The 131,533-nt window shown below is 39.9% G+C and overlaps 1 protein-coding gene across 1 annotated transcript; it reads left to right on the top strand.

Annotated features, from left to right (window-relative positions):
• Window positions 1-38,777: 38,777 nt before the first annotated feature.
• Window positions 38,778-94,362, top strand: LOC143577047 (uncharacterized). Its single transcript, XM_077060993.1, has 5 exons — window positions 38,778-39,111; window positions 39,214-39,315; window positions 39,471-39,940; window positions 40,507-40,616; window positions 94,011-94,362. Exons 1-5 carry the CDS (start codon window positions 38,778-38,780, stop codon window positions 94,360-94,362), a joined length of 1,368 nt encoding a protein of 455 aa, XP_076917108.1.
• The last annotated feature ends 37,171 nt before the right edge of the window (window positions 94,363-131,533 follow it).

The following is a 131,533-nucleotide window of genomic DNA, read 5'->3' as shown; positions in this document are numbered from 1 at the left end:
AAAACACTAATAACCTTGACTCTTTTACGTTTCATCGCCCCTAACTTTATTCAGTACTAGACTAACATGTTTCAGAATTATAACAACTAACACACAAATTTTTGAAAGTTTGTAACCTGAATACTTAGTTACCTAAAAAGTCAAAATAACTAATATCATAGATTTAAGGATCAAAAAAACCAAATACTAAAAAAAAAAGAAAAAAAATATTTAAAAAGTACCATGATGATTTTTTCAGGAGATATAGGACTGTTTCTAAGTTTCTTTATTACTTTGTGTTATTACTTAGACTCTTCGTTAAGGGGCGTCCATGGCCGAGGTGGCGGGCGCCGATGGGCGCCGAACACCGTCGTGGGGCTTCGTCAAACCAAGGGTGCTGAAGGTTGGGTGGTTCCAACGGCCGGTGCGGTTGATGGTGAATGTGGGTCCCCCTCTCACACACACACATACATATGCATATATATATATAAGGGCGCCTTTGGTGGCCTCAAACCATAGCGGGACGGGCTTCGATGCCCCCCGTTGCTTACGTGGCGGTGACGTGTCACGGTGGAGGGGCTTCGAAGCCCCTCACCATAGCGTATAGTCTTATTACGCTTTATAGTCATAGATGTGAATAATCATCATCGATCATTTCAAGATTCGACCGGAAACCGGACCGGTTGAACCGGTTTTCTATGAAAAAAATACTTTTTTTTTCTAAAAACTGTTTTTTGCCTTTCCGTCATTTTTTACCCCGAAATTGTTCGGCCGGTCCGACCGGTTCGACCGGTTGAACCGGTGACCCGGTAGCATGTTTGGTTTGACGTTCGATCCGAAAACATTGTTCTTAACTTTTGAACTTGTTGTGTTTAGTATAAAAAAGTAGTGGAAAGTCAACGTAGTATTATTGTTGTAATAATGATAATAAATATTATTAGTTTGAAGTACGACAGTCATATATGGACTTCCACTCTTCCAAGAAACCAATTTTTTAAACCAAAAGTATTTTATAACAAGTAACTTTACATTTGGTTAACGATCCAAGTCTATTAAGTTCATCTTCAAGAACTGGTCATTAAAGTTCAGGTATTAATTGTGCTGTAATGTTACGGTATTTGGTTATCATTGGTATATATGAATGTGCAGGGAAACATGCAGCCATCTAAAGAGATGACAGCCCACACGACCGTGCAACTATTCGATGGTAAGTGCAGTCATACAGTAGTCATTGATGCTCAAATTCTAGCACGCTAGAAAGATAATAAGGCCAAAATGACCAAAATGTTCATCTGACTAACTACTTCTAAAAATGTCTAACCTAAATATCGGCTACCTGACGGCTTTTAATCATCAACTTCTTCTAAAAATGTCTAACCTAAATATCGGCTACCTGACGGCTTTTAATCATCAACTAGACCAGAACTCAAGCCAATCAGATCATGCACCTGTCATAATAAAGGTTTTTTATATATATAAAAATAAAATTTAACCTTCGGAGGCGTTGGGATTATGTAGTCCCTATTTCCAACGGTGTCAAATAGACATTTTGGTCATTTTCCTAAGATTTTATTAGCTGTTTAGCACTTAACTAACCTTCTACGAATAGAACGTTAGTTAATGCAACCTTGGAATTGCATTTCATAGGAGGAAGAAAAGACTACCTGTTAAACTTTTAGCGGGTGAATCAAGAACACGAACACGAGGATTTGATCAACACACGATCGACTCTTTTATTAAGAAAACGACTAACGAGAAAAACTTTAATAGTTTAACTAACACATTGAACCTAGGGTATATATATAAACCCATGTGAAGAGGTATGTACCCGCCTCAACACCGAGCGAGGCGGGTCAACCCACAAGATATAGACAAGAGGCTTGAAATCAAGACATTATGAAGGCACAAAGCCAAAACCTATGCTCATGGCGCATATCACATTTGCTCATGCATATCACATATGCTCATGCATCATATGCTCATGCATCACATATGCTCACGCATCACATATGCTCACGCGTATCACATGCTCACGCACCATATATGCTCACGCATATCACATCTGCGTGTGACGCATATCACATGCTCACGCATATCACATCTGCGCGTGGCGCATCCGCGCGTGGCGCATATCACATCTGCGCATGAAACATCTGCGCGTGAGAATAAAGAGAAGACCTCGCGCATCCTCAGGATAGGCGCATATCACACATGCACATAATCAACCTCGTCCTTATCCAAATCAGGATAAGGACAACCTTGATTGTGCACGTCAGACAACCTTCCAGAAGGTATCTTTTTAAGGAATAAGAATATGCTGATGTTGACAGCTGCCAATGAAAGGTGGACAACTCAGCAAAACCCATGTGCTACCACGTGATTGCACATGGGTCAGAGAATAATCAATGAAAAAGCACCAGGTGTCCAAGGACACGTGGCGCAAAGCAATAGGAGGAGGCCAAAAAGGCCCTAATTGGGTCTGAGCCCAATCATTGGAAACCCTAGCACTATAAATACCACATCAACTCCACAAGGAGAGGTATGCCCTATTACACAGTATTACACATTATTAAGCAATACATTCCAATTCCTTACCCTCAGATTATTATCTTCTCCTACAATCTCTTATTCTCACACCGGAGGGTTACCCCAAAGAGGACCCCTCTGTCCCTTTCTGAGGGGTAAGTTTACGGTGCTGTTCATTTTGTAGGTGGAAGAATCCAGATCCCAGAGAACCATCGGTGAAATAGCATAATCACACCCGAGGAAAGTTGATCGTCTACCAGTGAGTCGATCCACGTTTCTTCATTGGCGCCATCACCTGTTGCAACGGCAACAAAATCTCATCAGTTCTCTAAAAAAAAATTTCACCATGGTTTCTGGTGTTCTTAACAGCGATCAAGTTCTGGAGGATATTGAGCGTGAGGATGTTAATGATGGACAGCAGTTTCTGAGGGTGCCGCGTGATTCTACGCGCACCACCAGTAACCATCCCTTCATCACAACTCCTCATGCCCAGACTGAAACTCCTCCAGACGATCTCACGTTCCAAAATCTTACCGGCGCTAAACAAAAAGGACCAATGGGTCCAGAAGATGAAACCAATGACCCTAAAGAATGGCTCATAAACGAGCAACGACGTCTAATGGACAAGTACAATGAGCTAGTCAAACACAAAAAGTTAGCCGACTTAACACAAAGGCAAGCGTTTGATAAGCAAACCGTTCATGGAACAAAAAGGGCGCGCGCGCCGGAAGATAGTCACTCTGTTCACACTGAACACGCTGAGTTTAGTGATGAAGAAGTGCACAGCATGAGGAAGACGCAAGATACTCATGCAGGAGGCTCACAGCTCCGCGCGCACATGAACATGGTGCCTGGGGCCAAAGCCGATCTGGATCTGTACACACCGTACAGCCCACCAGTGAGAGGGCAAGTGGACGTAACCACACCGTACAGGCCAGCCATCTTGGTGAAACATTCAAAATTCACTGAGCGCATCTCGAAGGCCCCCATTCAGCACAAAACCAAGATGCCAAGTGGTTTGGGCAAATATGACGGCACAACAGATCCAGACGATTTCTTACAAGGTTTTTACAACACTGGAAACCTAGAAAGCTGGACGATGCCAACATGGTGTCACATGTTTGCTCGCTGCCTCACAGGCGCGGCACGTGTCTGGTTCGAAAGCTTGCCGACTGGGCAAATCGATGGGTTCGAGGAACTATAGGAAAAGTTCCAAGCTCACTTCGTACAGCAGCGCAGACACACGCGCGACCCTGATGGACATCATGCACTGCGTGCGCAGGAATGATGAAACGATTGAAGACTACATAACTCGTTTCAATCAGGAATCTCTGGCAATCGGAGGTATCACTGAGCAACTTTTGCGCGTGGCCTTTATACAAGGCGTGCGCAGTGATCAACTCCGCAGAGCTCTCGTGAGCAGAGATGGCATACCAACCACTTGGGCCAAGCTAATGGAAGCATCGCGAGTCTTCGCGAGAAATGAAAAACAAATTGCCCAAGATAGAGCGAGAGAAAGAGGGCATCAAGCAGAGGCACCGCGCAATAACGAAAGAAGGGGCAAACAGAACTCTGTATGGTCAGGTTGCAACAAACCAGTTTTTCTCCCGCAGAAAAGCAGGCGCAATCAAGCTCACCCCAGCCCCAAAAAGACATTCGTAATCGCGGAGAAGGTGATAGGAGGGAAGGCGGCAGAGATCCTAACAGACCTCTGCCAAGAATATGGACTCCCCTCACTAAAACGCCTTCACAAGTGTTAAGCACTGAGAATGTCCAGTTCAAAAGCCCCAAGCCACTACACTACAAGGGACCATCAAACAGTGGCAAGTACTGTGAGTTTCACAAGTCCACAGGACACAACACTGATGCATGCCACCACTTGAAGGATGCAATTGAAAAAGATGTGAAATCAGGCAAGCTGGCTCACCTGGTGAAAAACTCAAGACCAGAAAATGAACAACCAGAAGGAGCCTCAGCCAGCAAAAAGTTCAAAAGAATCTGTGTAGCCGAGGGAGGAAGGCAAGTGCAAAAATCAAGAAAGAGAAGCGCGCAAATCCAAGGAGATTGGCGCGAGCAACAAGTAATCTTCCCAAGAATCAGGGGAGGCCCTTCTATCAGCAGTCCTCTTGTCATCACTACACACATTGCTCATTATGAAGTGTCAAAAGTCCTGGTGGACACTGGCAGCGAATCAGACATCATGTATGAGCAATGTTTCAGGAAGTTGGATCCAGCAGACCAAGCAAGGCTTGAAATTGTGAATGCACCAATCTCTGGTGTTTCAAATGAAATCATTCATCCCCTAGGTCAAATACAATTTGAACAAACTATGGGGGATGAGAAACACAAGCGAGCCGAAGTTGTCAACTTCTTGGTCTTGCCCACCACTTCATGCCACAATATGATCTTGGGTAGGGGAACGATTGCCCAATTCAACGCCATACCGTCGCCAGCGCACGGCGCGTTGGGGTTCCCAACACCAACAGGTGTAACTTTTGTATACCGAGATCATTTGTGTGCAGTGACAAGTACACCACGGGAAGGGAGAATGAAACTTCCAATGGCAGACAACGCGCCAGAGGAATGGATTCTCAACCCAAAATTCCCGGAGCAAACAATCACAATTGGCGCTACGATATCAGACGACACGAGGTTGAGAATGAAAAGATTGCTCACAGCATATATGTCGGTCTTCGCGTGGCAACACTCTGATATGACTGGGGTTCCGCGAGACCTGGCGCAACATTCTCTCAACACGTTCAAGTCTGTAGAGCCAATTGCTCAAAAGAAGAGAGTCATGGGGGATGAGAAGGCGAGGGCCATGAATGAGCAGGTTGAGGATCTATTGCGCGCAAACATCATCCGCCCGATACGATACCAGACATGGGTAGCCAATCCTGTGATGGTAAAGAAAAGTAACGGGTCGTGGAGGATGTGCATTGACTTCAAGGACCTCAACAAAGCATGCCCAAAAGATTGTTACCCCCTCCCAAACATCGACGCAAAGGTGGACTCCGTGGCGCCATTCAAGCTCAAATGTTTCCTGGATGCCTACAAGGGCTATCACCAGATTCAAATGGCACCGCAAGACGAGGACAAGACCGCCTTCAGAACCGACAAGGGTGTTTTTTGTTACACAAAAATTCCCTTTGGTTTGAAGAATGCGGGAGCCACCTACCAAAGACTTATGGATGCCGTTTTCAACGAGCAAATTGGAAGAAACCTAGAAGTCTACGTGGATGATTTGGTGATCAAAAGCAGGGAGGAAAAACAAATGCTCAAAGACATCGAAGAAACCCTCGGGCGCCTAAAGGAAGTTAACATGAAGCTCAATCCGAGCAAATGCACTTTCGGCGTACAAGAGAGAAAATCTCTAGGTGTAATGGTCACCAAGGATGGTTTCAAGGTGAACCCAGAAAAGGTGGAGGCCATCCTTGACATGCCCTCGCCATCCACCATGAAAGAAGTCCAGAAGCTGAATGGTAGATTGGTATCAATCAACAGGTTCCTAGCGAACCATGCAAGCAAATCTACCCCATTTGTCAACACATTGAGAAATTGCTTAAAGAAAAGCCAATTCAAATGGACTCCTGAGGCCGAGCAAGCTTTCAGTGAGATAAAAGAATGTTTGATAAATCTGCCCGCGCTCACAGCTCCACTTCCTGGTGAAATTTTGACATTGTACCTATCAGCAGGAGAGCGCGCCATCGGCGCAGTATTGTTGGTGGATCGCAAGGGAATCCAAACGCCAATATACTATGTGAGTCGGGTGCTGACAGATCCTGAGACGCGCTACTCCATCATGGAAAAGTTAGTTTTGTCACTAACACACGCGTCGCGCAAGCTTCATAGATATTTTAATGGTCATCCCATTGAAGTTCTGACTGGTTACAACATCCAGCAAGTCTTGCGGCGTCCCGCGCTCTCAGGAAGGCTGACAAAATGGGCGCTGGAATTAGGAGAGCACACGATCGCCTATAAGCCACGTCCAGCAATAAAGGGACAAGTCTTAGCTGATTTCATCGCAGAAATCCCCGAAGGAAAAATTGAAGAGGCTCAGCGCGAGGTAGACCCTCCGCGAGCCAATGATGAAGAAAATGTTTGGAGATTGTTCACTGACGGAGCTTCAAACAACGAAGGGTCCGGCGCAGGCCTCAAACTGGTGGATCCAGAGAATCATGAACATACTTACGCCATCAGGTTGGACTTCAAGAGCACCAACAATGAAGCTGAGTATGAAGCCCTGCTGGCTGGCCTGCGCATCGCGCACAAATTCGGAGTTAAAAAGCTAGAGGCCCATGTTGATTCATACTTGGTAGCAGCACAGGTCAATGGCCTTTATGATGCCAAGGAGAACACCATGCCTCTGTATCTAGAGCAGGCGAAAAAGCTCATCGAGCAATTTGACTGCTTCAGAATCATTCATATTCCGCGCAGTGAAAACAAATCTGCCGACGCGCTGAGTAAGATGGCATCAACCAGCTTCGATCACTTTGGCAAAGATGTCAGGGTAGAAGTAATGAGCAACCCGTCGGTGGTAGCGAAGTCTGTCCTTGTAACTCATACAACCCCTTCATCATGGATAACTCCAATAATGGAATTCTTGAAGGAGGGAAAGGTACCGGACAATCGCGCACAGGCGAGGAAGATAAGACACAAGTCGCAGAACTATGAACTGCTTGATGGTACATTATATCGACGCTCTTATCTTGGACCGCTCATGAAATGCCTAGATGCTGAGGAAGCAAGCTATGTGATCAGAGAGATACACGAAGGAATCTGTAGAATACATGCTGGCCCGCGCATGGTGGTTGCCAAGGCAATGAGCGCAGGTTACTATTGGCCAGGCATGTACTTGGACGCTTTAAAAGAGATCCAAAAATGCAAAGCGTGTCAGAGCTATGCGCCAAACACCATGCGGCCAAAGAACAACTTGATTCCGGTGACCTCCGCATGGCCTTTCCACAAATGGGCAATCGATATTGTGGGTCCCCTACCGCAAGCGCAAGGGCGAGTAAAATTCTTGGTAGTGGCAGTAGACTATTTCACAAAATGGGTCGAAGCCAAGCCACTAGCAAAAATCACAGCCGAGGCGATGAAGCAGTTTATTTGGAGCCACATCATATGCCGTTTTGGCCTTCCCATGGAAATTGTGAGCGACAATGGCAAACAATTCACTGACAAGAAGATAACCAGCTGGCTCAAGGAATTGTGCATCAACCAAATTTTCACTTCAGTATACCACCCTCAGGGGAATGGCCAAGTGGAGCGCGCGAACCAAAGCTTGCTAAATGGGCTGAAGAAAAGGTTGGAGGGAGAATCCCATTCTTGGGTCGACGAGCTACCTAATGTCCTGTGGGCGCACAGGACATTAAGCAAAACCAGCAATGGCGAATCCCCGTTCAGCCTAACCTATGGAACGGAGGCAATGATTCCAGCAGAAATTGGATGCCCATCCCATAGAGTGCTCATGATGAACAAGATTGATAACGAGCGCGAAAGGAGGTTGGATCTCAACTTGCTTGAAGGGCGCAGAGAGGCGGCTATCATCAGTGAAGCCAAATACAAGAAAAAACTGGAAAAATATTACAATCAGCGCGTGAAAGAATGCCACTTCAAGAAGAATGATTTTGTCCTTCGAAACAATGAAGCTAGCCGCGCGATACCCCCGGGAAAGATGTCCCCCAATTGGGAGGGACCTTATCAAGTCTCGGAAGAATTGGGAAAAGGCGCATACGCTTTAAAAGATTTGAATGGAAAGAAGATCCCGCGCGCATGGAACGTGGCACAGCTTAGAAAATGTTTCATGTAAAAATTGTCAAGTTTGTAATCAAGGCTTTTTAAGCCATTATGAATAATGATACGCGCTATCTTCTCTTAATGTGGATTCTATTACCTTTTGCATACATGTTTCACACTTCCCTTTATTAATTTTGAGCAATATGACAACATTGTATTGACATTAAAACAAAAATAAAACGAAGTAAAACATACATGCGCGAGCTTCAAGCTCAAACGCATTAACGAGTCTTAACTCTAAAACGTCAGGGCCTTAGCCCAATAATATGAGCCTTAGCTCAGGGCCTTAGCCCAATAATGTGAGCCTTAGCTCAAATCACTCACAACATCCATCCTACATGCTGCGCAGCCTGACCATAAAAATACCTAAGCACAACTAAGGCAAAGCAAATGCCAAAACATAGTTGTTAAGGTCTCAGGTCGAGGTCACGCATGAAATTGTAATGGATATCTGAGTAACACATACTGACACGTAAAGGCTAAAAAACTCATAATTCCCTATAATAAATGCGCGATACGCGCAAAAGAGGAATAATGAAACGCCAAGGCACGTGTCAACATAATCAAGATATGGCAAAATCACTTACAATATGACAAGGATTAAGTATAATAATTTCCTTACAACCTTGTTCTTATTTCAACGTGCAAGCATATCTTATATTCAACAAGCAAACATGCAACATAAAGAGATGAATGGGGAATGCGCAAGATGCGAATAAGGGAAAAACAAAATTTCATTCCAAAGCATTGAAATTTACAAGTTTACAAGATGATGAGATACAAACTACAAATAAAAAAAAAAAAACATGAAGGGCTTCTCAAGTCTCCACGTCGACGTCAGCCTCTTCATCGTCCTCATCACCGCCCTCAGCATCTGGCGCAGCCCGCTCCTCGTCATCTCCAAACTGACCATAGTCAAGTTGTTCGTCCTGAATGGAGTCTTCTATCACAATAGTGTCAGGAGCGGGTCCTTTGGCCATGCCAGAGCCGCTAGCCGAGGCAGCATTCCCCGCGCCATCATCGCCGCCACCAGCCCCTTCGCATTCATCAAGTAATTTCTTTAGCGCGCCGAGATCGGGCTGGTCTTCGAGCGCGGATATCTGCAAATCATAAGGAAAAATATGAGTACAAAAAGACTAGGAAAATAAGTCAAGGTAAACTCATTAAGGTTAAAATACCTGCGCAAGGATGGGAATGGGAGTATTCAAATACTTCTCCCCCATCTCGGCCATCTCCGCGCAGACAACGTCGAGCTGATAAGGGTAGTCGGATGGGTTCTTCTTCAGCACGCTATATTCACAACCATCCTGGAACCCTTCAGCTCGACCCACCAAGCGCGAGGCAGCGTTGCAATCCATCACAAGGGTCTGAAACTCGTCTGAGTATTTCATCGCGTAAGCGCAACGAGTCATACCCTGTGAGATTAGCCATTGGCGATCCTGCGCGAGGGAAGAAATAGACGTCTCAAGAGCAGGAATCTGAGAGTTTAACAACTCAACAGTTTCCTTAGTCTGTTTCAGCTCCCCTCTGTCGGACGCTGCTGCCGCCAAGGCCTCTTCCCTTTCCGCTCGCGCAGCATCAAGTGCTTCCTGGCTAGACGCTGCCGTCTCCAAGGCTTCATCTTTCTCTGCCCGCGCGGCCGCAAGCTCCTTCTTCAGGCGCGCAACCTCACTCTCCAATGATGATTTGTCAGTTATAGACTGGACAAGAGCTTGGTCACGCGCCTCCGCGTCCAGCTCCAAGTCGCGCACTCTACGCGCGTACTTGGCCGCGTCCGCCTCGGCCGCCTGTAGCTTCTCCCTCGCAGCCTGTAGCTCATGCCCGCGCTTCACGAAGGCGGTGTTGGCACTTGCTCTGTTCTCGCTGAGCTCTGCTTGGAGTTTCTCAGCTCTCTCTCGAGCATCAGAAAGATTCCAAGCAGACACTTTAGCCTCTTGCTTGGCTTCCGTAAGAGCATCACGTACCTTTACGTAATCATAGCGAAGCTCTTGGGAGGCAGCAAAGAAAGCCGACCCAGCAAACAGATGATCGTTGAGCAAGTCCTCGCGAGCGCGGTCCTCCTGAAACCTCCTTTCAGCTGGAGGCACAGAATGAGCCCAGAAGTCCTCACACACACCCATGGACTGAAATGAGCTGTCCTCAGTAATATTCCATCTCGGGCGGTAAATGTGATCGGCTTCCTGCAAACACAAAGTAATGATCTAAGTCATCAAAACACTAATATGGAAGTCCGCGCAGCGGAGCAAAAACGAACCTATACCTGCGGGGATGAAGCAGAAAAGTCAGCGCCAGCCCCACGAGAAGACTGCGCCGCGAAATCTCGTGGCGCTGCAGGGCTGGCGCGGCCGCTGTCGGAGCCTTCAACTTGAACCTCCTCATCCTCCTCTGAAACAGGCTTTTTCTCCTGCGACCTAGAAGAACCAAAATCAGTCTCGCGAGGAGGGCTGCGCGCAGGAGGAAGTGAGGGAGGTCTCGACGCCGCCAGGTCGGCGCGTAATACGGCCTCCTGCTCCTTAGTAATCCCAATGAGGGGAGGTTCAGCGCTTGCAGGAGCAGGAGCAGAACCAACGGCGCTGGCACAGGCGCCAGCTGTGCCGCCAGCAGCTTGTACGCCAGCAATGACTCCTATGAAAAAATCAACAAAAGAAATGGTTCTGACTTGATCTAAAAAGAGAAAAGTCAGAAAATAAAAGTGCAATACATACCTTGGCGCACCGCCGTTCGCGAGTTAAACATCGCCATGAAGTCCATTCTCCCCTTTTTTGAGGGTAAAACAGGGGACTTCGAAGCGACCTCCGGCGCAGCCTCGGCACCTTGTTGCGCCTGAGGTTGATCCACCAAGGTCGCCGGCTCTACAAACATTTGAGTGAGCAAAGATTCATTAGTAATTCTATCAGAATCGCGCTCATAAAACCATAAAGTATAAAGTATACCTGTCGATGAGGAAACGACAGGCGCAGCGCCGCTTCCCTTTTCCGCAGCGCGAAGGGAGGAGGTGGCGGCACCATACCTCGTGTGGACACGAGGTCTGCCCACATTTTGAGGCAGGGAAGACAAGGAAAACTTGGAGGTAAACTCCTGGGTTTTCTCAAGTCCCCTCGCCTGAGTAGGAGGATCCTGAGTAACAGGGGCAACATCTTTCTTCTGTTTCTTACTGGCCCCTGCGCCAGTTTTCCCCTTAGCTTTACGCTTTAGTTGGGGCACCTCAGCCTCCTCCTCCTCCTCCTCTTCCGCGAGCTCCAACTCGTAGTTCTCGAGCGCGTCTTCAATACACGCAACAGAAAGGTTAGCCAAATCTGGTATTATAAAGGCATAAGCATAAGTACAAAGGCTTACCAGGTGCGTCGCTGTCAAAGCGAAATCCCAGATCAACAGGGATGAACATGTCATCGAAGCGATCGGGGAAGCCAACCTTCCCAGCGCCCAGCGCGACGGAGCCACCCTCCATATGCTCATCATAGGCGGCGTGGACATACTCCTTGCTGACTGCACAAAACAAGTCAAATGATATCAGCAAAACGAATTATATTCGCGCAGAAGTAATGCAATGAGTTAACTTACACAAGCCGTCAACTTGGATAACGGGCTCAGTCGCGCTGTCGGCCCACCTACTGCTCATACCAACCCCCACCAGCGCCTCCTCGCAAATGTTCTTGGCGGGGGATGGTTCGGCAGTCAACTTTTTAACCCAGGCGCCAGTTGGGTTCTTGAAGACACCCACATCCGCGGGCGCAGAAGAGATCGCGCGCATGGTCATGCGGATGGGGATCACACCAGCCCTGATATAGAAAAATCTCTCAGACCAGTCATGAAGGCTCTTGAATGAAACAGTGCAGCACTTGACCTTCTGACTGCGAGGAATAAATGAGAACCAAGAATCTTGGATCTTGGGCTTATAAAAAAACTGAAAGCGCCGAGGGGTGGGCTCCTCGCGCTGAGATTTGCACATGAACTCAAAGTGAGTCATGCGCACGAGTCCAAACGGATGGACTTGGGATATATGAATCCCATAAAACCTAAGCAGCGCACCCACAAACCTTGTCATCGGGAGACGAAGGTTGCAGTGGGTGAAAAAATGGCAATAAAGGGATATATAGCCGGTGGGCGGGTCCGCCGCCGTTTGCCCGGCCGCCGGCAACATGCAGCCATACTCAGGGAGAAAACCCTGAGAGGCAATAAGGCTGTCAAAATCGGACTGCCTCAGTTTACAGGGGATCTCATCCCACTTCTTCACTGCCTTGGTCTTCCCTACCTCCTCCGATGAGGCCTTAGCAGCCCTCTTCCCCTTGCCGGTCTTCTTCAACATAGACATTACTAACGATTTCACACGGCGATTGCTGGGGGAGATTGTGTTGTCTGGGCTATCAGACATACAACAGAGTCAGGCACAAGTTGCTTCTGAAGAACGGAAATCTGGAAGATACGCACTTAATCGGAATAGAAAGAAAGGAAAGCTCTGAATAAACAACAAAGAAGATGAAGAATAAAAACTCTAAGGGCTTGCTTTTATAGGCCCAGGAGAGAGAAAAATTGGTACTGATCGGACTTCACGTGCCCCCACTCGCAGGTGTAAGCCAACGCGAGCGCGACACGTGTCCCTGACACTGCGTGAGGGGACACGAAAAGAAACGATACAGGGGCTGCCAGAGTTCACGCGCCACCACTCGCAGGTACGGACCAACGCGAGCGCGACACGTGTTCCTGACACTATGTGAGGTGTCACACCCGGCCCTGAGCGGCGGAAACAGCCGGGCGTGCGCGAGTGGGGATTGATAATTAAGCACGGGCCATTGCAAACATTCAAAGATTTTCATTGCGCATGAAATGTTTAATACAAATACATTACATTGTTTAAAAATTACATAAAAACATCCAAGTATAAAACTGTTGAAGATTTCCACGCCATATCCCCTTGCGCGGCGGGAACAACCACGCGCATCGAAGGGATAGAACTAAAATCTTCCAAAAAGCTAGTTTTAGATGTTCAGCGTGAGGTGCTCTAAGTGTGACTCCATGCGCTACCTAGTTATCTCCTGAAAGACACGTAAAAACATTTGAATCAGTATAAACTGAGTGAGTTCACAAGTTTTAGTAACTTGATAAATCGTATTGCTTCATAATCTTGATACAAATCATTCTGAAACACAATTCTGATAGCATCATTAAAACACATGCTTGGTAAAACATAGTTCTATCAACATATTCTGATAAAATCGTTCCGCGGGTTACGCGCGAACATTTCTGGGAGCTGTGCTCGTCTGTGTAAGTGGCGCTGCCACTACGAGCGAAATAAGTAATACCGTCCCGCGGGTTGCGCGTGGACATTTCTGAAAAGCCGTGCTCGTCTGTGTAAGTGGCGCTGCCACTACGAGCGAATAATACTGTAATACCGTCCCGCGGGTTACGCGCGGACGTTGTGCCGGAAAACAAGGCGCTCATCCATGCAAAGAGGCGCGACCCCTACGAGCGGGCTCAAACCCATAGTACTGCCCCATGACCATACTAGGCACTCGTCTGTGTAAGAGGTGCGACCCCTACGAGTGGGCGGATCAAACCAGCAGTCCCTACCCTTAGAGTTCCAATGGTAAAGTGATCACTTACTCGAGTTCTAGCGCACACACATCGAAAACCTTAGATAACCGTTCGCATTGCTCATCATGAAATATAATTTAAACACATAATCGCTTGCATAGCTTGTAGGTATACCATGATAAAACATTATTTAAGTACGTGTCCCTCGCCCCGAAAACAGTTTAAAAAAACAGTGAAAACAGCGAGAATAGGGGCTGTGAGACTCACCTGTGGTTCTTGTTAAGGGATTAATCGAGATTCGGGTTTTCTTGGTGTTGGCCTCGGAATCGAAGGTCTAGAATACGATTAAATAACAAGTATATATATTAAGATCAAGAAATAGGAGAATATAAGGGTTGGATAGTAGATCTCAAGGTTATATTCTCGGCTTACCTAGTAACAGGATCGGAGCTGAAAACAACGGATGCTTGGGAGAGGATTAGTGCAAGTTTGTAGTTCTTTGAAGTGTGTTTTGGGTGATAACTTAGGTTACATATTTATAGGCAAACTCGAGGGAACACAATCCCTTGCTTTAGGGGATTGTAATCTTTTCATATCTAGGGGTAATGATGATAAAGTATGGAAATTATTATTATTTATTTAAAAGTGGAGTAGTGGATAAAAGATTTTGATTTGATTTGGTCAGGGCATGCAGGTCTGGGGTTGGTGAGAATAGGGTGGCTGATAGTTGACTTTTCGTGTTACAGTGCTTTTTCAGGTACTTTTGTTAGTGTACAGTAAAAAGTGGAAAATCTCTGAAACACGCTACTGTTTCCTTTTGGGCGGGAGTAATCTCCTTACAACTGGAGAATAGACTAAGTGTTCTGCGCGTATTACTTTGTGCGCATAGCTTTCTGCGTGAAGGACATTTCTTTGCTGCGGGTAGGTGCGTGACCTTCTCGCAGTCAGGGACATTGAGTTTCATTTGTAGATTCTCCAGGTGGTCTTGGTATTTCAACATAGTGATCAGTTATGTTGAAGTCAATTCCATCTTGGAGCTTCAGACAAACTAGCTCTCAATGTTCCCGCCATGCGGGGAGGTTAGTTCCCTTCCGCACGCGCATAAACGATTTAGGGTGCACCCGCCTTAGCATCATGCGTGACGGTCAACCCATTAGACATCATAACGTTAAGGTACATGAAAACATAAAGCCAAAACATTCGCGCATGGCGCATATAACATATGCTCACGCTGGTTCTTAACATGGCGCGCTCGCGCAGGGCGCACATAACAAATGCACGCGCTGACTAACATGGCGCGCTCGCGCAGGGCGCATATAACATAATTACCTAATATTTAGGTTGATTACTTGGTTTAAGGGATTGGGAATTTACCGGGTGTCACATTCTCCCCCTGTTAAGAGAATTTCGTCCCGAAATTTAGGAGACGTCGCTGGCAGGAGCCACGTTCTGAAAGAGGTGTGGGTATTTCTGGCGCATTTGATCCTCTCTTTCCCAAGTGAATTCAGGCCCACGCTTTGAGTTCCATTGAACCTTTACTAACTTGATTTGACTTCTGCGCAACTTTTGTTCTTTCCAATCGGTTACGGCTATAGGCTCTTCTACGAAGTGCAGTTGTTTGTCGATGTGAATCTCTTCCAACGGTAAAATCAACGTTTCATCAGATAAACACTTTTTGAGGTTGGACACATGAAACGTGTCATGAACTCCACTGAGTTCGGCGGGTAAATGGAGTTTATAAGCAACCGGACCGATCCTTTCCAGGATCTCAAATGGTCCAATGTAGCGCGGATTCAACTTTCCTCGCTTGCCGAAACGGGGGACTCCTTTCCATGGAGAGACTTTCAACAGTACTCTATCCCCTACTTGAAACTCCAATGGTTTTCTTCGCACATCTGCGTAGCTCTTCTGTCTATCGCGCGCTGTCTTAAGGCGATCCCTTATCTGAAAAATCTTGTCTGTTGTTTCTTGGATCAATTCTGGACCGGTCATTTGCTTGTCACCCACTTCAGCCCAGCACAGTGGGGATCTACACTTGCGCCCGTACAATGCTTCGAACGGCGCAGCCTTGATACTTGTGTGATAACTGTTGTTGTAAGAAAATTCAACCAATGGGAGATGAGTATCCCAGCTACCACCGAAATCGATTGCGCACGCGCGCAGCATATCTTCCAATGTCTGGATTGTTCGCTCGCTTTGCCCATTCGTTTGAGGATGATAAGCTGTACTCATATCAAGGCGAGTACCTAGAGCTCCTCGTAACGATCTCCAAAATCTTGAGGTGAACCGACTATCTCTATCAGAAATGATGGACACTGGGACTCCATGTTTTGAAACTACTTCTCGAATATACAATCGGGCTAACTTTTCCATCTTATCGGTTTCCTTGATCGGCAGGAAGTGCGCTGACTTAGTTAGCCGATCTACAATAACCCAGATCGTGTCATAACCCCCAGGTGTCCTTGGCAGTTTGGTGATGAAGTCCATAGAGATTTGGTCCCACTTCCACATGGGAATTTCTGGCTGCTGAAGTAACCCCGACGGCTTCTGATATTCAGCCTTTACTTTTGAACACGTCAGGCACTTACTGACATACGTCGCGATGGCGCCTTTAAGATTGGGCCACCAATACAGCGCTTTAACATCTTGGTACATCTTGTCTGCGCCAGGATGTACGGAATACCGTGTCTTGTGAGCTTCGTTTAGTACTTGCTCGCGCAATCCTCTCTTGAGAGGGACCCATATGCGGTTAGCGAAATATAGATTGCCGTTCTCTTTAAGTTCCAAACTCTTAATCATACCCCCAAGGCATTCGTTTTTAACAAACTCTGGTTTCAAGGCTTCTTGCTGAGCGTCTCGGATGCGGGTAGAGAGATCTGCGTGTATGGTCAACCTTAGAGCCTTGACTCGTAGCGTTTTTATTCGCTCCTTCCTACTCAGCGCGTCTGCTACCACATTCGCCTTTCCAGGGTGGTACTTAATTTCACAATCATAATCATTCAACAACTCCACCCATCTTCGTTGCCTCATGTTTAAATCCTTTTGATCAAATATATGTTGAAGGCTCTTGTGATCCGTAAAGATTACACACTTTGTACCATAGAGGTAATGGCGCCAAATCTTTAGCGCGAAGACAACCGCTCCAAGTTCCAGATCATGCGTTGTGTAGTTCTTTTCATTGGTCTTGAGTTGGCGCGAGGCATATGCTATGACTTTGTCTCGCTGCATAAGGACACATCCGAGTCCTTGATGTGAAGCGTCGCAGTAAACGACGATGTCGTCCGTCCCCTCGGGCAGAGACAAAATTGGCGCACTACATAACTTCTGTTTCAACATTTGAAACGCTGCTTCCTGATTTTCGCCCCAAACAAACTTCTTGTCTTTCTGAGTTAGCGCGGTCAGAGGTAGAGCTATCTTGGAGAAGTTCTCAATGAAGCGTCGATAGTAGCCAGCTAGTCCTAGGAATTGCCTCACCTCAGTTGGGGTTTTTGGCGCTTCCCAGTTTTCGATGGCCTTGACTTTGGAAGGATCAACGTGTATTCCTTTCTCGTTTACAACGTGACCGAGAAAGTGAACTTCTCTAAGCCAAAACTCGCACTTGGAAAACTTCGCATACAACTTTTCTTTCCTCAACAATTCCAAAATCAATCTCAGGTGTTGCTGATGCTCGGCCTTGGTCCGAGAATAAATCAGAATATCATCTATAAATACAATCACAAACTTGTCCAAGTATGGTTTGCACACGCGGTTCATCAGATCCATGAATACAGCCGGCGCATTAGTTAGCCCGAAAGGCATCACTAAGAACTCATAATGGCCGTATCTAGTTCGGAAGGCTGTTTTCGACACATCTTCCTCATGGACCCTAAGTTGGTGGTATCCGGACCGTAGATCTATCTTCGAATAATAACTGGATCCCTGCAACTGGTCAAATAAGTCGTCAATCCTCGGTAAGGGGTACCGATTTTTGACTGTCAGCTTGTTCAGTTCCCTGTAGTCAATACACATTCTGAACGAACCATCCTTCTTCTTAACAAACAGTACTGGAGCTCCCCAAGGTGAAAAGCTTGGGCGTATGAAACCCTTATCCAATAGTTCCTGTAACTGATTGGATAGCTCTTGCATCTCAGATGGAGCTAATCGATAAGGCGCTCGAGCTACTGGCGCAGCTCCTGGGACCAAATCAATACGAAACTCGACTTGTCGCGGCGGCGGTAACCCGGGCAAATCTTCAGGAAAAACTTCTGGAAATTCGCGCACTACTGGTAAGTCTTCAATTCTTCGCTCATCTCCTTTCTTCTCTACGACATGCGCCAGGAAGGCGTAGCACCCTTTCCTTAGGCACTTACGCGCCTTTAGGCACGAAATCAGTTTCGTCGCAACTCCCCTTCTTTCCCCTTGAATTACCAAGGTTTCTCCGTTCAACAGTGGGATCCGAACCTGCTTCTCATGGCAAATAACTTCCGCGCGGTTCTCGACTAACCAATCCATACCTACCACAATGTCAAAACTTCCCAAGTCTATTGGCAACAAATTAATATTGAACCCGTGACGTCCCATGATTATTACACATTGTTCAGTTCTTTCGTTTGCGCATAACTGCCTACCATTGGCTAGTTCTATAGTATAAGGTGTGTCTAGCCTACTGGTTGCTAGGCCTAGGGAGTCTTTAAACTCAGCGGATATAAAACTTAGGTCAGCGCCAGTATCAAATAAAACAGATGCAAAATGGCCGTTAAGCAAAAACGTACCGGTTACCACATTCGGCTCTTCTTTAGCTTCACCCGCGCCGATCACAAAAGCTCTCCCGCGAGCTTGGTTTCCCCTTTGCGGGCAATCCCGACTGAAATGCCCTGGCTTTCCGCATGCGTAGCAGTTGTCACTGGCTCCAGCTTCTTTAGCACGGCAATTCATCGTCTTGTGCCCTGGCCTGTTACATTTGGCGCACGTGACGCTCGCGCATTCACCCTCGTGGTGAAACTTGCATTTGTTGCACCATGGGTAAGGCCCGCTGTATCCTCTCCTTGATGGCTCCGCGGCTTGGATCGCGTAAGCCCTTAAGCTCTCCTGCTTCTTGAACGGTGGCTGCTTGGAGTCGGACCCTCGATGGTGAGAGTTCCACTTCCTCTTGGGATCAGAGGTTCGCTGTTCGATTCCGCGCGTAGTTAACATACCCGCACGGACCGTATCCCTTGTAAGGGTGATGGCCCGCGCTACCGCCTCATCAAAGGTTGGAGGCGCTGCGGCGTTGAGCGGAACCCTAACAACAGGAGGTAGCCCAAAGATATACCTCTCGATCTTCTTTTCCTCCGTGTTTGCCATGTCTGGCACCAACTGGCAAAGCTCGTTGAACCGGTTGTTGTAGGCGTCGATATCCGTTCCTACCATGGTGTGGTTCCAGAATTCCTGTTGTAGGTTCTGAATTTCTGCGCGAGAGCAGAACTTTCTCATCAACATTTCCTTCAGTTCCTCCCAGGTCTTGTGAAGAGCAACTTCTCGCCCCAAGGTTTTCACTTGAAGCTTCCACCAAGACGAAGCTGCTTCTTGGAACATGCAGGTCGCGTAAAGGACCTTCTGGTTCTCACTACATCCGCTAATGGAGAGAACTGTCTCCATCTTGTCAATCCAGTTGTAGAGCCCAATGGCCCCTTCGATACCCTTGAATGGCCAAGGCTTGCAGGCCATGAATGTCTTGTAGGAGCATCCTTTGTCCAAGGCTCCTGATTCGGGTTCTGGGGTCTCATTCTGACGACCCTGACTTGATTCGGCCTTGCTGGCCTCATGTGTTGCGATTTCTTGCGCGATTATTTCCGCGAGTTCTTCGGGTGTCATGGTAATTCCCTTGGCTTTAGTTGGAGGCATTCTCGCTTTAAAAGAGAATGAAAATATATCAAACTTAGCGCATGTACTCTGAGCACATAATGTTCTTTATCTTTATTCACTAGACACTGTGTGACCCGTGTTCCTAAGTGTGTGTATAGTTTCTTTTGAAAATATTTTCTTTGAAAAATATTTCATGCGATTCCCCAACGGTTATAGTCTAGGTTAAAACTTCTTTTCCTAGTTCGCTATAACCAGTGCTCTGATACCAATCTGTCACACCCGGCCCTGAGCGGCGGAAACAGCCGGGCGTGCGCGAGTGGGGATTGATAATTAAGCACGGGCCATTGCAAACATTCAAAGATTTTCATTGCGCATGAAATGTTTAATACAAATACATTACATTGTTTAAAAATTACATAAAAACATCCAAGTATAAAACTGTTGAAGATTTCCACGCCATATCCCCTTGCGCGGCGGGAACAACCACGCGCATCGAAGGGATAGAACTAAAATCTTCCAAAAAGCTAGTTTTAGATGTTCAGCGTGAGGTGCTCTAAGTGTGACTCCATGCGCTACCTAGTTATCTCCTGAAAGACACGTAAAAACATTTGAATCAGTATAAACTGAGTGAGTTCACAAGTTTTAGTAACTTGATAAATCGTATTGCGTCATAATCTTGATACAAATCATTCTGAAACACAATTCTGATAGCATCATTAAAACACATGCTTGGTAAAACATAGTTCTATCAACATATTCTGATAAAATCGTTCCGCGGGTTACGCGCGAACATTTCTGGGAGCTGTGCTCGTCTGTGTAAGTGGCGCTGCCACTACGAGCGAAATAAGTAATACCGTCCCGCGGGTTGCGCGTGGACATTTCTGAAAAGCCGTGCTCGTCTGTGTAAGTGGCGCTGCCACTACGAGCGAATAATACTGTAATACCGTCCCGCGGGTTACGCGCGGACGTTGTGCCGGAAAACAAGGCGCTCATCCATGCAAAGAGGCGCGACCCCTACGAGCGGGCTCAAACCCATAGTACTGCCCCATGACCATACTAGGCACTCGTCTGTGTAAGAGGTGCGACCCCTACGAGTGGGCGGATCAAACCAGCAGTCCCTACCCTTAGAGTTCCAATGGTAAAGTGATCACTTACTCGAGTTCTAGCGCACACACATCGAAAACCTTAGATAACCGTTCGCATTGCTCATCATGAAATATAATTTAAACACATAATCGCTTGCATAGCTTGTAGGTATACCATGATAAAACATTATTTAAGTACGTGTCCCTCGCCCCGAAAACAGTTTAAAAAAACAGTGAAAACAGCGAGAATAGGGGCTGTGAGACTCACCTGTGGTTCTTGTTAAGGGATTAATCGAGATTCGGGTTTTCTTGGTGTTGGCCTCGGAATCGAAGGTCTAGAATACGATTAAATAACAAGTATATATATTAAGATCAAGAAATAGGAGAATATAAGGGTTGGATAGTAGATCTCAAGGTTATATTCTCGGCTTACCTAGTAACAGGATCGGAGCTGAAAACAACGGATGCTTGGGAGAGGATTAGTGCAAGTTTGTAGTTCTTTGAAGTGTGTTTTGGGTGATAACTTAGGTTACATATTTATAGGCAAACTCGAGGGAACACAATCCCTTGCTTTAGGGGATTGTAATCTTTTCATATCTAGGGGTAATGATGATAAAGTATGGAAATTATTATTATTTATTTAAAAGTGGAGTAGTGGATAAAAGATTTTGATTTGATTTGGTCAGGGCATGCAGGTCTGGGGTTGGTGAGAATAGGGTGGCTGATAGTTGACTTTTCGTGTTACAGTGCTTTTTCAGGTACTTTTGTTAGTGTACAGTAAAAAGTGGAAAATCTCTGAAACACGCTACTGTTTCCTTTTGGGCGGGAGTAATCTCCTTACAACTGGAGAATAGACTAAGTGTTCTGCGCGTATTACTTTGTGCGCATAGCTTTCTGCGTGAAGGACATTTCTTTGCTGCGGGTAGGTGCGTGACCTTCTCGCAGTCAGGGACATTGAGTTTCATTTGTAGATTCTCCAGGTGGTCTTGGTATTTCAACATAGTGATCAGTTATGTTGAAGTCAATTCCATCTTGGAGCTTCAGACAAACTAGCTCTCAATGTTCCCGCCATGCGGGGAGGTTAGTTCCCTTCCGCACGCGCATAAACGATTTAGGGTGCACCCGCCTTAGCATCATGCGTGACGGTCAACCCATTAGACATCATAACGTTAAGGTACATGAAAACATAAAGCCAAAACATTCGCGCATGGCGCATATAACATATGCTCACGCTGGTTCTTAACATGGCGCGCTCGCGCAGGGCGCACATAACAAATGCACGCGCTGACTAACATGGCGCGCTCGCGCAGGGCGCATATAACATAATTACCTAATATTTAGGTTGATTACTTGGTTTAAGGGATTGGGAATTTACCGGGTGTCACATGAAGGGACATGAAAGGCAACTGTAGCACCTCGAGCACACGAAAAGTCTGACACGTCTCCATCACTGACGCATGTCAGCAACAACCAACCACGTACAGGGACGATTCGTTTTCAACCAAAAGGATAGAATTTCGCGCACCGATGAGTAATAAGAAGAAAAGACAAACCCTATTAAAAGAGCAAACTATTAAGTCTAATATCTATCTTACCTCGCTCGCGCGAGACAAGACACACATTAGACTGGGGGGGCTTGAAGAGGTATGTACCCGCCTCAACACCGAGCGAGGCGGGTCAACCCACAAGATATAGACAAGAGGCTTGAAATCAAGACATTATGAAGGCACAAAGCCAAAACCTATGCGCATGGCGCATATCACATATGCTCATGCATCATATGCTCATGCATCACATATGCTCACGCATCACATATGCTCATGCGTATCACATGCTCACGCACCATATATGCTCACGCATATCACATCTGCGCGTGACGCATATCACATGCTCACGCATATCACATCTGTGCGTGGCGCATCCGCGCGTGGCGCATATCACATGCTTGTGCATATCACATCTGCGCATGAAACATCTGCGCGTGAGAATAAAGAGAAGACCTCGCGCATCCTCAGGATAGGCGCATATCACACATGCACATAATCAACCTCGTCCTTATCCAAATCAGGATAAGGACAACCTTGATTGTGCACGTCAGACAGCCTTCCAGAAGGTATCTTTTTAAGGAATAAGAATATGCTGATGTTGACAGCTGCCAATGAAAGGTGGACAACTCAGCAAAACCCATGTGCTACCACGTGATTGCACATGGGTCAGAGAATAATCAATGAAAAAGCACCAGGTGTCCCAAGGACACGTGGCGCAAAGCAATAGGAGGAGGCCAAAAAGGCCCTAATTGGGTCTGAGCCCAATCATTGGAAACCCTAGCACTATAAATACCACATCAACTCCACAAGGAGAGGTATGCCCTATTACACAGTATTACACATTATTAAGCAATACATTCCAATTCCTTACCCTCAGATTATTATCTTCTCCTACAATCTCTTATTCTCACACCGGAGGGTTACCCCAAAGAGGACCCCTCTGTCCCTTTCTGAGGGGTAAGTTTACGGTGCTGTTCATTTTGTAGGTGGAAGAATCCAGATCCCAGAGAACCATCGGTGAAATAGCATAATCACACCTGAGGAAAGTTGATCGTCTACCAGTGAGTCGATCCACGTTTCTTCACCATGGTTCTAATCCTATACTAACTCAAATACACAATTTGAATCCAAATACAGTTAGGATTAAAGATAAGACTAACTTATCTATAATAATAAACTTATTATTATTATTATTATTATTATTATTATTATATTAAATACTTTCCAAGATTCTTGAAGTCTTCCATATGAATTGGTGTTGGACACGTTTAACACTCCCTCTCAACACCAACCTTCATCTAATTGTGACACACACGAAGAACCTCGACTCGAAACAACTCACGACTCAACACAACAGGTCATTTCCGGCTTTGGCTAAAGTGTTGGATTCCAACACTCCCTCTAGATCCAAACTTGTTCCTTTAAGGTCTTTCACAATCCGCAACACTCGTATCTCTTTAGACTTGATTCTTGGTCTCGTCACACACCTTCACACGAAGTTGCGTCTCGGTCGGTTATTCCTTAATCCACACAAGATCTAGGACATATTCAACTCATCTCCAAACAGTCCTTGCCGTACACTTTGATCATCTTCGGTGGTCTCCTACGAACTCATTGTTCGTACAAACCGAAACCATTGAGCCCACTGTCTTCTATTATGACAGCCCCAAAACCATAACTATTTGACATTTTGACCATTGGTTCTAGCTCCGTAACTCATCCCTCGCTGTTGTTAACATGAACCGTTGCTACCATGCACGTTACAATTTGTTCCCGAAACCGGACCTCGAACATCTGATGTTGTTGTCTCGTTTAGACAGCCCGAAAACGCTACCACTCGAACTGTTGGGTCATCGATCCAACCCACTAAACTACCTCGACACACGGAGATTTTATCATTCCTACACACGGAGATTTAGCCATACTGACACACGATCATGGCACAACATCATTGCTCAACACACGAAGAGTTAACCATCCAAACACACGGTGATGGCACATCATCACTCCTTAGACACACAAAAATTTAACCATCCCGACACACGGTGAAGGCACGTTACCACCGAAACCTTCAACTCGATAGACACCAAAACAAAGTTGACACACAACCTTGTTGCACTCCGTTATACCGGCGGACCAGAACCACCTTGTAACCACTATTAATACCCATAGACGACATTCACCGGTTCGCCACCGAACCACTATGAAACGGCTAAACGTCACACGGAAAACAACTTCAAACTGAACCAATTGCTTCTTCTATATTCGAACAAGATGGAAACACTTTGTTCACTTAGGCGTGCATTGATTAGGACCCGCGACTTTGATTCTTGACCCACTCAATCTCACAGTTAATCAACATTCTAAATTCATGGAACCACGTACGCTTCATGATAAGTTGGCATGAGCCAACAAAGTTTGACCACCAATATATAACTTTTCAACAATTACCAATTTGCTATTGAAACAAGTTTCACCACTTTGTCAATCAGCATGTGTTCACCTAGTTGCCGAACGATCACCATATCATTAAATCATGATTATTAGTTTATCACCATCTTATTGATGCATACAATCAAATTCATACTCCGACGGAACACAAACACTTTCGATAAGAAACGTACTACACTTGAAGCCTGGACACGCCTTCATTTAATCGTACCGCGATCAGAACCGAACACCCCTTTGAAGAGGTATGTACCCGCCCCAACATCGAGCGGGGCGGGTCAACCCACAAGATATATACAAGACATTAGAAATCAAAGATATTATCAAGGCACAAAGCCAAAACTTATGCGCACAGCGCACATCACATATGCTCAAGCATCACATATGCTCACGCATCACATATGCTCATGCATCACATATGCTCGCGCGTATCACATGCTCACGTATCATATATGCTTATGCATATCACATCGTGCGTGGCGCATCCGCGCGCGGCGCATATCACATGCTCGCGCATCATACATGCCCACCCATATCTGCGCGTGGGGCATCCGCGCGTGACGCGTATCACTTGCTTGTGCGTATCACATCTGCGCGTGAGAATAAAGAGAAGACCTCGCGCATCCTGAGGATGGGCGCATATCACACATGCACATAATCAACCTCGTCCTTATCCAAATCAGGATTAGGGCAACCTTGATTGTGCACGTCAGACAACCTTCCAGAAGACATCTTTTTAAGGAATAAGGATATGCTGATGTTGACAGCTGCTAAATGAAAGGTGGACAGCTCAGCATGACTCATGGGTTACCACGTGATTATAACCAATGAAAAAGCACCAGGTGTCTCCGAGGACACGTGGCGCAAATCGATTGGAGGAGGCCAACAAAACCCTAATCTGGTCTCAGCTCAATCAGTGGAAACCCTAGCACTATAAATACATCATAACGTACACAGTTACAGACACATTGATTCATATTGAAGCATATTCAATCACACAATCATACAGAGTAATATACAGTATTCAGCATTTTAAGCAATACTCTCCAAATTCCCTTACTCTCACATTATCATCTTCTCCTACATATACTTATTCTCACGCCGGAGGGTTACCCCAAAGAGGACCCCTCTGTCCCTTTCTGAGGGGTAAGTTAACGGCGGTGTTCATTTTGTAGGTGGAGGAACACAGATCCAGACGAACCATCGTTGAAATAGTACAATCAAAACCCGAGGAAAGTAGATCTACTACCAGTGAGTAGATCCACGTTTCTTCATTGGCGCCATCCACTGTTACATCGGCAATCAGATCTCATCAGATCTACATAAAAAAAATCAATCACCATGGTTTCTGGCGTTCGTAACGTTGATCAAGCTCTGGAGGATATTGAACGTGAGGGTGTTAACGACGGACAGCAGGTTCTGAGGGTTCCGCGTGATTCTACGCGTACCACCAGTAACCGTCCCTTCGTCACAACCCCTCACGGCCAGACTGAAACTCCTCCAGACGATCTCACGGTACAAAATCTTGCCGGCGCGAAACAGAAAGGACCAATGGGTCCAGAAGAAGAAACAAATGATCCGAATGAATGGCTCATAAACGAGCAGCGGCGTCTGATGGAAAAGTACAATGAAATGGTCAAACAGAAAAAGCTAGCCGACCAAACACAAAGGCAAGCGTTTGATAAGCAGACTACAAAAAGGCCGCGTGCGCCGGAAGAAGGACATTCTGTTCACACTGCACACACTGAGTTCAGTGATGAAGAAGTGCATAGCATGAGGAAGACGCGGGATACTCATGCAGGAGGCTCACAGCTCCGCGCGCCTGTGAGCATGGCGCCTGAAGCCAGAGCCGATCTGGATCTGCACATGCCGTACAGCCCACCAGTCAGAGGGCAAGTGGACGTAACCACACCCTACAGACCAGCCATCTTGGTGAAACACTCAAAGTTCACTGCGCGCATCGCGCAGGCTCCCATCCAGCACAAGACCAAGATGCCAAGTGGTTTGGGTAAATATGACGGCACGACAGATCCAGACGATTTCTTGCAAGGTTTTTACAATACGGGAAACCTAGAGAGCTGGACGATGCCAACATGGTGTCATATGTTTGCTCGCTGCCTAACGGGCGCGGCGCGGGTATGGTTCGAGAGCTTGCCGACTGGGCAAATTGATGGGTTCGAGGAACTATTAGAAAAGTTCCAAGCCCACTTCGTACAGCAGCGCAGGCACACGCGCGATCCTGATGACATCATGCACTGCGTACGCAGGAATGATGAAACGATTGAAGATTACATCACTCGGTTCAATCAGGAGTCTCTGGCAATCGGAGGTATAACCGAGCAACTCCTGCGCGTGGCCTTTATACAAGGCGCGCGCAGTGATCAACTACGACGAGCTCTCGTAAGCAAAGATGGCATGCCCACCACGTGGGCCAAGTTAATGGAGGCATCGCGAGTTTTCGCGAGAAATGAAAAACAGATTGCCCAAGATAGGGCAAGAGAAAGAGCGCATCAGGCTGAATCACCGCGCAGCAAAGAGAAGAGGGCCAAACAGAACTCTGTATGGTCCAGGTTGCAACCAACAAGTTTTTCTTCCGCAGAAAAGCAAGCGCAACCAAGCTCACCCCAGCCCCAAAAAGATGTTCGTAATCGCGGGGAGGGTGACAAGAGGGAGGGCGGCAGAGATCCTAGCAGACCTCTGCCAAGAATATGGACTCCCCTCACTAAAACACCTTCACAGGTGTTAAGTACTGAGAATGTCCAATTCAAGCCCCCCAAGCAACTACACTACAAGGGACCGCAAAACAGTGGCAAATATTGTGAATTTCACAGGTCCCCGGGCCACAACACCGACGCATGCCATCATTTAAAGGATGCGATCGAGAAGGATGTAAAATCAGGCAGGCTGGCTCACTTGGTGAAAAACCCAAGAATGGAAGATGAGCAACCGGAAGGAGCCTCTGCCAGCAAGAAATACAAAAGAATCTGTGTGGCTGAGGGTGGACGACAAGGGCAGACGTCAAAAAAGAGAAGCGCGCAAATCCACGGAGATTGGCGCGAGCAGCAAGTCATCTTCCCAAGAATCAGGGGAGGCCCTTCAGTCAGCAGTCCTCTCGTCATCACCACACACATTGCTCATTACGAAGTGTCAAAAGTCCTGGTGGACACTAGAAGCGAATCTGACATTATGTATGAGCAATGTTACAGAAAGTTAGACCCGGCAGACCAAGCGCGGCTTGAAATTGTGAACGCACCAATCTGTGGTGTTTCAAATGAAATCATCCATCCCCTAGGTCAGATTCAGTTTGAACTAACTATGGGGGATGATGAGCACAAGCGAGCCGAAGTTGTCAACTTCTTGGTCTTGCCCACCACGTCATGCCACAATATGATCCTGGGTAGGGGAACGATTGCCCAATTTAATGCTGTACCGTCGCCAGCGCACGGCGCATTGGGGTTCCCTACACCAACAGGCGTAACATTTGTTTACCGCGATCATTTGTGCGCAGTGACAAGTACGCCGCGGGAAGGGAGAATGAAACTTCCAATGGCGGACAATGCGCCAGAGAAGTGGATTTTAAACCCAAAATTCCCAGAGCAAACGGTCACAATTGGCGCTACCATTTCAGACGAAACGAGATTGAGAATGAAAAGGTTGCTCACAAAATACACGTCGGTCTTCGCGTGGCAACACTCCGATATGACTGGGGTCCCGCGAGACTTGGCGCAACATTCTCTTAACACGTTCAAGTCGGTGGAGCCAATTGCTCAGAAAAAGAGAATCATGGGGGATGAAAAGGCGAAGGCCATGAATGAGCAAGTTGAGGACCTGTTGCGCGCAAACATCATCCGCCCGATCCGATACCAGACGTGGGTTGCCAATCCTGTGATGGTAAAGAAAAGCAACGGGTCATGGAGGATGTGTATTGACTTCAAGGACCTCAACAAAGCATGTCCGAAAGACTGTTACCCCCTCCCAAACATCGACGCAAAGGTGGACTCCGTGGCGCCATTCAAGCTCAAATGTTTCCTGGATGCCTACAAAGGCTATCACCAGATTCAAATGGCACCACAAGACGAAGACAAGACGGCCTTCAGAACCGACAAGGGTGTTTTTTGTTACACAAAATTGCCCTTTGGTTTAAAGAATGCGGGCGCCACCTATCAGAGACTTATGGATTCGGTTTTCAGTGAACAAATCGGAAGAAATCTAGAAGTCTACGTTGATGATTTGGTGATCAAGAGCAGGGAGGAGAGACAAATGCTCAAAGACATCGAGGAAACTCTTCAGCGCCTAACGGAAGTTAACATGAAGCTCAACCCGAGCAAATGTACTTTCGGCGCGGAAGAGGGAAAATTTCTTGGTGTAATGGTCACTAAGGATGGTTTCAAGGTGAACCCTGAAAAGGTGGAAGCCATCCTTGACATGCCTTCACCATCCACCATGAAAGAGGTTCAGAAGCTGAATGGTAGATTGGTGTCAATCAACAGGTTCCTAGCGAACCACGCCAGCAAATCAACTCCATTCGTTAACACTTTGAGGAACTGCTTGAAGAAGAGCCAATTCAAGTGGACGCCTGAGGCTGAGCAAGCTTTCAGTGAGATAAAAGAATGTCTCATAAAGCTGCCCGCGCTCACAGCTCCACTTCCTGGCGAAACCCTAACATTGTACTTGTCAGCTGGAGACCGCGCCATCAGTGCAGTATTATTGGTGGATCGCAAGGGGATCCAAACGCCAATATACTATGTGAGTCGGGTGCTGACAGACCCTGAGACGCGCTATTCCATCATGGAAAAGTTAGTTTTGTCACTAACACACGCGTCGCGCAAGCTTCATAGATACTTCAATGGTCATCCTATTGAAGTTCTGACTGGTTACAACATCCAGCAAGTCTTGCGACGCCCCGCGCTCTCCGGAAGGCTGACAAAGTGGGCGCTGGAATTAGGTGAACACACGATCACCTATAAGCCCCGTCCAGCAATAAAGGGTCAAGTTTTAGCGGATTTCATCACGGAAATCCCAGAGGGAAAGATTGAAGAAGCTCAGCGCGAGGTAGACCCTCCGCGAGCAAATGATGAAGAAGATGTTTGGAGGCTATTCACTGATGGAGCCTCCAACAGCGAAGGGTCCGGCGCAGGCCTCAAACTGGTGGACCCTGATAATCATGAATATACTTATGCTATCAGGTTGGACTTCAAGAGTACCAACAATGAGGCTGAGTATGAAGCCCTGCTGGCTGGTCTGCGCATTGCGCGCAAATTCGGAGTAAAAAGGCTAGAGGCCCATGTTGATTCTTACTTGGTAGCCGCACAGGTCAATGGCCTTTATGACGCCAAGGAGAACACCATGCCTCTATATCTAGAGCAGGCAAAAAAGCTCGTTGAGCAGTTTGACTTCTTCAAAATCATACACATCTCGCGCAGCGAAAACAAGTCCGCTGACGCGTTGAGTAAGATGGCATCAACTAATTTTGATCACTTTGGCAAAGATGTCAGGGTGGAAGTGATGAGCAACCCGTCAGTGCAAACGCAATCTGTCCTTGTAATTCATACAACCCCTTCATCCTGGATAACTCCAATAATGGAATTCCTGAAGGAGGGGAAGTTACCGGACGATCGCGCACAGGCGAGAAAGATAAGACACAAGGCGCAGAACTATGAGCTACTTGATGGTACATTATATCGACGTTCTTATCTTGGACCGCTCATGAAATGCCTGGATGCTGAAGAAGCAAGCTATGTGATTAGGGAAATTCACGAAGGAATCTGCGGAATACACGCTGGCCCGCGCATGGTGGTTGCCAAGGCAATGAGCTCAGGCTACTATTGGCCAGGCATGTACTTGGATGCGCTAAAAGAAATCCAAAAATGCAAGGCATGTCAGAGCTACGCGCCAAACACCATGCGGCCAAAGAACAACTTGATTCCAGTGACCTCCGCATGGCCTTTCCACAAGTGGGCCATTGATATTGTGGGGCCCCTGCCGCAAGCGCAAGGGCGAGTGAAATTTTTGGTAGTGGCGGTAGACTATTTCACAAAATGGGTTGAAGCCAAGCCACTAGCAAAAATCACAGCTGAGGCGATGAAGCAATTTATCTGGAACCACATCATTTGCCGTTTTGGCCTTCCTATGGAAATTGTGAGCGACAATGGCAAACAATTCACTGATAGGAAGATATCCAGCTGGCTCAAGGAATTGCACATCAACCAAATCTTCACTTCGGTCTACCACCCTCAGGGGAATGGCCAAGTGGAGCGCGCGAATCAAAGTTTGTTAAATGGGCTGAAGAAAAGGTTGGAGGGAGAATCCCATTCTTGGGTCGAAGAGTTACCTAATGTCCTGTGGGCGCACAGGACATTAAGCAAAACTAGCAATGGCGAATCCCCGTTCAGCCTAACCTATGGGACAGAGGCTATGATCCCAGCAGAAATTGGATGCCCATCCCATAGGGTACTCATGATGAGCAAGACTGATAACGAGCGCGAAAGAAGATTGGACCTCAACTTGCTTGAAGGGCGCAGAGAAGCGGCTATCATCAATGAAGCCAAATACAAGAAAAAGCTGGAAAAATATTATAATCAGCGCGTAAAAGAATGCCACTTCAAGAAAAATGATTTTGTCCTTCGAAACAATGAAGCTAGCCGCAATACCCCCAGGAAAAATGTCCCCCAATTGGGAAGGACCTTATCAAATCTCAGAAGAATTGGGGAAAGGCGCGTACACTTTAAAAGATTTGAATGGAAAAAAGATACCGCGCGCGTGGAACGCGGCACAGCTTAGAAAATGCTTCATGTAAAAATTCAAATATGTAATCAAGGCTTTTAAGCCATCATGAATGATGATTCGCGCTATCTTTCAATATTTGTTCTATTACCTTTGCATACATGTTTCACACTTCCTTTATTAATTTGGAGCAATATGACAACACTATATTGACTTCAAAACAAAATAAAACGAAGTAAAACATACATGCGCGAGCCTTAGCTCAAACGCGTTAACGAGTCTTAACTCTAAAACGTCAGGGCCTTAGCCCAAACCTACGAGCCTTAGCTCAAACACGTTAACGAGTCTTAACTCTAAAAACGTCAGGGCCTTAGCCCAAAACAAAGAGCCTTAGCTCAAAACACTCACAAACATCCATCTTACATCCCGCGCAGCCTGATCATAAAAATCCCTAAACACAACTAAAGCAAAGTACATGCCAAATCATAGTTGTTAAGGTCTCAGGTCGAGGTCGCGCGCGGAATCATAGTGGATATCTGAGTAACACATGCTGACATGTAATGGCTAAAACTCATAATTTCATATAAAAAAAAAAAAAACGCGCGACAACGACGTGCAAAAAAGGAATAGTGAAAAGTCATCGCGCGTGTCAGCATAAACAAGATACTGCGAAACCACTGACAAAATAGGACTATGGTTAAGTGAATAATTTCCTTACAACCTTGTTCTTATTTTAACGTGCAAGCATATCTTATATCTATACAAGCAAACATGAAGAGATGAATGGAAATGCGCAAGATGTGAAAAAGGGAAAACAAATTTCATTCCATAGCATTGAAATTTACAAGTGTGATGAGTTACAAATTACAAGTATAACAAAAAAAAAAAAAAAAAAAAAAATTTAGAAAGATGAAGGGCTTCTCAAGTCTCCACGTCGACGTCAGCCACTTCATCATTCTCATCATCTCCCGCAGCATCTGGCGCGGCCCGCTCCTCATCTCCAAACTGACCATAGTCAAGTTCTTCCTCCTCATTGGAGTCTTCTATCACGACGGTGTCAGGAGTAGATTTTTTCGCCGCGCCAGAGCCGCTGGCAGGGGCAACATCCCCCGCGCCACCATCATCGCCACCAGCCCTCTCGCATTCATCGAGTAACTTCTTTAGCGCGCCGAGGTCGGGCTGGTCAGCAAGCGCAGCTATCTGCAAATCATTAGAAAAGTATTGAGTACAAAACACTTGGAAAATTAATCAAGAAAAACTCATTAAGGTCAAGGTACCTGCACAAGGATGGGGATGGGAGTATTCATATACTTCTCCCCCACCGCGGCCATGTCCGCGCAGGCCGCGTCGCTCTTGTAAGGGTACTCGGATGGGTTCTTCTTCAACATGCCATATTCATAGCCATCCGTAAACCCTTCAGCTCGACCCACCAAGCGCGCGACAGCATTGCAGTCCATCACAAGGGCCTGAAACTCGGCAGAATATTTCATCGCCAAAGCGCAACGAGTCATGCCCTGTGACACCAGCCATTGGCGATCCTGCGCGAGGCCAGCAACAGACGTCTCGAGGGCAGGAACCTGGGAGTTTAATAACTCAACAGTTTCCTGGGTCTTTTTTAGCTCCTCTTTATCAGACGCTGCTGCCGCCAAAATTTTTTCTTTCTCCGCCTGCGCAGCATCAAGTGCTTCCTGGCTAGACGCTGCCGTCGCCAAGGCCTCATCTCTATCGGCCTGCGCGGCCGCCAACTCCTTCTTCAGGCGCGCAACCTCACTCTCCAGTGATGATTTCTCAGTGATACTCTGGACGATAGCTTGGTCACGCGCCTCCGCCTGCAGTTCCAAGACACGCACTCTCCGCGCGTACTTGGCAACTTCGGCCTCTGCCACCTGCTGCTTCTCCCGCGCAGCTTGGAGCTCATGCCCGCGCTTAATAAAGGCGGTGTTGGCACTTGCTCGGTTTTCGCTGAGCTCCGCCTGGAGTTTCTCAGCTCGTGCGCAAGCATCAGAAAGGTTCCAGGCGGTCACCTTAGCCTCTCGCTGGGCTTCCACAAGAGCATCGCGTACTTTAATATAATCACGATGAAGCTCTTGGGAAGCAGCAAAGAAAGCCGACCCAGCGAAAATATGGTCATTCAGCAAGTCCGCGCGGGTGCGCTCCTCCTGATACCTCCTTTCAGTAGGAGGCACGGCATGAGCCCAGAAGTCCTCGCATACGCCCATGGATTGGAAGGAACTGTCTTCATTAATATTCCATCTCGGGCGGTAAACGTGGTCACCTTCCTGCAAAACACAAGAAATGTTCTAAGTCATAAAACATACTTATATGGAGGTACGCGCAGCGGAGCAACAAATTAAAACATACCTGCGGGGATGAAGCAGAAAAGTCAGCGCCAGCCCCACCAGAAGTCTGCGCTGCGAAGTCTTGTGGCATCGCAGGGCTGGCGCGGTCTCCCAAGGAGTCTTCAGCTTGAGCCCCCTCATCCTCCTCATCTTCTTCAATAGGCCTCTTCTCCTGCGACCTGGAGGGCTCCAAACCAGTCTCGCGGGGAGGGCTGCCTGTAGGAGGAGGCGAGAGAGGTCTCGACGCCGCCAGTTCGGCGCGCAATACGGCTTCCTGCTCCTTGGTAATCCCAATAAGGGGAGACTCAGCACTAGCAGGAGCAGGAGCAGAACCAGCGGCGCCGGCAACGGCGCCAGGAGTGTCACCAGCAGGTTGTACGCCAGCTACAACTCCTATGAACAAATCAACAACAAAAAATGGTTTATGACTTGATCAAAACAAAAAATTCAGAAGACAAATGCGCAAAACATACCTTGGCACAATTCTGTTCGCGCGGCGAACATCGCCATAAAGTTCATTCTACCCTTTTCTGAGGGTAGAACAGGGGACTTCGAAGCAGCCCCCGGCGCAGCCTCAGCACCTTGTTGCGCCTGCGGCTGATCTGCTACCGTCGCCGGTCCTGCAAACATTCAAATGCGAAAAGATTTAATAATAATTCAATCAGAATCGCCCTCACTGAACCATTATGGGTAAGCAAAGTATACCTGTCGCAGGCGCGGCACTGCTTCTCTCTTCAGCCGCGCGAAGGGAGGAGGTCACGCCACCATACCTCAAGTGGACAGGAGGTCTGCCCACTCTCACGGGCAGGGAAGCTAAAGAAACCTTGGTGGTAAACACCTGGGTTTCCTCATGTCCCTTCTTTTGAGCATGGGGATGAGCGACAGGGGTGTCATCTTTCTTCTGTTTCTTACTGGCCCCTGCGCCAGATTTCCCCTTAGCTTTGCGTTTTAGTAGAGGCGCCTCCTCTTCCTCCTCCTCCTCTTCCGCGAGCTCCAGCTCGTAGTTTTCGAGCGCATCTGCAAATACAAGCAACAGAACTGTTAATAAATTTTGGTATTCTAAAGGAATAAGCATAAATGCGAAGGCTTACCATGCGCGTCGCTATCAAAATCAAATTCCAGATCCACAGGGATGAACATGTCATCGAAGCGATCTGGGAAACCAACATCCCCAGCGCCAAGCGCGACGGAGCCACCCTCCACTTGATCATCATAAGCGGCGTGGATATAATCCTTGGTGACTGCACAAAAACAAGTCAAGTGATATCAGCAAAAAGAATCATGTTCGCGCAGAAAAAGAAATAAAGCAATGAAATAAACTTACACAACCCGTCGACTTGGATAACGGGCTCAAGCGCGCTGTCGGCCCACAGCTTACTCATGCCGACCCCCACCAGCGCCTCCTCGCGAATTTTCTTGGCGGGGGATGGTTCGGCGGTCAGTTTCTTAACCCAGGCGCCGGTTGGGTTCTTAATAACATCCGCATCCGCGGGCGCAGAATCGATCGCGCGCATCGTCATGCGGATGGGGATTACACCAGCCCTGATGTAGAAGAACCTCTCAGACCAGTCATGAAGGCTCTTGAATGATACGGTGCTGCACTTAACCTTCTGACTGCGAGGAATAAAGGAGATCCAAGAATCTTGGATCTTGGGCTTGTAAAAAAATTGAAAGCGCCCAGGGGTGGGCTCCTCGCGCTGTGATTTGCACATGAACTCGAAATGAGTCATGCGCACAAGTCCAAACGGATGGACTTGGGATATATGAATCCCGAAAAACCGTAACACCGCGCCTACAAACCTTGTCATCGGAAGACGAAGGTTGCAGTGGGTGAAAAAATGGGTGTACAGTGAAATATAGCCGGGAGGCGGGTCCGCCGCCGTTTGCCCGGCCACAGGCAACATGCAGCCAAACACAGGGAGAAAACCCTGTGACGAGATGAGGCTGTCGAGATCGGCCTGCCTCAATTTGCAGGGGATTTCATTCCGACTTTTCGGGGCCTTGGTCTTCCCTACTTCCTCCGATGTGGTCTCAACAACCCTCTTCCCCTTGCCCTTCTGCTTCAATGTCGACATCACCACAGATTTCACACGGCGTCTTCGGGAGGCAATAGAGGTGATGGAGGGGTTAGAGGAGTCTGAACTATCAGACATACAACTGCAGCAGCAGATAATCGAAGATTCGAAAACGATGAATACACTCAAATCAGAATATGAAAGGTAGAAATTCGAAAATTAGCAACAATGAAGATGAAGATAAAAAATTTCCTAAGGGCCTGCTTTTATAGGCCCAGGAGAGAGAAATTTGGCAACTCATCGGATTTCACGCGCCCTCATTCGCAGCTGTAAGCCAACGAGGCCGCGGCACGTGTCCCTAACACTGTTGAGGGGACATAAAAATGTCACGGAACTGCCACGGAGCAGAGACGCGCCCCCACTCGCAGGTGCAAACCAATGAGAGCGCGACACGTGTTCCAGATAGCTGTGCGAGGGGACATGAAAGGCAACTGTAGCACCTCGAGCACACAAAACGTCTGACACGTTTCCGGCGCACGTCACCACCAACCAACCACGTGTTTGGACCCTTCGTTTCAACCAAATGGATAGAACTTCGCGCAACGGTGGAAACAACCAACAAAACGACAAAAACCCCATTAAAAGACCAAATCAGTAAGTCTAATATCTATCTTACCGCGCTCGCGCGAGATAAGACACACATTAGACTGGGGGGGCTTGAAGAGGTATGTACCCGCCCCAACATCAAGCGGGGCGGGTCAACCCACAAGATATATACAAGACATTAGAAAGCAAAGATATTATCAAGGCACAAAGCCAAAACTTATGCGCACAGCGCACATCACATATGCTCAAGCATCACATATGCTCACGCATCACATATGCTCATGCATCACATATGCTCGCGCGTATCACATGCTCACGCATCATATATGCTTATGCATATCACATCGTGCGTGGCGCATCCGCGCGCGGCGCATGTCACATGCTCGCGCATCATACATGCCCACCCATATCTGCGCGTGGGGCATCCGCGCGTGACGCGTATCACATGCTTGTGCGTATCACATATGCGCGTGAGAATAAAGAGAAGACCTCGCGCATCCTCAGGATGGGCGCATATCACACATGCACATAATCAACCTCGTCCTTATCCAAATCAGGATTAGGGCAACCTTGATTGTGCACGTCAGACAACCTTCCAGAAGGCATCTTTTTAAGGAATAAGGATATGCTGATGTTGACAGCTGCTAAATGAAAGGTGGACAGCTCAGCATGACTCATGGGTTACCACGTGATTATAACCAATGAAAAAGCACCAGGTGTCTCCGAAGACACGTGGCGCAAATCGATTGGAGGAGGCCAACAAAACCCTAATCTGGTCTCAGCTCAATCAGTGGAAACCCTAGCACTATAAATACATCATAACGTACACAGTTACAGACACATTGATTCATATTGAAGCATATTCAATCACACAATCATACAGAGTAATATACAGTATTCAGCATTTTAAGCAATACTCTCCAAATTCCCTTACTCTCACATTATCATCTTCTCCTACATATACTTATTCTCACGCCGGAGGGTTACCCCAAATAGGACCCCTCTGTCCCTTTCTGAGGGGTAAGTTAACGGCGGTGTTCATTTTGTAGGTGGAGGAACACAGATCCAGACGAACCATCGTTGAAATAGTACAATCAAAACCCGAGGAAAGTAGATCTGCTACCAGTGAGTAGATCCACGTTTCTTCACCCTTCATTCGATCTTCAAAACTTAAGGCGATTGAAACGTGGACACCCCTTCTTTCGATTGGTTTCTCTGTTTTAAACGAACTAAAACAGCCAGCCATCACTTCCTTTGACTTTCAGTGGTTCAATCACTAACCCGACAAACAGGTCGCAACTCCTTCACGATCGGAACCCCGGACACACCTTAAATCGGAAACTTACTCACCTCGATCAGAACCGGGACACACCTTTGTTCGATCGGAAACTTACGACAAATCGAAACACGGACACACCTTTGATTGGAAACTTTCTGTGGTCGGTTCCGTTCCGAAAAATCGAACTCGAAACGAGAGCACAAAGTTGCAAGTATTATATTTTTCTTTCAATCAAACAAAAAGAAAATCAAAAAAATACTTTGGCTGCAAGCTCCTGTTGCAATCATACAAATTTCAATTATTATTGTTTTGCTGCGAACGGTTACACCACATACTGTTGATTCCTTCTTGTCACAAACATATTATCTTCTTGTGTACAACCAATAAACCATTGGTAGTTATTGGTGGGCTTGATACAAAAGAGACGGAGGTCAGAAGCAAATTCCGTTATACTTGTTTGCATTCAATAGAATACGGTGGACTTGCAATTAATTCACAAAAGACAACCAAATTAGGCCATAATAAAACAAATTAATTTGTGTCAAGCAAACCCAAGACTTTCTTTCACGCCTGCCCTCCACTGACGGACACACCCACCGGCGGAGGCTGCCTCCGCTCTTCAAACCGCTTCCTAGTACGAGCCCTTGGCTCTGATACCACTTGTTAAACTTTTAGCGGGTGAATCAAGAACACGAACACGAGGATTTGATCAATACACGATCGACTCTTTTATTAAGAAAACGACTAACGAGAAAAACTTTAATAATTTAACTAACACATTGAACCTAGGGTATATATATAAACCCATGGTTCTAATCCTATACTAACTCAAATACACAATTTGAATCCAAATACAGTTAGGATTAAAGATAAGACTAACTTATCTATAATAATAAACTTATTATTATTATTATATTAAATACTCTCCAAGATTCTTGAAGTCTTCCATATGAGTTGGTGTTGGACACGTTTAAAACTACCGTCTCTATAGAGCATCAGTTGAAGGAGACTTGGAAGCTGCAAAAGTTATCCTTCAGGATCACGAATGTTTGGTACGGTATAGTATCACTCCAAATATGGAAAGGCCACTGCACGTTGCAATCTTGAGTCAACACACAGAGTTTGTGAGTTATCTTGTGAACATGATGTGTACGGATGACTTGAAACTGAAGAATAAAGATGGCAATACAGCCTTTTGTTTAGCAGCTATTGCAGGATATGTTGGTATGGCCAAAATTATGGTTGAGAAGCATCCGATACTGCAAATAATATGTGGTAAAGAAAATATGACGCCACTCTCTCTGGCTGCTTTCCACGGAAAGCATGAGATGGTGATGTTTCTCTATGATCTGTCTGATAGAATGAAGGATGAGAGTTGGACAGAGCACAGGAATGAGGTTTTGTTGAAATGTATTGAGGCTAACATGTTAGGCATACTGTGTATGAGATTCACAAATATGGCTAGTTGCTTTTAATTTCTACTGATTCGAGTGATTGTCAAACCTTTTGTAGATGTTGCAATACGAATATTGGAGGACAACGAAAAACTACCTCAAGATAATCATGTATGGGATGTCCTGCAGGTATTGGCTCAAAATACTGGGGCGTTTACGAGTTCGACTATAATCAGTCAGATCAAATCATATAAGCATCCTTCAAGGAACACTCAGTATCTTCTAGTATTTCATATATAGTCTTCAAGTAATTATGTGTATATTAAATTTTGGTTCATCGATATACCTGGTTTCTTAACTGATTGTTACTTGCAGATCGCGCGTTCACTGGTTTGGTGACCAGACCTAAGGAAAGTAAGGGCGTACAATTACTGAGATTACTTTTGAAAAGGGTAGCCGAAAAGCCAACGGATACGATTGATAAGATACTTAGAGGCCCGATGATTATGAAAGATGAAACGGAAACATATCCTTCTCATATTCTATTTATTGCTGCAAAAATGAACAAACAATTTTTGGTTGAGCTGATTCGTGAGCTTCCTGATCTTATATGGCAAAGAAATGATGACGGACAAACAATCTTTCACATTGCTGTTGCTCATCGTCATCATGATGTCTACAAGCTATTAAAGAATATTGGCTCAATGAAGGATTTCATAATTTCCATCGCAGACAATAAAGGCAACAATATTTTGCATATGGTTGGAAATTTGCCGGAAAAGATTGCTTATGATGACTCAGAGACTACTCCTTATGAAGTTCTTTGTGAATATTTTTGGTACAAGGTAAACTTCTTCAAATCTTTAGGTTGTTTATTGCTTTAAGCAGACTAGTACTGTTTACATGTCCTGGTTGGGACTTGAACCCACGAACACTTGGTTGACTGATGCACATTGCATACACCTTGGATATTACCTCGAGGAGTCTAGGTCAAGGTTTATTGGTGTTATAAGATTCATAAGAATGTATGGATTAATAACTACATATATTGAAGACATAAGCTAATATAGTGTACTGGCCCAGTGTTGAGGAGCTAGTGTGCAATTATGTACACAGAAGTCATGGGTGATCATTTTTGATGCTTCGGGCGAAATCTGTTCCCAAGGTGTGACGGGTGGTGCTGTACATGTATGGGGCTCTTAAATTTACAGATGAGTCGGGATCTTAATCTTACTATTACAATTATAGGGTCAGCTCTTATTTGCATATATTCATATTTGTTCATTGGTGTTTATTGCTTTAGTTATTTTGCATAATTCTTTTCTACATACCTTGTAGTTAAGCATTTGATGATTTAGTGACTAATGATGTCTTCTTGTTAATCGATTGTACAAATTAATATTCCTTGTAGGAAGTAGAGAGTACACTCCCTCCTCGTTATAGGCAAATGAAGAATAAAGCAGGCCATACACCTGAAGAAAAATTCACAATTAATGGGCCACAAGGATGTGATTTCCAAAGGTATAAACTGGATATATGAAACTATTAATCAATCAATGGTGGTCGCTGCGCTTGTATGCACCATAAGATTTTCAGTAGTTTATTCACTTCCTGGCGGGTTTGATCAAAATGGTTTTCCTATATCCCGCGGAAACAAAACTTTCATTTGGTTTATCCTAGTGGAAGCCATATCCTTTCTCTTGTCTGGAACATCGATGCTCATATTCATATCCATCATCTCTTCTCGCCATGGACACCACAAGGAAATACTAATTGACAGGTGGCTGGCTGGTCAACATGCACTTATGGCATCTTTAGGAACCATGGTCATCGCCTTTCTTTCTAGTGTTTTCCTTCTATATCGTAACAACATATTGCCATATATAATCTCGGCAATTGCTATTGTACTCGTTGCAATATACATTGAGGAGTACCACACTTTTATTAAGGAGGCGCATTATGTAACATTTAAGGCCATGTATCTCTTTAGGCTAAAAAAATACAAGAAATACTTCCACCGTCAAAGCTAAAAGTTCTAAATGTTTTTGATATCTCGTGTATTTTCTCTTTTGCTCGTGTATATCTATAACACAATTGTTAAGAATAAATGAATGTTTTAATTTTTCTATGTATTATTTTGTTTCATATATATATATATATTGTAACTTAGTCTACAAGCTAGGTTTTCAATTTAAATATGTAAGACATTTTACAAATCAGGAGCGGATCTAGGTAGTGGTTTGGGGTAGCCCAGGTTACCTCTCAGCTTTTTAGCATTTTTATAAAATAACATGTATATTCTATTTTGCAATTTAAAACCATCTGATGGACTTGCCGGAGTGGTTACTGGGTATAAAAGAAGTTACGTGGGTTGTGCCCGTGTAGATTCGAATCCTGCATTAGTTCTCAATTATCATTTGCACTGTACTCCCACAATGACCAAGGAACTTGATTTATAACAACTTTATATATTAATTTTCAAATAAGGACACCGCCCCCCCCCCCCTAAAGCCCAACATGTTGTGGCGAGTGCCTTATTTAGTGGAATCGTCAAGAGTTTAGAAGTGAAGTTTGATCTATCCCCTCGCCAAAAGGCGGTGTTTGAATGCCTTCGGGCTCCTTGGGCTCAGGATTTTCTAACGGCTATCCCCATTGAAGGATTAGGCCAACGTATGTCGGGTTTGGAGTATCGGGCTATCCTTAAGTACCGGTTAATGATCCCTATGTTCCTGACGGATGAACCTTGCCCAATTTGTCGCAAGGTCTGTTTGGATTCTTTTGGTGACCATGCGGTGCATTGCAAAGAATTGCCTGGCTTTAAATACAGACATGATCTGGTTAGGGATGTTCTGTGTGATGTTCTTAAACGGGCAGGGATTTCTGCTAAAAAGGAGGCCCCTGTTAACTTTCTCACGGATCCTATTGAAGGGAGGTCTACTTTACGACCAGATGATATTCTTGTGTTTGGGTGGGCAGGGGGGAAACACGCCTGTGTGGATCTTACAGGAGTGTCTCCTCTTGTTGGGCTCAGGGACCGTGGGTTTGTTGTGGGTCAGGCTGCGTTGAAGGCTGAATCGGGCAAAGTTGTTAAACACAAGAAAGCTTGTTTAGATAATCAACATGTCTTTCTAAGTGCTTAAGCATTTGGAGTATTACATCGTGTTCATTCATATTATTATCAAGTATTTGTAAGTGCTTAAGCACCCGACGTAGTCAATAATATACGTGTGTTTTGAAGAAGTTCCGTGTTACGTTTATTGTTCTTATTTGTGTTCTTGAATCACCGAGTGTTAGTTTCCGCACTAATACTCGTTTAGTTGATATCATATTGTAGTGATCCAGATTCGGGACTTACAATTGGTATCAGAGCCTTAGACGAATTCAGGCTCGTTATTGTGATATTAACGGATTCAAGATATCAAGATTTGGTGGTGTTGGTGATTTCCGGCGAGTTCATAATCGGAGAAGAAGAAAACTATGATTTGGTCAAAGATTTTTTATTTATTTATTTGGAAACAATTTTAATCCCATAAAATCAGGGATTTAGTTGTTACCAAAATAAGATCATAAATTTTTTTGGAAGTTCTCTACTGGTATTTTTAGTTTTCACAGAGATTTCGGTCATTAAACATAAACCTCTACCTTGTTTAAGAGATTTCAGCCCAAAACCATTGTTTTCGGCCAGAAAACTGGTGTTCTCGGCCAATAACAAGAGTTTTCATCAAATATTAAGTGTTCTCTGCCAAGTTCAAGGGTTCTCGGCCAGAGTCAAGGAGTTCTCGGCCAGATTAAAGTGTTCTCGGTCAAGAGTTTTCGGCCAGCTGGGTTTTCGGTCAAACTATAATTTTCGGTCAACGTTCTCGGTCAAAGCAAGCTGTTCTCGGTTGACTTTGGGTTCTCGGTCAACATTTAAGGGTTCTTGGCAAATATTTTGAGTTCTCGAGCTACCTAATTTGCGGCGAAAGGAGTTCTCGGTCACTTCAAAAAAAAAAAAAAAAACTTAAGTCGAAAAAATTTTTGGCGGGAAAAAATTTCTTGAACGAAATTTTTCCATAATACTCCTTATAAGTAAAAATTCATTCTTGAAAACTTTGGCAAAAACAATTTTTTCGGGGTGATTTTCGGCGAAATTTTGGCGGGAAATTCGAAAAAATTTTGTCTAGAACGAAATTTTTTCTGGACGCCTCTTTTGAGCGGGACATCTTTCTTGCGAATTTTGGCGATCATATTTTTCGAGAAATTTTGGCAGGAAAATTAGTTTAATCTGATTAATTACTCAATGGATTCTTCACAACTCGTTTTTCAACCATGCTCTTTAAATTGTGGTGAGAAAATAGAAATGTATAAGCTTCATAATGATAGTCTAAGTAGAGATATGGAAAGAATAAAATCAGAGAATTTTAAACTTAAGAAAAATGAAAAGGGTTTTCTAGACAAAATAGAAGCTCAAAACAAGGATATTAAAAAACTTAAGTCTGATCTTAGTATAAAAGGGTGTCATTATCTAGATGCCCAACAAGAAATTGTTGAGTTAACTGCTAAGCTGGAAGCTTCCAAGTTAGAAATGTTAAATCTAACTAGTAAGTTTGAAAAGGCTGAACTTGATTTTAAAAAATTCGATGGTTCCAGTAAAGTAGTTAACTCAATGATTGAAAACCAATTGTGGTGGAAGGAAAATGAAGGTGAGGGAATAGGATACAGTCAAGTTCCCCCACCTTACAACCATAATTATGTTCCTACCCCTGTCACCAAAGAACCAGAGGAAAAGATAAAAGACATGAAGTATGGTAAACAGGTTCAATCTGAAACTATTGGATCAGGATCCCTAGAAGAAATCAAGCCTGTTTATAAATGTGTGAACAATTTTGATGATTCTACTTCATGTGCAGATATAGTAAATGATGTTGCTTATGATAGTAAAGGGGTTCAGGCTAGTGAAAATGAATCTCATTCTAATGTGTCATCAAACTCAGATGACACCACAACTCAAAATTGTACTAATAATAATACACAGAGTTGTGGCAACAAAGGGAAAGCACGCACGAAATCAGCACAACAAGGACAGTCTCGTCCTCACAGATCCTACGGATCTCCATGTGTTGATAAATCAATGGGTGCTTTTTATATCAAGAGACAAACCTGCTACCACTGTGGCACACCAGGACATATAGCCAGAAATTGTGTTCATCGTCTATATGTTCCTTACTACAAGCAAAATCAGAAGGCTATACCAAGGGGCAAGAAGAATGGAAAAACCTTTCCTAAGAAGGAATTCCAACATGAGGCAAGTGCTTCCGTCGACTTTAGAAGAAGGATGAAGGCGTGTTTCGTCTGTGGGAAAGGCGGGCATTTGGCACAGGAGTGTCACTACCGTGCTGTTAATAGACAAGCCCCTCATGTGAAAGGTAACAGGTTTCAACAGAATCCAGTGGTTAAACAAAATGCTTATTTTAGAAAACCACGTGTATTTGTACAACGGGTCACAGATACTCAAGGATTCAAAGTTAATGTGACAGGTTTGCACTCAAATGATTTCGAAACTGTTAAAAGAAGAATAAATTTTCAGAATCAAAGAGTGTTGAGAGTTCTAAGAATTCGAATTTGGATTGCTCCACTCCAAAGTCTGTTCTTTCAAATTTCACTAGACCAAGACAGATTTGGAAACTCAAAACTCAGCAAACAGAATCTGTATTAACAAATGATTCTGTTAAAGATGGGAAAGATATGAGTTGGCAAGAGGTCACATATGCTGATGCTCAAGGGAACCCCAAGACATTTATGACTTGGGTTCCTATGTCCAACTAATCCCGCTATGCGTGTAGGAACAACCACAAATTCATTGTTTATTAAATGGGTTGTTCCAGGCACATGACATGGCAAATATCCATTGTTTTTAAGTCTTTAAACCATAAAATGGATTATTTGTTGCCTGGATGGGATGTTAGGGTGATAGAACATTTTTAATTTGCTCTTGAAGTGTGTAGGAACAAATCAGGGAATACATTGCATATTAAAAGGTTTGTTCCAGACATTCAACTCGCAAGGATGCAGAATCTCAAAACAAGCTTATTCCTAGGGGAGATTGTAACAAATGGAAAGATGATGTCTTGAAGATAAAAGGTAATCGTATCACTTTGGCATGAAAGATTGATCAGTCAAAAAGATTTTAAAATTTTAAATGTTTATAAAAATAATAATAATAATAATAATAATAATAATAATAATAATAAAAATATACAAAAAGATGTTCAAGTATAGTGTATTTTGTTTTCCAAAAATGAGAAAATGACTTGAACGTGCATGAGAAATGATATTACATCAGTTGGCTGACTATCATACTTCATAAAAGTTTTTATTAAATATTACGTTTAGACGATTGAGTCTTTTTGAGGTTAAATTTGTACATAAAACTTTTCCCTTCAGTCAAAATTTTTGCACAAATTTAGGGGGAGAAAATTAAAAAATTCAAAAAGAGTGTGTGTGTGTTAAAAATAATATTAAAAATAAAAACTTTAATTTATAAAAGTTTTGTCTATGTCTTTCAAACTTCACTCTCGCTTAAAATTATGCCGGTTGCTCAAGTCTGAAGGACATATATTCGTATATGGTTGGTCCGGTGTTCTACTTGTAGTTTCACAGGATAGCCATTTACCCAACGACTGAAAGCACCCGGGGCAATTGTGATGTGTTTTTGTGTTTTAAATTCTTTCACTTAAAATTATGTCGGTAATTCAAGTTGGAGGGACACGTAGTTTCATATGTGTTTTGGTCTTGTTAACCACTAGTGGTCATACGGGATAGCCATTTACCTAAAACTGAAGAGTGACCGGGGTGACTGAGTTCTTAACATGTGTGTCTTCTGTGTCTTCTGGGAAGTGATATTACTATTCAGTTAACAGCTTTTTAGAAGCTCTAAAATATTTTCAAATGAAAATTGATCCAACCTTTGGAAAGTGATAGATAAATTGTTTCTGTGTGCCTAACGGGTGAAGTTATTAAGCTTAAAAGGCTCTATAACAGTCATTGATGTGTATGGTACTTTCCACGATGCGTAAACGTTAAAGTGATATAAACTAAACTTGTTGAACTTAATGTGGAGAGTCATTTTGAAGACATGTGCATGTCTCCATATACATCTCTCCGAATGATAGGCAGAAAAGCAATTACCCAGTCATACACGAGCCCATTGGTATTTGGTCCCCAAAATGAAGTATCTTATTGAGAATGACAAAGAACAAATGTGAACAAAATTACTTTAAATATATAATCAACCAAAAGTTGATAAATGTTCACAAGCTTTTAAGTAAAATACAAACATGAGGGTTAATAACAGAACTACAGGGGTGGAGACAATTATATAAGTCCTTTAACATCCCGAATGAAAGGCTTGTTAATTAAACTGTAAGTCCAACGTTCAACCTCAAATATGTTTGCAAATTTGATAAGAAAAATCAAATAAATAAGTTCTGTCATTAAAAGTTTTTAAACCAAATCCAGTGGGTCAAAGTCAAATCGAGGTGATCTGGGGAAAACCAAATAAGCTTTGAGAAGAGATAGGATGCATCACAGGTCCATAAGTGATGTCCATCTAAGCTTTATGCCGAACTAAACCTTAATCATATCACTGATACGATGAAAAATCATGCTAAGTATGGGATACACGCCATCAACCTGTCTCTTGATGTCATAATAACGCTGAACATGAATCTTTGTGAAAGTACCTTAAACAATATGATTCCATGTTTGGATCTTTTCATAAAGGCGGCATTTTTATCAAAAAACTGAAATTTGATCCCAATTTTTAGCTAAATTACAAGAAGACCGGGTGATTAAATTTGTTTTATTTGTTGTTTTTGGTTTTATTTTATTTTATTTTTTTACTTCTTGATTACTCTTTTCGAAACAAATGTGTTGAGAAATCGTTTTAAAATTTGCATTCAGTTAATGAAATCTGATATCGGTTATTGTGTTATAGTTGGTTTAGCTGGTATGATCTCATTTCAAGTCTTTTCAAGAAAATCATAAAAATTAGAAAAATAAGAAAATTACAAAAATATGTTTGTCTTATTTTGTTTTATTTAATTGTTTTCAAAATATTTTGGTTGATCTTTCTATCAAAGTTGATTGTTCTTTCAAGACTGATTTCTTGCAACGGAAGCATATGAAGTATCTGAGACTCAAAGTGGATGATGCTATCATGTTCAAGGGGAGATGGTAGAGTATTGGATGCAGATGCTGAAGTTGCTGATCACTGAAGTTGCTGATTATGTTCTAGTAAAGATTCTGAAGATCTTGAAAGCATCAATCTAAGGGCAAGATTGTTGGGTCATAAATTGGTTAGACTGACGCACATCAAAAGGCCACGACATGATCAAGACTAAAGTGATGCAAATGAAGACGAGTTGAAGAATTGCATTGGTGTAATACCGAAATCCTTATGGATTTCGGTTAGGCTAGTTTGAAGTGAAATAAACAAGAACGAAGCTACAAACCAAGGGGGAGATTGTTGGGTCCATATTTGGTGGTTTGTACTTAGTTATATGTTTATTGGGTTTAGTGTTGGGCGATGTATGTAAACCGAGATCACTTAGGGATCTCGGTGGGCTTTGGGCTTTACTTTGGGCCTGATTGTCAGCTTCCATATATATAGAGAATACTTGTATAGGGTTTAGGTTGATCAGTTGGTGAGTAGTTGTTGAACACTTTGAGAGCCACCATCTAGAGAGCAATACCGATTTGTGTAATCTCGTGTACCAGATGGTTTAATAATATAATCGTGTGAATTTGGAGTATTACATCGTGTTCATTCATATTATTATCAAGTATTTGTAAGTGCTTAAGCACCCGACGTAGTCAATAATATACGTGTGTTTTGAAGCAGTTCCGTGTTACGTTTATTGTTCTTATTTGTGTTCTTGAATCACCGAGTGTTAGTTTTCCGCACTAATACTCGTTTAGTTGATATCATATTGTAGTGATCCAGATTCGGGACTTACAGCTTGTCCTCAAGCAAGCTACTTATAAATATTCTCTAAAAATAGAAAGTTAGGACCATAGCTTAAACATCCCCAAAAGAGTTCCAAGAAAATGGGAACAAAATAACCAGCCTTAAATCATAAGAATATGCGTAGTGATATATAAAAAGGTGATTTGTTTTTATGAGTTTATGTTTATGCAAAACGTCACGTTCTCACAATGTTCACTCACACTCGGTTTTATATCTGACCATACCTGTGATGTATGTATGTGAACACTCTTAGCCAAAATCTGACATGTGATAAATAAGCTAGTAACAAGTTCAATTCTCCACCTTTGTGGAGGGTTTGTGAGTGTATGTATTTGGTGTTTTGTGGTGGTTCAAGGGTTTAGGTTAATGATGGTGAGGATGGTAAATATAACTTCTGCTGATTTTGTCGAGAGTCTTAAGATGTCTTCAATGGTTAGCTCTTTTCTCCCGATTACTGATTTTTTTAAACAAACCTAGTGACTTGTTAAGGTCATATCGTCAAGACTAGTTTTGTCGAGGATGTGAATCAGTTCTTCCTTAATTCTGTTATGAACATAACTCCCAACTCTAATGGATCGTTCGGCTTTGAGCCTAATAGCCCACACCCTCATTAGTTCGGTATATTAATATTGAGAATGAGTTTGACTTTTTCTACATCTTCCTTTGTGGGACCAGTTTCCGCATCCTAAGCATCATTTATATCTTTTTGCTCTTAATTTCATGGCGCTTTTGGAAACTCCACTAAATGCTAAAGAGTAAGATTCTCTCCCTAAGTTCTGGAAGCAACCTAAGTTTTGCGAAATTGCAGCAAAGGAAATTGAAATCGAAAGAATGCATTTCCAGTTCTTTAGGGTATGCCGGTAAAAGACCAATGTTGTATTTTACCGGTGAGAGGGATAAAGTGGTGTTGTTGGTTTTTGTATTGTAATTTGGAGAATGGTTTGAGGTAATTGTGATAATATTACCTTCTTCTTTATAAAAGGCTTCGTGCGGTCTTGAAATGAACACTTGCGACAAGTTCTAAATCACACGAAATATATGACTCACTCAAAGCTTCCGAAAAATATTTATATGGCATGAGGTTTATCTCACATTATCGGAGGGATTGAGTATAAACGCCATATTTTGCATATATTTATTCTCAATATTACAAAACTTCTTTTTACCTTTTTCACTTTTTTGGTTATAGTAGATTTTTAGTTGGTTATTTGCAAAAAATTTCTTGGATTTCTTTTGGGTTTGTCACAAAAATAGTCTTTGTTTGCTACAATAATATTTGTTTATTAGAGAATCTTAAAATTGGTTGAGCAAGCTATTGGTCAAGTAATTCCCCTCCCCACACTTGAATCTCACATTGTCCTCAATGTGAAAAGATTCATAAAAAGTTTCATATGGAGTATGGTGGGTTAAAGGAAAGAAACTTCCCTTTGGGCTATCGAAATTTCAATAGAGCGTACCCTATTTTTCATTCGTTTTCCTGTAGTATACCTAAATAATAAAAACTGCATATAACCAACATTCAACCAAATCATAATAGTACTGAAAATTGGGTATAGAATCATCCATACCCTGCCCACACGGGCTAAATAAGTCCATAGTCAAATGTCTCGGCAAACCCGGCCATAACAAACATCAAACAAACAACCAAATGAAATTGTCTCAGACAAACATAATAATAATAATGTCATCAACTACTACTACCCAAACCCATGCCCATACCCAGACCTACCATCGCCGTCACTCGTCAGTTACCCGTATGTTCAGGGTCAAAAGGTCCCTATTGCCGATCCATGCGCTCACTTAGCTGATGAATCTCCCGCCTCGCCTTTGTGTACTCTGTGGCACGCTGTGCGTCAGGAGCAACAATCTGCCCTGATAACATGTCAAATGAAGCGGTAGTTTGAGTCTGAAAATGGTCAATGAGCTCATGTAGCCCCTCGAAAGAGTATTTGCTATGAGAAGACGGCTGGGGCCGTCTCCTGATGATGATGGGCCGCCCTGCAAATAATAAGTGCGGCGGCGGGTCTGTCGTTGTGGCGATCCGGTCCTCCTCTTAGGTATGTCCTGAATGACCATCTCAGCGGGGTCCTCAGGATCCTAGATCTGGTTGACGGCATCCTGAAACCTCCATTGTGGCGGGTTTCGTTCAATCTGTTGGACCATATGCATACAGATACAGAGGTTGAGATCGAGTGGTATTGGATTCGGGCTTAGTGTTCCTTCTCGGTCTTCACCATAGGCTTTTTAAAGCTTATATATCGCACCACCAAAGATCGGGGTACTTGGAATTTTTGCACTTGCATTTGTTTTGAATTGCTGATAGAACAGGTAAGTGATGTTACATGGTACCTCGTTCTTGATGTAATAAAGGGCCCACAAATATCTTAACCCCACAACCCCCTCTCTCTGGCCACGTTGTGTCAATGTGTGGCTCAACAAGCGGTTAATGTAACGCATCAGCGGGTCGCATAACGCCGTGGTCTCGGTGCTGCTTGGATAATATTCTTCATCTCCATAGCTCAGCTGTTCCCATACTTGTATTGTGGTACTTCCTGGTTCATACCATAAAGCAGAGTTGGTTTCCTCAAATTTATAAATACCCATATCAACCCTCAGTTGCGTGATCGAAGTGTTATACCATGCTTCAAAGATTCTAAACTAGATAGCCTCGTCGTCCCACATATACAAGTCCTCTGTCTTAATCGAGAACGAAGCTAGAAATTCCTTAGTCAGTTCAGTTACATATTTTTTCCTTTTGTCTAAGAACACGTGCCCAATAGCCCTCTTACAATTGGGTAGGGTTTAAGTGTTACCTCTGTCCTTCCAATTGAAGTTCAGGTGGTTTCTCCATCCTAGATTGTAGTTGTTGCTGAAAGCATTGTTTTGACGTGCGATGAAGTCAACTTCTTCCGTAGCCATAAGGACTTGTTTGTAGTCACTTATCTTATGTGTTTCTCCACAGGTATCACAGGTGATCTTGGTTTTTGATAGTTCAGGTTGAGGTTGCTCGAACTTTTTAGAAAGTGCTTCAAGCTGTGCGGTGACAAGAATGATGGAATCGACGTGGTGCATTCCTTTATGTGTCGGTGTAGATCTTGGCGGGTTATCAGCGAAACTCTTCTTTGATGCCTTCTCCATGATTTTAAATGCTTCGTTAGGTTATTTGGATTCTAGGTCTCCACCGGTGACTTGGTCGATGGCCTTTTTGTTTTGACTGGATTGTGCGTCAAAGAAAGTTTGTACTTGTACCATATGCTCAGTCCATGGTGTGGGCATCTTCTCAGAAGAATTTTGTATCTCTCTCATGCTGTGTGTAGCGATTCATCATCATCGATCCAGAATCCGGTAATGTTGGCTCGGTACTTTGCAGTTTTATCAGGCGGAAAGTATTTGAGGAGAAACTGTTCAACCATCTGGTCCCAGTTGGTGATGGAACCAGAAGAAATGGATTCTATCCATTCTAAGGCTTGTCACGTTAGAGAGAAAAAAAAAGAGTTTAAGATTGATATGATCTTCTAAACAGTTTTGAATTTTAAAGGTTCCGCAGATTCGTAAGAATCGAGAAATATGAGAAAGAGGGTCTTCGTCGAGGAGACCGTGAAATTTAACTGAATGTTCCACCATATGAATGGTGCTTGATTTGATTTCGAAATTTTCGGTGATTTCGGATGGAGCCACTCCATTGACATAGCCTTCGAGGGTTGGCTTGGCATACTGATTCATTTTTGGTTCATCGTTTGGTGCTGCCATCATTTCTTTGGTTTGATTTTTTTCTAATGTCGTGGCGTCTACTGATTCGTCTTTGATTGTTTCAGCGGTTTCTGCTGTCCGTTTGCGTATTCTTCTGCGAAAGAGTCGTTCAGGTTCAGAAATTGGAGAAACATGCTCAGGTCCGAATGTAGAGGACATACATGGGATTAAATCAAATTTAAACTAATTAAATATAATCAAAAATCTAATTTAGGCTATTTAAAACTAAACTAAAAGTTAATTAAATTTAAGCTAAAGTAAAGGTTAGGCTAGCCTTAAAATAAGAAACTTTTAATCTAGTAGTTAGTAAAAAAAATAAAATAAAAGTTAAAAATTTATACAATAAACAATGATTAAATTAAAACTTGGATCGTTTTTAAAAATAAACCGTGTCCCCGACAACGGTGCCAAAATCTTGATGTGTGTTGTGCGTGCGGTTAAAAAAGTATAAAGGGATTGGAATGTTGCTTTCACACAAGATCATGCTTTAAATTTATAAAAGTGATTTCTACTAAGACTAAAGACACACAAAACAGGCAAGTGTACCTATCGTATATGTAGAATAGTATTGGTAAGAACCAAGTATCGATTCGTGGACTCAAATATTTCTAATAATAAATCTTCGTTTTAATTCAATCAGAGAGTTTAATCATTTTGAGGTGATTTTTAAAACTTTCATATAATAATACACACACACACACACACACACACACACACACACACACACACACACACACATATATATAATATAGGTGAACAATAACATAAATTCTAAATGAGAAATTCAATTATATGAAGTTTACCATCTAAGATCAAGAATCCACTTCATTCTTCCTTGATGATTATAATGTAAATATGTGATAAACTTGCCTTAATTATATATGATAGAATAGCCCCTCATTTCTAAGTGAACATATTCAATGACATAAAGGAAAGTATCATGCATATTTTCAAGTCGGCCCTTGCTTAATTTCATGTTTACCACGAGAATGTCAATTTAAGTAGGCAAGTAGTTTAGTAAAGTAGAAAGATTAGGATTGACTTCGATTTCTCAAATACCGATTCTAACAACTTCGGGTGGTTATAGTTTATCTCGTAACCTTCCCTTGGTTGATTTAAATAGGTTATAATTACACATTCCTTTAACATATGATTTCTTTAACTAGTATGATAACCTAAGCAATCGGTTTAACAATGTTATTTTAGAATTATTAACACCAGAGAAATTGATCATAGCTTATATCTCATCATTTGTATGTATAATATAAGGATCCATGTTTCATCTTGAATAAGTTACCAAAGTATTCTTTTTACCAATTCTACTATCCAAGAACATAAGTGAACCATGAATGATTGTTAATCATCAACCTTGATTTGTTGAGTTAAAGTGATAAAACACTTGTCATCAAAGGATAATTGCAAAATAACCATGTACTTTACTAAACTAAATCACATATTTAGTATAATCATCAAGTAAGACAAAGCTTATCCGTAGAAATTAGATGGTGAATGGAGTTTAGCTCAAAATGAGCATGGTTATTGACATTAAAAGATATGAAGATAACAAACACATGATCAAACTAGGGCAATCTAACCAAATATGGATAAATATTCCTTCTTTAATGATGATGGATGATGATGATGATGATAATCTCCAAGCCTTCAAACTCTCTACAAGGCCTTCAATATGAGTGTAAAGTAGGCGTTTTTATAAGAGAAACCCATATAGAACTCTATTCAAGCATATTTAATGAATGCAACATGCACCACTATTTATAGGCAGTCGGGAGGATCAGGCACGAGCCCGTGCTCCATGAGGCACGCCCCCATGTCCATCTGTCCGCTCGCTTTTAATGCTCTGTCAGATCGTACATGATGACTCACCACAGAGGGGGCGTGCTTCAAGAGGCACGGCCCCGTGTTTTGGGTGTCTGTTATATTTTCTTTTGTCTTTTCGGAAAGGTGACCACGGCCCCATGTCCCCTGAGGCACGGCCCCGTGTCTAGCTGCCCAATATTTTGTCTTTTCTTGTAGATTTTTGTCTTTACTAGCACATGAAAGAATGGGGCGTGTTCCATGAAGCATGGGGGCGTGTTTTGCTGTTTTTTTGAGTTTTCTTTGAGTTTTCTTTGGCTTTTCATTCGTTTCTTCGTTTGAGTCTTGGATTCACCTGAAAAATACATTTTAAACAAGATAAGTAGATATTTGACTATATTATTTGATAGAAGTTGTCGTTTTGATAGATTATTTGATGCTGAAAAGATGTATATTTCTATATACATCATTGACTAATGTGCCCTTGAGCAGGACGGAGTCCAATTTACCCGATAAATCCCCTCAGTCTCATAAATAGATTGAGTTTTATTGATTATGGAATAAAAGTGAACAAAATTGCAGAAGACAACTTACCCAAACGTGGATTAGAATTGAGAGAAATACATGGCCAAAGATGTTTTGAACTTGAAAGGCAAATTTAGTGAGTATGAACTTGATCAATTCTTGAAGAATTTGATGAAAGAAGGAGAAGAATTTTGTGGGTTTTGCTTTACACAACTGAGACAAATGGTTTTAGGGTTTATGAATGTATTTTGGTTAAGAATGCAGAGATTATAACTAATTGTTTTAGAAATTACTCGATTAAGGTAACTGAATAATGTAATTAAAACGAAATTGGTTCATAAAACACAAAAATAGATTCTTTTCGAAGGGTAAAATGAAAGTGGACATATACCATGGCTAAATGGGTTTTCTTGGAGCTTAAAAACGAGATTTGGGTAGAAAATAAGCGATTTTGCATTAAAACCCAGTACCCTGGTCGTGCTACGCGACCAGGTGAGGCCATCTTCCCCACGCAGCATGGCGTTGGGGGGGGGGGTGTTCTGCAGCCTATGTTCTGGTCAATTTTGGTCCATGATGTCCCTAGAATGTCCTTTTGACCTTTTTAAGAGATTTAAAGCAATAAATGACAAGTTTAAATATTTTGAAGGGTATGAAATGAATATTCACATTCAAATACTTATGAATGCATACTTTTATTAATAAATCAAGATCCGAATTACATTCAAGAACGGATAAACAAATACGAATACGAAAGATCGAAAATGTTATAGTATCCCCTACAATTGGGAATTTCGTCCCGAAATTAGAGAGTTAGCTGTAGCGAAAAAATGAGGATACTTCAACTTCATTTGATATTCACGCTCCCAAGTAAACTTTGCTCCTTGTTTAGATTCCTAACGAACCTTAACCAACGGTATTCGGCTTTGTTTTTTGACTTTGTCTTTGTGGTCCATAATTTCAACGGGTCTTTCAACAAAATGCATGGTCTCATCAATACAAACTTCATCGACACATGTTTGGAGATTACCCTCTGTAAGACATTTCTTGAGGTTGGACACATGAAACAGTGGGTGAACAATTGAGAGTTACAGAGGAAGTTTGAGTCTATAAGCAATAGGACCAACCCTATCGGGGATTTCAAAGGGACCAACAAATCGCTGAGTTAGCTATCCTTTCTTTCCAACTCTAACAATTCCCTTCCAAGAAGTGGTTAGACATGTTAATCTCTTGTATCATAAGCTATACGAATCCAACTACTATTGCTTTTCAAACATGTTAATCTCTCTTATCATAAGCTATAGGAGTCCAACTACTATTGTCATCGTATACGAGTGTCGATGCAAATTGAACAGTCACTAATTTGTTTTTTTTAATGTATTGTGCCAGTACAAATTAATATATTTTTGTTTTATAGTATATTTTCTATAAAGAAATTGTTGCTAGCACCGTATTTGTTTTTTTAATATGTTAATTTTTGTTATTATAAGTTATACGAGTATTTAAAAAAATTTGGTAGCACCGTATTTATTTTCTTAATATGTTAATTTTTGTTATTATAAGTTATACTAGTATTGCTCCTATTTTCAACGTTGGCATCCTGATTTTTTAAATGTAGTGTAGGTATCTTAACGAACTCAACTCATGACAATCAAACTCATGTTAATGTACCGCCGCAATACAACTTATACAAAATTTTCCTTCAGTTACCTTGGATTTCAGTTTCGAGTAATTAATTTCTTTTTGTTGTTAAATTCAGTGAAAATCCAACTCATGTTTTTTTTAACTTTGTTTTCCTTAGGATGTCTTGAATTGTAATGTATGTTTTTAGGGTTAGGCTAAATGTACCCCCCTGGTTGCTTGCCATACCCCATCTTCCCCCTTTGATAAATCAATTTTCATATTAACCCTTGAAATCATATAATTATCAAATTAGCACAAAAATAAGGATTTCATATTATTTTTTTACAAGTTGCGTTTTTTTATGATTTCGAGTTTAGGGTTTCGGGTTTAGGGTTTAGGTTTTTGGGTTTCGAGTTTAGGGATTAGGGTTTCGGGTTTAGGGTTTCGAGTTTAGGGTTTAGGGTTTTTGGTTTTCGAGTTTCAGGTTTATTTTGTAAAAGATAAAGAGGTAAAATAAGGATATTATAAATATATATATATATATATACTATTAAAATTATATAAAAAAAGATATTATAAATATTTACAACATTAATACTAAAAAAATAAATTAATAGTAATAGTTGATAGTTTTTAATTTGATATATGTAGTATAGATTATTAAGTGAAAAAAATGTTATAGGGACTAATATGTATATAAATAATGTTAGGAGGTAATAGTAATTTATCTAATAAGTTAAGGGGGTGTCTATTTAGTAAAAATAATGTATGGGGGGGGGGGGAGGTTTAGTAGCACCCATGTTTTTATTATAAAATAGAAAGTCTACTCATAATAATGATTGTTTTTTACTTTCACGTTAGATGTAAGATATTATGTTACCATTATGTAAGAGCATTCACATCCCATCCCCGATCCCCATCTCTATAATTACACTACAACACACTACATTTCTCTTTCTTGTTTAATTAAATAATATATTTTATACTTTTATCATTACAGTTTTCTCTCTCCTCTACTCACAACCAATCCAACAAATATTAGAAAATAAATAGGGGCAAACAATATTCCCAAATATTTCCCCAAATTTACAAAAAATCACTACATTTCTCTCTCCACCCTATAATTTACACTCACAATCATTCAAAACTCCACCATATAATTTACCAATCCCCCTCACATAATTATGGGGGATGGGATGGGAATGCTCTAAGTGGGGAAAAAGTAAAGTAAAGTTGGTTCATTCAGATCTAAATGAGTCAGGTCTGAATGAGCCTCTGTCCCATTCAGCAACAACAAGTCTGAATGATTCAAACCTAATTTTAATCATTCAGATGTTTTTATGTTTGGAATCAAACAGCCTGAAGTCTGAATGAATCAGATGTTTACATATGAATGGTTCCATTAAGATGTAAACAAACAGCACCTAAGACGTGATGTCTTTCACCTTTTACTCACGATGGCGTGTAGTAGGCACGTAAATGTGAGTTAGTTTTTTAAGTAGGTTTTTAATTCACTTCGGTAGTTAATGCAAAAAAATATATTCTTAAGCATTTAAGTATCATTCGAAATGTCGATTCATATTTTGAATAAAAGTCAACAATTACGACGTATGTAATTTTTTTTGAAAGATCAACAAAAAGATAATTTTGTTAAGTGAGATCTCCTATCTTTAAACACCCATTTTTATGTTCAGACACCCTAATACGTTGTGTAACTTACACAAAATGACATATTATAAAGTACAAAGAAAAAAGTTGACACAAAAAGAAACAAAATGTTGACTATAAAATTAATATAGAGAAAATTACTGTTTTCGTTCCTGTGGTTTTTAGGCGGAGTCACTTTTCGTCTCTAATAAAAAAAATGAACTGTTTAAATCCTCGTTATTTAAAAAAGTGAACCATTTTTCGTCCCTCCGTCAATTTCACGTTAGTTTTTCCATCCAAAATGTAGGCATTTACAATTTTGCCCCTTCTTGAGTATAATATGTGTAAGACACCAACCATCATCACTGATTATCATTGAACCCTAATTCGCATCCCTTCTTCACTTGATTACACCGTCCATCAACGACCAGACGACACAACCGAACACCAGCGACCATCACCAGACACCAGCGACCATCACAAGACACAACCGGACACTGGCCGACCATCCCGTCACCATCACCAGACACAACCAGACACCAGCGATCATCCCATCACCATCACCAGACACCAGCCGACCATCACTATCATCTTCTATTGGAGCCAAAAATGTCTCAGAAATGAGAAATCCGACTTAAAATCCGGCAAATGGGAAGTGTAGAACGACGAAGAATGGGAAAATCCGGTGAATGGGAAGATGTTATTATATTATTCTAATGTAAATGTATTTAAGGTGCAACATTACGTATATACCCTTGATTTTAAACATCATGTTAACAGCCGTTTTAACAGTGGGACGAAAATGGTGCACTTTTTAAATGACGAGGATTTAAACAATTGATAATTTTTATCAGAGATGAAAAGTGACTCTACCTAAAAACCACGGGGACTAAAACAGTGATTTTCTCATTAATATATTAAAGAAAATAGTTGGCACAAAAAGAAACAAAATGTTGACTATAAAGTTAATATATTAAGATTGTATTAATAAAAAAAATCCAGAATATGAATTGTGTATTGCCCGTTAGTCATGCTATAGGTGGTAGAACTCTTTCAATTTATTATTTTTTTTATCAAATATCGAACAGAAATTAAGAAATCATTAATAAAGAGATACTTGTTTCAAAATTAATGGACAAATTAACTTTGAAGGGTTAAGAATAATAAGTTGATGTGACACCATATGAAGCACATGTTGTATTTAGTAAGCTTCATGCTTGTATTTTGCTACTCTATATTGTAGTTGAAAATTAGTGGGTTTCTTTAACTCACTTGAGTTTTCATTAAATATATATCGTATATATATTAAATGAAAAGATATTTATGTTTAATTAACTAAATGTAAAAGATATTGTGTACATACATACATATTCATATAATTAATTCTTATTATGGTTATAACTCCAATAAAAACCTAACTATGTAAACAAAACTTTTCAACTACAATATAGAGTAGCAAAATACAAGCATGAAGCTTATTAATAGCATGGTTTTATCCGTTTTACTAGTTGTCCTAGTATTGACACAAACAGGTAAATATATGTTTCATTCAAAAGCTTGTATGGATTAATTGTGATTTTTAACTTTATTATAAGCTCCTTTTAACATATATGAATTATGAAATGTGTCATTGGTTATTAGGTGCTGAGATTAATAGTGCAGGGACAGCAGTCAGTGAGAATAAGATGAAGATACATAATGAGGTATGCAATAACTATGTTACTGTTGACCCTTTTTGTACCGATGCCAAATGCGATGAATGGTGTAAGGCTTGGCATCGCAGATTTGAAGCTTGGGGAAGCTGCTCAGATCGAAGAGTCTGTCACTGTAATTGGAGGTGTTAAGAACTTTCATATAGTGTAACCCCAATAGTTCAAAATGGTGCGAGTAAAATCATATGTCATCCCTTTTAAATGGGTTTATATAATTCGTATTTAAATATGAGTTATGTTAAACGTATTTCACCTCCTTTTCATTTTCATTTAAAAAAAACGTGTTGCCCTTCACCATCGTCATGCTAAATCAGTAATATTTCATCAATTTAAGGAATAAACAATATATATATATATATATATATATATATAAATACATAAAACTAGTTTTTATTTATTGTTTTCGCCAAGATGCATGGTATGAAAATGAGGTTAGGGTGTATTTAGCAAGCCATTAATTATTTGTCTTCTATATAGTGATAATTATTAAAAGTTTTGACATTACTAAAGTATTGTCATGATGCACGTAAACATGTTTAAGAGGTGATGTTATGCTAAAAAAGACCAATGTCTAAGATAGATATATAGGTATGAGTGTTGATCTTTAGATCGAGAAAGTAGTGGTTAAGAATGAAAGTTATTTGAATTTAAACAATAAAAATAACTTAATAATCGAAGAAATGTATTTAATAAATTTAAAAACTAAACGATACACACTTGAATAAATTAATTGAATGATAAATGTATGGAATTTGTTTTTTATGTCATTAATGTATGTATAAAAAACGTTAGATTCATATCGTAAGTTTGATTTTTTTTAGGAAGATTAGGAAGAATGATATTTTGGTCTACTAATTTAATTTTAAAAACCCATTTAATTTTATTTTAAATTTCATTTACATTTTCACTCATCTTCTACAACCACCGCTACTCTACTGTCACCCAGCGCCACCACCTCGCCGGAAAAGTCACCGGATTTCGCTGGAAAATTTCGCCGAAAAATTGTTGTCGGAAAAAGCACAATGGAAAACACTATGAAAAACACAATTGTATAACACACTTTGATAAAACACAATTTTATAATACACAATTTTGCAAAACACAATTTGTAAAAACCCAATATTTTATATTTTTTATAGCACTATTGTACTCGTATAAAAGATAAAAAAACGCTCGCTATTATGGTGATTTTTATTTAGGTTATTTAGGCCTTATTATTTAACTAATAATTAATGAGGAGCTTAATGAATATGGTCTTAGTTAAAAGAAATATGGATTTAATGAAGTAATGGACTTAAGGATTCATGGGCCTAGGGTATATAAACCCTTAAAACTCTACATCCCTTTGATTTATATTCATTCTTCACCTTATCCTACGCATTAATAAACACACAATTAAGCCAAACGCTCTCTACATCGCTCAATCTTTTGAAGCGAATGTAGAATATTATTTATCTCAGTTGACCCAACACCATAGAACCTGACATCACAGCCCCGGGGCGTCGTTTGAGCCGTTTGAATCTATATCTAGAACGAATCAGGTGATTAAACGAGCTTAAAGGTCACCTTATCTTGGATATAAATCAATCGAGTCTACCTAGGTCAAAGATAATCAAATTCCAGCCAAACACGACGGCTGACGACGCCGAAAACGCGAAAAAACCTTAAAAACACGTTAAAATAACCATATCTGCAATTTGGAGCGTATATGTATATGCGCCGCACATGTTGGGCGTATGCGGCGCATATGTTATATAGCGTATAAGTTCAATTCGATTGATTTGACGGCGCTGGAAACACGGAAAAACCCTAAAAACGCGTTAAAATAACCAGACCTGCAGTTTGGAGCGTATATGTATATGCGGCGTATATGTTTGTAACATGTACGATGCACATGTTGGTCGTATGCAACGTATATGTTATATAACGTATAAGTTCGTTTCAATTGATTTGAACTTCAGTTTTCTGATGAGGTTTCCCCAGCTAGGGGCTCTGCCCCTTGGACTCTGCTAGGGGTTGCCGCCCCTAGAACCCCTCTGCCAGGGGCGCTGCCCCCGGACCCTTGTTAGCAAGGGGTTTCACTAACCTAGACGTATGATATAGTAGAAGTACTTAATTGATACATATAATTATTACACAGTTAGTCAGTTAGCTGTGCACAACTAAAGAGGGGTATTACCGTTAACTCAGAATGGAACATGACAAATGTGAGTTTATAGCCTCTTTTCTTTGTTTAAGTTTTCGAGACTGTGTGCATACTCAATGTAGTAGTTTAGTATTATATATTGCTTGATTAGTAATGTATTTGGCAAGTAGAACGTGTACACCTATTATATATATATATATAAATATATTATGCGGTACGCTATAAGAATGTGGACCTTACGGTTGACATGGTAAGTTAGGATGGCAAATCCCTTTAACTTCTATTGGGCATAGACATGACATGTGATAGTGTAGTTAACGATTGTGGACCTTATACTTGATATAGATGATAAACGTCAACGTAGCTAAGGACTGTAGATATAGGTGTTAGCATAGGAGAGGATTGCGGACCTTATACGTGTTGTACATGTAATATGTTAGCATAGGGGAGGACTGTGGACCTCGTGCGTGCAATGATATATGTGACAACATAGGGAATGACGGTGGACCTTGTACGTGTTGTTAATGTATGATGGTATAGGGAAGGACTGCGGACCTCGTACGTGCCATGAATTGTGAACATAGGTAACAACTGTGGACCTTGTATGTGTTCACGACCTTCAATATAGGTATAGACGGCGGACTATGAACATACTCTTGATTGGTTGAAGTAAGCGTTGAACATGAATGTGTTAAGCATGCATTTATATAATTGTACGAATATAAGGTTGTATGGCAAAGTATGAAGGGTTGCACTCCCTAATAATATATGCGAAGGTTGCAGGGCGAAATGTTCTTTAAAGCATATAGTGTAACACCCCGACCTCTCGTACCACCAATATTGTCTGTTTTGCCCCCGATGGGTTGCCTTTCCGGGAACTCACAGCTTTGTTTTTGGTTGCCCAAGTAGAGACTTCCCAGGTGGTCACCCATTCTAGTACTACTTCCATCTAAGCACGCTTAACCGTGGAGTTTTCATGTGCTCGATAGCCAACTAAGCCCAAAACGTGTTGGTGATTGAAGAGGCAAGACATTTACTTATGAACCAAGGATCTCTCTTGTCCACGGCCGATGTGGTATTTTCCTAAGAGTGGGACGATGTTGTGTTTGCCAAGGGTGTTACAAACAACCCCCCTTTGGACTCATCGTCCTCGATAAGGCGTGTCCCATCATCCCGAACGGCACAACCTGACTCTGATACCACCTGTAACACCCCGGCCTTTCGTATCACCAATATTGTCCGCTTTGACCCTGATGGGTTGCCCATACGGGAACTCACGGCTTTGTTTTTGGTTGCCCAGGTAGAGACTTCCCAGGTGGTCACCCATCCTAGTACTACTTCCACCTAAGCACGCTTTACAATGGAGTTTTCATGTGCTCCACAGCCAACTAAGCCCAAAACGCGTTGGTGATTGAAGAGGTAGGACATTTACTTATGAACATGGGATCTCTCTTGTCCACGGCCAATGTGGGATTTGCCTAAGAGTGGGAAGATGTTGTGTTTGCCAAGGGTGTTACATATAGATAGTTATGTATGGAATGCACATGTTAAATGAGTGAAAGTATGAAAGAAAGAATGAACATATGCATGTATGAAAGAAAGGTAATCAGGTTAAGCATGAAATATGTATCTTCGGATACGTATATATGTAAGTATGTGAATGTAGTGTTTGTTTCCTGATTAACTAGAATTCACTCAGCGTAGCTGACTTTTAGTATGATCGCAGACAAATAGAATGAGACAGCTGGCTTTAATAGCACACATGGCTGAAGAATAAGGAAGCTAGCATATGAAGATTTAAAGTTATATGTTTTATGATGTTTGAACTTTAAAGACATGTTTAAGTTTTAAATGTTTATGTATGAATGATTAATGCTTTAATTATTCCGCGAAAAGTTTTAAATCATTATGATATTTAAAACTGTGTTTATGATTAAATCCAATGTCCAATGTAGGGCATCGGGACCGGAGCCTTACATTTATGTTATATCATCTCATATCATATCTCACATTATCATGTCTTGTATTGTATTACATTACATTACGTTATTATAATTATGATGATGATGATGATGATGATGATTGTTATTATTTATTAATGGCAGTTTCACACACACTCTAATTCACTCATAAATCTACATCACCTATTCACGACGTGACTAAAACTCAAGACCTCTTGGAAATGGGACACCAAACAACACATTTGGGTACTTATAAACGCCTTTTGGTATAGTATGCTTATATTACACAAATGAAGGGTTTGGATCAAATACAAATTAAATTATTGTGTTAACTGTGAGAATCAAATAGTGGAATTATATATATACAACATAATGTAATAATAATGTAGTGGAATTATAGCATAATGTAATTACAGTACACTTGAATTACATAATTACACTACTTGTAAATATAATTTCACTACTTACTTTCACAAATAGTATGTTTATTTAATTTATACGTTAACCTTCCCCCACAAATGAAAGTACTCTAATGATATTATTAATGTATTTAACAATCAGCACTTCTGTAAATTAATAAGGGATTGGTAAATGTAATTCTCCACCATTTTTTTGAAAGGTATTCCCTAGCCTAAAGAATGAAATACATTTAACATATATGATAACTAAATATGAACTAATAAACAAATTTTAAGATAACCTGCGCGGCCCGCACCGAAACAGTGCTTTACCCCTAGATGTCCAGTCAACTGCTGCGCCTCAACACATTTCGGGGAGAACCAGCTAGCTCTGGGTTCGGGCGTATTTGCCCAATTGACACATCTGAAGGAATAAATGTTGGACTTATTGGATCCTTAGCAATTCATGCGATATTTCGAGTTGGATGAACAGATCGCTCCTATTTAATAAGACATTAGATTCTCATTCATCAATAACTCGACTTCCAGCTTCTCGCATGGAAGGGTGAAATGCCACTCGAACCCAGAGCTAGCTGGTTCTCCCCGAGATGCGTTGAGGCGCAGCAGTTGACTGGACATCTATAGTTTTATTCTCGTCATTTCAAAGTATCAGGGTTACACTACATGAAAGCTTTTAACAAAACCAATGACAATAACAATGTGTTGCATCTGAGCATCTTCCCCAAGCTCTTTTTCCATGTGAATTCGTACACAAATTCTCACACAATCCATTATCAATGTTAGGGGCCGTCCAAGGAATCACCTGATCGCATTTGGGGATATTTATCTTCATTTCGTTATCACCACCCGCATTAATTATCTTAGTACTTAACAACGAATAACATCATTTTAAAATTCATATATGTTAACAAGTATGAACTTATAATAATATACATATGCTCACCTGTTTGTGCCGCTACAATGCTAAGTAGTGAAAGTGCAATCACCATGCTAATAATAAGCTTCATCGCGTTTTTTGCTTTATATTGTTATTGTATGTTGTTTCTTTTATAGGACTTTTTGGAGTTATAACATTAAATAAGAATATACATATATATGTGTGTGTCTGTGTATACATACACACACACATATATAGGAGATGACGATTCACGCGAGAAATGATATTAGCGTGAAAAATGCGAGAAATAGTTCTTAACAATTAATTAAGTGCAATCAATAGTCCAAACAAAAAAATGGCAAACTTGCAATTAACAAGAAAATTAATTGACCGGAATTTTAATGAAAAATATAGTTTGGTCTTATAAACCTCTTAAAGTCAAAGTTATTAATGACATTTAATTGTATTTATTACTGATAAATTCAAAGTTACAAATCAATGTTTTTATATTTTATTTTTTGTTGAACTTTTTTTATTTAAAAGTATTGTTAATTAAATACCAAAATATTATCATTAATAATTCGACAAAAGTGACAAATACCAGGTCTATGTATAGGCTAACGGAAACACGTATTGCCTACACAAATCCATCTACTATGTTGATGGAATTACGAATGTGTAAACGAAAATGTCACAAGTGTATGTTATTAGTGTTTTGTCATTTGTTATATTTAATCCTACTAGCTTTAGAACTCGTGTAATGCACGAGATGTTTGAAATAGATACAATTAAGCTACAAATATAATATAATTAAATTTTAAAAAACAAACTTATTTTATCAAATTAAATGGTTTTATAAATTCAAATTATATATTTAATGCAACATTCATACGGATATGTGGCTTATTCTCATGCAATTTCTTTATAGTCACGAAAAACATGCACCTAATAATTTTATAAGTTTATATTTTTTAATAATGTAACATCACGGAAATTTCGAGCCAAAAATGTTAAAATTCCAAAGTCTAGGGACTAAATCTGTCAAATCTTAAACTTAAGGATAAAAATGAAAATCTGATTCTTCGGCTCATCGCGATACGCGACGGCCTTAGAATCAAGGTCATCGCGTATCGCGATGACCTTCCTGACACATTGTGACACGTGTGCCACGTGGCAGACGGTGGCACAGTGTGTCGCCACGTGGCAACGCGTCTGCCACGTATCGCCACACGGCACTACACATGCCACGTGTCGCCACGTGGCAGGTCTACGTGGTGACTAGCCAAGCCTACGTCGTGATATACTGATACGCGACGGGCTAGCCAGGGAGGCCGTCGCGCATCGCGACGGGCTCCAAAATTTGCCTATAAATAAAAGGTGACGGGTTCTTGCATCTCACACCTCAAATCACACCTACAACTCTCTCTCTAACATCTCTCTAGATTCCGACAAACATACCTTCGATCCACCTCGAAAAGCGTGCCCGATTCCTCGATTTCCCTGTTTGTTTCCTCGTAGTTCGTGCCACATTCCACCGACGTATCAACCAAGAAGGTGTTTGTTACTTCCTCTACGTCATGATCGTTAGTCTCGTAAGACGTGTCGACAAGTGGTGAAGGATTGGTGTTTGTCGTTTGGCGTGCTAAGAAAGGACAACGAAAGGAAGGGTTGATCGAGAAGGAAAAGAAAGTGAAGCGGCGTTGGAGTGTTGCTCGAGTGATTAGGGTTTCTATAAGCCAACAAAGGTAGGCGTCACGACGATGAAAATAATAATAAAATATTATAAAAGGCTTGATACCCTAAGTCGAGGTTATATTCGATACCTCGATAAAATAAAAGAAAATGTAACAAAGAAAATAAAAGAAAGACACTGAGAATATATATATATATATGTGTGTGTGTGTGTGAATATATAAATATTTGTAATAATTTGTTATAAATATTATTATTTAAGTAATAATGAGTATTCTTAAATAATAAAGAAAAAGAATACGTTACTTAAAGAAGAAGAAACGTAAGGGTTTTATAATAAACTAAAGGTTTATAATATTACTTTTTAAACTAAAGGTTTTAAAGTAAAAAGAGATTTTGAACTAAAGGTTCGTCGAGGTAAAGTTTATAAAATAAGACTAAAGGTCTTAAGCCGGATTGTATATCTGACTAACAAAAATTTATACTCGTACTATAGGTGCGAGATAGCAAGGGAAAGACCCTCGGACGGTGTTGAAGCCGATCCAAAGCAAAAAGGTGAATACGCCCAACTTTTACAAACTTGTTTTCAAACGAGTCAACGTGTTATATGAAAAACTTTACATGAGACTAAGTGTCTCTAAAAACATTATAAATAAGAGTATAAGCCTAGCCCTCAGGCTGTAGTATACGTTTGTCTGGATCCTTACATATGTGGTAATAACGCGGTGGGCACATCGCACCACACTTGGTTATAGTCACGCTCGCCTGCGGTGAGTAATGACCATGTGTATACATTCGGGTATTTAACTAAGTCAAACACTGCGGTGTTTGCTGAGGTATTTAGTGTAGAGACTTGAACTTATAATGATATTGTTTTAACTTGATTATTCCTAAGCAAAGATGGGCCGAGACTTACGTGGTCTCTATGGGTGATTAAGTAAAGAAAAATATTTTAGCGTCAACATATTCACCAGCATTCGTTGCTGACGTATTTTCTAACATCTTGCAGGTAATCAAGAATAGGCTTGTGAAGACGAAGTGCTCAAGCATTCGATGACTCGAATATTTTGTTAAACATAATTATAACAAATGGTGGTTTTGTATAACTATAAACAAGTAAATTAATATGAGAAATTCGTCTCATCTTTTGCAATGTAAATATTTACAACTTTAATCCACATGTATTATAAGTCTTCCGCTATTAAATCGTAACTCTGATATATTTACAAATGTGGTACCAACTGTTGGTCGCACTCCTAGGACTTAGATGGGGGTGTGACAGGTTGGTATCAGAGCCATCGACCTTAGAGAATTGGGTATCATGAAACAATACCCAAGCTTCGATCCAAGCTTAGGAAAATATTTACTTGTTTATTTGATTAGGGATAAGATTGTTTGATAACCCTTTCTCTCCCTCTCTCATTCTAAACCACCCAAAATTTAGATGTCTTTCAAAGAATTAATGGAAGGTTATGATCGTGAAGCAAAAAGAGCCGGAATTTATTACTCATTCCCAAAAGACAATATGAGTGAGGACTACTATCAAGCATTCTTCAATCCCGATGTAGAGCATGATTTAACCAAACCATTTCAGTATCCCGATACAGAACAAAGTCCAATTACCCTTCCCAATGACAGTCCAAATCAAGCATATCAAGCACCACGTCACTCAAGCTACCATCCGTAAAGCTTACCTATGTATCAACCATCCGAAGTTTCAACGTATCATCCTTCCGAGATTCCTATCTACCAACCAATGGAGATCCCACCATACTACCCATCAGAAGTTCCAACTTATGTACCGGAGAATCCTCATCCCTCATACTCTTTTCTCTCCAACCGACCGATTAAAGAGGAACCTAGATCTCCATCATCAGATTGGATGAAATGCCACTCAGATCAGCGAAGGTGGCATACCGGAACATCTACCATGGACTCTGCCGACTCACGCCTCAGCAAAGACGGACCATCTCACAAGCCCAAAATGAGGGTAATGATTGTAACAACTCGAATTTCCCAAGATTTAATATTTATATTAAAACCCGACCCATTATGATGCTCGGGAAATTTTATCGCTTTTATCGAGTTAATTAAATTATTATTATATTATTGTTTAATTAATTTTATAATATTAATATAATTTTCTTACTTTGACAAAAACCACCCAAAAACCCAAGTTTAACTCCGACTATTTCCATCCTCAAACTTTAGGGGCTTAAATGCAAAACTTAATATAACCCATTCAAAAATCTGGTTAACCCGTATCCTAACCCAAACCGTTTAACCAACCCGTAACCTGTACCCGTTTTCACAAACCCGATTTCAATTGGGGTATCTTGGACCTCAATTATCGTAGAATTTATGGAAAACTGATCAACCTTCGCGTTATACTTCACCAATATGTTAAACAAATCCCAACAAATCCGTAATTCGTATTATTGTTAACCGACCCTAGCCCTAGATTGTTTTACAAGTAAACATTCATATAAATCCAATTAATTCATCCTTTAGCATCCTCAACTCGTCGCCATCCAAAACCCGATAATCAATTTTGTTATCATCAGCCTCTGCTACGCGTTCGTCGCAGGTGTTAGCCGTCGCTATTATGCACATGTAGGTTCCCAGCCGGATCTACACAGGAATATCTCGTAACACGAGGGTGCGGAATCCCCACGTAATACGATACGAGTGTAAGACAAATAATACGTTGAATATGTATACAAACACACAAGATTATACTATAAAACTTGATGTATTGCAAGAGTCAACACGTGATACACAAGATCACAAAAACACGTTGTTCAGAAAAACCCTTAAAGACAACATACCCGAAGTTGAGGTATTTATAAACCTCGACAACTTCTCCTAACATGCTAGGCGAAGTTGTCATAACTTCGCTATGTCCCCAAGTTCACCTAAATCCTAAGCGAACATATACTAAACAGTATTCAACACAAAACAAACAAACTAAACGATTACAGACACAGACAAAACACAAGATACTGAACTACTGACATCGTGCACCAATAGACTCCCCCTTGGCAGTAGCTTCATATCTCTATCTTCTTTCTCGTGTCTTGTAATACCAAAAATCTCGTACCCCTCGTCTTCAAGCATGGACGCCCTTCCTTACACAGACAGAGAGGTACTTCTTGGCTTCATCCTTCCACGTAGGAATGTAGAATATCTTCTTATCGTTCAGTACATGCAAATCAGCTTGAGACAAATTAACCAAGTGCATGGGATCATACACTCTCAGAATCTCCTGTTTGTCCTCATCTTCCATGACAGCTTCAGCGGTCTGGCAGTCAACATACCACCACTTGAGATTCTTTAACACATCCTTGGGCATCATCTTCATCGGCACCTCTTTTAAACACCGAATAGGCTTATACTTCATCACCATCCAAGGCTTGCCGTCAACCCTCATTCCTCTTTCCTTGTCTTCAACTAACTTCCCTTTCTGTGGCTTTAGCAACTCAAACTTCTTCTCTTTCACACTTTCTTTCCACACGATCCTTCCAACCCATCTTGCAAAATTGTCATCACTTCGATTAATCAACTTTAAATGAGCCAAATCTTTCACCTCACACTCAGGCAAAGTGTTAAACAATATCAAAGCCTTCTTAAAATACTTAATCCCATCATAACGCTTAATCACAAACAACTTTAACTGCTCGTCATACAGCCAACAAATGATACCCTTCTTTGACTCAGCGTACCTCTTGATGTTGTAACTCTTCTTAAACATTGTTGGCACCGCGGGCTTCTTTGTCTTGAAGAACCACTGAGCACAACCTTCTTTCCATCTCGGCTGTTCTTCCCATTCAGACTCATCTGACACATTTGCATCTTGGTTCAAGTTCACCTTGTCAACATTTGGAATATCATGCTCTACACCATCATCAACAATCTCCCCTTCTTCTAATTCACTATCAATTTCTATCTGTTCCCCAATCTTTTCAATCTCATCAATTGTTAGCACATCATCGACTAACTCATCATCGTTTCCCAACTCCTCATCATCCACAACCACCACATTCTCACCACCTGTACCACCTGATGTACCCGCAGACTCCCCCTGAGACGTGGAAGTCCCAAGAGTTTGTTCAGTTCTTGGCAACTCACCACCTGCACCTTTCGATGCATTGGGATCATCGTCTCTGTCTTGCCTCTTCTTGGTTCTTAATTCATCACCCTTGCAGCTCGTCTCCCCCTGAGATGCTAAGAACTGTTTAAGAGCATCAAAGAGTTTATCATGTTCAACGAGGAGGGACGATTGTATCTGATTCTCTGCCACAAGCCGCTGGATAGCTTGAGTCTGTATGAGATTGATTCTTGACTGTTCAGCAACTACCCGTTCAAGAGCCGCTATCCTTTCAGAATCCAACAAAGTAGCATCAAAATCAAACCGCATGTGAGAAATATCTTGAGCATACGGTGGAGGAATTCCCAAACTAGCTGGTATATCTGAGGTAGGCTGAATAGTAACCGCAGGTGGTATTGAAACAGGTAACCCCGCAGTAGCAACCAACGTCGAGTCAACAAATCTCGCAACAACCTCCGATGGAGTAAGAGTAGGAGGTGGCAAGGATACTATCTCTGGAGCAGTAAACTGAAACGTGGTCGGAGGAGTACCAAAAGATGACGACGTTGTCACCAAAGGAACATTTGTGGTTATCGGCAGTGTGACAGTCGAAGAAGCTGGAAACAAAGTCATACCGGATAATGAGGGTGGAGAAAAACGAACAACCCTCGAACTTTCACCAACTCTTGAACTTTCACCAGCCCTTGCCTTCTTTGATCTTCGTACCATCCGATATAAGTCATCCTCATAATCAGATTCGCTATCATCTGAATCTTTCTTTCTCTTGCCATGTATTCTTTCTTGTCTGGCTACAATTTGTTGGGATTCAATGATATCATAAGTAGAGGAGTCAGAGTCAGTTCTCTCCGAATCCGCCATAGAAGTAGTGACCATGGAAACATTTACCCCTGACGTCTCAGCTACTGAGGCTTAAACTTCAGCAGCTGGATGAATATGTTCCATGTCAAAGAACTTCAAGATCAACCTGTTCTTCCAGAGTGGCAACAGGATCAGCAGGCGGTGCTTGCTGTACCACGGGTGGTGGTTGAACCACAGGAGGTAGTTGAGGAACATTTGCCTGTTGCGGTGCCAGATCAAGAAATTCATCACCTGGAAGAGCAACATACGCAGGATTTACTAAGTAACCAAACAAGGCCGTGTGCCTCGAACGTAATGCTTCCCTGCTACGTGCACTCGAAGATTTACATTGAGCAAAGATTCGCTTGGAAACACTTTCAACAAAGGAAATGGGATGTCGTTGTGGCAGATTCGGAGCCACATGATTGAGTATCATCTGTAAGAATCTCGGATACATCAAAAACCTTTCCCGAGCAACTGCACGCCTCTGACGATCAATCTTATAAAATATCATCTGGCTGAAACTATAAGGCTTGTTGTAGGTTAACACAGTCATAGCCGATTGCATCGTCGCACCCATACCATCTGTACCAGCTTTACGACCAGACATGCACACTATCATTACGTGCATTAGAAACCTCCACTGGTCTAACAAAAATCCCTTCCTTCTCTTAGAATCCGCTAGAGGTCCTGAATACCCCATACCAACGAACGCACCATTACGGAAAGTGGCCGAAAATTCAGTAGGATCGTCAGTACTTTCAACCCCAAACTATAAAGCTACCCTTATCTGTTCGGCCGAGAACTGTACCACTTGATTGTTAACTGTAGCGCGCATAACCGGAGGATCAACTCTACAGTCATATTCAACGGTTCTCCAAAAGTCTTCAATATTTGGAAGTGAAATGGGAAGAGTAGTAGTGATGGCGTGAAAATTACGTGAGCGAACGAGAAAGAAAATGATCTCACGATAGTCTTCTATACCACGAGTATCCGGATCTAAGGTAATATACATGTTGTGACCTGGAAAGAACCGTCGGTTATCATCTCCACCTTCATCACCACCATCACCAACAGCACCTGCTACCGCAGCCATATCTGCAAAACAAACGAACCAAGTCAGTTTTTCTCATCAACAGACTTCAACTTCGCCCTGCATGATACAGGCGAAGTTATTGCATCGACGAAGTTAAGTGACTGGCGAAGTTGTATCAACTTCGCCTGTAACCCTAACTTTGCTATATGAATCGGCGCAAGATTGACACCCAGAAATAACAATGATCGGCCGATTCGATAGAAGCAATAGTATTAAGCCAGTGCGATTTAGGTATTAAGAACCCTAATATCACCAAAAATATCATCCAAATCAAACCGACAATGTGGGAAGGGTTTTAAACAAGAACGGACTTTAAATCCAAACATTGCGGACCTGATTATCAGATGATATAAAAGAATTATATAACACAATAACATGACGAACCATACAACACGGACAAAAACAGATTTTAGGAAGTTTGATTCAGAGAATTAAGTTCGCCGAGGGTTTGTGAAGTTTAAAGGTTTTGACTAAAATTGACCACCGTTTCCCTTATATACCACGAAAACCCAGCAGCGGAGTTAAGGTTAACTTCGCCCTACTGTTTATAACTTCGCCCTAGGTCAACCACTTGGTCAACTTTGCTCATTTGCTAAGTTCAACTCAGAAACAACTTTGTACAACTTTGAACAATGGTCAACTTCACGTTTATCTTCGCCCACACAGACTAAAATTTAACGATCAAAGAACCAAGTAACCCAAAGTTTAAAAGTTTAAACCGTAATACGAAATACAAAACAAAAATTTGAATAATAGAATAGACGGGATCAAATTTCAGTCTTGACGAGAGCCTGCATGTTTTAGAAAAGATCCGAACAGGAATCATACAATTCAAGTGGCTGTCACTCAGATCCATGTTCAGCGGTATTATGACATAAAGAAGCAGGTTGTAGGCAGGTATAAAACTTAGTATGGTTTTCATCGCTTCTGTGATACGGATTATGTTAAATTCAGCTCAAAATTTAGATGGACATCACATGAGAGATTGTGGTGCCTCCTATCTATTCTCAAAGCATATTTGGCTTTCCCCAAGTCACCCTGATTTGACTTCGACCCGTAGTGTCTGATTAAACAATGAGCACACGTCTATCTTCGGAGTCTTCTTCCCGCTCTTTCTTATACTTGAAAAATTCTTTCTAGCCTCTTTCTAGATATTTGTAATAACATAAGCTTCAGAAGGCTTAATAATAATAACGAGAGTTGTTTTTTTACAAATAAAGACATTAATACAACTTCAAATTGAAGACAACTGCAAGTCCCGAATCTGGATCACTGCAGGTACTTAACACTATCTTCGCGGGAATCAGAACACTCACGGGCTCGTGTATGACTGCGTAATCACTTTTTTGCCTATCATTCGGAAAGATGTATATGGAGACATGCACAATTCAGAATGATTCTCCACATTAAATCGAGAAGATTTAGTTTGTATCACTTCTACTTTTACGCACCATAGAAAGCTACCATAACATACAATGACTGTTCTAGAGTCTTTTAGGCCTAATAACTTCACCAGTTAAGCACACAAAATCAGTTCATCTATCACTTTCCAAGGTTGGATCAATTTTCATTTTGAACACCATATTGAAAGTTCTTACGAAGTTATAGACTTGGAAAAATTATATCACCTCCCTTAAAAAAAAATTTAAATTCTATCGCCCCGATCAAGTCAAAGTCTTTAGATAAACGGCTATCCTAAAGATCCAATGGATCAGCCTGACCGACCACATACGAGTATGTGTCTTTCTAACTAAGTATGAACGACTAATTTTAAGCGAAAGAATAAAAAACCATCATAAACCGTCCCGGTCACTTTCAGTCATCTGGTTAATGGCTATCCTTATAATCTACAAGTAGAAGTAAGGACCAACCATATCCTTAGATATGTCCTTCAAACCTGAGCAATCGACATAATTTTAAGCGATAATGATGTTTTTTTTAAGATAAAACTGAAAACAAGGTTACTCGGGATTGATCATCCCATTAAGCTCAACAAGATTTTGAAAACGGGATCGGTCAAACGCTTTAGTAAAAAGATCGGCAAAATTATCCAGTGAATTAACCTTTTCAAGCACAATTAATTTCTTCTCAGCACAATCCCGTATAAAATGATGACGAATGTCAATATGTTTAGTTTTACTATGTTTAACGGGATTGTTAGTTACTGAGATTGCAGCAGTGTTATCAATGCAAATAGGAGTTTGAGTGAAATTCAGACCATAATCGCGCAATTGCTGTTGTATCTGTAAAACCTGGGAGCAGCAGTTTGATGCTGCCATGTACTCTGCTTCGCAGGTGGAAATGGCTACTGAGGTCTGCTTCTTGCACTGCCACGACACCAATCTTCCTCCGAGAAATTGACATCCACCGGTTGTTGACTTCCTGTTCTGATTGCAACCTCCATAGTTAGAATCGGTGTAAGCTACCAAATCTAGTTCCCCCCCTTTCGTGTACCATAGTCCCAACTTAGGCTTTCCTTTGAGATACCGCAAGATTCTCTTCACTCCTTTCATGTGGGATTCCTTTGGGTTTGCCTGAAAACGAGCACAAAGACAAACTGCAAACATAATGTCAGGTCTAGATGCAGTTAGATACATTAAAGAACCTATGATTGCCCGATATTGAGTTGGATCCACATATTCATCACTGTCAGAATCAACACCCAGTTTGTAGTTGACGCAGATTGGAGTGTCAAATGGTGCACTATCATCCATCTTGAAGCGTTTTAGCACATCATGGACATATTTCGTTTGATGAATAAACATATCATCTTTCTTTTGATCAACCTGCAATCCCAAAAAGAAAGTTAATTCGCCCATGGCGCTCATCTCAAACCTCTTTTTCATGACCGCTTCAAATTCCTGACACATAGTTACTCTTGAGGCAGCAAAAGTGATATCATCGACATAGACCTGAACGAGAAGAAAATCTCCCCCTTTTCTCTTGACAAACAGCGTACTATCAATCTTTCCTCTCTCGAACCCATTCTCTCGCAAGTAGTCTGACAGTATGGCGTACCAGGCACGAGGAGCCTGATGTAACCCATATAATGCTTTGCTCAGTTTGTACACATGATCAGGAAAATCTGGGTCAGGGAAACCCGGGGGTTGTTCAACATATACCACCTCATCGACTTTACCATAAAGAAAGGCGCTTTTCACATCTAACTGGAACACCTTCATCTCTTTGTGTGCAGCATATGCCAAAAACAGTCGGATTGCCTCCAATCTCGCTACTGGAGCAAACACTTCATTGTAATCAACTCCTTCCTGCTGATTAAACCCTTTCACTACCAATCTTGCCTTGTTCTATATGATTATCCCCTTCTCATCTCTCTTACATTTAAAGACCCACTTTGTACCGATAGCGTTTACTTCTAGCGGTTTCTCAACTAATTGCCACACTTCCATCTTCTTAAACTGTGCCAGTTCTTCCTGCATGGCTTCAACCCACGAGTTATCCTTCATTACCATTTGATAATTCTTTGGTTCAATCTGCCTGATGAAGCAGGTGTACAAGCATTCATTTATAATTCTCGTGTCTTTTATGCTTGCGTAAACACATGTGTGTTCATCCAAACTTCTTCTTGTACGAACACCGTCAGAAGGATTACCGATCACATTCTCCAAAGGATGATTCTTATGAATTTTAGTAGTCTGTATCGGACCGACTTCCAGATCATTCTCAAGATTTGAAGAAAGTTCATCAGTGTGAGACTGAGGTTGAGTGTGAAATGGATTGTAGAATTCATCTTCATTCGAGACAGTAGGAGTTTCAACCGCACTAGACGAGGTTGGTTGATTTTCATCATATTGTGGACGTTGCACAATGGTTTCCTTGTCATCATACAATATCTGTGAGGCCATTTTCTCATCAATGTCTGCAAAATCCAAGTATGGCACATTAAAAGATTTGAATAACTTATCATAGTCGAAAGCCTCTGTCGGTCCCATGCTAGGCCTTGGTGATTTGTAACTAGTAATGTCAGTGTTACAGACCACCTCAATCTTGCTGTTCGATAGATTAAAGACTCTTCTGTTGGGTGTCCCAACAACATAGCCAACTAAGATACCTTCGTCGGCTTTCTCACCAAATTTAGAGTTAGTCTTTAATATCGAACATGGGGACCCGAAAGGTTCGAGACCCTTCAATTTTGGCTTTCTACCATGCATAAGTTCATAACATGTTTTATTTAATCTTTTAACAGTTAAAACACGATTAAGGATATAACAGGCTGTAGCAACAGCCTCAGCCCAGAACACCACGGGAAGTTTAGCATCTGCCAGCATAGTCCTGGTGCCTTCGATTAGAGTTCTATTCTTCCTTTCAGCTACTCCATTTTGTTGTGGAGTATATGGGGCACTGTACTGATGCTCTATCCCTTTATGTAGACAAAACATCTCCATCTGATAGTTCTTGAATTTTGTACCATTATCACTCCTGATGTACTTAACCTTCCTCCCAACAATATTTTCCACCTTGGTAATCAAGTTAATTACCAACTGAATTGTCTCATCCTTTGTCTTCAGAAAATACACCCAAGAGTATCGAGAGTAATCATCGGTTACAACCAAACAATATGAAGTTCCTCCTAGACTCTTTACATTCACAGGACCAAAGAGATCCATGTGAAGTAGGTCCAAGGTGCTGACAATCGAGTTAACTTTCTTGGAGTGATGAGGCTTCTTGTGCTGTTTTCCTTTCTTGCATGATACACATTGGTCTTCAAAATTGAAGTTCTTCAAAGGAAACCCTAGCACCACCCCATTCTTGACTATGTAGTTCATCTTACGAAGATGTATCATTCTCCGGTGCCACAGTTCTAACTCAGATTCTGTTGCTTTTGACAGGAGACATGATTCTTCTGTTGTCATCTTGGTTGATCTCATATCTATCACATACTTGTTCTTCTCTCTTGGAGCTCTCGTTACCACCCACGTTTCTGGTATCTTGAAACCAGGATAAAGTACAAGTGCCTCATCTTTAGTAAAATGAACAGTGTATTCTTTTTCACAAATCTGAGATACACTCAACAAGTTATGCTTCAATTCTTCCACAAAATTCACCTTTTCCAACTTTATTCTTCCATTCGTCACAGTCCCAATACCACTAATTCTTCCTCCACTTTCTCCTATGAAACTAACCCTTCCTCCTTGAACAGATTTCTAGTCAGGTAACAATTTCTTGTTACCAGTCATGTGCCGAGAACAACCACTGTCAACAACCCACATATTGTTTACAGCCCTGTTTGACTGTTCCTACACAATTAAAGAAATAGATTAAAATCTGGGGACCCAAGACCTTCTAGTATTGGGTTGATTAAATCTGTTATCCGGCATCCAGTATCTTGGTTGCCCAAAGTTAGTTTGAGGAGAGTTTCTATAAGTTCTGTAAGGAAAACTTCTAGATGACTGGCTTTGAGGCCATCCAAACCTTCGTGAGTTAATTGAATTATAATTATTGGTTTGGTAATTTACTGGGAAAAAACTAGACTGATTTCTTTGAAATCTTGGAGTAGACCAATGATTGAAATTTGGTGTGTTAGTGTTCTTACCAGCGTCATAATTAGTACTCGTTTTATACTCAGTTTTAGTAGGCCTCATATTTCCAGCTTTTCTTTGTTTAAGAGGATAATCAGCGACAATATGTCCTATCCTATTGCATCTAAAGCAACTTCTGTTCGAACTATTCTGGTTGTTTTGAACTTTCGTCTCAAAATTTGTTGCAGATGTCGAGGTTGCGTTACTATCCGTTTGTCTCACATATGGTGGGACGAACGGATTTAGGGAAGATTTCTTTTCATCAAAACTTATAGTCCTCCCCTCGTTTTAGTAACACAACCTCTTCTTTTATCTCACCCGATTCGGATGACTTGTCCGAATTTGACGAGACAGAGCTAGAGACAGAACTTGTGACATTAGAACTTGACTTACTCGTTTCACTCTTATTAACTTCAGTTTCTTTAGCAGAAAATTTTATAGGAACTGTCTGACTAATCTCAACATTCGCATATTGCTGATTACTAGGATCATAAGTATAGTTATTGTTGTATGGTGGTGGAACTTCAGAAAATCCAATTCCCCCTTTGTTAACCGGGGAACGTTGAACACTTATGATGTGATCTAACATTGCCAAAGAATTTCTAAATTGTTCAATTTTTCTGTTCAGTTCCACCACTTTTACCTGGTAATCAACTATCTCTTTATCTTTTTCAGCAATTTGTTTGGTCTTTTCTTCTAACACTTCATAACTAAGATCAATTACTTGTATTTTTTCAGCTAGAGTGGCTTTAAGACTTCTGATATCCTTTTCACTCGCTTTTATTTTTACCGGATAACTATTTTCTTTAGTTTTAGAATAGTGATGTTCTTCTTTCAAAGTTTTAAATTGAGTATCCAAACTAACAAACTGATCAGTTAATGTTTTCAATTGTTCAGACAGGTTTTCACATTGTTCACAATGAAGTTCAGAACTTACCTCAGAGAGCTGATCGTTCACTTCTGCCATGTATGCTTCATCTTCCCCCGTCTCTTTCTCACTTCCTCCAGTTTCGATGTTTACCAAATTTTCCTGTGAACACCTCATCAACTTGTATATTCCAGTTGTATCCACCGTTCTGTTGAGATACCATAGCTCTATTTTCACTACCACTCCCATTCTGTTGAGCATGCATGTTCTGACTTCGTTCGACTCTCTCATTAGTAAATTCCTTAGCAAAGTGACCATTTTGTTGACAGTTATAACATCGAACCTTTGATTTATCGAATCCTGGTCTTTCTCCCACGAACTTTCTACCCGTTTTCTTCATGAATCTCTTTACCCTTCTTACTATCATAGCCATCTGCCACTGCAGATCCATCTCTTCCAAATCATCATCATCGATCTGATCATAGTCTTCATCCAAGGTTGCAGGGTCGACTATTTTCCCTTTGATGTAATTCTCATAAGATGCAATGAAGGAAGCATAGAGAGCAAACTGTTGTTCAGCTGATTTAACACTCATGGGCATCTGTGATTAGTTATTGCTTGGAGCATTGGATGAGAAATTACCAGTTGTAGTTTGAGGTTTTGAGGAATTACTACCTCCTGCTACGAAACATACGTCACCATCCATATTGAGAATCACATGACCATCTGGAGTGGAGTTTGATTCCACCTTTGAGTAGTAGGCAGTGGATTCTGATTTTGAACTTGAGCTTGGAGTGACTTTCGCACCATACATTCCCGGATCCTGAACCTGATCAGTTGGTGTATCCTTTCGAACCATGTTAAGTTCAAAATTTCGTAACTTATTTACCACCGTTTCCAGATCAATCTTGTCAAAGTCCTTATCTTCTCTCATCAGAACAGTGTACATCTCCCATTTTGGTGGGAGAGCATCAAGAAGTTTCTCCACTATCTCTTCTTCCTTGTATTCAATGGAGTAGTTATTTAGCTCGGTCATCAAATGATAATATCGTGTGATGATATCGTCAAGTGATTCGTTTTTCAGATACTTGAATACGGAGAATTGGGTTTTTAGCAGCGTTGTCTTGGAAGTACGTATTCCAACATTACCTTCATATCTATTCTCTAGTGCTTCCCATAGTTCTCTAGCAGTTTTGTATTTTTGAAGGTATGGAGAATCTCTTATGGAAGTGCCATTGTTATAGCTGCATGTGCTTTACTCTCTGCCTCATACATTTTCTTTTCATCATCTTCCATCTTACTGTACTTCTTAATCTGTTCAAGACCTTCAAACATGGACGTTGGTGGAATGTACCCGTCTTGAATGCAAACCCACATCTTTGCGTCTTGATACTTCACATACTGTTCAAACCGATCTTTCCATGCAACGAAATCAGTACCTTTCAGTAGTTTTGGAGCTTTAGTTGCAGAACCAGCTTCAACCTCCATCTTTACTAGTTCTGTGATATTTATCGAAGTCATTGTTGAAAGAAAAAAGATTCAAGAATCAAAGACAAAATTCTGTGAACAGCTATAGCGAAGTTAGTATAACTTCGCTCTAGCTTACAACTTCGTTGGGCTTAACTTCGCTGAACTAATAATTTCGCTACTGAACTTCGCCAATATCTTCGCTACTTCTCAACTTCGCTGAAAACCTATATCTTCGTTGAAAACCCTAGTTTCAGTAGCGGCAACTTCGCCTGATGAACACTCGAGTTCTGCTGGTTTAATTACGTCGTTTGCGAGGGACGCGAGGGTGATTTAAAAGTATATTTGATGAGGGAAGATGGGCAAAAGACAAAAACGAGGTATATCAACGTAAAATCGTTCCGCGAATAGTCAAGCGGAACGATCTTAACACTCGTGTGATAATCCCGAACCACACAATCACGAGAAAAATGCTCTGATACCAATTGTAGGTTCCTAGCCGGAACTACACAGGAATATCTTGTAACACGAGGGTGCGGAATCCCAACGTAATACGATATGAGTGTAAGACAAATAATACGTTTAATATGTATACAAACACACGAGATTATACTGTAAAACTTGATGTATTGCAAAAGTCAACACGTGATACACAAGATCACAAAAACACGTTGTTCAGAAAAACCCTTAAAAACAAAATACCCGAAGTTGAGGTATTTATAAACCTCGACAACTTCGCCTAACATGCTAGGCGAAGTTGTCATAACTTCGCTATGTCCCCAAGTTCGCCTAAATCCTAAGCGAACATATACTAAACAGTATTCAACACAAAACAAACAAACTAAACGATTACAGACACAGACAAAACACAAGATACTGAACTACTGACATCATGCACCAACAGCACATCGTTCATCGGCCATACAATCTCATTTAAGGTAATTAATTATATGATTAGGATCGCAATTAATCGTTCTATAAAACCCCTATGGTTAATTAACTCAAAACATATCGGATTGAACGAGATTTGATTCTTAGGGTTCATAGTGTTCAGGTTCGCGTCTAGTTTTGTATATAGATGCTCAGTTCTGTACTTTAACCACTTAACACCCTAGCTCAGTTGGCTAGGGTGGTGGTGTTGTTGGTTTAGACCGCTGGGGGGCGCAGGTTCGAACCCTCCAGCCCGCGTTTTTTGTTGTTTTTTTATATATATCCATTTATGTAAGGCCCCGTTACCGGTAGCCCTACATTTGGTGTTGGATTTACTCATAAACACAGTTCTAAATCAGAGTTAATTAAAACATTCGCGGAATATTAAAACATTCAATAAACATTACATATAAATCCATAACTTTGTCATAATAAAACATATTGTCTTTCCATTCAATTATAAATACTAAAACGTCTTTAAGTCTTCAGATGCCAGACTCTTATTCTTCTGCCATGTGTCCTCATCAAGCGAGCTGCCTCCACCTATTTGCCTGCGTGCATACTAAAAGTCAGCAACGCTGAGTGAGTTCTAGTTAAACACATAACTTACTTTACATACACATACGCGTGCCCGTAGGTACGCATTACATACTTAACTTGTCCATCAATCTTTCATACACATACATATCTAACCTTACGTTATAAAGAGCATTCGCCCTACATACCTCGGATATTATTAGGGTCCGGTACCCTCCATTCTCGGATATTATCAGGGTCCGGTGCCCTCCATCCTCGGATATTATTAGGGTCCGGTACCCTTCATCCTCGGATATTATTAGGGTTCGGTACCCTTCATCCACGGATATTATTAGGGTGCGGTACCCTTTATTCCATACATTTTTAACATACTCTTCTATATACATAATCGTAAGTTTCATACATACATCATTCATTCTTCATCTTACAACATACATATAACATCAACCATTTCCTGGCAATACATGCAATTCCGAAGATCGTTCATGTATCGACAAGAAACCATTCATACATTTCACATAATACATATATGGCATACACTTATCACTTATGATAAGTATATTAACTAATCACATCGAGTATGCACACAGCCCCGAAAACGTAACAAGGAATGGGGCTAGAAACTCACCTGAAGTCGGTTACGTTCACCGTTAATAGTTATTCCTTTCTTCAGTTGGGTATGGCTAACTGTATAACAATTACTCGTATCAATTATCTATCACTAGCCATATCACGTTTCTATTCTAATTATAACCCTCAACGGACAGGGGTCCGGGGGCAGCGCCCCTGGCAGCGGGGTCTAGGGGCGGCAGCCCCTAGCGGGGTCCAAGGGGCAGAGCCCCTGGCTGGGGTCGAGCTGCCAGGTCAGCTTAGAAAAATTTTATTTCTATTAACTGTCGTAACACATTTTCCATTAGGATTTTAAATTATTATTTAATTCACTAACTCAAAGTTCAAGGGCTTATTTGTAATTAATTCATTCTTTTAAAAGTCAAGGGACTGTTCTGACATTCTTTCAAAGTTCTAATTCGTTATTCAGTCCTTAACGAATGGGAGTTCATAGCGAATTAACTATTATAACGAATCTGGCTTTGTAACGAATCAAGCATTATAACGAACTGGCCCTTATGACGAATTGGACCCTTTCACGAACCGGTCCATATAGCGAATTGGGCCTTAACGAACTGATCCTAATACGAACCAGACCTTAGCGAATTGGGCTAGTTCGTCGTTCTTTTCCTTAACGAATCAAGGCTAATTTGTCAGATTTCCGATAGCGAACTAGGGTTAGGTCAGGGAATGTCAGAACATTCCCTGACACCCCTAACCTCGTATTAACTTTACCGGCGCCGCCTTTCCGATGCCGCCGCCGGAAAACCGCGGATTCGCCGGAAAAACGTGTTTTAACTCGTTTTTCACCGTTTTTCGTCCCGTTCGATCCAGATCTGAGCTAGGGTGATCCTTAAGCTCATCTTAGGTTCGGTTTATACCCGATTCCATCCGGATTTCGTGACTTAAACGGTTTAAGGGTGTCAGATCAAAGTTTCGAGATTATATCTAACGGGTTTAAGTTAATAAACATCATACTAGTATTACCTCGGGTCGGAATCGATTCTTCTTTCTTGGTTCGGCTAGAGAAATGAGAGAACTAGAGAGAGATCTTAAGTGTGTGTTTTGGTGGTGTATGGAATATGTATAAATGAGGAATTAAATGGTTATTAATGGTTTATATATTTATGGATCATGGGCTTAAGCCCATGGTCTTTCCATCTTTCTTTCCTAACCATAACCCATATCCATTTACCCAACACTAGCCCAACTCGTATTTTATTTACCTAAACCGATAACGACCCACTATAAAATAGCCGAAATTTATTTTATTATTATAACCAAAAGTAGGATGTTACAATTTAAACCTATATATTAACATAAATAATCAAATAAATTATTTTATAAATGTTTAGCAACTTATTATTAATTTGTATTTTTGTAAAACCGACATCCTAACAAATTTCGTTTCCAAAACTTGGTTGAAATTATATATATATGTGTGTGTGTGTGTGTGTATTTATATATTGTTATTAATAGATTGATAAAGGTTTATCAAAGGTTTAAAAGTTTGTTTAAGTTTAAGTATTTTATAAAAATATCACATCTTATATAAATACTATATTTATTATTATTTATTACCTACCATTTATTATTTACAATATTAACATGAAAGAAATCTTACTTAATAATAAAGGTATTTTAATAAGATAACTATTTTAAATCAATCTCTTTATGTAATAGATTCAAAAAATATTAATATTTATTTAGTTAAGTATCTCATTTATAGATATAATTTTATATAATTAAATACATAATATTTTATAAACTTGTTAAGTAAAGGTAGTATTACAAACCTCTTTATATAATTTATCAAAAATTATAAGTATTATTTAATTCAAGTGTTCTACTTATAATGATAATTTTATATAATTAAAATATGTTATTTTCTTTAAACTCTTGACAGATAAAATTGATAATAACATTGATAATAGATTAATGCAATATTTAATCTTCGTTTAGAACACAACCGATCATCATCAAATCCCGAACCTCTATCTAGTTTTAGTTTCGTTGTTGAATTCTTATTTAATTTTCGTAATTATTGTTACTTAGGAAATTCGTTTGTTGATATACCTCGTCGAGCGTGGTTTACCTCTTGCTTGTCGTATTCATTCCCGATTTGCTTATTTGCTCAGGTGAGTACCACATTCCCCTATTTTACTTATTCTCCATGTTTTTGGGACATATGCGTAAATATATTTCTCATATATACTTATACACAAAACTGCAACTTTGTCATATGTGTTAACAACTTATACCTTACTTGTTTATGTGATTACTTGCTTTGGATGCTTCCGCATTCGTAGAGGTCCAACATAATCTCAGTCTAGTATGATCATACGCCAGTCGTTATAGCTTTGTGCTTCTCGACATCTAAGTTATACTTGCTCATTTGGTTAATTTGTTATACTCATATGACTTGTTGCAAAATACTTATTTTCTATATTAACATTCAAATTGGTGTGTTGCTCACTCAACCTTGTATTGACAAAACTTCTTTATTTTCATCGCATATGCAGGTTATTGTTTGATGTGATGTACAAGGTCACTTAAGGATTTATGTTAGAAGAAAACTAAATGAGACATATTGTTATTGATTGATATATGTACTTGTGTATTTGAATTTTGTATGGAAAATTGTTATTTGGAAATTTATTTAATAGATATCGACACTTTTAATAATGCTTGATAGTAACCTTGAGAGCTGTGACAATTAGTTCGCGCCCCGACATTTCTATATCCGGATCCGAAGAATCATTTCGACGTAGTCATGATGGGGGTACCGTGATCCACCACCCCGCTACGGATATCCCAATGACATCCCTCAGTCGCAGGAGGAACATCTGGATCGAGCCCTATATGAAACAGATGTATTAAGAAAGAAGATAGCTGTTGATGGGAAGAAAAAGAAGAAGATAGGAGAGACGCTTCTTCAAAAATGCAACAAGTTAGCAATGGTTGTGAAGAAATTCATGAAGGATTGAGATGATGGTGATGAAGACGTGTTTTCAAGAGATGGAGTTTATGTGTTAAGATAGTCTCTATGTTATATGTAACATATGATGTAATAAGGATATGAGTATATATATCAAATAAACGATATATATAAGTAAGTTGTAAAAATAATATATATATCATTTTATGATATATATATATATGTGTGTGTGTGTGTGTGTGTTTAATAAAATAGGACTTGTGTTTTAAAAAGAAATTTTGATAAATTTCAGATAAAAAGAAAAGTTGAAAAGAAAGGATAAAAATGTCTCAACAAAGCAACAACTTTGAGGCTTCCAAGAAAGAAGCCGACAAACGAAAAGAAAAAGGGAAAAACCCTGAAAACGAACAAGAAGAACCAATCCGCGATAAGTATATGAATCACATACAAAGAATGATCAAAGATGCCGTGAGGGCTGAAACAGAAGCTAGATCTTAATCTAGACTAACTAAACATTCACAATCTGTTAACCCTTCTCGAAAATCTATCTCTAAACCTCGTTCTAGACCATCTAATCTAGAAGAAAGTGTTCACGAATCTAATATAGATGGAGGTGTTAGACAAGAGTTTAAGAAATTAAAAATAAGTGGGTGTTCATTCAAGGACTTCAAGTATTATGGACCAAAGGAATTTCATAGTGACAAAGGAGCCATCACAACCGTGAGGTGGCTTGAAGAAATGGAGGCGATTGTAATAACAAGCAAGTGTTCCGACCAAGAGAAGATTCAATATTCTGCCCTTATGTTCAAAGGTGAAGCGCTTGAGTGGTGGAATACTTTGATTCTAAGTAGAGGAAGGGAAGTGATGTATAATTTGTCTTGGGGAGAATTTAAGGAGATTTTAATGGCAAAGTTTTTCCCGATGTATGAGACTGACCAAATTCAAACCAAATATCTGAATCATAAGGTCATTGGAACAAACCTTCGTGAGTACAACACAAAATTTCACGAATACTGTCGATTGGTTCCCCAGCTGGTTACCCCTGAATCCAGCAAAGTGGCATGTTATATATGGGGACTACCACGAGAGATTCGTGATATGGTGAGGTCTCACTTACCACAAACCGCCGACTCCGCAATGGAAATGGCTGGTTATTTAATGGGCGGAATGATCCGCAACAAGGAAGAGGACAAGAAGGTTGTAACCACATACGACCCTAAGAAAGGAGGAAATGCCCACTTCAAGGGAAAAAGTGTTGATCAACGTAAGCCTGGATTCAATCCCAACATCCCACAGTGCAATACTTGCAAGAAACATCATAGGGGGGAGATGTCATTTTGCCCCGACTGCAGCAGTTTGTGATTCATGTCAAAAACCCGACCACGTAGCGGCCGACTATTGGAAAAATAAAATGACTTGATTCAGTTGCAAGGAAATGAGCCATCTTAGCTTCGAGTGCCCTAAAAACAAGCCTGCGACTGGTGGTGCAGGTGGAAGTGGATAAGCCAAAAAGGGCAACGCAAGAGTCTTTGTTCTTGATACCAAGAAAGCGGCCGACATGCCAGAAACCATTACCCGTACGTTCCTAGTTAACAACACTTATGCTAGAGTCTTGTTTGATTTAGGTGCCAATTTAAGTTTTATAGATCATAACTTTTGTAGTCTATTAAACGAACCTTTAATCAAACTTAACAAAACTCTAAGCGTCGAGACCGCTAGTGGTGAAATCATTAAAATCTCCAAAGCTCTAGAAAACGGAAAAATCTTATTAGCCGGCTATTTTCTGGGTATTCAATTATTACCTATGACTCTTTCTGGTTTTGATATTATATTGGGTATGGATTGGTTATCCGACAACCATGCTCGTATCATTTGCAATAGCAAAACTATTGAACTCCAAGCCCCCGATAAACGAACCATTCGAATTGAAGGGGATAAAGACGATGGCCGAGTTAGCCTAATCTCCATGATAAGGGCTAACAAATGTTTGAATCAAGGATGTTTAGCATTCATGGCCTACGTCACCGAAGAATCTAAACCCAAAGAAATCAAATACGTTCCTATTGTTTCTGAATATGCTGATGTCTTTCCCGACGAACTTCCTAGAATCCCTCCCGATTGTGAAGTAGAGTTTAGGATTGATCTTATTCCTGGTACTGCTCCGATCGCAAAGGCACCATATCGTCTTGCTCCAACTGAAATGAAAGAATTAAAGAAACAACTCGACGAACTTCTCGAGAAAGGCTTCATAAGACCAAGTTCATCACCATGGGGAGCGCCGATACTTTTCGTCAAGAAGAAGGATGGATCCATGCGTATGTATATCGATTATCGAGCATTGAACAAAGTCACAATCAAGAATCGTTATCCACTCCCTCGAATCGATGATCTCTTTGGCCAATTCCAAGGCGCAAGCTTCTTTTCTAAAATCGATCTTCGTTCCGGTTATCAACAACTCAAAGTTCAATCCGAAGATATCCTGAAAACCGCCTTTCGAACAAGGTATGGCCATTATTAGTTCACCGTTATGCCATTTGGACTTACTAATGCGCCAGCTGCGTTCATGGACATGATGAACCGAATTTGTAAGCCTTACTTGGATAAATTTGTGATCGTGTTCATCGACGACATATTAATTTATTCTAAGTCTAAGGATGATCATGAAAATCATCTTCGAACGTTGCTTGAAATTCTTAGAACCGAGAAGTTATACGCCAAGTTCTCAAAATGTGAGTTCTGGTTGCACGAATTACAATTTCTTGGTCACATCATCAACCTCAATGGTATTCAAGTCGATCCCGCTAAGATTGAAGCTATCTCCAAGTGGGAGATCCCGAAATCGCCAACCGAGATCCGAAGTTTCCTAGGATTGGCCGGCTATTACCGTAGGTTCATCGAAAACTTTTCCCAAATTGCGGTTCCCTTAACTTCTTTGACTCGTAAAAACATCAAGTATGAAAGGGGAGCAAAACAACAAGAGGCATTTGATATACTCAAACAAAAACTCACCCAAGCACCTATACTGGCCTTGCCAGAAGGTACTGAGGATTGTGTAGTCTTTAGTGACGCATCTCAGTCTGGTTTGGGATGTGTACTAATGCAACACAAGAAAGTAATAGCTTATGCCTCTCGTTAACTCAAGGTACACGAAAAGAACATTACAACTCACGATCTAGAGTTAGGCACCATAATCTTTGCCTGGAAGATATGGAGGCACTATCTTTATGGAGTCAAGTTTGTTGTGTACACGGATTATAAAAGTTTGAAGTACATATTTGAGCAAAAAGAGCTTAACATGCGACAACGACGATGGATGGAAACTCTCAACGACTACGACTGCGAGATCATTTACCATGAAGGCAAAGCCAACGTCGTGGCTGATGCCTTAAGTCGTAAAGAACATGAAAAGCCAAAAAGAGTCCGAGCATTAAGGCTAGAACTTCAAATCGATCTTTTCGAACAAATCAAATCCGCTCAAACTCAAGCAGTCAATGAAAACAAGATCTTCGACGAAAAACACAACGGCACCATTGACTCGCTAGTCAAAGGTGATGATGGTATCCTTTGAATGGGAAATCGGATTTGGGTACCAATCTTTGGGAACTTGCATGAGAAAATTTTAAACGAAGCTCATAAGTCCAAGTACATGATGCACCCCGGTAGTGACAAAATGTATCAAAACCTAAAACCAAACTACTTGGGATGAAAAGAGATATCGCTTCGCATGTGGCGAAATGTTTAACTTGTTTGAAAGTCAAGGCTGAACACCAAAAGCCTTCAAGATTGCTTCAGCAACCCGAACTTCCCGTATGGAAATGGGAGCTAATAACAATGGACTTCATTACCAAACTTCCAAAAACGAGTCGACAACATAATGCTATCTGGGTCATTGTGGATCGATTAACAAAGCCCGCACACTTCATACCCATCAATGAGTCGTATTCAATGGATAAACTAGCGCGTATCTATGTGAACAACATCGTTTGCTTTACATGGAGTACCGCTATCTATAATCTCTGATCCAGACAGTCGTTTTACGTCTCATTTCTGGAATAACTTCCAACAAGCACTAGGCACCAAGCTAAACCTTAGCATCGCCTATCGTTCACAAACTGATGAACAAAGCGAAAGGACAATTCAAACGTTGGAAGATATGCTCCGCGCTTGTGTGATAGACTTAGGTGGAAGTTGGGACGACCACTTACCCCTAATGGAATTTCTCATATAACAATAGTTATCACACAAGTATTCAAGCCGCACCATTCGAGGCGTTATATGGTCGAAAATGTAGAACGCCCGTGTGCTGGTCTGAAACCAGAGATAATCAATTGTCTGGACCCGAAATAGTCCAAGAAATCACCGACAAATTTCTTCAAATTCGAGAACGACTTAAGACGGCACGTGATCGCCAAAAGAGTTACGCCGATATCTGTCGTAAGCCGTTGGAGTTCAATGTTGGTGACAATGTTTTATTGAAAGTCTCGCCATGGAAAGGCGTAGTTCGCTTCGGTAAGAAAGGGAAGCTAAGTCCTCGATTCGTTGGACCCTTCAAGGTACTTGAACGAATTGGTAATATTGCATACCGTTTGCGACTATCCGAGGAAATGCAAGGAATACACGACGTATTTCATGTTTCGAATCTGCATAATTGTTTAGCCAATGAATCTCAATCAATGCCTTTAAAAGATGTTGAAATAAACGAAAACTTACAATTTATAGAACGTCCGATTCAAATAGAAGATTCAAAAACAAAGAAATTAAAAAGACAAACATTGAAAATTGTGAAAGTTAAATGGGACTCACGAAGAGGGCCTGAAAATACATGGGAACTCGAATAGGAAATGAAAAAGAAATACCCTCACTTATTCTCGTAAGCAATCTCGAGGACGAGATTTATTTCAAGGTGGGGAGGATGTAACATATTGGAAATTTCGAGCCAAAAATGTCAAAATTCCAAAGTCTAGGGACTAAATCTGCTAAATCTCAAACTCCAAGGACAAAAATGAAAATCTGATTCTTTGGCTCATCGCGATACACGATGGCCTTAGTATCAAGGTCATCACGTATCACTATGACCTTCCTGACACATTGTGACACGTGTGCCACGTGGCAGACGGTGGCACAGTGTGTCGCCACGTGGTAACGCGTCCAAGCCTACGTCGCGATACGCGACGGGCTAGCCAGGGAGGCCGTCGCGTATCGCGACGGGCTCCAAAATTTGCCTATTAATAGAAGGTGACGGGTTCTTGCATCACACACCTCAAATCACACCTACAACTCTCTCTCTCTCTCTCTAACATCTCTCTAGATTCCGACAAACATACCTTCGATCCACCTCGAAAAGTGTGCTCGATTCCTCGATTTCCGTGTTCGTTTCCTCGTAGTTCATGCCACATTCCACCGACGTATCAACCAAGAAGGTGTTTGTTACTTCCTCTACGTCATGATGGTTAGTCTCGTAAGACGTGTCGACAAGTGGTGAAGGATTGGTGTTTGTCGTTTGGCGTGCTAAGAAAGGACAACGAAAGGAAGGGTTGATCGAGAAGGAAAAGAAAGTGAAGCGGCGTTGGAGTGTTGCTCGAGTGATTAGGGTTTCTATAAGCCAACAAAGGTAGGCATCACGCCGTTGAAAATAATAATAAAATATTATAAAAGGCTTGATACCCTAAGTCGAGGTTATATTCGATACCTCGATAAACTAAAAGAAAATGTAACAAAGAAAATAAAAGAAAGACATTAAGAATATATATATATATATATATATATATATATATATATGTGTGTGTGTGTGTGTGTGTGTGTGTGTGTGTGAATATACAAATATGTGTAATACTTTGTTATAAATATTATTATTTAAGTAATAATGAGTATTCATAAATAATAAAGAAAAAGAATATGTTTCTTAAAGAATAAGAAACGTAAGGGTTTTATAATAAACTAAAGGTTTTTAATATTACTTTTTAAAGTAAAGGTTTTAAAGTAAAAAGAGATTTTGAACTAAAGGTTCATCGAGGTAAAGTTTATAAAATAAGACTAAAGGTCTTAAGCCGGATTGTATATCCGAATAACAAAAATTTATATTCGTACTATAGGTGCGAGATAGCAAAGGAAAAACCCTCGGACGGTGTTGAAGCCGATCCAAAGCAAAAAGGTGAATACGCCCAACTTTTACAAACTTGTTTTCAAACGAGTCAACGTGTTATATGAAAAACTTTACATGAGACTAAGTGTCTCTAAAAACATTATAAATAAGAGTATAAGCCTAGCCCTCATGTTGTAGTATACGTTTTTTCTGGATCCTTGCATATGTGGTAAAAACGCGGTGGGCACATCTCACCACACTTGGTTATAGTCACGCTCGCCTGCGAGGAGTAATGACCATGTGTATACATACGGGTACTTAACTAAGTCAAACGTTGCGGTGTTTGCTGAGGTATTTAGTGTAGAGACTCGAACTTATAATGATATTGTTTTAACTTGATTATTCCTAAGACAAGATGGGCCGAGACTTACGTGGTCTCTAGGGGTGATTAAGTAAAGAAAAATATTTTAGCGTCAGTATATTCACCAGCATTCGTTGCTGACGTATTTTCTAACATTTTGCAGGTAATCAAGAATAGGCTTGTGAAGACGAAGTGCTCAAGCATCCGATGGCTCGGATATTTTTTTAAACATAATTATAACAAATGGTGGTTTTGTATAACTATAAACAAGTAAACTAATATGAGACATTCGTCTCATCTTTTGCAATGTAAATATTTACCACTTTAATTCACATGTTTTATAAGTCTTCCGCTATTAAATCGTAACTCTCATATATTTACAAATGTGGTACCAACTGTTGGTCGCACTCCAGGCCTTAGATGGGGGTGTGACAAATAGAATAACAAATTCTAACAAAAGATGACGAGATGTTTTATTTTGAATGATATAAAAAAGATCATATATAAAATTGGCATGAATAAAACACGATTTTGTATTACAGTTTTGTAATAAAAGAATGAAAACTCCATGGATCCATGGTGGTTGAATGAATATGTTAGTATAAAATTGTTGTTCCTTTATAATTTCTTCTTGTCTGCATTAGGGCTGTCACTTTTACCCGAAACCTGAAACCCAACCCGATAAAACTCGTACCCGATGCCGAACTAACCCAACCTGTAAGACCCGAACCCGAGAAAAGACTAACCCAAACCGAAGTAATTCAGGTTGGTTCTCGTGATTGATTTATAAGTTTCAGGTTAACCCGAAAAACTCGAATAAACTTTTATTAGTTTTGAAATTAAATAAATTTCTATGTATAATATGATAAGTCTTAGTCACGAAAGTTATCAGAATCTGGCTCTAATTGACTATTGCCATTACAACTCTTATGGATCCATTGTTTATTGTTAATTTATTCCTTCCGTTTATTACTAATAGCAACCATAATCGAACAACCAAATCACGTTCGATTAAAGACAATTATGGTTTGAGTTAGTTTTACTCTTATTTTGAATTGTTTTAGTTATGTTGGTTTATTATTTGAGTATTTTGTTACAAGCAAAGAAGAATATGTTGTTACAGCTAAAATTAATCCATACACTGCGATATATTTATAAAACAGATACCAACTATTGGTCACACTTCTAGGCCCTAAGTCGGGGTGTGACAGGTTGGTATCAAAGCCATCGGTTTCAGCGAATTAGGTATTAAAATTAGTACCTAAGCTTTAACCTTAAAGTTGTTGTTGCTATTATTATTATTATTATTATTATTATTATTATTATTCTGTAGGGATAAGATAGTATTGGTAAATCTTCCTATCCCTAAATCCAACTAGTGCAAATGTCTTATGTAAATTATCTTTGTCATAGACGTCAAGTAGCTATACGATCTAAGCTAACACCTATTCATGAACCATATGATATGGCAAGCAGAAATAGTTACTATACCAACTTCCTTGGTCAGGAACAATCAATAATTCCGATGCTACCCTATGGGAGTCAACTAGTATATCTCTCGGGAAGCCAACAAATGCCAATCGAAATATCCGATAACACTACCGTAAACATTCCACAATATCATCCGTCAGAATTCCCACTGTACCATCCTTTTAAAGAAATTGAAGTTCAGAGTAGGTTTAAACAGGAAACTAGTTCTGATTCATCAAGCTGGATGGATTGTCATTCCAATCAAAGATGGCATTTTGGATCCCCACCACCAAGTTATCAATATCAAGCTCCACAAACTATAGTAGGGCCCAATCAGAAACAAAAAATGAGGGTCATTATGCCTCATGAGAAAATATCATTCCAGATGCCAATCTCCGATCCCTCCGAACCAGAGGAATAACCTGAAGAAGAAAATGAAGGGAATGAAAATCCCCATTTTCAACCATATGCAGGACCATTACCCACTATTTCTGAACAAGCTAATGAAATTCGGGAAGAACTAGTCTTATCGAGAAATTTTATAGAAACAATATTCCCGACGAGAAAATGCACACTTATGTTGCTAATCCACATATATACCCAAGGGAGGATACATATCTCTTCCCAGCTGCATCTGCACTTACGGGATATCCAAACCTACCAAATGCGATGATAGATGAACTGAAGAGTGAGAAAGTTGGAAAGAAGAAAACAGGAAAGAAAATCATCAAAAAGTGTGACAAAATGAAGAGTCTTGTTAAGAAATGGATTATAGATTAAGAATAACATAGTTATTAAGAATCGTTGTTTGATGTTGTGTTTTCCTTCTTGTATCAGAAATAATGTAATATAAGACAGTGTGTTTTTCCTATAATTAAAACCTTGGCATACTCATTTACAGTATGCATGGAAAAGAGAAAGCCAACAATGATCCTGAAATTCAAGTTAATAACAAAGAAAAATCTGTTGAAGATAACATTCGAGCAATACCAAATGAATATGTTCTTGGTATTCGTGACTTAATTATAGAAACCGTAAATCCACTGATAGACCTAATGAAAAATTATCCCAGTAGGAGTGCTTTACATTCTAACAAAAGACTTAGTCAAAGTAAAAGTGAAACGGTGCATTCAAAAAGGGAAACAAAGAATGTATCGGAAAAGAAAGAATCAGAAAGGAAGAAAGAAAGCAGCTATCATAGCTCGACTGTCGAAAACGAGCTTCGTAATAAAACAAAGAAACTCAAAATTTAAAAGGGTTGTGACTTCAAAATCTTTAAGTTTATAACCCGAAAGAATTTCATGATGGCAACGGAGCAATAGTTACCCTCCGTTGGTTGAAGGAAATGGACTCTATTGTAATAATCAGCAAGTGTACCAAAAGAGAAAAGGTACAGTATACATCTCAGATGTTTAAGGGAGAGGCGTTAGAGAAGAGAAGAAGAAGAAAAATCATTGTGAGCTCCTTATAAAGAGAAGAGATCATAGGATAATATTCTTGTATGTCAAGTTTATAAATTAAGTGGCCAAATTATAATACCTGGCATAATAAGTGGATGCAACCATACGGTATCGTCATTTTCGAAATATATATTTTAGTTTATATTCGAAATATGTTACTCGAGCATTTAGCAAGATAAACGATCGTCTAAGTTGAAAAATATATTTAAACATCTAATACTCTTAGATATTATATATTAAGTTTTTATCAATACCGTATATCATATATTAATAAGCCATAATATATGTAAAAGTACTATGAAATATTAAATCTATATACTAATATTCGCAGAGGATGCCATAATCAATCTCACTATTTATATATATATGAATTCCTTTGTTAAGGTAATTGTATTTGAATTCCACCTTTTTGTGTAAAATTGGCACCACTCAAACTAATAATTAGATTTTACTGCCACGTTATGTTAGTTGCCATAATTTTCTATTTTGTTTACACTTGTTGAAATAAGCAGAGATTAAGATAACATCTCTTGAATTATTGGATTACTCAAAAAGACATATTATAATATTTGTGAGAGTAAAAGGCGGTTAATCACCCTATAAATACACGACATTAGTTTGAGTACATGACATAAAGAAATAATTGTCTACACATAGTCTATCTTGGGAAGCATGTCGACTCTTGAATTACGTGCCAAGCCCCGATGTTCTGACGGTTTAAGCCCTAGTACGCTAAAAGTGCTGCTCTATCAGTCTTAGGCGTCTAACTCCTAATACCCGTGTAAGGTAGTGGTTTCGCTTAAATTATTATTTTATTATAACTTAGACCATATTCGGGGGTATAGCCTAAACCTTGATTGCAGTTAAGCATAATATAAATTTTTCATAAGTAAAGGTTATAGTTAAAATAATATTCTTCATGCTTAAGAAACGTAAGCGTTTATATACAAGGGGTATAGTCAAAATAATATTTTTTTATGATTAAGAAATTTCAAGTTTATATAAACAAAGGTAATAGTTCAAATTAATGTTCCTTTATAGAAAAGAAACATTGCATATAATTGATAAATAAACAAAGGGACTAAAGGTCCAAATGTTTTATATAAACAAATGATTTTTCAAGGTTAAAGCTATACAAAACAGACTAAATGTCTGAAGCTAGATCGTAGATCTAGATATTTATACAAAGGTTATTCTCGTACAATAGGTCCGAGGTAACAACCCAAAGCACAAATTGGTAACAGAAACTGATCACAAACAGAAAGGTGAATACGCCCTACACTTTTACAAACTAATTTAGAGTCATAATGTTTGCATAGGATTTATGAATCCTGAACACCTTGTGTTACAATAATAAGAAACGAACACTCTGATTAAAAATATACATGTGTCTGGATCCATTCATACATGGTGACTCGGAGTTCCCCGCGGCCATGCATATCATCAACATGCCTCTGGAAGTCTACGGGACTGTTTAGAGAAATGATATTGAGTATATGATTAATTATACATGTACTTAGAGTAATTTTATCTCAATTGAGTTGGGTGCCTAATGAGTAGTCACAAAGGTATTATTGTTGATTTCACAAAGGTATTGAAAATATTTTACAACAGAATCAGCGTTATTCACTAGTTGTGTGCTGACGTATTTGACAACCCATTTTATAGGATAATAAAAGGGTTAGAACACACAAGCAGGACATGATAGAAGATTGGAGATATAGTCATTAGATGCTATCTAGTGGCTCAGATATTTTATATCAAAATGTTATAAAGAATTATGTTTTCTAAAGATAGGTATTTGAATTATCAAATGGGTATTTAAGCCCCGAGTTTTTTATATTATAATATTTTATTCAAAACTTCCGCTGATAGAAATATATTTTCTCAAATAAGCTTTATAAACATTAATTCAGTATTTTATAAAAGAATAATTTATCTTAAAGACTTCCGCTAAGACAAACCCGCAACTCTGATATATTTTCCAAATAGGTAACAACTATTGGTCACACGCCTAGGCCCTAAGTCGGGGTGTGGCAGGTTGGTATAAGAGCCATCATCTTAGCGAATTAGATATTTAATTATACCTAGACTTTGATCAAAGATAAGTTTATTTATATAGTCACTGATATTCGATTGAGAATATCAGAGATAACTATTAGTACTTAATTGAGAGTAATAAACCATTGAATGATTAAATTGATACGGATAAGATGTAATAGTACGGATAAGATAGGAACCTATCCCTTTCCTAATCCAACTTAGCGCATATGTCCGATCACCGTAGTTATACTAGATTACCTCGACCCGGTAAAAGAAATGGATATATGAGAACAACTCTGCTCCCAATTCTTGTATCCAGTAATGAAGATTCGTATCAGACAATAATGAAGGACAATTCAGATTCATTCGATACTAACATCCCACTAGCTCAGATCATTCCAAATCAAAATATGCATGGAACAGGATCAAGTAGATCCAATAAACCAATAATGTCAAAGGAAAATAAGTAATGACCTATCCGGAAGAATAACCTCAGGGACAAGAATAATTTAATTTTCCGGCAACTCAAGATCCTTACTTTGCTCACACTCAAGATGAGCATATGACCACATAATATAACTCCTTAGAAGGAATATACAACATTGAAGGTAACTCAACTCACTATAAATTGATGTCACAAATTAGCAGAAGAGAATTTCAAGAAAGAAATGGAAGATAAAGAAAAAGAAAAAGGAGAAGGAAAAGAATACCAAGAAGGATAGCAAGATCAAGAAATTAACCGTTCATTGGAAGAAATAGACAACAACAACCCTAATCGTTTTAAACATTGTAGCTATAATAATGTTGTGAACTCTTGTAACTATAATAAATAAATAAATGATATGTTTTAAATTCCTCGAATAATGGACTTATCTTTTAAAAATTTATTGTAGTACGTCAAGATAAGAAAGTACAAACTCTCATAACAGTCATTTCAAGAAAACTTGAAATGAGGAAAATGTTATCAATGAAAATAAAGAAATTCCTGCCCAGTATAGGGATGAAATCTAGAAATGATCAAGGAAATTATGACTCCAGTTCATGACGCACTTAAGGATATCTCTATAATTCAAATCCATTCAAAATCTAACAAGAGAAGTCGAAGTAAGTCTGTTCGTTCAAAAAAGGAAGAAGCTTACGACAGCTCTACATCTGATAATAATCCAAGAGACACAACCCAAAAGAAATTAAAAGTTCAAAAAGGATGTAGCTTTAAAAACATTAAGGCCTACAATCCTAAAGAATTTTATGAAGATAAGGATGCAATAGCCGCTCTAAGATGGCTAGAAGAACAAGAAGCAATTATCTACATTAGCAAGTGTACTAGTGAAGAAGCTATCCAATATTCATCACAAATGTTTAAGAGAGAAGCTCTTGAATGGTGGAATACCCTGATTTAAAATAAGGGTAGAGAAACAATGTATTATCTAAATTGGGAAGCATTCAAAAGTTTCGTTATATAGAAATTTTGTCCCATCCATGAAATGGATCGGATTCAAACTCAATTATGGAATCATAAGGTTGTTGGCACAAATCTCAAGGAATATAATACTAAATTCCTAGAATATTGTCGACTGGTTCCACATTTAGTTACTCCAGAATATAACAAAGCAACTCGTTATATATATGGATTACCAAGAGAAATAAGAGACATGTATGATCTAATATGCCACAAACGGTTGATTCAACTATGGAATTGGCTGGATACTTAATCAACAGTATGATAAGAAATCAAGAGGAAGAAAAGAAGGAAGAATAAGAAACCGAAAGATTTCGAGAATATAGAAAAAGAAAAAAGTATTCAAAAGTCAATCTGTAAAACATGTGAAAGAAAACATGTCGGGAAGTGTCGAGTAAAAGGCACAGAAAATTGTGCATACTGCTAAAGAGCAGGACACACAATAAAAGAATGTCGAAAGAATTTAGGAGTATGTTTTATTTGTGGAGAAACGGGGCACTTTAAGACTGAATGGCCGAAAAGAAAAGTTAATCAAGACTGATGTTAGGACATCTGACAACAATCAAAACTAGAGAAACAAGATCATATCAATGGAATGTCATATAGATTTTTTTTAACTTTTGTACGTTAGTTGTAACTCATTTTCAAACCTAGAAATTATGTAAACAAAAAAAGGGTATTTAATTCCCTATGTTATAAATGAAATATTAGCATACAGATTGTGTTAATACACAAGAATGCTTATATTCATTTTGTCTAAAGAAAGACGAATCAGACATTCAGACCTGGACAATTTACAAAGGAAGTAAAACGTTGATTTAACCTATCATCTTGAAGGAAGAATAGAAAGATAAATTCAACGCTTGGAAGATATAAAAGAACAGTATATCATGAAAAAGAAATTTTTAGTCAAACACTAAACATTCAAGGAATACAACTGGTAGAATATTAGATATGGTTGATCAAAAAGTCAAAGAAAAAGAGTTCGAGAATATTCAAGAAATACATATGATGGCATAGCAAACATGATTAAGCAAGATTACAACGATACTGTCAGAATACAACGAAAACCAATTATCAGGATCGAAGATGGAATAGATTCAACTGACTGAATCCAAAAAACAACCTGGTTAACGTCAGCAAATGTTTAGAATACAAAAGGTAAGGTAAATGGTTAAACACAATGGACCATTGCGCTTAGAGATTTAAAATTACTTATGATATTCAGAACTATTAACTTAATACATCATTTAAAGGAGTAAGTTAACTACAAATCATAAATTTCGACTATTCTGCATTCAGAATTAAACTCTGGAATCAGGTTAGAATCTAATCATGAATCTATAAGTAAAAGACATCAATCCCTAGACGAAGAATCTCGAGGACGAGATTCATTTCAAGGTCGGGAGAATGTAACATTCCAAAAATTTTGGTTCAATTTGACAACTTAAGAAAGTTAAGGGACTCAAAATATTCTCAAAATATGTTATGGAGAATGTGAAATAAGAAAAAGTGGGTTCATCCCACATTGATAGAAGAAGAAACATAATTGTGAGCTCTTTATAAAGAGAATGGATCATAGGATAATATTCTTGTATTTCAAGTTTATAAATTAAAGGGCCAAACTATAATGCCTGGCATAATAAGTGGATGCAACCATACGATATCGTCATTTTCGAAATATATATTTTAGTTTATATTCGAAATATGTTACTTGAGCATTTAGCAAGATAAACGATCGTCTAAGTTGAAAAATATATTTAAACATCTAATACTCTTATATTAAGTTTTTACCAATACCGTATATCATATATTAATAAGCCATAATATATGTAAAATTACTATGAAATATTAAATCTATATACTAATATTCGTAGAGGATGCCATAATCAATCTCACCATTTATATATATATATATATGAATTTCTTTGTTAAGGTAATTCTATTTGAATGCCACCTTTTGTGTAAAATTGACACCACTCAAACTAATAATTAGATTTTAGTGCCACGTTATGTTTTTTCTAGTTTTGTTTACACTTGTTGAAATAAGTAGAGATTAAGATAACATCTCTTGAATTATTGGATTACTCAAAAAGACATATTATAATATTTGTGAGGGTAAAAGGCGGCTAATTACCCTATAAATACAAGACATTAGTTTAGTACATAACATAAAGAAATAATTGTCTACATATAGTCTATCTTGGGAAGCGTGCCCGACTCTTGAAGTACGTGCCAAGCTCCGAAGTTCTGACGGTTTAAGCCCTAGTACACTAGAAGTGCTGCTCTATCAGTCTTAGGCGTCTAACTCCAAATACCCATGTAAGGTAGTGGCTTTGCTTAAATTATTATTTTTTATTATAACTTAGACCATAGTCGGGGTATAGCCTAAACCTTGATTGCAGTTAAGCATAATATAAATTTTCATAAGTAGAGGTTATAGTCAAAATAATATATCTTCATGCTTAAGAAACGTAAGCGTTTATATTCAAGGGTATAGTCAAAATAATAGTTCTTTATGATTAAGAAATATCAAGTTTATATAAACAAAGGTTATAGTTAAATTAATGTTCCTTTTTAGAAAAGCAACGTAGCTTATAATTGATAAATAAATAAAGGGACTAAATGTCCAAATGTTTTATATAAACAAATGATTTGTCAAGGTTAAAGCTATGCAAAATAGACTAAAGGTTTGAAGCTAGATCGTAGATCTAGATATTTATACTAAGGTTATTCTCATATTATAGGTCTGAGGTAACAACCCGATGCAGAAATCAGTAACACAAATAGAAAGGTGAATACGCCCTAAGCTTTTACAAACTCTTTTAGAGTCAGAATGTTTGCATAGGATTTATGAATCCTGAAAACCTTGTGTTACAATAAAAACCTAAGCTTGAAAAACAAAATACCCTTTAAACCCTAATTCTTTCCATTTGTATCCGTTTCTCATGTACGTTTAAGTCATTTTCTCATTTTTGAGAAACAAAATACACTATACTTGAAAAACTATACGTGAACATATTTTTGTATTTTTTTAAATTAAAAGTTTAAAAGCTTTTTGACTGATCAATCTTTCATACCAAAGTGATACAGTTACCTTTTATCTTCAAGACATCATTTTCCCATTTTTGAGAATCTCCCCCTTAGAATAAGCTTGTTTTGAGATTCTGTATCCTTGCGAGTTAAATGTCTGAAACAAGTCTTTTAATATGCAATGTATTCCCTGATTTGTTCTTACACACTTAGAGAGCAGGTTAAAAACGTTCTATCACCCTAAAATCCCGTCCAGGCAACAAATAATCCATTGCATGGTTTAAAGGATTAAAAAAATGGATATTTGCCCTGTCATGTGCCTGGAACAACCCATTTAATAAACAGAGAATTTGAGGTTGTTCCTACACGCATAGCGGGATTAGTTGGACATAGGAACCCAAGTCATAAATGTCTTGGGGTTCCCTTGAGCATCAACATATGTGACCTCTTGCCAACTCATATCTTTCCCATCTTTAACCGAATCACTTGTCATTATAGATTCTATTTGTTGAGTTTTAAGTTTCCGAGTTTGTCTTGGTCTAGTGAAATTAAAAAGAACAAACTTTGGATTGGAACAATTTGAATTCGAATTCTTAAAACTCTTCACACTCTTTGATTTCTGTAAATTTATTTTTCTTTTAACAGTTTCTAAATCATTTGAGTGCAAACCTGTCATATTAACTTTGAATCGTTTAGTATCTGTGATCCGTTGTACAGATACACGTGGTTTTGTAACATAAGCATTTTCTTTAACCACTGGATTTGGTTAAAACCTCTCACCTTTCACCTGAGGAGCTTGTCTATTAACAAGACGGTAGTGATACTCCTTTGCCAAATTCCCGACGTTCCCGTAGACGAAACACGCCTTCATCCTTCTTTTAATGTCAACGGAAGCACTTGCCTCATGTTGGAATTCCTTCTTAGGAATGGTTTTCCATTCTTCTTGCCCCTTGGTGCAGCCATCTGATTTTTCTTGTAATAGGGAACATATAGACGATGAACACAATTCTAGCTATATTTCCTTGCGTGCCATAGTGGTAACATGTTTGCCTCTTAATAAAAATAGCACCCAATGATTTATCAACAAAAGGAGATCCGAAGGATCTATGAGGATGAGATTGTCCCTGTTGTGCTGATTCTTATGTGCCTTCCCTTTGTTGGCACAACTCTGTGTATTATTACTAGTACAAATTTGTGTTGTGATGTCATCTGAGTTTGATGACACGTTAAAATAAGATTCATTTTCACTAGCCTGGACTCTTTACTATCAGAAGCAGCATCGTTTACTATATCTGCACATGAAGTAGAAGCATCAAAATTGTTCACACATTTAATAACAGGCTTGATTTCCTCTAGGGATCCTGATACAACAATTTCAGACTGAACCTGTTTACCATACTTCATGTCTTTTACCTTTTCTTCCTGCTCTTTGGTAAGAGGAAGACTAATATAGTTGTCATTGTATGGTGGGGGTACTTGACTATATCCTATACCCTCACCTTCGTTTTCTTTCCACCATAATTGATTTTTAATCATTGAATTGACTACTTTACTGGAACCATTAAATTTTTTAAAGTCTAGTTCGGCCCCTTTCAAATTTACTAGTTAGATTCAAAATTTCTAACTTGGAGGCTTCCAGTTTAGCAGTTAATTCAGCGATAACCTGTTTGGTATCTAGGTGGTGACAACATTTTATACTGAAATCAGATTTAAGCTTAGAGATGTCCTTTTTCTGTGCTTCTATCTTATCTAGGAAAGCTTTTTGATTTTTCTTAATTTTAAAGTTCTCAGATTTTATCCTTTCCATCTCCCTTATCAAGTTATCAGTGTGAAGCTTATGCAAACTTATCTTATCAATGCATCCTGAGAGCATGATTGAAAACTTACCTCTGTAGGCGAACTCTGAAATACTACTTGTGAGGGAGCAGACTGATTAAGAGTACTTCTAAACATTGAGATGGTTTGCGGAGATCCATTTAGTAATTAATCTGATTTTCCCCGCCAATTTATTTTCGAAAAATATGATCACCAAAATTCTCAAGAAAGATGTCCTACTCAAAAGAAGCATCTAGGAAAAAATTTGTTCAAGATAAACTTTTTAATTTTCCTGCCAAAAAAAATCACCGAAAATCACCAAAAAAAATATTTTTGCCAAAATTTTCAAAAATAAATTTTTACTTATAAGGAGTATTCAAGAACTTTTTTTTTTCCCGAGAACTCAAAAGCTTGTCTAAGAACCCTGATTTTTAGACCGAGAACTCGACCGAGAACAAAAGTTGACCGAGAACAATGGTTGACCGAGAACACTGGTTGACCGAGATCGCTAATTGACCGAGAACAGAAGTTGACCGAAAACAAGTAACGCTGACCGAGAACCGACAAGTTTGACCGAGAACGATTAATGATGGCCGAGAACACTTATTCTTGACCGAGAACACACATCTTAAGCCGAAAACGATCAATCTTGGCAGAAAACTCTTGTATTTTGGCCGAAAACTGGGAAACTTAGCCGAGAACAGATTATAATGGCCATAAACAAGACAAACAGCAAGATTTTAACTGTAACAAACTCCCGAGATTTATGGGATTTGATTTGTTTCCAAAACAAAAACCAATCTTTCACCAAAATTTAACCTTTCTTCTTATCTGATTAAAAACACACCGGAAAACAACTAAACCACCAAACGTCTAGATCTTGAATCCGTTGATATCACCGAACGTCTAGATCTTGAATCCGTCAAAGGCTCTGATACCAATTGTAAGTACCGAATCTGGATCACTATAGTATGATATCAACCTAAACACGATGTTAGTGCGGAATCCTAACAACGTGATGATTCGAGAATGATATAGAAGAACAATATGAATATAATAAACACAAGGTACTTTGGTTTCAATGCATACGATTCTATTATCAATAAATCGTCAAATACATAAACCGATTCACACAGAATATTATGCTCTCTGGATGGTGGCTATGAAAGTATTTGAGAGATCTCTAGTTCTTCTCAACAACCACTAACCCTAAAATGATTAAGCATGCTTTATATAGTTAGCATTTACAAGAGGCTCAATGACTAAGCCCAACTAAGGCCAAACATAAATTAACAGGAGTTCTGCATTGCTAACCCATGCAAACCGAAATCCCTATGGATTTCGGTATTACATGCTCCAAGCCGTAAATTCCATCTTGTGTAATACTTTGACTCTTCTAGATTATTTCTCTTTTGTCTTGATCATGTCATGGTCTTTTGATATGCGTCAGTCTAACCAAATCGTGACCCAACACTAATCTTGTTTAGTTTCTGTTTATTTTAGTTTGAAAACTCATTTTTGTAAGTTCCATGGTATTGGGTATGTGGCCACCATTTTCGGTTTCATCCCGAGTCAAGAGCCAAACCAAAACCAAACTTTTGTTTATTACTTTATTGTTAACATATTGCATGAAAGATTTAAGTATTATTATGTTTAAGTTTATCTTAAAGAGTTATATGGTATTGGGTATGTGGCAACCATCCTCGATCTTATTCCGAGTCAAGGACCGAACCAAGACCGAACTAAACCGAGTTCACTCGCCTAAGACACACTAGTGTGTTTTGAGCCACCGTATCTCACATTTTTTCTAAAACTATTTTATAAACTAATTTTAAATGTTTTCTTAAAGTACTTGGTATGTCGGATCCAACTTGATCTTATAACAAGCTTGGACCGATAAAACCGAACACTCGCTTAACAATGATGTTCAGAGTTTCTCCTTTAATAGAACTTCTAACAATAGTTAAGTCTTTGTTTTTAATAATTTATCTCATGATATTTATCACTTTGGAATGTCGGTTTCGGACTTAACAATATATCAAGACCCGAACCGACTAAACCGAACAATCGTTAAAATCCAGTTTTGGTATAGCTAACAAGGGGTCGTGCACTATTGCATTAAAACAATTCCCACATATTTACTTAACAAAGGTTAAGTAAAACTAATGAATAGAATACTGAGACTAGATTTCGAGCAAACTTACTGTTCAAAAACCGTTACTTCAAGTTCTTAAATATTTACGTTTTAAACCTCAAACTCTGATAATTATTTAACTTGTCATTTTATTTTACTCTAAAGTCCTTCAAGACCATCTTCTAAACTGAAACCCTTTTAACCTAGACCTCACTCGTTGAAATTATTATCCCGGATTATCACAAACAACCCTTCAAGTTATTTATTTCATATGAGTACTTTTTCATCCCATGTTTTCCATCTTACGTTTTGGGGGTGGCATTGCATACTTATTAAATTCAAATGATTTATACTTGTGTCTCAAACCACAAACTCTTTAGTATATGTTACTTAAATAAATGCTCGATTTGGTGTTATATGCTTTACATGATTACATGCTATATGTTTATTGCTTTAGGCGGGTTGGCATCTATGAAACTATCAAGTATGATCATACGCTCCCCTAACTACTTTAGCTTAATTGCTAGTAGCATAGGGCAACTATTATCCGAGAATATTTGGTTGTTACCATATAGAAAGGTGTGTCAAACTATTTACTATTTGCATATCTAAATTGTTGTTATTATTTATTGTTCCATATATGAGTTGTGGATTTCATCTATTATATACTTATTGTTCAAAACTATGAAAATTTCTCACCAACATTCGGGTTGACAAAGTTTATTTATGCAATGTTACAGGTTCATAATTGCTTGAACGAAGAATTGAGGAACGTAGCTTGTTTTGAGACCACTAAGAAATTAGTCGAATAAGCAATATATATTTGTTTACTTGTATTCAATTTGTTTTGTACGAACAAGATGTTTTGTTTATTGATTTATGAAATTAATGAGTTGATTAAATATTGTCTTTTTAATAGTGTCTTGTGTTCTTGGGCAATCCGTTGCACCCCGGCATGTTCTGCTGCCTTTAAGAATTATGTTTTCTAAAAACAGGTATTTGAATTATCAAACGGGTATTTTAACCCGAGTTTTTAATATAATTATATTTTATTCAAAGACTTCCGCTGAAAGGAATATATTTACTCAAATAAGCTTTATAAACATTAATTGGGCATTTTAATCCTGTATTTTATAAAAGAATAATTTATCTTAAAGACTTTCACTAAAACAAACCCGCAACTCTGATATATTTTCAAAACAGGTACCAACTATTGGTCACACGCCTAGGCTCTAAGTCGGGGATTAAAAATAAAGAAGAGGGAAAAGTTGGAATAATTTCGAAAATAAAAGCAAGTTGTTGCCTACGTAAGGGATGCCTCGCATTCATGGCTTGTGTAACCAAGGAATCCGAACCCAAGAAGATGGAATAAGTGCCAGTTATATCGGAATATAATAATGTATTTCCCGATGAACTACCAGGAATTCCACCAGATAGGGAAGTGGAATTTAGAATCCACTTAATACCAGGAACTGCACCCATAGCAAAATCTTCTTATAAATGAAGGAATTGAAGAAGCATTGGATGAGCTATTAGAAAAAGGATTTATTAGACAAAGTTCATCACCATGGGGATCTCCAATTCTATTTGTCAAAAAGAAAGATGGATCTATGAGAATGTGTATAGACTATCGTGAGCTAAACAAGGTTACGATAAAAAAACAAATACCCATTACCAAGGATTGATGATATGTTTGATTAGCTCCATGAGGCAAGCTATTTTTCTAAAATTGATCTCAGGTCATGATATCGTCAGTTAAAGGTTCAAGAAGAAGATATACCAAAGACGACGTTTAGAACGATATACGGACATTATAAGTTCACCATTATGCCTTTCGGACTCACTAATGCTCTGACGGCTTTCATGGATATGATGAACCGAATCTGCAAACCATACCTTGATTAGTTTGTTATAGTATTTATTGATGGCATTCTTATTTACTCCAAGTCCAAGGAAGATCATCAAGTTCATCTCAAGATCATGCTTGAAACTTTATGAAAAGAAAAGTTGTATGTCAAATTCTCTATGTGTGAATTTGGTTACCGGACGTTCAATTTCTTGGTCATATTCTAAATGAAAACGGTATTCAAGTTGATTCAGCAAAAAAATGAAGCTGTTACAAAATAGGAGAAACCCAAGACACTGACTCAGGTCAGAAGTTTTCTAGGGTTAGCCGGATACTACCGAAGATTATTTTGAAACTTCTCTAGAATAGTTGTTCCGTTAACCTCACTCACTAGAAAATCAGTTAAGTTTGAATGAGGACCAAAACAAGAAGAATCATTTGAAACTCTTAAACAAAAACTAACCAATGCACCTATCTTATCCTTGCCAGAAGGTCTAGATAACTTCACCATATATTGTGATGCTTCGCACACAGGTATGGATTTGTCTTAATGCAAGGAAAGAAAGTTATTGCTTATGCTTTGATACAATTAAAGGTTCATGAAAAGAATTACCCCACACACGATCTTGAACTAGGCACTATAAATTTCACACTGAAACTATGGCGACACTATCTGTATGGTGTTAAATTCACAATGTATACCGATCACAAAAGTCTGAAACATATTTTCGATCAAAAAAGTTAAATATGAGACAAAGGCGTTGGATGGAAACTCTCAGCGACTACGACTGTGAAATCGTATATCATGAAGGAAAAGCCAATGTAGCTGTTGACGCTTTAAGTAGAAAAGAACATAATAAGCCAAAGAGAGTCTGAGCGCTCAGATTAGAGCTCAAAGTTGATTTAATCAACCAAATTAAAGAAGCTCAGAAGCTGGCACTAGAAGAAGGAAATTAAAGCCGAAAAGAAAAATGGTACCATCGATCAATTAGTCAATGGAAGTGCTGAAATACTTAGACTTGGCAAAAGAATTTGGGTACCGATTATTGGATATTTAAGAGCTAAAATTCTTGAAGAATCACATAAATCAAAATACATGATGCATCCAGGAAGTGATAAGATGTATCATAATCTTAAAAATGATATTTGGTGGATTGGAATAAAGAAGGAAATTTCTTTATATGTTGACAAATGTCTAACATGTTCTAAGGTAAAAGCTGAGCATAAAAAGCCGTTAGAGTTATTACAACAACCAGAAATACCAATATGGAAATGGGATATAATAACCATGGACTTCATTATGAAGTTAACCAAAACGTCTCATCAAAATGCTGCAATCTGGGTTATTATAGACAGGCTTACCAGGTCTTCTCATTTCATTCTGATACAAGAGTCGTTCAGCATGAATAAGTTAGCACAACTATATGTGGAAAATGTGGTGTCCTTACATGGTGTGACACTATCCATTATCTCCGATAGAGATAATCGTTTCACCTCAAATTTCCATACTAGTTTTCAAAAAGCCATGGGAACGCGACTAAACCTAAGTACCGCGTATCATCCCCAAACTGATGGACAAAGTGAACGTACTATTCAAACCTTGGAAGATATGTTTCGTTCCTGTGTAATTGACTTATGAGGTAGTTAGGATACTCATCTATCTCTAATGGAATTCTCGTACAATAATAGTTATCATACGAGTATCCAAATTGCACCATTTGAAGCACTATATGGACAAATATGTAAAACGTCTGTATGTTGGTCTGAGACAGGTGATAACAAGTTGTCAGGACCCAAAATTGTTCAAAGAACAACCGATCAAGTAACCCAAATCCACGAATGATTGAAAACGGCAATGGATAGACAAAAAAGTTATGCGGACATTCACCGCAAACCATTAGAATTTCAAGAAGGAGATAAAGTACTACTCAAGGTATCACCTAGGAAAGGCATAGTATGATTTGAAAAGAAAAGGAAATTGAATTCTCATTTTGTTGGACCATTCAAAGTACTTGAAAGAATTGGACCAGTTGCTTATTGATTAGAGTGACCTGAGGAAATGAAAGGCATGCATGACGTGTTTCACATATCTAATTTACGCAAGTGTTTAGCCGATGAAACTCTTGCAATGCCTCTAAATGATGTTATAGTCATTAAAAAACTAAAGTTTTTGGAACAACCAATTCAAATTAAAGACAACATGATCAAGTTCCTCAAACGCAAGCGACTAAAGCTAGTAAAAGTTTGATGAAATTCTAGACGAGGACCCGAATATACATAGGAACTCGAGTCAGAAATGAAAAAGAAGTATCTAAATCTGTTTCAGTAAATCTCGATGGTGAGATTATTCAGAAGGTGGGGAGGATGTAACACCTCGAACATACCTCATTTAACTTTAAGCCAAAAATGTCAAGCTAATAAAGTATAAGGACTGAAAAATGAAAATTTTGACTTTCAAGTCCTTCGCGTGACGCGAATGGACTAGCTAGAGCTTCTACGCACTACGCGAAGGAATGTAAACAGTAACCGACTTAACGATCACTTCGCGTTATGAGAAACCCCATTAAGTAAACAAAGACACGTGGTAAAATGCTGCTTCATGCGACGCGAAGTGCACCAACATAGTTCCTTCGCGTGACGCGAAAGAACCGGATTTCAACTATAAATATAGGATATACGGGATTGAACAATTTCATCCCAAAAAAAACCTTCATTCACACACACTTAACCTAGAAATTTGTGCCCAACTTTCCCGGCCAACTGACGATTCGTTTTCTTGAAGTACGTGCAAGAAACGAAGTCCCGAAGCCATGCCAACGATTTGTTGCTTTTTTCTTATTATTACATTCCGAGTGCTCGCAATAAGGTAGGGATAATGTTTAAGTTATTTAATTTATAGTGATGTATATAAAAATATACATCTTTTTAGCATCAAATATTCTCTAAAAAACTGCAACTTCTTTCGTATAATATAGTTAAAATAACTACTTATCATGTTAAAAAAATATTTTCAGGTGAATCCAAGCCTCAGACGAAGAAACAAATGAAAAGACAAAGAAAAATCAAAGAAAACAACAAAACACACCCCCATACTTCATGAAACACGCCTGCATGCTTTAGAGAACATGGGCCGTGCTTCAGAGAACATGGGGCCGTGCTTCATAAATCATGGGGTCGTGCTTCAGAAAACATGGATCCGTGCTTCAGAGAACATGGGGCCGTGTTTCAGAGAACACGGGGTCATGCTCACCTTTCAGAAAAGATAAAAATCTGCAAGAAAAGGCAAAATACTGGACAGCTGGACACTAGGTTGTGGTCACCTTTCAGAAAAGACAAATATAAAGATATAAGAGACACCAAAAAAACACGGGGCCATGCCTCAGGAAGCACGCCCCCGTGGTGAGTCAGCATGTACGATCTGACAAAGCATTAAATGCGAGTGGACAGCTGGACACGGGGGTGTGCCTCATGGAGCATGGGGCTGTGCCTGAGTCCCAGACAACCTATAAATAGTGGAGCATGTTGCATTCATTTGGTGTGCTTGAAGAAAAGTTCTATACGGGTTTCACTTATTAAAACACCCACATTACACTCATATTGAAGATCTTGTGAAGAGTTTGAAGGCTTGGAGGCTATCATCATCATCATCCATCACCATTGAATAAGGAAGATTCATCCAACATTTGGTTAGATTGTTCTAGTTTGATCATGTGTTTGTTATCTTCATCTCTTTTGATGTTCATAACCATGCTCATTATAAGCTAAACTCCATTTACCAAATAATTTCTATAAAGAAACTTTGTTCTACTTGATGATTATCTTAAATATGTGATTTAGTTTAGTAAAGTACATTGTTATCTTGCAATTATCCTTTGATGAAAAATATTTTATCACTTTAACTCAACAAATCAAGGTCGATGACTAACAACCACTCATGATTTACTCATGTTCTTGGAGACTAGAAATGGTAAAAAGAATATATTGATAACTTATCTAAGATAAAACATGGATCCTTATATTGTACTTAGAAATCATGAGATATAAGCTATAATCTATTTCTCAAGTGTTGGTAATTCTAAAATAACATTGTTAACACGATTGCTTAGGTTATCATGCTAGTTAAAGAAATCATATGTTAAAGGAATGTGCAATTATAACCAATTAAATCAACCAAGGGGAGGTTGTGTGACTAAACTATAACCACCCGAAGTTGTTAGAACTGGTATTTAAGAAATCGAAGTCAATCCTAATCTTTCGACTTTACTAAACTACTTGCCTACTTAAATTGACATTCTCATGGTAGCATGAGATTAAGCAAGGATAGACTTGAAAATATGCATGTTACTTTCTTTTATGTCATAGAATATGTTCACTTAGAAATGACGGGCTATTCTATCATATTTTATTAAGGCAAGTTTATCACATATTTACATTACAATCATTAAGGAAAATGGAGTGGATTCTTGATCTTAGAAGGTAACCTTCATATAATTGAATTACTCATTTAGAATTTCTTTTCTTGTTCACCTATATTATATATATATATATATATGTTATTTTATGAAAGTTCATAAATCACCTCAAATGACTAAACTCTACGATTGAATTAAAACGAAGATTTATTATTAGAAATATTTGTATCCACGGATCGATGCTTGATTCTTATCAATACTATTCTACATATACGATAGGTACACTTGCCTATTTTGCGTGTGTTTAGTCTTAATAGAAAGAGTTAAGTGCCATTTTAGTACCTGTGGTTTGTCCAACTACGCAACTTTAGTACTTTTTTTGAATTTTTTGCAAATGGCTACTTCACGTTTCTAAAACTTGCCATTTTCGCACCTTTTTCTAACCCCGTCAATTTTTCCTGTTAAGTCAGGGGTAAACTGGTAATTTCATCTAGTTTATTTATTTTTATCAATTCATTTAATCAAATCCCTCCCTTTGTTAAAGTTTGGTTTAGTTTCTAAACATTTCAAAAACACAGGGACTGATGGTGCCAACTTCCTAAACCCAACAGCCCCACCCCTCCCCCTTTCGTTTTTCCGGTTCCCACCCACTTTCACCGCCAACGAGGCTCCGACCATCTCAACTCTGGCCAAACGCTTGATTTTCATTGAAAATCTCAACCCAAAACGTGTAACGACATTTCACAAATACAATAATTCAAAAAATAACAGCCTATTCACCTCCTCAATGTCACGTTCAACTTGCCATCCAAACTCATCATCCATCTTCAACAGCAATCTTAAGAATTCACGCAACTATGAATCACGTACCAACATCCACCATACCGATTAACCTCATTTCCTTCTCAATTGCGTGAATTTTTCTAACCTCGTCCATCAAATCAACCATAATCTGCACTACAATCTGTGAAGTACATTGACTGATTAAACAGTGAATTAACAGATCTGATTAACGGAATCGGAAGACGGAATTGTGCCATGATGTGTTAGTGTAACTCGTTGAATCTTATGATGGATTTTGACATTTCTAGGGTTTTTGAGGACTTGGGGGGTTGTTCAAACTTGTCTATAAAAGAATTCCGAACCAGATTATGAGTAAATTAGTCACTTACTCTAGTGGTTGGTGCATCCCTCTAAAAAGCTTTGGATCCAGCATAGGCGCGAGTTCGAGATTTTGACTTCACATGTTTTTTTTGTTTACGATAAGATAAATGAAATTACAAGTTTACCCTTGACTTAACGAGAAAAAATTGACGGGGTTAGAAAAAGGTACGAAAATGGCAAGTTTTAGAAACGTGAAGTAGCCATTTGCATAAAATTCAAAAAAGGTACCAAAGTTGCGTAGTTGAACAAACTACAGGTACTAAAATGACACTTAACTCTAATAGAAATCACTTTTATAAATTTAAAATACGATCTTGTGCTAAAGCTAAATCATCCCACCATAATATACTAGCTCAAACTCAACCACATCATATAGCTTAGACATTAGACGAGAGTATGGTCTTTAACCTTGAAAATATTTTTTAAAAGCATTCATAAAGATTTTCATAAACATTACTTTTTGATCAAGTAATGCTAACAAGTTATATTTTGGCGTGCATGTAGTAACTATAAGGAGAATATCACTAGTAGTGAGTTTCTTGCCAAAGGAAATTAATTCGTATAAAACTCAATCAACCGCAGGACCCGTTTACTTACCTGGAGAAACTCATCAACGTGTTAGAACATGTTAAGCCAAAACATGCTATATCAAACGTCATATTAAAACAAGTGTTTTCATTCAAAAAAAGTTAAAAACTTTATCAAGGTTAGGCTCAAGGACAATAGCTTTATCAAGAAACACCATCCAAATGTTTTTAAGGACCTATTAGTGTATAGGTTAATATCATTCTCGTTCACAATCAAGAAGGTTTTCAAACGCACTCCGACGGTACTGGTGAATACGTTAAACCTATACAAAACAGTCAAAACATATATATACTCTATAAGATGAACGGGTTGTTTGTCTTAAAGAGTCAGTCAAACATTTACATGAGATTATGTGATCTCTAAAACGTTATAATACAAAATAGAACATGTAAATCAACTCAGACCAATTAGACATGTGTATGGATCCAAACATAATTGTCTAGCCTAAAAATTCGAAGGCTACGTGGTAGTGGGCAAACAATTATAACCAGTTCTTCAGTAGGGGCTATGAGGCTCGGAGAACTTTTGTGTCTGTAGGGCAGTGCTACAAATCCAAAAAATACTTTCTGTTGAGTTTGTACAGAAAACGATATTTGTATTGTAACTGTAGTTTAAATATTTTAGAGTCGTACGTGTTCCCCAGCACATAGCTGACATATTTTCCCACCCATTGCAGGTAACAAATTTTTAGTAAGCAATAGCAAGGATTGGAGTCATCATGAAGATAGAACCTCACACTATAAGATGGCTCAGTTTTGATTAATGAAATCCATGTAATATAACAAACAATATTTTGTAACCAGATACTCGGTGTTCAAATCCTGAGTGAATTTTTAATGTAAATTAATATTTTACACAACTTAAAGACTTCCGCTAAAATTATACAAAACACTGTGATATATTTACAAAACAGGTACCACTATTGGTCACACTTCTAGGCTCTAACTAGGGGTGTGACAGTTATTTTATCAGATCAATAAGTTTATTATTATATTATTTCATTACGCGTCACTCGAATTAGTTTTGTTTATTTTATAACTATTCATCATGTGCAAAAATCATCCCTTTAACTTAGTTTCACAACAAGAGATCAAGCAATCAAAGTCTAGGGGCTAACTTGCAAATTTTAAAAAAGTTTTTTTCCCTCCTTCTTTCTTTCCAAACTCCTCACCGACACAACCCCCCCCCCACCCCCCTCTTCAAATTTGATCCTTAAATCACGCCGTAAATCTTGGAATTGATTCGTCTAATTGTTTCTTGTTCAAAATGCAATCCAAACATATGGTAAATTCTGGTAATTGACAACCAATTTACGCTAATTCGACAATAACAAGGCCGCATACTGATTAGAACCTCTAATGCCTATAAATTCACGTCCAAAACTCAATTAACTCTCCTTACACGTTCTTCTCAACATTCAGAACCGAAGCCTATGGTAATTGCATCAAACAAATGGTTTAATATCTATTTCACATCGCGTCCTTGAGAGAAACCCTAACACACCAATCTCCTTCAATTCGTGCTTGGTACCGGTAATTATTATACTGTCTTTGTTCAAAACATGTTTTTAAATGAAGCCTCTTTATCAATTTCATTTGATAAAGGGGTGGGTTAACCCAATCAATTGGACGAATGTTCGATTTAGGGTTTATATGTGATTTGGGGGTTTCATTGGAGCATTGTTATTTTATAATCTGAATTCTTTCATAACCAAAGCGTTGGGTAGTGCAGTTGGTTGATGCAGTCACGCTAACACCTCAACCCGGCCTTGGGCGCAAGTTCAAATCCCCCAGGCTCGGCTCTATTTTTTTATTTATTTCCATTTTTTTATTAATTTATATATATGTACCTAAGATTATTTTCAATCAGTTAACGAACCGAACACTATAAGACTCTCAAAATAAACTCGCGTTAACATATATATATATAGGGTAGAGATATTGTACGCTAATGCCTTAACGTACGATAGGTATGCGTGTAACATCCCGAAATTTCTAAGAATAAATAATTAATACAAATATGTATTTAAGATGTAAAAGTTTACTTAAGTTAGTAGAGAAATAAAATAACAAAGATGGAAGGATAAGTAGCCAAATTAGATGGAATTAATTATGGACCAAAAAGGAAAGATGGGTCAAAGGTCCATGGGCTGAAGGGACTATAAATACCCCTTAAAACTCTAATTCTTTCCATTTTCATACATCTCCACACCATAGCCTACACCATCAAAACACACACTTAACCCAATTCCCGTTTTTGAGAAAAACACCCACAAAGACACAAAGATTCCCAGAGATCTTGCCGTCGGATCGGTCTAAAATTTTAACCGAGTATCCCTGACATATAAATGAAGTTTTCCACCAAAAAGATCTTCGATCAGAGGTCGGGAAGTCCGATTTTTATCAGTAAAACCACAGCAGCTCAAAAGTGAAGATTCCGGCGACTGTTCAGCTTTTCCGGTGACTGTAGCAGAGGTTTCCAGCGAAGATGAGCTGATGGGTTTGTAGATCGGGACGAGATGGTTCCGTGGCCACTTGAATCACTCAAATCGGAGTTCGTTTGATATGGTTTTGAGCATCTCGAGTGATTTCATACAAAAACCTCAAAGGTACGTTTTTGTTAAAAAGACTTACTTTTCATGAACGGAATTATATAAATATTGGTAGGATGAAAGATCAGGTCTAGATAAATCATAAAGTTGCAAACTTGAAGATTAAAATGGACTTAACGAACTCATGGTTATGAACGGCTCGTTTAAAATAGACCCTAGATCTTGTTTTAAATGTTTTAAGCTTAAAGATCCAAACTATATGCGTTTTCGGGTCGAGTCTTATCCGAAAATGACCATGGGAATGTTCACGGGAATTATTATCTCTTATCAAAGGATTTCACATTAAAACTGAGATGTTTATGGGTTCATAACCAAACCCGAAACTGCTACTGTACAACTTCGCCTGCAAGCAAGTTCGCCTACTGATCAACTTCGCCGTATAAGTTCGCTACTGTAGATAAGTTCGCTTAAAAGATAAGTTCGCTTAAATGATAAGTTCGCTTAGATAATAAGTTCGCTTAATGTTAAGTTCGTTTAATGTTAAGTTCGCTTAACACTAAATTCTCTTAATACTAAGTTCGCTTATAACAAAGTTAAAGTGATCTGATACGATAGGACGAGTTTTGATACGTATAACTTATATAAAGTTAGCCGAGCTTAGTTAAAGAAGGGGATAACGATTAACGGTAAACACAACAGAATCCAGGTGAGTTTCTAGCCCCATTTTTCTTGTTATGTTTTTGGGGCTGTGTGCATACTCGATGTGATAGTTAATACACTTACCTTAAATGGTAAGTGTATGCCATCTATGATCTATATGTTATTTATGTATGTATATTTTGAATGTGAATGAAATCTTGTCGGTACGTGAGCGATCTTCGGATATTGCACGTATTGACATGGGAAGTATGTATATGATAGTTGAATGTGTATGTTAGATATATGTATAACATAGGAGTATGTATGAATGATAAAAGAAAGAATATGTATATTACGGGTAGGTAAAGACAGTATGTACGAAGATGATGAAGTAAGGGATCAGACCCTACTAATATCTGAGATAGAGAAGAAAGGGATCAGAACCTAATAATATCTGAGATAGAGAAGTAAAAAGGGATCAGACCCTAATAATATCTGAGATAGACAAAGGAAAGAGGGATCAGACCCTAATAATATCTGAGATAGACAATAAAGGGATCAGACCCTAAAATATCTGAGATAGACAAAGGAAAGAGGGATCAGACCCTAATAGCATCTGAGATAGACAAGAAAGGGATCAGACCCTAATAATATCTTAGATAGACAAAGGAAAGAGGGATCAGACCCTAATAATATCTGAGATAGACAAGAAAGGGATCAGACCCTAATAATATCTGAGATAGACAAAGAAAAGAGGGATCAGACCCTAATAATATCTGAGATAGAATGGACAGTAATTATATAGTATGGAAGTAATAAAGAATGAATGTATGTATGAAATTATGTAAAGAAAGTAAGTTAGTAAAGTAATTATTATGTATCTTCGGATGCATAATTAAAGGTAAGTGTATGTAATATATGATATGTGATTAACTAGAACTCACTCAGCGTAGCTGACTTTTAGTATGCACGCAGGTGAATAGGATGAAACAGCTGGCTTGAGCGGGGACACATGGCAGAAGAATAAGAGTCTGGCATCTGAAGACTGATGATGTTTTATACTTATTGTTTAAATTTGAAGGACAAGAATGTTTTAAGACAAGTTTTGGTTTATTATTGTTATGTTATTGAAAGTTTTATATTCCGCGCAAATTTTTAATTAACTCTGATATTTAGAACAATGTTTATGAGTAAATCCAACGTCTAAATGTGAGGCATCGGTAACGGGGCCTTACAAGTTGGTATTAGAGAAAAGTTCGAGAGATTTAAGCATCCTAAATGCTTAGACTCGAATAGAGAATGGGATTTAAGTAATAAAAGAAAGAAGATGTCAGTTCAAGATAGCCATGTGTCACTCAAGCAAGCTCGGTAAAGGTAAAGTATATGATTAATTTCATGTATAATGTAAGAATGAGTAAGGAAGTTAGCTTAATTGCTATAGAAGGAATATTTGAATGTTAACTTAATTGCTAAAGAAAGAATGTGGGTATGCTAGCTTAATTGCTAGGGATAAGAATATAGGTTATATGTATGTTATGATTGTGTGTGAAGTAGAAACTAGCATAAGTGAAATCACAAAGGGAAATATGTAGAACCTGAGGAGTAATGTAAAGAGTTAATTACACTTGGCCACTGTCATTAACTACTTACCTTACGAATCATGTACTAAATAATTCCTAGAGTGATAACGTTTGTGTTTCCTTAGAGATAAGATAGATGACTTACAAAGGGACGAGCGCGAAGAGGTCGTATTGGACCCTGTGGTAAGATATGTGCCAACCAAACACCTGTTGAAGAAGGTGTGACAAAGTAATATACGAAAACAATAGAACTTCGACTTTAGGAAGTAAAGAAGAAGGATCACGCCTGGAGCTTGTAATCATATATGCCAAGGGAGTTGCTCAAATGTTTCAGACTACAATGCCAACAATGTTCGCCGAAGCATCAAAGGTATCCTGAACTGTGAAGTCCAAATGGAAGTAGCATGAAAGAAACAGAGATAAGCCAACTAGAATGAGTCAAGACACGTAGTATGTCTGCAATAGTTAACTCCATAAAGGAACTTGCTGGGATCGTGAGTAACGAAGCGAATGACGAGAAGGTAGAGATGATCGAGAAGGACGGGTGAAAGTTGAGGCATCCTAATTGAAAAGGAATGAAAGTACGAGACTACATAGTTTAGCAAATATGAAAGAAGACGTTAAGAAGAATGTAGTTGTGTACCTTATACCTTATGGAAGAGACCACTAGCGATACTTTTGTTAAAGTATGAGAATGGTTAAGAATTTTAAGGTAGAACTAGAGGGACGTGAGTTCCTTGCTACTATTTATAATTGACCTTAAGAGAGTTCGATCTCGTTTGGGAATGGATTTGACGTCTGAGTTAAAGATTGTATAGCATGTAAGAGTAAGTTGATAAGGTTTATGTCATCGGATGGCGGTACAGTGACGGTTTATGGTAATTAGGAAAGTTCAAGGCATAACGTCATTCCGATGATAGAAGCTGAAGGTTTGTTAAGGCGAGGGTGCAGTGCCTACCTGGCGTATGTTGTCAAAGCTACGGCCGACATGAAAGAAATGAAAGATGTTCCTGTAGTGTGTGACTAACCAGAAGTGTTCCCGTAGGACCTTCCGGGGTTACCACTGGAACGAAAGGTAGGATTCCAGATAGATTTAGTACCAGGAGCCCAACCCGTCGCGAAAGCACTTTATCGTCTAGCACCGTCCGAGATGAAAGAATTGATATCCCAACTGCAAGAACTCCTCGACAAAGGTTTTATAAGACCAAGTGTTTCCCCGTGGGGCGCACCAGTGTTATTCGTGAAAAAGAAGGATGGAAGCATGAAAATGTGCATAGACTATCGTGAGTTGAATAAACTTACGGTAAAGAATAGATATCCATTGCCAAGGATTGATGATCTATTTAACCAACAGCACGGTTCAAGTTGGTTCTCACGAATAGATGTCAGATCAGGCTATCATCAGCTAAAGGTGAAAGAGGCAGACATCCCTAAAACGGCGTTTCGTACGCGATTTGGACACTGCGAGTTCCTCGTGATGTCATTCGGTCTAACGAATGCTCCTGCAGCATTTATGGACATGATGAATAGGGTGTGTCGGTCGATGTTGGATAAATAAGTTATCATCTTCATCGATGATATACTGATTTATTCAAAGAGCGAGTCTGACCATGTTGAGCATCTGAGAGAAGTATTGGAAACTCTGAAGAAAGAGAAGTTGCACGCTAAGTTTTCGAAATGCGCGTTCTGGTTGCGAGAAGTGCAATTTCTAGGTCACGTGATTAATCCTGAAGGGATTACCGTGGACCCAACTAAGATTGAAGCGATAACGAATTGGAAGACTCCACAGAATCCGACTTATATACGAAGCTTCCTAGGGTTAGTTGGCTACTATATGAGATTCATCGAAGGTTTCTCCAAGATAGCCGCACCGTTGACCAGTATTACCCGAAAGTCGATAGTATTCAGTTGGGGTAAGTTTCAAGAAGAGGTTTTTCAGGAGTTGAAGAAGAGACTCACGCAAGCTCCAATCCTTGCTTTACTCGATGGTGACGAGGATTTGGTTGTTTGTACGGATTCTTCGCATCGTGGGTTAGGTTGCGTGTTGATGCAACGAGGAAAGGTGATAGCTTACGCGTCTAGAAAGTTGAAAGTCCATGAGAGTACTTATCCGACGCATAATTAGAGCTAGCAGCAGTAGTGCATGCCTTAAAGATATGGAGGCATTACCCGTATGGTACTAAGTGTACTATCTACACGGATCACAAAAGTTTAAAGTACTTCTTCGAGCAGAAAGAGCTAAACATGAAGCAGAGGAGATGGTTAGAATTGATAAAGGATTACGACTGCGATATTAAGTACTACCCTGGTAAAGCTAATGTAGTCGCCGACGCGTTAAGCCGTAAGAATGAGGAAGTCCTTGCAACAGTGAAGTCATACCAGCTGATTAAGAATTCAAGCTTTTTCGAAGAAATAATCAGAGTGTAGTCAGAAGTGTTGGTAGATGAAGGGTTAGTCAAGAAGGAAAGAATTTGTAACATCCTAAAATTTTAATGTTGAATAAAGAAAGTTATGTTTAGTGATTTCGCGTTAATTATTGGATATCGAGTAAGGAGCGGATCATGGACTTGGATTAATTGAGATGGGTTAAATGAGAATGGGCCTTAGGTCCATGGGATTTAAGGGATATAAATATCCCCTAAACTCTAAAATATCTTTCATTTCACCATATTCTCTTACACTCCAAAACACACACACCACACACTAACACCGCCGCCGGCCGAGAGAAGAACGAACAAGATTCGAGAGAGAGAGAACGATTAGTTGTGATAACAAGTTAAACAAGATCCAAACAGGCTCAGAAAGGTATGATTCGTGATCTTTGAAGTTTAAAGATCCAAGTTTTATAGTGTAGATACGACCGAAAATGGTCGGGAAGCGTAGTGGGTGATGTCGAACCTTAACAAGGGTGTTAAAATCGCCAAAATGCTCAATAAAAACCAAAACAGCGGCTGATCTGGGCAACTTCGCCTGCAACTGGGCAACTTCGCCTTCAAAGCGATAACTTCGCCTTCAAAGCGATAACTTCGCCTTCAAAGCGATAACTTCGCCTGAGGCCAAGTTCGCCTAATTGATAACTTCGCTTACGGCTAAGTTCGCCTGATGACAACTTCGCCTGGAGCTAAGTTCGCCTGAGGCTTAACTTCGCCTAAAGCCAAGTTCGCCTGATGACAACTTCGCCTAAAGCTAAGTTCGCCTAAGGTTTAACTTCGCCTAAAGCTAAGTTCGCCAAAGGTTTAACTTCGCCTAAAGCCAAGTTCGATTAGAAATTAAATTAAAAAAAAAAACCTAATGAAAAATGTGTTAAGACAATTAATGTAAATAAAATTTTTCCAAGCTGACCTGGCAGCTCGACCCCAGCCAGGGGCTCTGCCCCTTGGACCCTGCTAGGGGCTGCCGCCCCTAGACCCCGCTGCCAGGGGCGCTGCCCCCGGACCCCCGTTCGTTGTGGGTAGTAGTTAAGACTAGAAAGATGATATGAGTAGTGATAGTTGTTTGATACGTATACTTGTTATACAGTCAGCCGTGCACAACTGAAGAAAGGGATTACGATTAACGGTGAACGTAACCGTGTTCAGGTGAGTTTCTAGCCCCATTCCTTGTTATGTTTTCGGGGCTGTGTGCATACTTGCTGTGTTGATTAATACATTTATCCTAAGTGATAAATGTATGCCATATGTGATATATGTGATATGAATGAATGATTGCTTGATGGTACGTGAACGATCTTCGGATATTGCACGTACTGTCAGGTTGTAACGCTAGGTATAAGGTAAGTATGTTATGTATGCTTATGTGTATGAATGTGATAAAGTTAATAAAAGAAGGAAAGGATGGTTGTATGGTAACGAAGAGGGAATCGAACCCTACTAATATTCGAGAACTAGGGAACCGAACCCTACTAATATTCGAGGAAGGAGGGTACCGAGCCCTAATAATACTCGAGGTATGATAACGAAGAGGGAATCGAACCCTACTAATATTCGAGAACTAGGGAACCGAACCCTACTAATATTCGAGGAAGGAGGGTACCGAGCCCTAATAATACTCAAGGTATGATAACGAAGAGGGAATCGAACCCTACTAATATTCGAGAACTAGGGAACCGAACCCTACTAATATTCGAGGAAGGAGGGTACCGAGCCCTAATAATACTCGAGGTATGATGTATGGTTGTATGGTAACGAAGAGGGAATCGAACCCTACTAATATTCGAAAACTAGGGACCAGACCCTTATAATATCTGTGATGTTAGGGACCAGTCCCTTATAATATCTGTGATGTTAGGGAATCGAACCCTTCTAATATTCGAAAACTAGGGACCAGACCCTTATAATATCTGTGAGGTTATAAGGCGAAAGGCTCTTTAAAACGTATGATTATGTATGTAAAGAAAGTATGAAGGTAAAAATGAAAGTAAAAGCACTTAGGTGTGTATGAAAGAAAGTTAAGAGGTTAAGTATGAAATGTAAGAATGTATTGTATGATTATGTGATTAACTAGAACTCACTCAGCGTAGCTGACTTTTAGTATGCACGCAGGTGAGTAGGATGAGGCAGCTCGCTTGAGGAGACACGTGGCACTGAATAAGAGTCTGGCATCTGAAGACTTATGATGTTTTAATTTTAATGCTTTAATGTTGAAAGACAAAGGATGTTTTGAGACAAGTTATGAATTATGTAATGTTTTATGAAAGTTTTATATTCCGCGTAAATGTTTTAATTAACTCTGATATTTAGAACTGTGTTTATGAGTAAATCCTACACGAAAGTAGGGCTACCGGTAACGGGGCCTTACAGGTTGGTATCAGAGCAAAGTTCGAGAGATTTAAGCATCCTACATGCTTAGACTCGAATAGAGAATGGGGTTTAAGTAAGAAAAGAAAGAAGATGCCAGTTCAAGAATGCCATGTGTCGCTCAAGCAAGATCAGTAAAGGTAAAGTGTATGATTAAATGATATATGTTAATGAGAAAGAAAAGATATGTGAACGGCAGGGATAGAAATAATTGATTGTTTGATTTGACTAACTGCTTAAGTAGAACCAGCACAAATAGACTCATAAAGGGAAGTATATAGGACACGGAAAGTAACGTGATCAGCTAATCACAGCTGGCCACTGTTATTACCTGTTAGCCTTACTATCCTTGTACTAAATAGTTCCTTGAGTGATGATGTTTGTGTTTTCCCTTTTAGAATACGATGGCTGGAGCTGGAGACATTGTTGGAGCTGGAGGTCGCACTGGACGACGCGGCAGGCCTCGTCGTGTCCAGCAACCTTCGGTTGAGACAGCTTCCAACACCGAAGCTGAAGGAAGCGCAGCTGGAAGAAACCGGGAAAACAATGAAGGAGTTCAACTGGATCCCGCAATTCAAGCAGCTATTGTTCAAGCTGTAGCCACTGCTGTGAAAAATATTACTCCGGGAGGGTCTGCTGGAAGCCGTGAAAGAACTGTTGAAGGGGCAGGTGGTAATGGTAGGAAAGATGATGAGAGGGAAAAGGGTGATTCAAGTGAGGTGAGGTCTGTGAAAGTTGATGATGGGAAGAGGGGCCGAGGCGGTTGCAACTATAAGTCCTTCAAAGGTTGCGACCCGCCTAAGCTGACTGGTTTAGGAGACACAATCGCTACTCTTCAGTGGATAACCGCCATGGACAAAATTATCCGAATCAGCGAGTGTCGTCCTGACCAAGCTGTCGGTTATGCCACCCAATCATTTGAAGATGAGGCTATGTATTGGTGGGAGAGTGTGGAGCAGAGGAAGACCCGTGAAGAGATCAAAGAGATGAAGTGGGACAATCTGAAGGAGTTAGTGATGATGAAGTTATGTGCTGACGCCGAGGTTGAAAGGGCGGAGATGAAGTTCCTAAACTTGAAAGCTGGGACAATGACACATCGTGAGTACACCACCGAGTTCAATCGAATGTCTAGGCTGGTGCCCGATATGGTCAACACTGAGGCTAAAAGGATCAAGTGTTACGTGAGGGGATTACCACAGAGAGTCCGCATGTTAGTCAGGACAAGTAAACCTGCTACTTTCGATTCTGCTGTCGAACTCACAGAAATGGTCTATGCAGACTTGGCTGCGGATGATGTGGTGGTGGGAGACGAGAAGAAAGAGAAGAAATGGGTCGCTCCTGCTAAACGACCCGGTACCCAGATGTGGAACCCTAAGAACAAGCAGCCGAGAGTTTGGGAGAACAGGTCGTGCAAGACTTGTGGCAAGGCACACAGTGGTGAGTGTAGGTGGGGAAAGGGTTCGGATACATGTCATAAGTGTGGAAAGATACATGCCGGAGAATGTAGATTTGGGTCGAATGTTTGCTACAAGTGTGGGAAGGCAGGTCATTATGCTCATGAGTGCAGTTCTAAGCCTGCATGCTACAAGTGTGGTAAGACAGGTCATTTTGCTAGGGAGTGTATCGAGAGTGAAGCTGGAGGTAGTAGAAGGAAGGATGCCGATCAAGCTAGGCCAAGAACTAGAGCCTACATGCTGACCCAAGAACAAGCCAAGCAGATTCCGGATGTTGTCACAGGTACGTTTCTAGTGAACGGTGTTTCCGCTACTGTATTATTTGATTCGGGCGCAAACAAAAGTTTCGTAGCCACACCATTTAGTAAACTAGCTAAAATGAAATGTTGCCGAGTGTTTGAGACTCTTATAGTAGAAACCGCTAGTGACACTTCGGTTAAAATAATGAAAATGGTTAAGAACTGTAGGATAGAATTGGAGGGACATGAGTTCCCTGTTACCTTGTATGTAATGACCTTAGGAGGGTTCGATGTGGTTTTGGGGATGGATTGGTTGTCTGAGTTTGAGGCTCAGATAGTATGTAAGAGTAGGATAATAAGGTTAAAGTCCTTGGATGGTAGTGCGGTGACGGTTTATGGTGATAAGGAAAGTTCTGGGCTTAATGTCATTTCGATGATAAAAGCCGAGGGTTTGCTAAGGCGAGGGTGTTGTGCCTACCTGGCGTATGTCGTCAACGCTACGGCCGAGACGAAAGAAATGAAAGATGTTCCTATTGTGCGCGACTACCCAGAAGTATCCCTGAGGATCTTCCGGGGTTGCCACCGGAGCGAGAGATAGAATTTCAGATAGATTTAATACCAGGAGCCCAACCTGTCGCAAAAGCGCCTTACCGTCTAGCACCGTCCGAGATGAAAGAATTGATGTCCCAACTGCAAGAACTCCTCGACAAAGGTTTCATAAGACCAAGTGTTTCCCCGTGGGGCGCACCAGTATTGTTCGTGAAAAAGAAGGATGGAAGTATGAGAATATGCATAGACTATCGTGAGTTGAATAAGCTTACGGTAAAGAATAGATATCCTTTGCCAAGGATTGATGATCTGTTTGACCAACTGCAAGGTTCAAGTTGGTTCTCACGAATAGATCTCAGATCAGGCTACCATCAGCTGAAGGTGAAGGAGGCAGACATCCCTAAGACAGCGTTCCGAACGCGGTATGGACACACGAGTTCCTCGTAATGTCATTCGTTCTAACAAATGCTCCTGCAGCATTTATGGACATGATGAATAGGGTGTGTCGGCCGATGTTGGATAAGTCGGTTATCGTCTTCATTGACGATATATTGATTTATTCAAAGAACGAGTCTGACCATGCTGAGCATCTGAGAGAGGTATTGGAGACTCTGAAGAAAGAGAAGTTGTATGCCAAGTTTTCGAAGTGCGCGTTCTGGTTAAGAGAAGTGCAATTTTTAGGTCACGTGATTAATCCTGAAGGGGTTACCGTGGACCCAGCTAAGATTGAAGCGATAACGAATTGGAAGACTCCGCAAAATCCGACTGATATACGAAGCTTCCTAGGGTTAGCTGGCTACTATAGGAGATTCATCGAAGGTTTCTCCAAGATAGTCGCACCGCTGACCGGTATGACCCGAAAGTCGATAGTATTCAGTTGGGGAAAGTTTCAAGAAGAAGCCTTTGAAGAATTAAAGAAGAGACTCACGCAAGCTCCAATCCTTGCTCTACCCGATGGTGACGAGGATTTCGTTGTTTGTGCTGATGCCTCGCATCAAGGGTTAGGTTGCGTGTTGATGCAACGAGGGAAGGTGATAGCTTACGCGTCTAGACAGTTGAAGGTCCATGAGAGTACTTATCCGACGCATGATTTGGAGTTAGCAGCTGTAGTGCATGCTCTTAAGATATGGAGGCATTATCTGTACGGTACTAAGTGTACTATTTATACAGATCATAAGAGTTTAAAGTACTTCTTCGAGCAGAAAGAATTGAACATGAGGCAGAGAAGATGGTTGGAGTTGATTAAGGATTACGACTGTGAGATTAAGTATTACCCCGGTAAAGCTAACGTGGTCGCTGATGCGTTAAGTCGTAAGAATGAGGAAGTCCTTGCAACAGTGAAGTCATACAAGTTGATCATGAACCCAAGTCTTTTTGAAGAAATCATCAAAGTGCAGTCAGAAGTGTTAGTAGATGAAGGGTTAGTAAAGGAAGAAAGGATTTATGGCCAGCAAGATGAGTTGATGGAAAACACTCAAGGAGTTAAGACTAGGTTCGACCGTATGTGGATCCCACGCCATGGTGATCTTAGAAGTCGAATCTTAGATGAAGCTCATAAGTCAAGGTACTCAATCCATCCTGGAGCTACAAAGATGTACCAAGACTTGAAAAGAGATTACTGGTGGCCAGGAATGAAGAATGATGTAGTGGATTATGTTAGTAAGTGCTTAACTTGCTTACAAGTCAAAGCCGAACACCAAAAGCCTTATGGGAAGATGCAACCGCTAGAGATACCTGAGTGGAAATGGGAACACATCACCATGGATTTCATAACTAAGCTACCTCGTACAGCTAAGCAACATGATACCATCTAGGTGATTGTGGACCGTTTGACCAAGAGTGCTCACTTTCTGCCCATACGAGAGGCCATCTCGTCAGAAACGTTAGCAAGCTTGTTCATTAAAGAAGTTGTAACTAAGCATGGAGTACCGTTATCGATCGTGTCTGATAGAGATACACGGTTTACTTCGAGGTTCTGGAGGAAATTCCATGAAGCTATGGGGACGAGGTTGAACATCAGTACGGCGTATCATCCTCAAACCGATGGACAGTCTGAAAGGACGATCCAAACCCTTAAGGATATGTTGCGTGCTTGTGTTTTAGATTTTGGTGGGAGTTGGGATGATCATCTGCACCTGGCAGAGTTCTCCTATAACAACAGTTACCATTCAAGTATTGGTATGCCACCGTTCGAGATGCTTTACGGTAGACGATGTAGAACCCCGGTGTGTTGGGGTGAGATTGGTCAGAAAGAAATGGGAAGCCTAGAAGTGGTTCAAGAAACGTCTTCAAAGTTCGATCAGATCAAAGCAAGAATGAAAGCCGCTCAAGCCAGACAAAAGTCTTATGCAGGTAAGCGGCGACGACCAATTGAGTTTAACGTTGGTGACAATGTGATGCTTAAGGTCTCGCCTTGGAAGGGAATTATCCATTTTAGAAAGAGGGGGAAATTGAGTCCGAGGTACATTGGACCGTTCAAGATTGTATATCGTGTGGGTGAAGTAGCTTATAAACTGGATTTACCCGATGAGTTAGAAGGAATTCATTCAACCTTCCATGTTTCTCATTTGAGGAAGTGTCTAGCTGATGACACGTCTCACGTGCCGTTGATGGACATTGAGGTTGATGAACAATTGAACTACATCGAGCAACCGATAGAGATCGTTGATCGCAAGGAGAAGCAACTTCGTCACAAGATTATACCTCTGGTAAAAGTGATATGGAAACACCACAAGGGATCAGATGCTACTTGGGAAGCCGAGGATGAGATGCGCAAGTTTTACCCTAGTTTGTTTATGTAATAGTTAGGTTTCGGGGACGAAACCTCTTTAAGGAGGGAAGACTTGTAACATCCTAAAATTTTAATGTTGAATAAAGAAAGTTATGCTTAGTGATTTCGCGTTAATTATTGGATATCGAGTAAGGAGCGGATCATGGACTTGGATTAATTGAGATGGGTTAAATGAGAATGGGCCTTAGGTCCATGGGATTTAAAGGATATAAATATCCCCTAAACTCTAAAATATCTTTCATTTCACCATATTCTCTTACACTCCAAAACACACACACCACACACCAACACCGCCGCCGGCCGAGAGAAGAACGAACAAGATCCGAGAGAGAGAGAACGATTAGTTGTGATAACAAGTTAAACAAGATCCAAACAGGCTCAGAAAGGTATGATTCGTGATCTTTGAAGTTTAAAGATCCAAGTTTTATAGTGTAGATACGACCGAAAATGGTCGGGAAGCGTAGTGGGTGATGTCGAACCTTAACAAGGGTGTTAAAATCGCCAAAATGCTCAATAAAAACCAAAACAGCGGCTGATCTGGGCAACTTCGCCTGCAACTGGGCAACTTCGCCTTCAAAGCGATAACTTCGCCTTCAAAGCGATAACTTCGCCTGAGGCCAAGTTCGCCTAATTGATAACTTCGCTTACGGCTAAGTTCGCCTGATGACAACTTCGCCTAGAGCTAAGTTCGCCTGAGGCTTAACTTCGCCTTAAGCCAAGTTCGTTTGATGACAACTTCGCCTAAAGCTATGTTCGCCTAAGGTTTAACTTCGCCTTAAGCTAAGTTCGCCTATGGTTTAACTTCGCTTAAAGCCAAGTTCGATTAGAAATTAAATTAAAAAAAAACCTAATGAAAAATGTGTTAAGACAATTAATGTAAATAAAATTTTTCCAAGCTGACCTGGCAGCTCGACCCCAGCCAGGGGCTCTGCCCCTTGGACCCTGCTAGGGGCTGCCGCCCCTAGACCCCGCTGCCAGGGGCGCTGCCCCCGGACCCCCGTTCGTTGTGGGTAGTAGTTAAGACTAGAAAGATGATATGAGTAGTGATAGTTGTTTGATACGTATACTTGTTATACAGTCAGCCGTGCACAACTGAAGAAAGGGATTACGATTAACGGTGAACGTAACCGTGTTCAGGTGAGTTTCTAGCCCCATTCCTTGTTATGTTTTCGGGGCTGTGTGCATACTTGCTGTGTTGATTAATACATTTATCATAAGTGATAAATGTATGCCATATGTGATATATGTGATATGAATGAATGATTGCTTGATGGTACGTGAACGATCTTCGGATATTGCACGTACTGTCAGGTTGTAACGCTAGGTATAAGGTAAGTATGTTATGTATGCTTATGTGTATGAATGTGATAAAGTTAATAAAAGAAGGAAAGGATGGTTGTATGGTAACGAAGAGGGAATCGAACCCTACTAATATTCGAGAACTAGGGAACCGAACCCTACTAATATTCGAGGAAGGAGGGTACCGAGCCCTAATAATACTCGAGGTATGATAACAAAGAGGGAATCGAACCCTACTAATATTCGAGAACTAGGGAACCGAACCCTACTAATATTCGAGGAAGGAGGGTACCGAGCCCTAATAATACTCAAGGTATGATAACGAAGAGGGAATCGAACCCTACTAATATTCGAGAACTAGGGAACCGAACCCTACTAATATTCGAGGAAGGAGGGTATCGAGCCCTAATAATACTCGAGGTATGATGTATGGTTGTATGGTAACGAAGAGGGAATCGAACCCTACTAATATTCGAAAACTAGGGACCAGACCCTTATAATATCTGTGATGTTAGGGACCAGTCCCTTATAATATCTGTGATGTTAGGGAATCGAACCCTTCTAATATTCGAAAACTAGGGACCAGACCCTTATAATATCTGTGAGGTTATAGGGCGAAAGGCTCTTTAAAACGTATGATTATGTATGTAAAGAAAGTATGAAGGTAAAAATGAAAGTAAAAGCACTTAGGTGTGTATGAAGGAAAGTTAAGAGGTTAAGTATGAAATGTAAGAATGTATTGTATGATTATGTGATTAACTAGAACTCACTCAGCGTAGCTGACTTTTAGTATGCACGCAGGTGAGTAGGATGAGGCAGCTCGCTTGAGGAGACACGTGGCACTGAATAAGAGTCTGGCATCTGAAGACTTATGATGTTTTAATTTTAATGCTTTAATGTTGAAAGACAAAGGATGTTTTGAGACAAGTTATGAAATATGTAATGTTTTATGAAAGTTTTATATTCCGCGTAAATGTTTTAATTAACTCTGATATTTAGAACTGTGTTTATGAGTAAATCCAACACGAAAGTAGGGCTACCGGTAACGGGGCCTTACAAAATTCACGGCCAACAAGATGAGTTGATGGAAAACACTCATGGTGTTACGACTAGGTTTAACCGTATTTGGATCCCACGCCATGGAGATCTTAGAGGTCGAATCTTAGACGAAGCTCATAAGTCAAGATATTCGATTCACCCAGGAGCTACAAAAACGTACCAAGATTTAAAAAGAGATTATTGGTGGCCGGGAATGAAGAATGATGTAGTAGATCACGTTAGTAAATGCTTAACTTGTTTACAAGTCAAGGCTGAACATCAGAAGCCTTATGGGGATATGCAACCTTTGGAGATACCAGAATGGAAATGGGAACACATCACCATAGATTTCATAACTAAGCTACCTCATACAACTAAGCGTCATGATTCCATTTGGGTGATAGTGGACCGTTTGACCAAAAGTTCTCACTTTCTGCCTATACGAGAGGCCATCTCGTCAGAAACGTTGGCAAGTTTGTTCATCAAAGAGGTTGTATCTAAGCATGGAGTGCCACTGTCGATTGTGTCCGATAGAGATACTCGATTCACTTCGAGGTTCTTGAAGAAATTCCATGAAGCTATGGGAACGAGGTTGAACATCAGTACGGCGTATCATCCTCAAACAGATGGACAGTCTGAAAGGACGATACAGACCCTTGAGGATATGCTATGTGCTTGTGTTTTGGACTTTGGAGGAGGTTGGGATGATCATCTTCACCTAGCAGAGTTCTCTTACAACAACAGCTACCATTCAAGTATTGGTATGCCACCGTTTGAGATGCTTTACGGTAGACGATGTAGAACCCCGGTATGTTGGGGAGAGATTGGTCAGAAACAGATGGGAAGCCTAGAGGTAGTGCAAGAAACCTCATCAAAGTTTGATCAGATCAAAGCAAGAATGAAAGCCGCTCAAGACAGACAGAAGTCGTATGCTGATAAGCGGCGACGACCGATTGAGTTTAACGTTGGTAACAATGTGATGCTCAAGGTCTCGCCTTGGAAGAGAATTATCCATTTAAGGAAAAGAGGAAAGTTGAGTCCAAGGTACATTGGACCGCTTAAGATTTAAGATCGTGTGGGTGAAGTAGCTTATAAGCTGGTTTTACCAGATGAGTTAGAGGGAATTCATTCGACCTTCCATGTGTCCCATCTGAGGAAGTGTCGAGCTGATGATACGTCTCACGTGCCATTAATGGACATTGAGGTCGATGACCAGCTGAACTACGTTGAACAGCCGATAGATATTTTTGATCGCAAGGAGAAGCGGCTTCGTCGCAAGGTTATAGCCCTGGTAAAAGTGATATGGAAGCATCGAAAGGGATCAGATGCTACTTGGGAAGCTGAGGATAAGATGCACAAGTTCTACCCCAATCTGTTTTATTAATATTTAGGTTTCGAGGACGAAACCTCTTTAAGGAGGGAAGACTTGTAACATCCCGAAATTTCTAAGAATAAATAATTAATACATTATTTATTTAAGATGTAAAAGTTTACTTAAGTTAGTAGAGAAATAAAATAATAAAGATGGAAGGAT

The sequence above is a fragment of the Bidens hawaiensis genome, unplaced genomic scaffold (assembly GCF_021521415.1).
Source record: "Bidens hawaiensis isolate Kalapana, Puna unplaced genomic scaffold, B.hawaiensis_p1.1 tig00028458_1, whole genome shotgun sequence".
NCBI classification, from domain to species: Eukaryota; Viridiplantae; Streptophyta; class Magnoliopsida; order Asterales; family Asteraceae; genus Bidens; species Bidens hawaiensis.
Note: the sequence above shows the minus strand (reverse complement) of the source record. Positions and strands in the feature narration are given on the sequence as shown.

Coding starts and splice junctions, on each gene's coding strand:
- LOC143577047 (XM_077060993.1), top strand. CDS start 38,778: ATGGAAAGGCCACTGCACGTTGCAATCTTGAGTCAACACACAGAGTTT. Junction 39,112..39,213: donor GAATGAGGTTTTGTTGAAAT/GTATTGAGGCTA, acceptor AACCTTTTGTAG/ATGTTGCAATACGAATATTG. Junction 39,316..39,470: donor AAATACTGGGGCGTTTACGA/GTTCGACTATAA, acceptor TGTTACTTGCAG/ATCGCGCGTTCACTGGTTTG.